This window comes from Oncorhynchus keta, chromosome 22, assembly GCF_023373465.1.
Source record: "Oncorhynchus keta strain PuntledgeMale-10-30-2019 chromosome 22, Oket_V2, whole genome shotgun sequence".
NCBI classification, from domain to species: Eukaryota; Metazoa; Chordata; class Actinopteri; order Salmoniformes; family Salmonidae; genus Oncorhynchus; species Oncorhynchus keta.
Window position 1 is genome coordinate 36,628,621 of NC_068442.1, and position 121,256 is coordinate 36,749,876.

At 41.2% G+C, this 121,256-nt stretch overlaps 8 protein-coding genes across 14 annotated transcripts; 3 read left to right on the forward strand and 5 right to left on the reverse strand.

Annotated features, from left to right (window-relative positions):
• Window positions 1–3,952: 3,952 nt before the first annotated feature.
• LOC118375119 (ran-binding protein 3-like) lies at window positions 3,953–26,971 on the reverse strand. Of its 2 annotated transcripts, XM_035761618.2 has the most exons (16): window positions 26,827–26,971; window positions 16,479–16,534; window positions 16,262–16,298; window positions 11,465–11,551; window positions 11,298–11,375; window positions 11,067–11,132; window positions 10,777–10,872; window positions 10,495–10,592; window positions 8,753–8,838; window positions 8,564–8,639; window positions 8,327–8,423; window positions 8,058–8,182; window positions 7,742–7,862; window positions 7,383–7,525; window positions 6,861–7,047; window positions 3,953–6,396 (listed from the first exon to the last, which is right to left on the reverse strand). In XM_035761618.2, the coding sequence occupies exons 1-16, from the start codon at window positions 26,846–26,848 to the stop codon at window positions 6,350–6,352; spliced, it is 1,422 nt and encodes a 473-aa protein (XP_035617511.1). In that variant the 5' UTR covers window positions 26,849–26,971; the 3' UTR covers window positions 3,953–6,349. The 2 variants fall into 2 exon arrangements, with proteins under 2 accessions (XP_035617511.1, XP_052331080.1); XM_052475120.1 differs by lacking the exons at window positions 16,262–16,298; window positions 26,827–26,971 and having other exon boundaries at window positions 16,479–16,535.
• A 74-nt stretch (window positions 26,972–27,045) lies between these two features.
• On the reverse strand, window positions 27,046–32,340 carry LOC118375120 (cystinosin-like). Of its 2 annotated transcripts, none has more exons than XM_035761620.2 (11): window positions 31,889–32,340; window positions 31,592–31,678; window positions 30,133–30,211; window positions 29,930–30,017; window positions 29,631–29,734; window positions 29,373–29,510; window positions 29,165–29,264; window positions 28,842–28,961; window positions 28,437–28,607; window positions 28,178–28,295; window positions 27,046–27,616 (listed from the first exon to the last, which is right to left on the reverse strand). In XM_035761620.2, exons 2-11 carry the CDS (start codon window positions 31,650–31,652, stop codon window positions 27,474–27,476), a joined length of 1,122 nt encoding a protein of 373 aa, XP_035617513.1. In that variant the 5' UTR covers window positions 31,653–31,678; window positions 31,889–32,340; the 3' UTR covers window positions 27,046–27,473. The 2 variants fall into 2 exon arrangements, with proteins under 2 accessions (XP_035617513.1, XP_035617514.1); XM_035761621.1 differs by lacking the exon at window positions 31,889–32,340 and adding an exon at window positions 31,774–31,870.
• Window positions 32,341–36,335: 3,995 nt separating this feature from the next.
• LOC118375121 (C-C motif chemokine 25-like) lies at window positions 36,336–39,023 on the forward strand. 2 transcript variants are annotated; one of them, XM_035761623.2, is made up of 5 exons: window positions 36,336–36,469; window positions 36,917–37,003; window positions 37,886–38,003; window positions 38,297–38,393; window positions 38,485–39,023. In XM_035761623.2, the coding sequence occupies exons 2-4, from the start codon at window positions 36,940–36,942 to the stop codon at window positions 38,391–38,393; spliced, it is 279 nt and encodes a 92-aa protein (XP_035617516.1). In that variant the 5' UTR covers window positions 36,336–36,469; window positions 36,917–36,939; the 3' UTR covers window positions 38,485–39,023. The 2 variants fall into 2 exon arrangements, with proteins under 2 accessions (XP_035617516.1, XP_035617515.1); XM_035761622.2 differs by having other exon boundaries at window positions 36,370–36,497.
• A 357-nt stretch (window positions 39,024–39,380) lies between these two features.
• Window positions 39,381–49,339, reverse strand: LOC118375113 (serine/threonine-protein kinase NIM1). The gene is made up of 4 exons (XM_035761607.2): window positions 49,014–49,339; window positions 45,777–46,091; window positions 44,773–45,041; window positions 39,381–44,513 (listed from the first exon to the last, which is right to left on the reverse strand). The coding sequence occupies exons 1-4, from the start codon at window positions 49,033–49,035 to the stop codon at window positions 43,758–43,760; spliced, it is 1,362 nt and encodes a 453-aa protein (XP_035617500.1). The 5' UTR covers window positions 49,036–49,339; the 3' UTR covers window positions 39,381–43,757.
• A 181-nt stretch (window positions 49,340–49,520) lies between these two features.
• Window positions 49,521–65,744, forward strand: pole4 (polymerase (DNA-directed), epsilon 4, accessory subunit). Its single transcript, XM_035761608.2, has 4 exons — window positions 49,521–49,923; window positions 58,046–58,130; window positions 58,758–58,799; window positions 65,446–65,744. Exons 1-4 carry the CDS (start codon window positions 49,672–49,674, stop codon window positions 65,460–65,462), a joined length of 396 nt encoding a protein of 131 aa, XP_035617501.2. The 5' UTR covers window positions 49,521–49,671; the 3' UTR covers window positions 65,463–65,744.
• A 4,282-nt stretch (window positions 65,745–70,026) lies between these two features.
• On the forward strand, window positions 70,027–72,369 carry LOC118375115 (C-C motif chemokine 21-like). The gene is made up of 5 exons (XM_035761609.2): window positions 70,027–70,194; window positions 70,941–71,070; window positions 71,381–71,528; window positions 71,769–71,847; window positions 71,993–72,369. Exons 1-4 carry the CDS (start codon window positions 70,131–70,133, stop codon window positions 71,805–71,807), a joined length of 381 nt encoding a protein of 126 aa, XP_035617502.1. The 5' UTR covers window positions 70,027–70,130; the 3' UTR covers window positions 71,808–71,847; window positions 71,993–72,369.
• A 2,570-nt stretch (window positions 72,370–74,939) lies between these two features.
• On the reverse strand, window positions 74,940–93,609 carry slc1a6 (solute carrier family 1 member 6). 3 transcript variants are annotated; one of them, XM_035761629.2, is made up of 12 exons: window positions 93,313–93,608; window positions 93,039–93,121; window positions 81,294–81,557; window positions 80,921–81,058; window positions 80,464–80,671; window positions 80,321–80,363; window positions 78,490–78,618; window positions 78,177–78,361; window positions 77,751–77,984; window positions 77,238–77,432; window positions 76,224–76,358; window positions 74,940–75,831 (listed from the first exon to the last, which is right to left on the reverse strand). In XM_035761629.2, the coding sequence occupies exons 3-12, from the start codon at window positions 81,511–81,513 to the stop codon at window positions 75,633–75,635; spliced, it is 1,686 nt and encodes a 561-aa protein (XP_035617522.1). In that variant the 5' UTR covers window positions 81,514–81,557; window positions 93,039–93,121; window positions 93,313–93,608; the 3' UTR covers window positions 74,940–75,632. The 3 variants fall into 3 exon arrangements, with proteins under 3 accessions (XP_035617522.1, XP_035617523.1, XP_035617521.1); XM_035761630.2 differs by lacking the exon at window positions 93,039–93,121 and having other exon boundaries at window positions 93,313–93,609; XM_035761628.2 differs by lacking the exons at window positions 93,039–93,121; window positions 93,313–93,608 and adding an exon at window positions 92,306–92,461.
• Window positions 93,610–100,922: 7,313 nt separating this feature from the next.
• On the reverse strand, window positions 100,923–106,522 carry LOC118375109 (tax1-binding protein 3). Of its 2 annotated transcripts, none has more exons than XM_035761604.2 (4): window positions 106,245–106,522; window positions 104,428–104,547; window positions 104,002–104,079; window positions 100,923–102,305 (listed from the first exon to the last, which is right to left on the reverse strand). In XM_035761604.2, exons 1-4 carry the CDS (start codon window positions 106,281–106,283, stop codon window positions 102,171–102,173), a joined length of 372 nt encoding a protein of 123 aa, XP_035617497.1. In that variant the 5' UTR covers window positions 106,284–106,522; the 3' UTR covers window positions 100,923–102,170. The 2 variants fall into 2 exon arrangements, with proteins under 2 accessions (XP_035617497.1, XP_035617496.1); XM_035761603.2 differs by lacking the exon at window positions 106,245–106,522 and adding an exon at window positions 104,727–106,220.
• Window positions 106,523–121,256: the final 14,734 nt, after the last annotated feature.

The window sequence follows — 121,256 nt, forward strand, 5'->3', positions numbered from 1 at the left end:
AAATCAAAATAACAACATGTGAGAAATATTGTACTTTATTAATGTTTCAATGGAACCAACCAAAATCATACAATTATTTAATACAAAATACATTTAGCCAAAATCAAGGTTGCAAATGTATTGGCAAGGATAACAGCATGGAGTCTTTTCCTGTGGTGTTTGACAAGGTTAAGGAACACATTTGGAGGGATTTTGGACCATTCCTCTATGCAGATCCTTTCAAGATCCTTCACATTCTTGGGTTTGCGCTTATCAACTGCCCTTTTCAACTCAGCCCACAGGTTTTGGATTGGATTGAGGTCCGGCGACTGAGATGGCCATGGCAGAACATTGATTTTGCTGTCACAGAACCATTTCTGTATGGATCTTGAGGTATGTTTCGGGTCATTGTCTTGTTGGAAAGTCCACCTACGGCTAAGTCCCAGCCTTCTGGCAGAGGCAACCAGATTGTCAGCCAGAATTGCCTGATAGTTGGTGGAGTTCATTATGCCATCAATCTTAACCAGTGCCCCTGGACCTCTGGAATTAAAACAGCCCCAAAACATCAGACCCACCACCATATTTCACCGTGAGTATGAGATGCCTCTCCTTGTATGTATCTCCGTTTCGCCGCCAAATATGCCGATGCTGTTTCTGACAAAAATGTTAAATTTTGGTCTCATCTGACCAGAGCACCTTCTTCCAGTCATAATTTAAATGACATTTGCAAACTCAATGTGTTTGCGTCTGTGTCTTTGGGGTCAGAAAGGACTTTCTTCTGGCAGCGCTTCCAAAGTGCCTGTGGTTGTGGAGGTGGGATCTCGTGTTGCTTTTTGAAACCTGGTGACCCCAAGACGCCACCAAGGCCTGCAATTATTTCACGGGGATTCTTGGGATTTTGTTGCTTCTCTCACCATCCTCCTCCCTATCCTGGGGGGCAAAATGCATTTGCGTCCTCTACCCATGAGGTTTTCAACCTTCCCATATCTTTTGATTTAAAAAATGATTATTTTTTACAATTGCCCTGACAGTGCTCAGTGGTATATTCAATCGTTTGTGGATCTTCTTGTAGCCATTACCAGATTTATAAAGGTCTACGACCATATGTCCCTTTTAAAACCGCCAGATCTTTTCTTTTCTTCATGGTGTTGGATGACAAAGGGATATTGCATGTGTGTTACCTCTTTTTTATAGTCTAGTGAAAAAGGAAGTGATCTAAAGACTCAATATAGTTCCTTAAGACTTAGATAAACTTAAATAAATGCAATTTAATTCCTGGTTTAATTTTGGTAGATGTTATTTACAATAATCTTTAAGGGTGCCATTAATTGTGAAACCTTGATTTAGAGGACATTGATTTTTAATTAAATCAATAAATGATTTTGGTGGGTTCCATTGAAACATTAATAAAGTACGGTATTTCTCACATGTTGGTATTTTGAGATAATAAATTATACTTTTTATATTTTTTAAAGTATTGTTTGTACATTGCCAGTCAGGGGTGCCAATACTTTTGGAGCCCACTGTAATAATAAAAGGGCACCGCTGGTGGTTTCAGAGGTTTCATCTTAAAATGATAATAATGTCAGAAAAATATGATTAACCATCTTCAGGCCAAGAGCACCCTCCTGTTGATAGTGTCCCATCTTCAGACCAAGAGCACCCTCATGTTGATAGCAAACCATCTTCAGACCAAGAGCACCCTCCTGTTGATAGTGACCCATCTTCAGGCCAAGAGCACCCTCCTGTTGATAGTGAACCATCTTCAGGCCAAGATCACCCTCCTGTTGATAGTGACCCATCTTCAGGCCAAGATCACCCTCCTGTTGATAGTGACCCATCTTCAGGCCAAGAGCACCCTCCTGTTGATAGTGAACCATCTTCAGGCCAAGATCACCCTCCTGTTGATAGTGACCCATCTTCAGGCCAAGAGCACCCTCCTGTTGATAGTGACCCATCTTCAGGCCAAGAGCATCCTCCTGTTGATAGTGTCCCATCTTCAGACCAAGAGCACCCTCCTGTTGATAGTGACCCATCTTCAGGCCAAGAGCACCCTCCTGTTGATAGTGAACCATCTTCAGGCCAAGATCACCCTCCTGTTGATAGTGACCCATCTTCAGGCCAAGATCACCCTCCTGTTGATAGTGAACCATCTTCAGGCCAAGACCACCCTCCTGTGGCGAGAGAGCAACACTCCCTACGCTGAGACAGTTTGAGCTTGCAGGATTAGCTATTGTACTTCGAAACGACTCACTCTAGTTCACCTGAAATGCAAGTGAAACCATACGATCAAAGCTATTTGATTAAACCCAGAAAACAACAAAACAAGCGTTGCTTTCTGTTAAAAGTTTTAATGTAATTTTGAAATACATTTGATATGACAATTTTACATAAACATTTTTTATAACAAGTTTTTTAAAATTTTTATTTTGTTTTTTGTTTGTTTTTGCCTTTTTCCTAGCCATTTTATACTAAAGCAAAAAATAACATGATTGTTTCACCTGTCAAAACAGTAGACTCAACAATAAATTTCAGATGAAGGGACTGAGACAGGGGTGGGCAACTCTGTTCATGGAGAGTTGTGGAGGCCTTTGTTTCACCAGCCTTCAGGGCTTATTCAAATCTTTCTTCTATTTTATTGTAAATCATTATAAGTGAATTAACTAAACGGCACTAAATCCTGCACTCCCTGCAGCGCTCTAGGTCCCAAGATGCCCATCCCTAGGACTGGGGGAAGAGAGTCCTGACCCAGATCTCCAAGTATCCCTGTGGTTTGTTTGGACGGATGGACAGACCTCTATGGTTTGCTGACAGACAGCATCGTTATAAACAGAAATCCATGCCACACGCTCCCTTGCCTCCCTTGAGTGGGCCCAGACCGCTAGAATGACTCACTGCAATGCTGTGGTTCTCCAGCCCAATGTTTACAGCTCAATCCATCAGCAATCCAAGCATAGTCATATCATGGTCCCTCATCTCTTATACATCTATAGGGTGGTGGAGGGGAGGGGGAGATTTACTGCCTTCTTCTTTAATATCCTCAAAACCTTTTAAGGGAAAAAAACTAAGAAAAACCTAGAACCAAAAGACTCAAATCTGTCAACGACATTTGCCGGCACTGTACTAGGGTTATAAGAAAGAGGAGGCGTTCCATTGAGTGAAGGCATTAGAGATTGGTAAATAATATACTACAGCTAGTAGATGCTCTGACAGCCATACAAGTAGTCTTTCTCTGATACACACATCAACAGGGGTGAATGGTACAGTATCTCCTCCTGTGTGTTGTCTGAATGGACATTTGCTATGACTTTGTAGCCTCTTTGTCCTTATTTCACACACATTGGGCAATTGATATCAAAATGACTGGTTAAGGAGGGCATTGTTGAAAGGAGACATGTAGCTATTCTAGTGCTCCTCAATGACAAGCATCTTTATCCTGATAGGTGTGGTTTCTCTCTAGATGTCTCCCTTGGAAAGAGGGGATAGGTGGTAAGCAAGCCTTTCCCTCGTAAGTGGGCCTGTTTGAAATTAATCTGCTTTTTTTCGGACAATTCCAACAACTATTAATGCAACACTCCCGATCCCTTGAGTATCTCTGGCATACCTACTCTATGAACACACCTGCGTTGTATTGGATCAATCACAACAAGCAGCAATGCCACTACTGTAAACGATCACCTAATATATTGAAGTTAATGGCATGTTAAGAGGCCAATGCAGATGACATGTTCCTATGAAAACATATTCCAGTCACAGATACAGTATGAGACAGATGCTCTTGTACAATAGCAGCAAGGGCGCATCCATGTCAACTAGGTTTCATAACATCCTCTTCACTCAACTTCCATTCAAAGATGGACTGTTTTGATCTCGATCTAACAGAATATCAACATTGACTTGTATAGTGATAGGAAATGCAACAAAATAGCACCAGGTTATGGAACAACAGGCATAACAAAAAAAACAACAAAAAAACAGGTAGATGTTTTAAGGGAACTATAGCAGACATGACAGAAATTTCAGCAACAAAAATATAACATGAACAAAAGTGTATATCGGTCTTACAGTCACTCCCCAACAAATAACCATCAACAACCCCAATGTAAACAACATTCAACACTTCATTATCAACCACCTTTGCCAATTAATCAATGGACAGCCTCAGTTCATGTGCATTTACGAACATTAAAACAATTCATATTGATGGGAGAAATATCACAGAGAAGGAAAAGTGCTGAAGAATGTCAGTCCCTGGCCCTTTATATAGAGACAAGTTGCCATACATTCATGTCCAGGGCCCAGTTTCTTTTGAAGTTATCTAGATTTTACCTATCGGATAGGATTAAATGCATAGAAATAGAATGAATAGAATGGACAAAACATTGACTTGAATGGGGACTTCCGTTCTATTCATTCTATTCTTATCTGATAGGCGAAACCCAGATAACTTTTTAAAAACTGGGCCATTAGGAATAGTCCTGTTTGTAGCTACACAAGCAGAATGTGAAAAATGGAGAGAACACAATTTTACGGAGCACATTACACGGTGAGGTTTCTATAGACTGCAGTGAAGAAGAGTACTAAATAAGGAGTTGTCCTTTTTTTACACTTAAAAGGAGTAATCTACTCAAACTATATTTTGGAATTTGTTTCATTATCAACAGTAAAATGACAATTACCTAAATAAAGTTTGAGTGGATTATTCCTTTAAAGGCTGCTTATTCAATAATATACATTACAGGATTTATACATTTTAACCAATAATATGTCTACATGCCTGTTTTTTTTTGTTTCAAACTTTTCTTAGTATACTTTTTGTTAGTTAAAATATTTTTTTTTACATCAAAGGCTTGTAGTAAATGAAAAAGTAGAACGCTATAATACAACTTAGAAATATTACTCATTCCAACGATGAGGAAGAAAAAGGCTTGAAACAAGAGGAACTACACTTCACTGAAGAAAATATTACATTATTCATCTATGTCTCTTTAAGGGCTGTTTGTTTTAAATACACCAGACCAGAGCCATCTATTTAACAAAGGAATAAATAGAGGGCTCAGCACCAGACTATTGGTGAAAAATACTGTACCCTGTGTGCGTAGTACCACCTGTTCCAATGTCTATAGCTCTTTTAATAAAATGGCAGCATTCGCTGTTCTGAGAGTATATGTGCATTTTGTAGGGTTTTGATGTCAAACAAGTTTAGGACAGATGCAAATAATGACATGCTAGATACACCCTAACCTAAAAGTGATCATATGGGCCTTTCTGATCGCATGAAAAAAATAGGGATTTTGTTGTTGTTGCAATGGTCTTATATGATTCTGAGATCGTGGATGTTGTACACAAAGCCTTGTGATTGGAACTTATTTAAAACGAATTACATAATTGTAAACCACTATATATATTTGAGAACATATATATTTATCTGATCTATCTAAAAAATGTTTATATATTTGAAACAAACAAATCTAACGGCTATATTCAGGGTAAACTTTGGGGTCATGGTGCAAACAAATCCAACAAGCTTTCTTATTTACAGAATTAGTTCATTTTCGCATGAATTTCAAAAGCAAAGTCCATAATATTAACTATCAATAAAAACATAATGTACCAGTAATAATAATAATCATGAACACAGGTAAATCCCACTGTTTAATTCAATATTTTATGGCTACGAACATCAAAGCAGGTGTTTGCACAAGGGATATTAAATTCAACCGATTTGTGGTAAAAAAATAAATGACAATGTGGACGACAGACTAAAAACTAACAGTGGCCAGAGGTGGTATTGACGGACTAATCCTAGCTAGAGTGTGTGCAAGCATTTTGCCTTAGAAAAATACAACTTGAAGTAAGAGACACTCTACAATGACAAAACTCTGTGAAAAAAAAAAAACTTTATAAACATATTTGCTAGGCAACTCAATCTTTACCTCGCTGAACAAAATACAAGCCCCACTGAAGTGCCTGAGGTCTGTTCTTTTGCAAGGTGGCTAAAGTCCCACTTTTAACAGCAAACTATTTAGAATGTACTTATATCAGCTAGAGAAGAAAACTGCTTTCTCATTCACTCAGACTCATCAATATGATGAGCATCCAATTCACAACACCCCCTCCCCCCCAAATCCAGTTCTAGAGGTAAAAAAAAAAGAAGACAAATACTAAACAAAAACGACCATCCATCCCAGATAAACTGTGAATCCAGAGTGTGAACTGCAGAGTTAACTTAGTAACACCTGCATAGGATACTTCCTGGCGCTCCACTGTGACCTCAGACCACTGGGGAGATGCTAGCCTGAGGTGTCCATGGAGGGGTCTGTAAGGTGTTCCTGACTGCAGTGCGTGAGCCGATGAAGGGGGGCAGGTGCTATGAAGACCCACTCCCACTCCCGCAGGACTGGGCCTCTGGACCCTCTGGGGAGAGGAGAGACAGGCCTGGTGAGTGATAGACTAGGGCAGTCCAATCAAATAGTGTTTTAAATGACATTCTTGGGCTTTTTGAATGGGACAGATATGTTTTGCTTGCATGAAATAAGGGAAATCCAAGACACTTCACAACATCCAAGGAAACAGTGCAAGGGTCCTATTCAAAGACACCCAGATCACTTCCTTGAACCATCAGCGAGGGTGTCGAAGGTCACTTACTTGGACCTTCAAATATTTGTTGGACCGTTAGGGGGAATGTCCAGATAACATTTTTGGACCACCATACAACTTTTCCCAGATCACTTCCAGATAACAGTTTTGGACCATTAGTTTGTGTCCAGGATATCATTAGATCACTTTTTTGAAAAATCACAGTAAAGAGGTCTTCAGGTCCGTTTGTGGTGATTGGAAAAGTTGGGGTAACAGCTAGGCTAAGGGGTTATATAGTTTACCTGTAGTGTTGGCAGTGGGTGTGAGCGGTTCGTCCTCATCACTATCCTCCCCGTTAGACTGGGGATGAGGGATGTGGCCATCTGGGATGGGGACCCTGGGCTCTGGCTCTTGGTCTGAGCGGCTCCGCAGGGCCAGAATACGATGGTGCAGCGCTGCGTACAGCTGCCCTGTGTCCTTAGAGCTTGCCTGGAACAGAAATGACACATCAGCACTAAACTGGATGTTCTGGAAGTGTTAGATATACTCAACATCTATTACCACTGTCAGTGTCATTACTATGTAATAACCAGAGCCATGTTTTTAGAGAGTTGGGCCAATGCAGTTTCTGCGTTTTGATGCATTTACATGACACTTCAACATTCTATGGCAAGCCATGTTAGTTCCCCATTAACATTATATGGGGAATATTTAAACTATTCTTTGTAACTGAAAGCATTATAACAATATTAAACATTCTAAAAGTGGGTCAAACACTCTTAAATATATATCTCTAGTTATAACTAATGTGGTCTTTCTCATACCGATATGAGGAAGACCTTGACCCCCTGGTCCTCAGTGTCCATGGCTGTGATGCGGACACTCTTCTCGCTGGCCTTGTCCGTCTGCATTTGAGGCCACAGTTTGGTGTTGAGGATCAGACGCAAACTGCCCTGGGTCCTCATCACTACAGCACAGAAAACAATGTATAGAATAACCAATGTAATACCTTCAAATGGGAGTTGCATTTTGACAGATGTACAAAAACAACTCCATAGAATCATACGATACAATCCAGGGCAGTGTGGCATGACAGTAAAGTGTATTGAGATTTTTAAATTAACTAAATTGTTGATATGATTTGATTCATGACTAATGATTAATTCATGATTAATGACTGTACCCAGCCTGGACTGTAACGATCCCTCCTCTGTGGAAGCCATATCATTGAGCCTTAGCAGTCCTCTGCCTCTCTCAACCCAAGACTGGGAAGCTTTGTCAAACACAAATAACTTGCACTGGACCTAAGGTGACAAAAAAACATGCCAGTGTCAGAGAATGACCATGGACCATTTCAGCCTATTTCCAACTGTCTGGGGAGACATGTAAACACAAAACAATCAATCAACAATTGCTCAATTTCATGGTGAACTACAAACATTCTCTGACATTGAAATCAAGCAATTAAACACCTAACACGTAGGAAACCTCTTGCATACCTGAAGAACGTTACTCTCCGACTCCTCTCCAGTTCTGACCTCTACTTTCTCTAACAAACACCTCTTGGCTGTGGCTTTGGTGTAGGCCGCCGCCGACTCCTCCAAAGACTCTGTCACATTGTTATCTGTAAACAAGAGAACCAAAACCGCATTCAAACACTGTCACATAGTAGGGGCCTGAAAAAAGCCAGGTGTTTCCTTCATTGCATTGCCATTACATAAGCCTCTTAACATTCATTTCATATCCAGTATGGTCTTTATTTACTCACCTTTATCAGGGCTGCTGTCTTTTGACGGGAGCTCACAGGGCGGGGCGGTGGGGGGATCTCTGTTGCCCTTGGCAGCTTGTTCACATTTCAACGGACTCTGCAAAACAAGAATGTTATACAACATGCTTTAACACAACTTTGTGGATGCCATCATTAGTTGGAAGAGGGACAAATGGTAGAAGAAAAAAAACAGTGATAAAAGATGACTAGATTAGCCTCACAAAGAGCAAGTCTTACCAGGACACGATCCGACATGTTCTGTCCAAACACAAACTTATCCCCGTCATCAGCCTTGTTCTCAGCCTTCTGTAAGCTGGGTGGGAAACATACAGGAGAAAGGATTTTAGATAGGGGAGATGAAAGAGTAGCCTAATAAAACAGATGACTGATCATATCCATTGTCGACAGAATCCATAAACGGCTAACCTGGGAGTGCTTCTGTATTGTAGGAAATAATTGGTTTCCCCTGATTCTGCTGATGTAGAGCCTTTCTGTTCACTGCTTTGCTCAACCTAGACCAATGGAGAAAAGGGTAAGGATCAGACACATAACCAAAAAGGAACCGATCAAAAGAATGTAACAAAGCTTGCAAGGCCACAAGAGGCTGCTATATTGTGATTTACCCACACACCCAGTGGGCTGTTGTCAGGTATGAGGCAAAGCCCAGAGCACTTCACAACATCTTTGAAAAGTATTCCATATGACATGCAGTTTAGTTAACTATTCAATGTCAGCTTGGCTCTGACATTCTGGCCAAATACAACTGTGTATTCCACAGGAGGATCCGTTTTCCCTCCTCCTGTCCTGCTCTCATCCCTCTCGCTTTTCTTCTCCTTGAAAGAAGATTAAAGCAGCGAGAGACAGTCATGAAAATTCCAAAATGAATGTTCAAGCATAAAACCTGCCTTTGTGTCTTGTCCTGTTGTGTTTTTTGTTGTTATGAACTCGCTTGATAACTATATACAGTACTTGTCAAAAGTTTGGACAGACCTACTCAAAGATTTATCTTTATTTTTACTATTTTCTACACTGTAGAGTAATAGTGAAGACATCAAAACTAATAAATAACACATATGGAATTATGTAGTAACCAAAAAAAGTATTAAACAAATGAAAATATATGCTATAGATTCTTCAAAGTAGCCACTCTTTGCCTTGATGAAAGCTTTGCACACTCTTGGCATTCTCTCAACCAGCTTCATAAGCAGTCACCTGGAATGCATTACAATTAACAGGTGTGTCTTGTGAATTTGTGGGATTAATTTCCTTCTTAATGCATTTGAGCCAATCAGTTGTGTTGTGACAAGGTAGGGGTGGTATACAGAAGATAACCCTATTTGGTAAAAGACCAATTCCATGTTATGGCAAGAACAGCTCAAATAAGCAAATAGAAATGACAGTCCATCATTACTTTAAGACATGAAGGTCAGTCAATCCAGCAAATTTCAAGAACTTTGAAAGTTTATTCAAGTGCAGTCGCAAGTAACAGACACATCTCAACATCAACTGTTCAGATGAGACTGCTTGAATCAGGCCTTCGTGGTCGATTTGCTGCTACTAAAGGACACCAATATTAAGAAGAGACTTGCTTGGTCCAAGAAACACGAGCAATGGTGATACTATCAGTGATTTATTTAGCTTTCAAGACACACTTAACCAACATGGCTACCACAGCATACTGCAGTGATATACCATGCCATCTGGTTTGTGCTTGGTGGGACTATCATTTATTTTTCATGGCTGTGTAAGGGCTATTTCACCAAGAAGGTGAGTGATGGAGTGCTGCATCAGATTACCTGACCTCCACAATCATCCGACCTCAACCTAAATGAGATGGTTTAGGATGATTTGGACCGCAGAGTGAAGGAAAAGTAGCCAACAAGTGCTCAGCATATGTGGGAACCCCTTCAAGACTGTTGGAAAAGCATTCCAGGTGAGAGAGATGCCAAAAGTGTGCAAAGCTGTCATCGAGGCAAAGGCTGGCTACTTTGAAGAATCTAAAATTTGTTTAACACTTTTTTGGTTACTACATGATTCCATATGTGTTATTTCATAGTTTTCATGTCTTCACTATTATTCTACAATGTAGAAAATAGTAAAAATAAAGAAAAACCCTTGAATGAGTAGGTGTGTCCAAACTTTTGACGCCCTTTCACCTCTCGGCCTACCTGTGACGTGGTCGTGTCATCACAATTCTCTGTGTCGTTCTGGGTAACTGGTAGACCCTCTGATGACCTGTCCACTCCATTTGTACCACTGTTCAACCCTATCAGGACCACAAGAAGAGACTGGTTGGATTTCTTTCACCTTCAACGAATGTTTTGTCGAAGCACATTGAGATGGAAGGAAGCTGAAGGAGAATGGCCATCGCAGAACAGAACAAAGTAGTACAGCTGTTTATTTGAGAGGATCTGAAGACTAAGGTTAATCCGTCCTGAAAGTGTGCTTACCGGTCTGGGTTAGTGATTTGGTGGTCAGAGGGGCCTGCAGTACTGCTGGTCGTAGTACACTGCGCTGCTGCTCCTTGGGTTTCTGGCTCGGGACACCTGCAACACATTATACTTGGACTAAATATAAGGCTCTGGACAGACCAAAGCCAGACAAAGAAGGGACATCTTTTTGCACTCTTATTGTGATGTTTTGTACATTGTGTTTATGCCTGTTACTTAGCCTGTATACTAGACCCCCAAAACCCAGCGTTAGGAACTAATATGACATTGACTCGAGAGAGGGCACCCACCTGCACTAGGAGCCTGTCCATGGATCAGGGTGGGAGGCTTCAGGCGAAACCCAACCGTTTTCTCCTCTGTTGACATGAGAACAGAGAAAGAAGGAGAAAGAGAGAGGGAACGTGAGATAGCTGGAAGCTAAGCCAGAAATTTGTTTATAAAAAAAATGGATTCTTCAAGGGTAGTTTTCCTTATCATGCAAATATCAACTAGGTTGAAAAGGAGATCTTAAGATAACTCACCAGGTTCTGAATCTGAATGATTATTTCCTGTCGGGGACTGACAGAAACTGGATGGCATGAACACATTGTTCTTAGAAACTGCATAAGACAAAAATAAATAACATGAGTACACACCCTTTCTCCACAAACTATGGAAAGTTGTTTAATTAAACAAAATGTACCATTACCTGAATGTGCGGGTGGGAACTGTGTTAGTGACGATGTCCTTTCCCTCTTGGCCGGGGGACAGTAACTACTCTCATCTTTATCAGAGTCTGGAGGAGACAGAACGAGCAAAGATTAGCAAAGTAACTATACTGAACAAAAATATACTCAACATGTACAGTCGACGTAGGAAGTTTACATACACCACAGACAAATACATTTAAACTCACTTTTTCACAATTCCTGACATTTAATCCTAGTAAAAATTCCCTGTCTTTGGTCAGTTAGGATCACTACTTTATTTTAAGAATGTGAAATGTCAGAATCATAGCAGAGAGAATTATTTCTTTCAGCTTTTATTTCTTTCATTACAGTCCCAGTGGGTCAGAAGTTCACATACACTCAATTAGTATTTGGTAGCATTTCCTTTAAATTGTTTATCTTGGGTCAAACGTTACGGGGAGCCTTCTTGCTCGCACATGCTTTTTCAGTTCGGCCCACAAATTTTCTATGGGATTGAGGTCAGGGCTTTGTGATGGCCACTCCAATACCTTGACGTTGTTGTCCTTTTAAACCATTTTCCCACAACTTTGGAAGTATGTTTGGGGTCGTTGTCCATTTCGAAGACCCATTTACGACCAAGCTTTAACTTGACTGATGTCTTGAGATGTTGCTTCAATATATCCACATAATTTCCCTCCTCATGAACCATCTATTTTGTGAAGTGCACCAGTTCCTCCTGCAGCAAAGCACCCCCACAACATGATGCTGCCACCCCTGTGCTTCACGGTTGGGATGGTGGTCTTTGGCTTGCAAGCCTCCCCCCTTTTCCTCCAAACATAACGATGGTCATTATGGCCAAACAGTTCTATTTTTGTTTCAACAGACCAGAGGACATTTCTCCAAAAAGTACAATCTTTGTCCCCATGTGCAGTTGCAAACCATAGTCTGGCTTTTTTATGGCGGTTTTGGAGCAGTGACTTCTTCCTTGCTGAACGGCCTTTCAGGTTATGTCGATATAGGACTCGTTTTACTGTGGATATAGATACCGGTTTCCTCCAGCATCTTCATAAGATCCTTTGCTTTTGTTCTGGTATTGATTTGCACTTTTCACACCAAAGTACGTTCATCTCTAGGAGACAGAACGCGTCTCCTTCCTGAGCGGTATGATGGCTGTGGGTTCCCATGGTGTTTATACTTGCATACTATTGTTTGTACAGATGAACGTGGTACCATCAGGCACTTGGAAATTGCTCCCAAGGATGAACCTGACTTGTGGAGGTCTACAATTTTTGTTTCTGAGGTCTTGGCTGATGTCTTTTGATTTTCCCATGATGTCAAGCAAAGAGGCACTGAGTTTGAAGGTAGGCCTTGAAATTCATCCACAGTAGAGGTCGACCGAATAATCGGAATGGCCGATTAATTAGGGCCGATTTCAAGTTTTCATAACAATTGGAAATTGGTATTTTTGGACACGGATTTGGCCATTTTTTTTTATTTAATCTTTATTTAACCAGGCAAGTCAGTTAAGAACACATTCTTATTTTCAATGACGGCCTAGGAACAGTGGGTTAACTGCCTCGTTCAGGGGCAGAACGACAGATGTTCACCTTGTAAGCTTGGGGGATACAATCTTGCAACCTTACAGTTAAGTAGTCCAACGCTATAACCACCTGCCTCTCCTTGTACTCCACAAGGAGACTGCCTGTTACGCGAATGCAGTAAGCCAAGGTAAGTTGCTAGCTAGCATTAAACTTATCTTATAAAAAAACAATAAATCAATCGATCATAATCACTAGTTAACTACACATGGTTGATGATATTACTAGTTTATCTAGCGTGTCCTGCGTTGCATATAATTTGACTGAGCATACAGGCATACAAGAATCTGACTGGGCGGTGGTAGGCAGCAGCAGGTTCGTAAGCATTCATTCAAACAACACTTCCGTGCGTTTTGCCAGCAGCTCTTTGCTGTGTGTCAAGCATTGCACTGTTTATGACTTCAAGCCTATCAACTCCCGAGATGAGGCTGGTGTAACCGATGTGAAATGGCTAGCTAGTTAGTGGGGTGCTAATAGCGTTTCAAACGTCACTCGCTCTGAGACTTGGAGTGGTTGTTCCCCTTGCTCTGCATGGGTAACGCTGCTTTCGAGGGTGGCTGTTGTCGTTGTGTTCCTGGTTCGAGCCCAGGTAGGGGCGAGGAGAGGGACGGAAGCTATACTGTTACACTGGCAATACTAAAGTGCCTATAAGAACATCCAATAGTGAAAGGTTAATGAAATACAAATGGTATAGAGGGAAATAGTCCTATAATTCCTATAATAACTACAACCTAAAACTCCTTACCTGGGAATATTGAAGACTCATGTTCAAAAGAACCACCAGCTTTCATATGTTCTCATTTTCTGAGCAAGGAATTTAAACGTTAGCTTTCTTACATGGCACATATTGCACTTTTACTTTCTTCTCCAACACTTTGTTGATGCATTATTAAAACCGAATTGAACATGTTTCATTATTTATTTGAGGATAAATTAAATTTATTGATGTATTATATTAAGTTAAAATAAGTGTTCATTCAGTATTGTTGTAATTGTCATTAATACAAATAAAAAATAAAAAAGTGCTTTTAAAAAATTATTTTATTTATTTTAATTTTATTTAAAATCGGACCATTAATCGATATCGGCTTTTTTGGTCCTCCAATGACCTGTATCGGTATCAGCGTTGAAAAATCATAATCGGTCGACCTCTAATCCACAGGTACACCTCCAATTGACTAAAATTATGTCAAGTAGCCTATCAGAAGCTTCTAAAGCCAAGACATTATTTTAGGGAATTTTCCATGCTGTTTCGTGGCACAGTCAACTTAAGTGTATGTAAACTTCTGACCAACTGGAATTGTGATACAGTGAATTATAAGTGAAATAATCTGTCTGTAAACAATTGTTGGACAAATTACTTGTGTCATGCACAAAGTACAGGTCCTAACCGACTTGCCAAAACTACAGTTTTTTAATTAACAAGAAATTTGTGGAGTGGTTGAAAAACAAGTTTTAATGGCTCCAACCTTCTTTTTTTCCCTTCTTTTTTTACAACTTTATTTAACTAGGCAAGTCAGTTAAGAACAAATTCTTATTTTCAATGACGGCCTAGGAACAGTGGGTTAACTGCCTGTTCAGGGGCAGAACAACAGATGTGTACCTTGTCAGCTCGGGGGTTTGAACTTGCAACCTTCCGGTTACTAGACCAACGCTCTAACCACTAGGCTTCTCTGCTGCTGCCCATACACCTAAGTGTATGTAAACTTCCGACTTAAACTGTAAAGTGTTGGTCCCTTGTTTTATGAGCTGAAATAAAAGATCCCAGAAATGTTCCATACGCACGCAAATATTGATCTCAAATTTTGTGCACAAATATATATATACACATACATTTTAGTCACCGACTGTTTACATTGCTATTAGTGAGCATTTCTACTTTTCCAATATAATCCATCCACCTGACAGGTGTGGCATATCAATAAACTGATTAAACAGCATGATCATTACACAGATGCACCTTGTACTGGGGATAAAAGGCCACTCAAAATGTGCAGTCATCACACCACACTGCCACAGATGTCTGAAGTTGAGGGAGCGTGCAATTGGCATGCTGACTGCATGAATGTCCACCAGAGCGGTTGCCAGAATATATAATGTTGTTTTAGAGAATTTGGCAGTACGTCCAACCGTCCTCAGAACCCGAGACCACGTGTAACCCCACCAGCCCAGGACCTCCACATCCGACTTCTTCAACTGAGGGATCATCTGAGACCAGCTACCCTAACAGCTGAAGAAACTATTGTTTTGCACAACTGAAGAATTTCTGCACAAACTGTCAGAAACCATCTCAGGGAAACTCATCTGCGTGCTCATCATCCTCGCCAAGGTCTAGACCTGACTGCCTTTCGGCATTGTAACATACTTCTGTGGGTTACTGGCACGCTGGAGAAGTACGCTCCTCACACAGATGAATCCCGGTATCAACTATACCGGGCAGATGCCAGGCAGCGTGTATGGCGTCGTGTAGGCGAGCTGTTTGCTGATGTCAACGTTGTGAACAGAGTGCCCCATGGTGGCGGTGGGGTTATGGTATGGGCAGGCAAGAGCAACAGACAACGAACACAATTGCATTTAATTGATGGCAATTTAAATGCACCGTGATGAGATCCTGAGGCCCATTTCAGCGCCATTCATCCGCCGCCATCACCGCATGATAAGGCACGGCCCCATGTCGCAAGGATCTGTACGCAATTCCTGGAAGATGAATATTTCCCATTTCTTCCATTGCCTACATACTCACCAGACAGTCACCCATTGAGCATGTTAGAGATGCTCTGGATCAATGTGTATGACAGCGTGTTCCTATTCCCGCCAATGTCCAGCAACTTCGCACAGCCATTGAAGTGGGAGGAGTGGGACAACATTCCACAGGCCACAATCAACAGTCTTATCAACTCTATGCGAAGGAGATGTGTAACGCTGCATAAGGCAGATGGTGGTCACACCAGATACGGACTGGTTTTCTGATCCACACCCCTACCTTTTTTAAATGTATCTGTGACCAACAGATGCATATCTAGATTCCCAGTCATGTGAAATCCATAGATTAGATCTTAATTAATTAATTTCAATTGACTGATTTCATTATATGAACTGTAACGCAAGTAAAATGTTTGAAATTGATGCGTTTATATTTTTGTTCAGTGCAAAATATAAGACAGACATTTTCCATTTCCAAAGTACCAGAACCTGCTTGGTTACCCTCCTCATCCTTACCTTCTCCATCCTCCGCACTGGACCCTTCTACTGATCTCTGTTAAGGGTTTGACAGAGAAAGATGGAGATAGAGGAAGAAAGATAGGAAGAACATAACAGACATTCAGACAGAGGAAACCGAGGAAATGATCGAGTCAGTGTGAAGGCAGGTCCGCTCCATAGCATGCCGTCACACTGTTTACATTTTCAGAAGAGGTATGAAAAGAGTGTTTCTCACCTTCTGAGCTTTATCTTTCTGGAACACAAACACTGGTGGGGCTATGGCATGCTTCTCTGTAAGAGAAATCAGATGTGTCACTGTTGGAGATCTCATTTTGCACATCTTTGGGCAAAAGCTTTATGATGGATGTCTCTTCACTTTGTCTATAAAAACACCTCTCCTACTATGAGCCTTGTCTGCATTTCTAGACTACAAATATTACCAGTAGAATTCTACAGAGCTGACAAAGACACGCAGGTTAGGCCAAAGTGAAACCATGACAAGTTTTGTTCAACTGTGCACTTACTTCACCTTCCCCATAACACAATACACCTCAGGGCTCAGGCATCCAAGTCAGTGTAAGTGGACTCCCCTGTCAAGGTCAGTGCCCACAAAGCTTTTGATAGAACCTCAGCCAGGACCTAGTAAATCTTTTCCCCAAGCTATAATTAGAACCCAAGTCATAACTTAATTGAGGAGGCTCTACCCACCGGGCAGACGACAATTCAATGTCTATTCCATAGCGGTTCAATGTAATTTTGTTGAAATTATAAATCAGTCATGTGTATAAAGGAGGAAAGCACCCATTTTAAAGACAATAAAATGACAGAAAGAAAGCTGTTGAACTATGGTGGAGGTGAGATTGTCACGGTACGTGAAAATGCAGAACAGAAAGGGCAGCAAAGCCTGATTTAGAAGGCTGAGAAGGCAGATGTGCCTAGCTACTGACACTGAACAGTAAAAGCTGATATTAAGCAGATACAGTACAAGTCAGAAGATGGTCATATTTTACCAAACAAGTCCATATTATGGAAAGAACAGCTCAAATAAGCAAAAAGAAACAACATTCCATCATTACTTTAAGACATGAAGGACAGTCAATCCAGCAAATTTCAAGAACTTTGAACGTTTCTTCAAGTGCAGTCGCAAAAACCATCAAGTGCTTTGATGAAACTGGCTCTCATGAGGACCGCCACAGGAATGGAAGACCCAGAGTAACCTCTGTTGTAGAGGATAAGTTCATTAGAGTTACCAGCCTCAGAAATTGCAGCCCAAATAAATGCTTCACAGAGTTCAAGTAACAGACACATCTCAGCATCAACTGTTCAGAGGAGACTGTGTGAATCAGGCCTTCATGGTAAATTGTCTGCAAAGAAACCACTACTAAAGGAAACCAATAAGAAGATGAGACTTGCTTAGGCCATGAAACACGAGCAATGGACATTAGACCAGTGGAAATCTGTCCTTTGGTCTGATGAGTCCAAATTTGAGATTTTTGGTTCCAACCAAAAAAAAGATAGCTTTTCAATATGTAGGCCTAGTAAATCAAATCTAATTATATTTGTCATATGGGCCAAATACAACAGGTGTAAACTTTACTGTGAAATGCTTACTTATGAGCAACAATGCAGAGTTCAAAATTAAGAAAATTAGCAACAATTAAATTTAAAAAATGAGGAGTACCGCGACCGAGTCAATGTGCAGGGGTATGAGGTAGTTGAGTTCATATGTACATGTAGTTAGGGGTAAAAGTGACTAGGCAATTAGGATAGAAAATAAACAGAATAGCAAGTGTGTGTGTGTGTGTGTGTGTGTGTGTGTGTGTGTGTGTGTGTGTGTGTGTGTGTGTGTGTGTGTGTGGTGTGTGGTGTGTGTGTGTGTGTGTGTGTGTGTGTGTGTGTGTGTGTGTGTGTGTGTGTGTGTGTGTGTGTGTGTGTGTGTGTGTCTTGCCGGTTTGTGTGGTTATTTGTCCCCGGCTGAGGCAAACGGCTTTGTGATGACTTGGCATTGCTCATTTACCCTCTAGGTGTGAAACATGCATGGTGGATGCACACTGCAAGGCCTTTGACGAGAACTTTTGCATAATTACATTGAGGGCTCCAACCACACTAGTGCTATTATCTGTGATATGGCAATGAAACATTCCCCTTTTTATGAAAACCAAAAGGACACAATGGATTTGCTTCGTCACAAAATAAACTTGATGGCATTTTTACTTGATCATATTAATGAAGTGGATAAAACAAACTGCACATCCTTGATTTAATAAAAATGTGTCACAATGCTGGGTTAAACTTGATATATCCTTCACACTCTAGTCTATATTTAGCCTGTTGAAATGTACTCTATAGGCTTTCTGACTAGGCTAGTTATTTCAGTGTGTTCATATGAATGTCTGTTGTTAAAATACAACGTACTGTACACTGAACAAAAATATAAACACAATGTGTAAAGTGTTGGTCCCATGTTTCATCAGCAGAAAAAAAAGGTCCCAGAAATGTTCCATACGCACAAAAAGCTTATTTCTCTCAAATGTTGTACACATCCCTGTTAGTGAGCATTTATCCTTTTCCAAGATAATCAATCCATCTGACAGGTGTGGCATATAAAGAAGCTTATTAAACTGCATGATCACTACAGAGGTGCACCGTGTGCTGGGGACAATAAAAGGCCACTCTAAAATGTGCAGATTTGTCACACAACACAATGCCACAGATGTCTCAAGCAGGACTGTCCACCAGATCTGTTGCCAGAGAATTGAATGTTAATTTCAATACCATAAGCCGCCTCCAACATAGTTTTAGAGAATTTGGCAGTATGCCCAAACGGCATCACAACCGCAGACCACATTTATGCCACAAGACACCTGAAACCCCACCTCTTTAAGGAATACCTAGGATAGGATAAGTAATCCTTCTCACCCCCCTTTAAGATTTAGATGCACTATTGTAAAGTGACTATTCTACTGGATGTCATAAGGTGAATGCACCAATTTGTAAGTCGCTCTGGATAAGAGCGTCTGCTAAATTACTTAAATGTAATGTAAATGTGTGTGGGTTTGCTGATGCCAACCTGCCCCATGGTGGCAGTGGGGTTATGGTATGAGCAGGCATAAGCTAAGGACAATGAACACAATTGCATTTTATTGATGGAAATTTCAAACCACAAAAATACTGTGACGAGATCCTGAGGACCATTGTTTTTTAAGGTATCTGTGACCAACAGATGCATATCTGTATTCTCAGTCATGTGAAATCCATACATTGTGGCCTAATGACTTCATTTCAATTGACTGAATTCCTCATATGAACTCTAACACAGTAAAATAAATTAAATTGTTGCGTTTATATTTTTGTTCAGTATAACCTAATCTACTTCAGGCAGCATATAGCCTCAGCTCTTTACCATGAGAGAATAACTTATCTAGAAATCAATGAGGTGACACTTGCTCACATCACCGGAACTCGGGTGTTGGACAAGATAAAAGGCCTGCACAATATTGCACCTAAACTATCTTTAACAAGGCAAAATGATTTGGAAAAAACGTACAAAGATCCACCTCGGACCAAAACATTCTCATTAAATCTTATTAAAGTAAGATCGAGTGCAACCTGGTTTTGCTTCTGGGTCCCCTACCCACTGAGCATAAAGGCCTCACCCATCTCCACTCACCCTTGTCCTTGTCCATGCTGTCAATTTTGATCCCTACCTCTGGCTCTAACCATCACAAACTGAACATCTCACATTCTTCCTGCTAAGAACAGAAGGAAAATAAGATGAGTTTCAGCAAAGGGAACAAGTTGTCGAGACCAAAACACCTGATTATTCTTCTCATTTGATTGAAATTAGAAACGGATAGAAATGAATGATGTGTGTGTGATAGGCTACGTCCAATGACTGTCGCAGATTCAAATAGCAAACACGTCTCCTATGACCTCGTGCATCTGACGAAATGAGAAAGGAATCCAGGCCACAGAAGAGAAGTGAGAGGGTTTCACAAAATGGAATGGGAGTTCCAGTGTCTGTCAATGGAGCAGCTGTCAAATAGACTAACTCCAGAGAAACACAGTGGCATTCTGGAGCAAAGAGTGGCTATAGGTATTAATCTCATTAGTCTTCTAGCTATTCACATAGGGCCTACTGTCTAAGCCTCTTATTTTGAAGCTAGCCGTACGACCTTCAATTTCACATCTTAAATCTCACACATTTGAATGAACGAGCATGCACTGAAGAGATGTGTTAAAATAAGTCGTAGTATTTTTTTGATGGTGAAATCAGAAAGAAATACAGAGTAGAGAGCCAGTAGAAAGTTTGGACTTCCGGTGGCTGTGCTCTTATGCCTAGATCAAATAAAAATAGATTTGTATTGGTCACATGTGCCGAATACAACAGGTGTAGGTAGACTTTACAGTGCAATGCTTACTTATGAGCCTTTTCTCAACAATGCAAGGTTAAAAAAACAAGACAAATATTTCTAAAGAAAAAATGTAATTGTGACAATAAAACAATAACGAGGCAAGAGAAAATGAGTACCAAGTCAATGTGCAGGGGTACGAGGTAGTAGAGGTAGTACAGTATGTACATGTGGGTAGGGGTACAAGTCACTAGGCAATCAGGACATATAATAAACAGAGTAGCAGCAGCATATGTGAAGTGTGAACGTGTGTCGATGGGTGTTTCTCAATATGATACTACCGTACTCCACACTCATGCTCCAAGTGCATACTCCGAGGACATTCTCGGGTACGTTTTTGTGAGGACGAGAGTGTGAAGAACACATAAAACATTACAGTAGTGGGAGTGCTTCTCAAATGTATTACCTCACGCTGTATCTCCACATTCACTGAACCTTCTTCCAGCCAGGACAATGCCACAATAGAGACAAAACAAAATATACACAAAGCAAAAGTTTTACCTCATAATTATCAGCTAGATATACAGTACCAGCACACGTACTCATTCAAGGGTTTTTCTTTATTTGTACTATTTACTACATTGTAGAATAATAGTGAAGACATCAAAACTATGAAATAACAACAAAAGTGTTAAATCTAAATATATTTAAAATGTGAGATTCTTCAAAGTAACCAACCTTTGCCTTGATGACAGCTTTGCACACTCTTGGCATTCTCTCAACTAGAGGTCGACCGATTATGATTTTTCAACGCCGATGCCGATACCGATTATTGGAGGACCAAAAAAGGCCTATACCGATTAATCGTCTGATTGAAAAAATATATATATTTGTAATAATGACAATAACAACAATACTGAATGAACACTTATTTTAACTTAATATAATACATCAATAAAATCAATTTAGCCTCAAATAAATAATGAAACATGTTCAATTTGGTTTAAATAATGCAAAAACTAAGTGTTGGAGAAGTATACGTGCAATATGTGCCATGTAAAAAAGTTCACGTTTGAGTTCCTTGTCGGAACATGAGAACATATGAAAGTTGGTGGTTCCTTTTAACATGAGACTTCAATATTCCAAGGTAAGAGGTTTTAGGTTGTAGTTAATATAGTATTTATAGGACTATTTCTCTCTATACCATTTGTATTTCATATACCTTTGACTATTGGATGTTCTTATAGGCACTATAGTATTGCCAGTGTAACAGTATAGCTTCCGTCTCTCTCCTCACCCCTACCTGGGCTCGAACCAGGAACACATCGACAACAGCCACACGAGAAGCAGCGTTACCCATCGCTCCACAAAAGCCGCGTTACCCATCGCTCCACAAAAGCCGCAGCCCTTGCAGAGCAAGGGGAATAACTACTCCAAGTCTCAGAGAGAGTGACGTTTGAAACGCTATTAGTGCACACCCAGCTAACTAGCTAGCCATTTTACATCAGTTACACCAGCCATTAGGCTGATAGACTTGAAGTCATAAACAGCGCTGTGCTTGCGAAGAGCTGCTGGCAAAATGCACGAAAGTGCTGTTTGAATGAATGCTTACGAGCCTGCTGCTGCCTACCATCGCTCAGTCAGACTGCTCTATCAAATCATAGACTTAATTATAACATAATAACACACAGAAATACGAGCCTTTGGTCATTAATATGGTCGAATCCGGAAAATATAATTTCAAAAACAAAACGTTTATTATTTCAGTGAAATACGGAACCGTTCGGTATTTTATCTAACGGGTGGCATCCCGAAGTCTAAATATTCTTGTTACATTGCACAACCTTCAATGCTGTGTCATAATTATGTAAAATTCAGGCAAATTAGTTAGCAATGAGCCAGGCTGCCCAAACTGTTGCATATACACTGACTCTGCTTGCAATGAACGCAAGAGAAATTACACAATTTCACCTGGTTAATATTGCCTGCTAAACTGGATTTATTTTAGCTAAATATGCAGGTTTAAAAATATATACTTCTGTGTATTGATTTTAAGAAAGGCATTGGTGTTTATGGTTAGGTACAGTCGTCCAACGATTGTGCTTTTTTCGCAAATACGCTTTGGTTAAATCATCCCCCAGCGTTGCATTGATTAAATGCAATGCAAGACATGCTAGATAAACTAGTAATATCAACCATGTGTAGTTATAACCAGTGATTATGATTGATTGATTGATTGCTTTTTATAAGATAAGTTTCATGCTAGCTAGCAACTTACATTGGCTTCTACGGCATTCGCGTAAGAGGCAGGCTCCCCGTGGAGTGCAATGAGAGGCAGGTGGTTAGAGCTTTGGACTAGTTAGCTGTAAGGTTGCAAGATTAGATCCCCCGAGCGGACAAGATGAAAATCTGTCGTTCTGCCCCTGAACAAGGCAGTTAACCCACTGTTCCTAGGCCGTCATTGAAAATAAGAATGTGTTCTTAAACTGACTTGCCTAGTTAAATAAAAGGTCAAATCGCTGCCCAAACATACCGATTTCCGATTGTTGAAATCGGCCCTAATTAGTCGGCTATTCCGATTAATCGGTCGACCTCTACTCTCAACCAGCTTCATGAGGTAGTCACATGGAATGTTCATTTGTGGAATTTCTTTCCTTCTTAATGCATTTGAGCCGTTGCGACAATCAGTTGTGTTGTGACAAGTTAGGGGTAGTATATAGAAGATGGTCTTTTACCAAATACCGCTAAGTCCATATTATGGCAAGAACAGCTCAAATAAGAGAAACACATGAAGGTCAGTCAATGCGGACAATTTCAGGAACTTTGAAAGTTTCTTCAAGTGCAGTCGCAAAAACCATCAAGTACAATGATGAAACTGGCTCTCATGAGGACCACCACAGAAAAGGAAGACCCAGAGTTACCACTGCTGCAGAGGATAAGTTCATTAGAGTTACCAGCCTCAGCTTGCAGCCCAAATAAATGCTTCAGAGTTCAAATAACAGACATATCTCAACATCAACTGTTCAGAGGGGAAAGCGTGAATCAGGCCTTCACGGTCGAATTGCTGCACCACTACTAAAGGACACCAATAATAAAGAAGAGACTTGCTTGGGCCAGGAAACACGAGCAATGGGCATTAGACTGGTGGAAATCTGTCCTTTGGTCTGATGAGTCTAAACTTGATATTTTTGGTTCCAATCATTGTGTCTTTGTGTAGGTGAACGGATGATATCCGCATATGTGGTTCCCAATACACACCCCCAGGCTGTGTAAGGGCTATTTGATCAAGGAGAGTGATGGAGTGCTGCATCAGATGACCTGGCCTCCACAATCACCTGACCTCAACCCAAATGAGATGGTTCGGGATGAGTTCGATTGCAGAGTAAAGGAAAAGCAGCCAACAAGTGCTCAGCATATGTGGGAACTCCTTCAAGACGGTTGGAAAGGCATTCCAGGTGAAGCTGGTTGAGAGAATGCCAAGAGTGTACAAAGCTGTCATCAAGGTAAAGGGAGGCTACTTTGAAGAATCTATAACATATATTTTGATTTGTTTAATATTTTGATTTGTTTAACACTTTTTTTGTTACTATATGATTCCATGTGTTATTTCATAGTTTATGTATTCACTTTTATTCTACAATTTAGAAAATAGTACAAATAAAGAAAAACCCTGGAATGAGTTGGTGTGTCCAAACTTTTGACTGTTACTGTATGGAAGTCGTAATCTAGCTAGCTAGTCAATAATGACCTAAAAACCAATGTTATCAAAGGTAGATGTCCATTTTTGGTTAGCTAGCTAACAATTATATGTGGCTATCTGGCTAGCTAACACTAGTAGCTAGACCAGTTAGCTCTATTGACTTAATGTTGGTTTACGACCTACGCACACTACAGTGGGTATTGTAGTCAGGTAACCATGCCAAAATTAACACAGCGTGTATTTATTAACATATTAAGATACAATATTGTAGTCAGGCAACATATAAGATGTGAATAGGCAGAATTCCATTCCGAAGTCAGTGTGTATTTTCTCTCGCTTCAGCTGAAATAATGGCTGCCATTGATTTCAAGAAAATGTTGGTCATTTTAACATGGTTGTGTCATATTTCTTCGCATAATTTCCATTAAAGGTTGCATCGATTCAATCTTCAAAATATGTACAAACGGAGTACGCATTTGAGAAGTGCCCTCCATGCTCCATTTCGCATACTTTGATTTGGACTCATACTCCCACCCTCTCATGCTCGGAGCATGGTAGTATGCATTTTGAGAAACACCCTGTTTGAGTGTGTGTGGGGTCAACACGCACGTGTGTTTTGTGTGTGTGAGTGTAAGGAGTGTGTTGGAGTGTCAGTGTAGTATGTGTGAGTGTGCATAGAGCCAGTGCAAGGCAGTCAGTGCAAAACAATTAAGATAAAATGTATAATAAAGACCGACAGTGTCATGGCATCAATGCCGAGTAATACATTTTGCAGTGTCTAGCTCATCCATGTAGTCCAAAATTATTACTGGATTTGTGTGCAACAAAATTCAACAATCACCTTTTGCTACCATTTCTGTCAAGTCTACACTTACAGTTTTATGCAAACGACACACAAAATGCACTGCTTATGCAACACAATGCTGCAAGGCAAACGCAGCGTTCCATTGGAAATGAATGTCCTGCTGGTGTACCAAAACGCAATGACACTGTTCGTCTGATCGAGGCATTATGTGCAGCTGAGTAGATTGCACATTCAAGCGATAGATACTGTTCAATACTGGCCCTGCTCAACAAGATATCTATTCACATTGGGATAATTGTTCAAATTTGGCATCATCGCTCACCCTGGTCTCAGACTAGATGTAAACATAGTAAATGTAAATCAAAGACGATGAAATTAGTATATGTTACCTTTGGTACAGTTACATAAGACAGACGGTTACTTAAGGCAAGAACGAAAGTTGGGTGCGGAGCGGGCGTATGACGCGAATGTCTAGGTTGCGAGTTCGAATCTCACCACAGACAACATTAGCATTTTAGCAACTTGAACTACTTTTAGCATCTACTTAGCATTTAGCTAACCCTTCCCCTAACCGTAACACTTTTAGATAACTGAACCCAGCTAACGTTAGCCACCTAGTACGAACAAATATGAAAATGATTGCACTCACTACTGTAAGTCGCTCTGGATAAGTGTCTGCTAAACAATTCAAATGTAAAAATGTAAATGTAATTCATAACATGTCATACATTTTGCAAATTCTTAACATAAGATGTGTAATTCATAACATAACACAATTTGTAATTCATATTATACGAATGGGTGATACACATCCATAAATTAATACATACCAAGCAAAACGTAACATATACTAAACGCTCTGAGATATGTACAGAATAATACGAAATGCTCTGAGACAGGGTTGCATTGTTAGCTACATAAAATGGATTGACTTGATCCTATATATCAAAGTAATTCAAATCCATATAGCTAGTGTAGCCCGTTGCTAATCCTGTTATGTCACTAGGCTAGTACAGTACATTTCTTAAGCTTTGAATTTGGAACATGTAGTCTGTAGGGCCTAAAGTTACAATGGGTCAGACACCTGTGACTTGTAACCTCCGGCAATGAGCAAGAACAAGAAGGACCTAGTTCTGAACTTCTATCTGTAAACAGCACCGCCATGCAAAACACTAGCTACGGTCGGACAAAGCCATTGTTGCCTGCGTTTGCAATTAGCTAGTTTCTGAACATAGTAGATCAAGCAACATGGAGATGGTGGGAGGTTTTAAAAGGCTATTCGAGGAGACAAATTCCACCCGGTGTTTCCCACATGTGACCCAGATGTGATTTCTATTGTTCGTGAGTATTTAATTAGTTTGCTTTTCTTGTCTAGTTAACTAACTACAAAAACATGCTGATATATTGGTAGGTAGCTTATGTTAGCTAGTTCTGTAAAAATGTGATATTTTCAAAAAGTTAACTGTCACTCCCCTCACCCGGTTGTGCCACACGGTTCGGACCGCCGCCCCCCACTCCACATCCCTGTAAAATATAGCCAGCAAAGGCCGGGGATCTAACGTAAGCTAATGTTTAGTCAAACTGCTGCCTCCACATCGAGCTGCAAACACAACGGAGCATTCCCTGCACATCTGATGACAGTCCCGAAGCTGTCTGGGCAACATTCACTCGCTATTGTGGTTCATTCATTAGATTTGTTTATCTTTCTCCCTGAGCGATTCCTTACCTTCGTTTGCCAGGTCCGCCATTTTACTTCCTTACTGACACCCACAATACTCAGCGGTAGACATGCGCGTTATGGCTGGACAAATAAATGTTACTACCTCTCGGGGGAGTCATGTTTACACGTTTGTGCAACAAAACAGATCCCCACCGCCAATTTTGTGCTGTGCTCTGTAAGTCCATCATAAAATAAGTTTAAACATATTGAAACATCACACTAATCTTAATTCGTGGAAAACATTTTACTAATTGACAATAAAGCATGATATTCTAGTTACATTTCAAAATAGAAATTACCTTTAAATTAAAGAACACATTTCAAAATAAACAATTGTATTGTATAAAATTAACTATTGCTTTGACAGATGTAAAAGTGATAGGGCTATACAGTCAGTTTTTAAAAAGATTACAGAGTCCCTCCCTTAGTGGTATCAAACCATAACTAATAATTTATTCACAAATTATCGAACAAAAAGAAATCCCTATTATCCTAAACAATCATTTGGAGAAAAAAAGTACTTTTTAAGCAAAGGCCCTGTGTTGAAATAGCTTTTCATTCAATGGCTGTGAACACTGCATAGAATAAATCCCTATAGGAAGTCATTTGGCCCCAGTTTCACTGGCAGAGGTAGAGAGTGAGAGGTTATTAGCCTATTTCTGGTCACCCATAGGCTCGTAATGTGTTTTATGCCGGTATAGACAGTAATGCTGAATGATGAACACCACATCAAAGAATATGGATAACAAACCAAGTCCAGCCTTTGTGGGGTCGCCAAAGATGAGCTTCCATTCATCTAGGAAACAATAGAAACATTCTATGAAACCCTGACATAAACCATTCAATCATTCAGCATGTGATGTAGTAAGGCAGAATGTGTGACTGATGGAACTAATCTGAAAAACAACATCAAAATGTAGCACTATTTCAATGTACTATTATAACATGTTTAATACCATTATTTAAGCCATTTTATTTTTCCCTTTCTTTATGGTTTTGTTGTTGTTGTTCTTTATGTTGATTACTTTTTTTCTTATGATTTGTCTGCTCTTCTCCCAACCACAGGGAAAGAGATGGTGAATTGGTGGGCGGGCTTGTGCGTGGGTGGGCATGAACAGGAAATTCTTCTACATAATTGTGCCACTGTCCCTTATGTTAATGTAAAGGAATAATTGTAAAAAATAATAATAAAGTTAAGAAAAACCCATGGAAGCTATAGAAACAATGAATGACTGCAATTGAAGACACATTTTCAATTGTTGGGACTGTCCTTTGACTGTGGTTTTCACTTTGACTAATTATGTTTTACTGAAGTGTCTGCACATTGGTGATCTATGGTAGGCGTGAGCAGCCTTACTGTTGTTATACGACTGAAGAATCATCTGAATGAGACTGAAGCTGCCTCCTGTGAAGTCCAGCAACACATTGCCAATGCTCCACCCTTCCGTGCTTTGTCTTTGGTAGTTCATGTAGGCCTGAGGACACACACAGACAGTGTATTGATGATAGACAATGTAGTGGTGATCATGAAAAGCAACAATATCTACTGTAACAAATTATAATTGTGTATAAGGTAAAACCATTCAATATGCAGTCAAATATTGTGAAATCCATACCTGTGGGATGTATTTGACGAGGGTGACACCTAACTTAATGTAGGAGAAATAATAGAGATATTCCAGCCAGGTGATCTTATTGGCCACAGCAACAAAGAGGGTGACAAGGGCAAATGTCCATCCAATCACCAGAAGGCCAATAGCGATCTTGGACAACTTCTGCCCTCCTCTCTTTACCACAGACACACAGGAACACAGTCATTACTTTCAACAAGTGTTTACCTTTCAATGTTCATTTGAGGCCTTGACAACAATGCTTTCCTTTCAAAGGATCAGACATACAGTATCTTTCTGACAACAATCAAAACATAAGCTGATCATTATTTGTCCAGCCAACATCTGTCTCCGGCCTATAACCAAAGAGGGACATCTAGGAAGTTATTTTACTAGTCTTCTGTTACTCACCTCGTAGATGGCACACTGACAGATATACACAACTGTCAGCACAACTGCATGGAGACTAAAAAACACATCATTGGCATCCACTGGGTTCACACCGTTTGGATTTTTCTTCAAAAACTCTTCCTAAAAAAAATATTTAAAATATAACAACTATATGGAGTAAAAACCAAGTCAATAGGTCCATAGAAGACCAAAATATTTGAACAAATCCCTATTGGTGTCAATGCATGAATGACACAGAAATCCGAGTTGTGCGTGTAGATCTCAAATTAGGATAATTTGTCCTAATTTGTTACACTGTTAGTGAGGGCATGCAGAGCTCTTACCTTCATGTACGGAACCCAGAAGAGGCCTACATTGAAGACACTGTACGCAATGAAGCCTGTCAAGTTGAGTGCCAGGAAATCAAAGTTCAACCCCACCACACTGTCAAATAGACAAAGTCAGAAATCAAATCCAGATGCCCTTTAACTCTAAATAATTTAAGGCTGAGATTAAATTGTTTAAAAAATATATGACAGTTTGAGACACTACCTCTTTCTTCTCCAGTTCTCATATACTTGAGGGTAGAATGAGATAGACCATGCAAGGAAGTAAATCCAACCAATTAATTGGTTAAGGATATCGATGATGTTGCTTCTAATGACCAAGAAACGGATTCTGGTCTTAAAGCTGGAAAACATAAAGAGACTCTTAGTACATTGTGTTGGCTTAAAATCTGTCTGAAATGTAACGTGGGAAATTCTCATAGAGTTGAAATTCACTAAAAGACAGAAACTGAGAACAACTCACCTTGCAATGTCATTGTTGTTACTGTATAAATAGGCAGTCACCTGACCCACATGCTCTGCACGAACCTCAAATGTGCCTAATATGGCATTTGCAGGCAATTGTACCTGGAAATCAGAAATACAGCACATATAAATAATATATAAAACAGTTATGCCTACAACAGAGTATTGATGTTTTACACACTGGCTACTGTAGTTAATTGAAATATGATAGATTCAGATCTCAGATTGCATTAATAATCAATTACATGGTGTTTTGGTCATACTTTTCAGTGAATTTGAGTGGTATGAAAAGCATACCTGCTGAGGCAGTTGAAGTATCGAGGTAACATTTGCAGAGGAGTCAGTGAAGTTAAAAGAAATAAGTGCGGACACATTAAGAGGAGAGCTGCAAAAATAAATAAAAACACTGCATTATAACATTATAACACATCACAACAAATAGACATGCATAGAATACTGATACAAACTGGCAATAGATGCCCAGATATAAGAAAGGTTACCTAGGTATTATGGTGATATTGGCTGAACCTTTGACCTCCAGATTTACAGTGGCTGGAGCAAACAGGGATACACTCCCATCTGTTGAAGGAATATGATATTGCAGTTTTCAGATAGGGCTGTTTAGCAAAATTGATTATTCCTAAAACAGTACTTGGGCTTGAGGAGACGATGAATATGACTAGATCTCCTCTGACGACCAGGGTCCTTCAATATTGATGGTGCTTTCAAGACAACTGGGAATTTGTTAAAAAAACGGTCAAATCATGACATCAGTGATCTTCAGGTTGGCGCTCTAGAAAAAGGCCAGAGTTCCCGACTTGGAATTCCGAGTTGAATGACTGTTCAAAACGATTTTTCCCACTTCCAAGTTGTCTTGAGGTTGTAGAATTCCAAGTTCCCAGTTGTTTTGAATGCGGCAAAAGTCCCATTAACAGGTTTTGCAAACGTCATAATGGTACTCACCAAAATATTGAGTTTCGCAGAACAACTATAGCCATTACTGCCGTTACACACGGTACACACAGTATGCACATCCAAAAAAGGTATAAATAAAAATGGTTTTCGACCAAGTGTGCATGCACTAAATACACCTTCAGCACCTCCAATAAATTCACTCATTACTGCCACTCACAGGCTGGCTGATCCAGCAGCACAGTATCCCGAAAGATCATTGATGTTTTTTAGACCTTTTCCTGATTGCCTAGTGACTTTTACACCTACATACATGTACATATTACCTCGTACCCCTGCATATTGACTCAGTACCGGTACTCTTTTTATAGCCTTGTTACGGTTATTTTATTACCATTTCCCTTTTGTTATTTGCTCATCTTTTCTTACTTTTTAACCCTGCATTGTTGTTGAAGGGCTCGCAAGTAAGAATTTCACGGTAAAGTTAACAACTGTTGTAAGCTATTCGGCAATCATGAGAATTACAATTTGACTATAATGTTTGCAGAGCCGGTTAATGTCATTTTGAATTGCAAGATCCTGGGCGCCAGAGGAGATTTTGACCTATTTTTCTTCTTCTCAAGCCAAGATACTGGTTCAGATGGTGCCTTCAAGAAAACTGGGAACTTTGAAAAATACAAGGTCAAATCATTACGTCATTGATCTCCAGGTTGGAGCTGTAGAAAGAATCCTCATGCCGTGTTCAAAACAACTAGGAACTCGGAAAAAAACTAGCTCCGACTGGGAAAAATCTATTTGAACAGTCATACAAATCAGAATTACAAATCGACTAGGAACTAGGAAACTCGGAAATGTCCAACTTGTTAACTGGTTGTAGTTATACACCTGCAACGTTTAACTACATTTCCTAGTTCTGATCAACATGCGAACGCAGCATGAGTTCCCGAGTTGGATGACCGATTTTTCCCGATTTCCCAGTTTTTTGAACGCGGCAAGATTACCACCTATTAAAATCAGAGCTTGTTGGTTGAACAAGGGCAAACTCACCACATGTACTGACCGTACAGAGTGTTATGACCAAGACTGAAAGAAAGTTATTATCTGCCATCTTCAGGGCACGGGCCTTGCTGAACTCTAAACGTGCAAAAGAGGAACAGATGAGAAGCACTGCTGACCAAATGATCTGCATTAGCTAGGTAACATATGCTGCCATATAAAGTCAGACTTACAACAGCAATGTGCCATATTAATTTACGCTAAATCAGCTTGCTACATTGCTGCGTCTTAACAATAGTTAGTTCAACTAACTAATCATGAAATCAACAGAATAACGTTATACACTACCGCAGCTGAGTGGTGCTTTGTTTTCCTCTGCTTCCGTTAACTGGCATCGGTCATATGACTTGGCTCATCTGACTTGTATGACGTGCTGTCTTGGGCGCGTTCAAGACTTTCAATGTTGTGGGATGTTTCTTTTTTTTATGAACCTTTATTTAACTAGGCAAGTCAGTTAACAAGAACACATTCTTCTTTACAATGATGGCCTACACCGACCAAATCTGGCCGACGCTGAGCCAATTGTGCTCCGCCCTATGGGATTCCCAATCACGGCCGGTTGTGATATAGTGACTTTTTGACTTGTGCCGAGTTCACATTATTATTTGGAACTAGGACTAGAAAATGTGCAACTTTCTGAATTGTTGAACACTGCGTTTGTAGCCTATAACTACAACCAGTTAGTAAATCAGACATTTAAGAGATTCCTAGTTCCAACTAGCACATTGACTCGTGACTCTACTCTATCTGGCCAGGTTTTGTCACTCATTTTGTGGCACCGTTGATGTACTAGTCGAAACTAGGAAACGTCCGACTTGCTAACTGATTGTAGTTATACACGTGCCGCGTTCAAATGCAGATCAGGGCCTCTGATTGGACCAGCAAACTGTAAATCAACACAGGTCAAATTAGCTTGCGAACAGACTGCTGATTTGCTTCAGAGCAGGCGCCCAGAATGAAACCGTTTGCACGGGCATTTGATTTCCATAGGGTGGGCACGTTTTGGTCAAGGGACCTCTTATTTGGTTATATGTGTAAAATAAAACATATATAAGTGTTGAATAAATTGTATTCGTGGAGTGCATTTGTTATAACTATAAAACAGAAAGCATTGGTCATGAAACCCGGTATAATATTATTTTTTATAACGACAACATTTAAATAAATACCCAACCAAGACGCACGGTCAGCAAAATGCATGGTCAAATGACGAAAACATCATTACAAGAGCCAAGTGTGCTTGATAATAGTGCATTTTTTTGTTTCATTAAGACAGTAGTAAACATATTTCCCCCGTTTTTTCCCACCGACGAGCCATTAGATCGAGTTAGGGAGGAAACTGACGCCTTTGCAGCTTGAATGGATGATGTTTTATTTACGAGACGGTCCACTCGGGACACTAGTAAATTACCAGCTGAATACGTTAATAAAGTCTGACGTAAAACGAGAAACGACGTAAAAGGAGCAATAGCGCCATCTTTCGGCTGGTTGGGCTAATACTAGGCTATGCTATAAGGATATTATTCTAACCTAGGCCTGTCCTCCTCGACCTAACTCGAAGTCATCCTGCTACGAGTCGTGTCTGTCAGGCTAGTCCTCATCAGCCTTCACAGGATGATGATGTGCTTTTTATCCAAGCAATGGACATATAACAAATACATTTATTTTTGTGTACAGTTGTCATGTTTAAAATGTTTAGAATAAACACAAGGTCATTCTTATTTCTATGGTCACAACCACGTAAGTGAAAAGTAGCCTATACCGGCTTAATTTTCTAAATATATCTTATCCTGCAGTGAAAGAAGAAACAGAATTTATTCTTCTAAAGTACAGTACATATTACAGGGAATTCTATCAATCGTGACTGTAAGGCTTTTTTTTCTTGATTGTGACCCCTTTAGTTTTGTCAAGACGATTTAATATTTTATTGTAAAAGCGTAACAAGATCACGTTACGTTTTATCTCAACATTTTCAACATAATTTATTTGGCAGTTCTTTACATAACATTTGGTTTCATAATAAACATAAACTCATACTCCTCCAGTTACTGCCAGTTTGAGATGGGGTAAAATAATAATACACCATGTTCCATGCTTTTGGAAACGTTCTTCATAAGACATTGTTGAGTAATATGTCAAATGGAAGTTAATTATTTATGGGCATCTCTTTTCTCACATTTTACATACTTGTATATTGCATAACTCTTAAAGTTTCAAGGGCCATTAGGGCATCATGTTTTGGCCAAAGGATGCCAACAACATTATTGGATGACAACATATTTCCTTCCCAGTCTGATGATTGTTTGTTTGATATCTGTCACTACTTTCAAAATATGTAAAGTGTTAACTTTTCAATGGATGCAAATGGATCATAGAATCAAATAGTTGAGGATACGTAGATAAAACGCCTGGGAGAATTAGATCTTACAAGTATCAAAGTAAGTCACATTTTCAAGTTGATTTGAAGATATTTACACTCAGTATTATGTTGACTGATACCATCTGGTCTCAATAGCAAAATGGGAGGTACAAGTATTTTCCCAACTGCCCAATTGACTTTGGGGATGCTATACAAATCTGATATGTCACATAGTGGCTAGTATAGCAAGAGTTTTCTTTTTACAAGTAAAATGGTCTCAAAACTAAAAGGGTGCAATCATTTAAATTCAGACTGATGTGACATTTACATTTCAGAACATTATGCAAGTCTTTGCAAGTACCTAGCAAATTAATCTTCCTAAGCAATGACCAACACAACAAAAAAACTGCCACCCAAGACATCCTAAATATTATTTTCTTGTCTCAGTCCTTGTGTATTGTTAAATCAGAGGAGGCTGGTGGGCTCATTGTATTGGCTGGAATATAATTAATGGAATGGTATCAAACACATAAAACATATGGAAACCACATGTTTGATTCCATTCCATTTATTCTATTCCAGCAATTAAAATTAGCCCGTCCTCTTATAGCTTCAACAATAATGGATGCTACTTTTAACATAATTGCTTGTGTCAAAACCAGGTATTGAATCTTACATAAACTCACAGGCTGATATTCAATCAATTGCAGACAGTGGGTTTCCAGACAGTGGGTTTGCAGACAGTGGGTTTCCAGACAGTGGGTTTGCAGACAGTGGGTTTCCAGACAGTGGGTTTGCAGACAGTGGGTTTCCAGACAGTGGGTTTGCAGACAGTGGGTTTCCAGACAGTGGGTTTGCAGACAGTGGGTTTCCAGACAGTGGGTTTGCAGACAGTGGGTTTCCAGACAGTGGGTTTCCAGACAGTGGGTTTGCAGACAGTGGGTTTCCAGACAGTGGGTTTCCAGACAGTGGGTTTGCAGACAGTGGGTTTCCAGACAGTGGGTTTCCAGACAGTGGGTTTCCAGACAGTGGGTTTGCAGACAGTGGGTTTCCAGACAGTGGGTTTGCAGACAGTGGGTTTCCAGACAGTGGGTTTCCAGACAGTGGGTTTCCAGACGGTGTTTTCATTGCTGTTATACAAAAGATATTAAGGACTCTGCGTGTGGTCCACATTTTCTTAATTCTAAGGATGTAGTTGATTTTTACAGTTAATAAATGACTAAAATAAACTATGTTCCTGTGCACTGATTGCTGGCCTGGCTCCTTGGACCTTAGATCCTTCTCCAATAGCAATGAGGGGCCTCAGGGAAATGGAAGCCCTCCTGAAGAACATAATAAATAAAAATGATGGTTGAGTACAGATATTATCACAGAATTTTTATTTTACTAAGCAGGTCAGTTAAGAACAAATTCTTATTTTCAATGATAGCTTAGGAACAGTGGGTTAACGGCCTGTTCAGGGGCAGAATGACAGATTTGTACCTTGTCAGCTCGGGGATTTGAACTTGCAACCTTCCGGTTACTAATCTAACGCTCTAACCACTAGGCTACCCTGCTGCCCCAAGATGCAGCTATATGCTTATGTTTCTAGCTCCAACAGTGCAGTAATACCTAACAATACAAAACAATACACACAAATCCCAAAAATAAAAAGACAGACATCAAGAAATATCAGAACGAGCAATGTCAGAATCCGGAATGTAAATATATACACTGAGTGTACAAACATTAGGAACGCCTTCCTAATATTTACTGGTCTTTTGCCCTCAAAACAGATTCAATTTGTCGGGGCATGGAATCTACAAGGTGTCGAAAGCATTCCACAAGGATGCTGGCTAGTAATACTGACTAAGGTTCAGGGCAGGATACTAGACAGAGGCCGGCTAGTGGTGACTATTAAACATTCTGTTGGCCTGGAGATAGAAGCTGTGTATCAGTCTTTTGGTCCCAACTTTGATGCATCTGTACTGTCGTCACCATCTAGATGGTAGTGGGGTGAACAGGCTGTGGCTCGGGTGGCTGAAGTCCTTGATGATCTTATTGGCCTTCCTGTGACACTGGGTGCTGTAGATGTCCTGGAGGGCAGACAGTGTACCCCTGGTACAGACCGCACCACCCTCTGGAGAGCCCTACAGTTGCGGATGGTTCAATTACCGTACCAGGCGGTGATACAGCCCAACAGCATGCTCTCAATGGTGCATCTTTAGAAGTTTGTGAGGGTCTTCAACAGTTTGTCACTCATCTTTTCACTGGACTTAAGCCAAAGAAAGCATTGCAGTGGCATTTGATTGTGATGCTCAAATTGTTCAAATTCTACCTCTTCCCAGCAATTGTAAAACATACTATACTTACTAGTTGTCATGCGAGAGGAGGTGTGGCTGATTAAGATAACAGGGTTGGTGGAGGGGTGAAGAAGGTATCAAATGGCAGCTACTGTATAAAGCAGTAGGGAACTCAACAAGACAGAGAAGACAGGTCATTTCTGCAAGGAGATTTTGTGTTTTGAGAAGGTTATTTGTGACATGTTCTGCTTTGTTGGTAGACTTGTGTGTTTATATGCTGACCTATTGCTTGTTTGTTTGCTTGTCTGATTCTTAATTCATATTTTACTAACTTTTAGCCTATGCTGTAAGCATTCTGTACTTTTGTATTTCTAAGTGGTAAAATAAACAAGTTGATGCAGCTATGTTAAGAGACAGAGGTTATGGTTCATCTGATGAATGCATGCTAACTTTTATTAGAACATAGTCAGAGCTTCTGCCAAACCCACCATAGCTCCACAAAACAGCTCCACGCATTCAAGTGTTGGAAATCAAGAGGTCAGGATTGGGGTCTGGAAAACAAACATACCAGTATTGTAAATGGGGTGGCCCAGTCAGGAAAACATCCCGCTGACAGTGTGGTGGTATTAAAAAGAGAACGTTTCTCAGGCTTTACATCCTGTCCTGTTCTTACAGTGGACCATAGAAGCAGTGACACCATGAAGTTCCAGGCTCTGTTCTTTCTCCTGCTCCTGGCATGCATGTACCTCAGCATGGCTCAAGGTAGGCACCATTAAATCTACTGTATTGTACATTCTATAGACTAATTATTATGAAGCTTATGTCCCCTGTAATTGATGTAATAGTCCTGATTTGTTCTTGTAATGAAGGTATTGTTGAAAAATCAACTGTACTTATAGCCACTCCACATTCTGTACACTAATAACTTGTTGCAGATTGAGTATTAACCTCTCGTAATGGAGAGCATTATTCTGCACAAAGACAGTTATTTCAATATAATGTTGTTGTTTTTTTACAAGCTTCAACTGGTCCATACTATGTCAAGAAGAGAAAGATCTGTCGGCTCCAAATATTTTTTTTACCAGAAAATTTTACACAGACTGATGTTTGTCTCTGTGATCCGTTCCTTTCAAAACATTGTTTCGAAACACCTGGCACTAGATTTCACAACCGTTTCAATAGTTATATACATGGCTTATGCTGCACTTACAGGCAGTTCTCATGTTTGCATTATTATACATTGTGAATATGAATAGTCCTGGTGATGTCTTCTCTTGCACACATCTGCAATACATTTACTCTAAAAAATATTATTAGAAAATTATCACACTGTAATATTTCGCAACTTCAACTGCACATTTCAAACTATGTGTAACTGAAATGTCAGTCAGTGGAGGCGCCTGAGGAGAGGACAACTCATTGTAATAGCTGGAATGGAGTAAATGTAATGGCATCAAACCATGTGTTTGATGTATTTGATACCATTCCACTCATTCCGCACCAGCCACTACCACGAGCCTGTCCTCCCCAATTAAAGTGCCACCAACCTCCTGTGATGTTAGTACATTATAATTTATTAAATTGAAATGTAAGCACAAAAGGCGTATAATAGCAACCATTTCCTTTCCCCCTGATTGTTGTCAGGCTCTTATGGGAACTGCTGTCTGAAGCACGTTGCTGGCCTGAAAAAGAACACCAAGAGGAACGTGATGAGCTACAGGATACAGGAAACAGATGGTGACTGCAACATCAAGGCTGTTGTGTGAGTGTGTTAGAACACCTCCTCACCTTCTGTCCCTAAGTCCTCACTCCCCAAACAACAACAAAGCTTCACAGTCAGTCTATCATTGGGACACTGGTAAGGTAGAACAAATCCTCTAGTTGCCTGCAATGGATGCCAAGAAGGCTTTTTGACAGAGAAATGTGGTATTTTTCTACATATTTTGATTTCCTTTTTTTCTCCTCGTAGAATGTGAATCTAAAAAACAATACTGAGTCTGAGTGTCTAACGGAAAACAAACACTTTTTATCCCACCACATGTCTCATATCTGTAGGTTCATGCTGAAGAAACGGAAGACTGTTTGTGCCAATCCCAGCCAGAAGTGGGTACAGAATCTGATGACTGTTGTCGATAAGCAGCAAAGCAACTAGGTACAACTCTCACTCTTAACTAATTCTTTTAGAAATGCTTCTGCGTTTGACAAGTTTACAGTATCTAATTATGGCCTTTTTGTATCAATAGCTTCCTGAGAAAAGAGAATGAGGGGGATGTAGTTGAGCTGCTGCTTCGTTGGAGACTCTTTTAACCAGTGTATGCCAATTTCCATATGTCAAGTGAACTGTGTGGGCAAATATATGACATATCATCCTGTAAGTAGAATGTGAGCTTCATCATTATATTACTCATTATATTATAGTTTGGCTTAATGAGTTTATATCACATGCTTTTGGGAGAATACCTGAGGTTCCATTGTTAAGGTGGCAATCCAGTAGCATAGCAAGACAACTATACTGTATTACTGTATTCACTGTTAGCATTAGATGACTAACCATGAATGGTGCCTGCTAGTAATGAGCCACTTGGCAGCTTAGCATTATTGTGTGTGTGCTGTGCTGCCTCTGCCTATACGCAGACTACATGCTGACTGTAGGGCCCCCGACCACTAAACTTTTATATAAAGCTACAATTTCTATTTTGATTTCAATCACTACTATGTCAAAACATTATTTGTATAAGTTCCCATTTGTAATAAAAATGTAATAAAGTACAAAATGTTGATACATCTCAGAAATATCAATGGATATGTCAATAGGGAATACATCAAGCTAATTAAGAATATATATTAATAGAAATATATATTTTCATGATGTCCATAATAACCATCTTCCCCACAGTTGTCAACATATTCATCCTTTTTAATTGTATGATTCCAAGGCCAGCTCATTACACTCCATCTATACATGAACTCTTTATACTGCACACGTTTCATTTGAAAAAAAGCTTTCACTCCTCTCATTGCCTTCAGCATTTACAGACACAGAACTTCAGCTCTCTGAAGCTTATCACTTGTAATGCCACATATCTACCTGAAATGTGATACAGTATGATGGGCAGAGAATCAATCGCAGTTTATACATGTTCATTCTTGCTACAGTCACCATTTTAAGGCAAGTGTGATGCCCCAGGAGAAATCTCTATGTATCATATCGGAGCTTCCCTATCTGTCCCTGTCCTATCTGTCTGTCCCTGTCCTATCTGTCCCTGCCCTATCTGTCCCTGCCCTATCTGTCCCCGCCCTTTCTGTCCCCGCCCTATCTGTCCCTGTCCTATCTGTCCCTGCCCTATCTGTCCCTGCCCTATCTGTCCCTGTCCTATCTGTCCCTGTCCTATCTGTCCCCGCCCTTTCTGTCCCCGCCCTTTCTGTCCCCGCCCTATCTGTCCCTGTCCTATCTGTCCCTGTCCTATCTGTCCCTGCCCTATCTGTCCCTGCCCTATCTGTCCCTGCCCTATCTGTCCCTGTCCTATCTGTCCCTGTCCTATCTGTCCCTGCCCTATCTGTCCCTGCCCTATCTGTCCCTGCCCTATCTGTCCCTGTCCTATCTGTCCCTGCCCTATCTGTCCCTGCCCTATCTGTCCCTGTCCTATCTGTCCCCGCCCTTTCTGTCCCCGCCCTATCTGTCCCTGCCCTCAGTGGAGTGTGACAGGGAGGCTCCAATATGCTGCAGAGGACAAGGTTCCCATGAGAAGATCTCTGAGACTACACAATGAGACATACATCCAACCTTGTCTAATTGGTTTGCCTCTTTCTTTCCAAGGACACACACAGTATCTCTTTCATCGCTACTAGTGGCCTATTCCTCTTATTAATGTTGATTTAACACTATTGCTATACAGCCATTGAACTACACTCAAAGATGTTCTATCAGGGTTCAAGAGTAATGTATTCAATCAATCTCAGACATCTGAATGGCTGCTTCTGAACTATAAACCACATACCCAACTTCCAGTGAACAAGGCATACAACTGTCAATACAATGCAATATAAACATGGACATGTTCCAGAACACTGACTCCTTTGTATTTGCCAGGAGGACTGTGAGACTATAAACTTTCTATAAACTTGTTTTTGGCCCATACCTCATATTTCTCAACAGTCTGACTTGAGAGGAGGATTTATCTGAAAGTATGCTGTTGCAATTCCAAAAGGAAACAGGTCAACATTTGAATTTGAGCAGATATTCACGAGTGACTCAGTACATAGAAGTTTTTTTTTTCAAAGGTACACGGGGGAATGAAATACTGAGAAAATGATCTATGTGTAAGCAGAGAGAATTAGCTTCTTATTACATTCTTGCTCAAATTATTATCCACTCAACATGTTTTTGCAGACACCGAGCTCTCATTCCAATCAGAACTTTTGAGGTAAAGCTGAAATGAATTGGGTAATTGTGAAATTAAGTGTGCACAGTAGACACAAAGTTCCACAAACCTTCAGCACAGGCTTTCAACACTTCATTATGATATTCAGTGGAGTGAACTGTTCAACTGTAGAAATAATCATGTGTCATTCATTGAAAGACAATACATTAAAGTAACAACCACACACACAACAACCTTTGGCATCACTACAGGTTATTGACTCAGCTAAAACATAAAGCTACCCAGAACCACAACAAACAGACCATTCCAAACATCACACTGGATAATGGATGTGATTAGTTACCCCTTATCACCAAAATGCTCCAGTCAGAAACATGATTTATTATTATCCTATCATTTTAAAGAATTAGCAAAAGGAAAAGAGTCAAAGCAATGTTTCAGACATATTTAGCAATAGCCTAAAAAAACTTTTCATTCAAAGTGATTACGTCAGGACTCCACTTAGGCACTAGCTTGGAGATAATTTGATAGTTTGTCTCTCCATCATTTTGTACTCAAATGCTTGTCTTAAAACCTCTACTGGATCGGTGTGTTCCCCGCGTGACGGTTGAGCTAACATAGGCTAATGTGATTAGCATGAGGTTGTAAGTAACAAGAACACTTCCCAGGACATAGACATATCTGATATTGGCAGAAAGCTTAAATTCTTGTTACTCTAACTGCACTGTCCAATCTACAGTAGCTATTACAGTGAAATAATAGCATGCTATTGTTTGAGGAGAGTGCACATTTATGAACTTGAAAATGTATTAATAAAGCAATTAGGTACATTTGGGCAGTCTTGATACAACATTTTTAAAAGAAATGCAATGGTTCATTGCATCAGTCTAAAACTTTGCAAATACACTGCTGTCATCTAGTGGCCAAAATCTCAATTCTGCCTGGGCTGGAATAATACATTATGGCATTTATCTTGCATTACAAAGATGATGGTTAAAATTATTTTATTTTTAAACATGTTTTTTTCTTTGAATGATCTTTTACCAGATCTAATGTGTTATATTCTCCTACATTCATTTAACATTTCCACAAACTTCAAAGTATTTCCTTTCAAATGGTATCAAGCATATGTATATCCTTGCTTCAGGTCCTGAGCTACAGGCAGTTAGATTTGGGTATGTGATTTTAGGCAAAAATGTCAACAATTTTTTTTTTTAAAGGTGCGGATCCTTATTGACAAAGGCATGACTGGGGTTCATCTCATTATTGCAAAATATATTGCCCTGCCAGACTGCCAATCAATGGAGAGGAACAGAACAGGTACATGTACAAACTGTAAGAACCTGGCACACAATAATGAGAGAAAAGGTAAAGTGCTGACAGGTTTTATCACTGCTTGGATCATAGAGGTGGTAATAGCTTCAGGGGAAATGTATGTTGAGTAAGATGGGAGGGCAGTTAGAGAAACTGCTAATGTTTATACAATCCAACCGTCCTGATTTTTATGAGAGCGTAGGTTGCGTTATGAGTGACCTCATAAGAACCTGCAAAACCTCTAAAAAGGCTTTGGAAGTTTTATACTTTTATTGACTTTGGCTGATAATAGAACAACATACTCTCTAGTATCTATTTTCTGTAAGATGTTGAGGTTCTGTGATGTCCATGATGTAAAAAATGAACAAATATGTGCTTCAAGTACACAGATGATATTCAAATGCTGCTCAGATTTCCACTTAGGGGATACTCACAATATAAACTTGTCAGTCTTCCCTAAAGACCTTTCCACTGTTACTAGCACCAGGGATGCCCCCTGAACTCACAAGAGGTGATTGATTATTATAATCTTTTTAATGAATTTGTCTTGATGTGTATGTTTTATTTATTTTTAATTATTTAAATGGTATAGCAATACACAATGCAATATTTTTTTTTTACTCATCTCAGGCATATATTCAAATGACATTTCTCTTGAGCATTAATGGGTACATCCAATGGCAAATAATATTTATTAACATTTTATAAATACTTTACTGATATACTTAATCCACATAAAATATATCAGTAAAGCATTTATAAAATGACTGTACAAAAATATCTACATAAGCAATGTGTTAATGCATTTTAATTACATTATATCATAATAAAGATATTCATCTTCAGCACTTCCAAGCCACTGAATAGCCAAAATAAAGAACTGTGCACAAAACATCCATATTTTACACATTTTCAATGTACTTGTAAATAGAGCTTGTGAATTTACCTTGTGAATTTACCTAAAGATTATATTTGTTATATTTACATTAATGTTGAAGGCATACAAGTCTTTGAGGATAAACCTAAGTATTGTAATCCAAATATCAGAGCATTGGCCAGTGCTTCGTGCCTGACTCCCTTACAATTGCTATCTGAACAAAGCACTTTTCCTGTATCACAGCTAAGACAAATTAGCCATGTCCTTCCACGAGCATGACCCTAGTTATATTTTGACGAAGCACAGGACTAAGTAGGCTTGGAAGATGCTGATAGTATTATTAATCCTTCGTCTCTCACTGTAAGCCAATTGTACAAAACATAGACCTATTGAGTGATGTAATGTCGCAACAAGCTGAAGTCAATTACTGTAGCCTTGTTAGTAAATAAAGCTGCAATATAATTAATGTACTTTACAGTACAACCCTGAAATCTTAATCTTTTCACCATTGTATCTTTCTGTCAGATTTCTTAGGAGTACTGAAATGTAATGATTAATGTGAGCACAAGATGGTGCTATTTATCTAACTATCATCTGTACTGCGATGAATACGCGACAACAAATCTGTGAGTGTAGTGTGTGTATGTGTGTGTGCGTTTGTGGTGTGTGTTTGTCTTGTGATTCTCTTCTGGTGGAGCCTGGCTATACAGGAGGCCAGACTCTGTAGCATTATTTCTCAACCTCCATGGAGGTCCATGGAGCAGCACCGGTTCCTGAGATGTTGCTGACAGGTCCCTCAGATAGTTCATAGTTATGGGAGAACTTCACTTCTGAAGTGTTCAATTTCATTATAAGTGGCCCACCAAAATGGTTTGTTTTAATCCAAAGAGAAGATCCATAATTTTCCAGTCCCTGGTTCAAAAACTGTTGCAAAATCCCTTGTCTATAGGATAACACAGACACTGGTAGGGTTGTGCTTGTCCATAACAGCAGTGGTCGTCCTGCCGTTCTTACTGCCAAAGTCCTCAGGGTAAAGGGCTGCGTATCCCACTGCCTCCACAGACCTCCTCTTCTGGACACGGTGGAGGAGGATACGGTACGTCCCCGTCAGGGGGCTGCGATTGTCTGTATAGGTGTTGTTCTGCAGGTGGACTCCCTTGATGCCCAGATCAGACAGGGCCGACTTCACCTCCTGCTCCTCCACACACAGGACCTGGGAGGTTTCAGCCAGGTGAAAGGGTGTCTGGGGCAGGGGGGCGTACGCCCGAGGGTACTCAATGCTCTTCAGCCACGTGCTGGTCATTATCAGGGAGATGGGGTCACGGTCAGCGGGCACGGACCTCAGCATGCCCTTTATGACCAGTTGGCAGGGGTTGGGTACATATTCAGGGAAGGCGTAGGCTCCCTGCATGATACAGCGCTTCAAACGACCAAGGTTGTCGGCGTGGAAAGGCATGGTGGTGGTGACCATGAAGTAGAGCAGGATTCCCAAGGCCCAGATGTCCACGTAACGACCCACGTAGCCTTTGTCTTTGAAGAGCTCTGGAGCGGCGTAGGGTGGGGAGCCACAGAACGTGGTGAGGACTTCAGATGGAGCACTCACGATACTGAAGCCAAGGTCTCCCACCTTGATGCAGTAGCTGGTGGTGTAAAAGATGTTCTCTGCTTTCAGGTCTCGGTGGACAATGTTGTTGTCATGCTGAAATTATAACAAAAAGGGGTAGGGTGGGGGTACGTTAGTTGGATGTTGCTACAAAATTATGATGTGCTCCCTGAATCAATAAAGCAAGAATAGCCTACAATAATTGGATACATTCTGGCAAATCCTAGCCATAGACAATGCATGATTTATGCAAAAGTTATGTCCAATCCTCAAGTTAGGAAGCTGCCTTAATCACAGAGTGGAATTGACATCTGTGCCCGTCTACTGTTCAATGCTTTGACTGGCTATAGCTCACCATGTGTTTGATGGCAGAGATGATCTGGGCAAAGATGAGCTTGGTCTCCAGGTCAGACAGACGCCCCCGGTTGGTGATACGTGAGTAGAGGTCTCCTCCACTACCATACTCCATCACCAGGTACAGGCGCTTGGTGGTCTCAATCACCTCATAGAGACGAACAATGTTAGGGTGGGACAGCTTCTCCATACAGCTGATCTCTGTGGCAAACAGGGACTGAGACTTCTTGTCCAGCCGAAGCTTATCCAAAATCTTGATTGCAACCCTCTCTGAGGGAGGGAGTGAGAGAGAGAAAGACCCAGAGAGAGAAGGGGGGGAGAGGGAGAAACCAATACAGAAATTATAGGAGAGAAGGAAGGGTGATGAGACAGGGCAACTGGTGTAATTTAATTTGAAGCTTCACCAAATTATATAACGTCCAGTGAAACATGTGCCTGAGAGGAGAATGTGAGGGTAAATGAAGACCTCTCCTTTTCCCCACCCCCCATCTCGCCATCTCTCCTGTGTTATTTCCCTGCAGGGATCTCTAACTGCCCGCTACAGAAATGAAACAGAGCTGTATAAAGCACGAATTCACCACAGGGGGTGAAGGGGGATCTGAGGCGATCAGGAGGTGCTTAGTTCAGGTGACCACCCCTTGTCCTCTGGCATCAGTATTCACCCTGTTATAATACCCCCCCGGAGACAGAGTCTGTGTGGCAGGCAGGGGAGGATAGAGACAGGGTCAGCTCAGTAGGAATGTGTTAGAGAGCTATATCTTCATACTGCCAGGTCCCAACCATTGAGTAGGAACTGTAATGTCCATTTTGTTACATTTTCCAAAGTGGCATCAGTTGGTGTACTGAATGGAACACATGATTATATCATTGGAGACGAGGTACAGTGTATTGCTCAACTCCCACTCTGGTTACTGTACCAGTCAGGCTTTACTAGATTAATGAATTAACCAATTAATAATTTAACCAACTACTGAAAAGATGACTAACAAATAAATCCCTCCTTACCTTTAGTCAGGGCATGGATACCCAATCTAACGTGGGAGAAGTTCCCACACCCTATTTCCCCCCTGAGCTCGTAGAAGGAGATCCTCCGGCCCAGTATGAGGTCGTTGACTACCCTCTGGTCATGGTTCATGTCATAAAGCACCCTCTCAAATGGTGTCTGCCTCATCCTCTGTTCTGGGGTCAGTTCTGGTATAATAGGACGGGTTGAAAGGACTTTCAGTGTTTTGTCCAATGGCGTTACACTCGTCTCACTTGGCTTGGCTTTCTTATCCTCCTTGTCCTTGCGTTTCAGCCATGCTAGTCTGGAGTTGAGTCCTAAAAGGCACAAAGGAAAAAAATGAATTACAGGTGAGATTTTAATTTGGGTGAGGTTCCCTGTGTTCAATGGCAGGGATTCCGATTTGGGACTATTGTGGGTAGATGTTCTATGGCCTCGCCAGTTAGCTCTATTCACATAAAATAACATCACACAACTTCTTAAATATCCTACCGCTCCCTTCTATCATGCATTGATACAAATGACTTACCTGTCTTTCTTATTCCTGTTAGCTCCTATAGGATAAAATGGATAATTGAGCATTGATACAAAGGAGCATCAATTCAAACTGTCACATATTATAACTCTCTCTATCTGGCATTCTTTGTTAGAGGCTTGGGGCACAGCTCTGCTGATGCTCTGACTGGCCTTAAGGATTCATAATAGCCGTCAATATTTATTTTAGGTCATCGTTACAAAAGGTGATTTAATTGCAGACGTGGAGCTCCACCATTACCTCTGGGTAAATGTGCAGTCTGCAGGACAGCCATAATGAGATTGGCTCACACTAATCTCCATGCAGGAGACTCCTGTTGACTTGAACGGAATGTCCGGCCAGCTAAATAATCATCTTAACAGCTTTAAGTGACATTGACTATTCTTACTAGTGCATATTGGAGACAGCGACACTTGGAAATAGCACAGCAGTATTGACTCTAAGAACTCCCCATGGTCAAATATATGGATCTGTTTAGTTTTTTTTTATCCCAGCGAAACAAATCATTCAGTCCCTCAGATACAGTAAATCAATCAATAATGAACCATTTACAAATCGAAAGGAAAACTACATAAAGAGCAATGCATTTAACAATGGAAATAAGTCCCAGACTTTATTGTGTTATCCTCAAGGATTTTACTCATGTGCATGTATGGCTTTTCAAGTTTGTTGTGTGCTTATTTTCTTAAATGGTTGTATTAATAAACTAAACTGTCTAGTAAGAGGAGAAAAGGCAGTGATTGGCATGTGTGCATACTGCTGATTACAATATATGGCACATCAAGTACTATCCCCTAAATGATATGTGGCCTTGTACTTGAACTGAAGATCATCAGCTCCAAGCATAAAAAGTGTTGGGGATTGACCTTACACACAGCATCACTACATTATTTATTTTGTGGGCACAGATAAGGTCAGGTTGGGTCATGGAGATATATGACAGTGAGGTCAGAACCAACATCTATAATAGTTGGTAGGATTGGCCAATGAGGCCTTGGTCTAATGAGGTCAGAGCAGAGAATCTAATTTTGGGCCTGGGCAGGCCATTATAGCGTTATACAAAATCTTATGTACAGTATAACTTTATTGTGCATTCCTACACTGCTTTGAGAAATAAACTGAATCAAAAGTCATAATTGGGCATTGAAGCACTTTTTTTTAACAATGTTAAATCCATGATATCCCTAGACATTGCTCTTGTAAAGAGTGTGAATACGTGAATTAAATGTAAAAATAGGATGGGACTGAATCCCATGGTTCTGTAATGTAGCCTACAGTATGAACCAATGTAGCCTTCAAATAATAGACTGGAAAATACTATTCAAGTCATGACGCCCCAAGACAACAGGTGCATCAGGCTTTCTTTTTTTCCATCTTTATATAACTAGGCAAGTCAGGCTTAAAGGAAATGTTCACCCAAATTACTGAATTACATATTGGTTTCCTTACCCTGTAATCAGTCTATGGACAAGGTATGACACCAATCCATGCTTTGGTTTAATTTCCCTGTCACAAATCGCCTTCACAATCAATTTCATATACTTTCGGATTATTTGGACATGATGCGCAAAAAATGCTGATATTGGTAGGCCAACATGAAAAGGAAACAAAACCAAAACATGGATTGCTGTCATACCTTGTCTATAGACTGCTTACAGGGTAAGGAAACCAATGTGTCATTTTGTAATTTGGGTGAACTATCCCTTTATGAGCACAGAACCATTTTAAAAGTGATCAGGGTATATACTTATACATTTAGCTTTAGCTCTTCTCTATATATTTGTCATCTCAATCTGGTTTATATTTAATGGATGCTGACACATCAAAGATGTTGCTCTCCCCTTTGGAAACCCTCCCAATGCAGGTCAGGATTAGACAGAGCTCAGTTTAGGATGTTAGTTCTGTTCTGAAAATACAACTGAAAACGCAATAGATAACACTCAGTATAGGGAGAGCACAAGACGTTGAAAATATTTATTTTAGGTTTAAAAGACGTTGAAAAGACGTCGTTCAACCAATTTTGCTCACTGGTACAGTACTGTACTCTCTCGCTGTGCTACCTGAAGCTATCTGGTTGAACTGTTACACAACACAATGATCAGTTACAACTGGATCGGTGCCCCTGAACTTTATGTGATAATATATTCTGATGCAATGCAATTCCTTATAGTTTCTCTGTAACCTGTCATGTTTTTAAACATACACTAATATCAAATGCATGCCATTATTTTTGCCTAGCTGTCTGTTTTGTGCTTGCAGTTGCCTTATACAGTACATTGATTCAGAAATTAATGTAATAACAGGAGTTCCCAGCTAAAAAGCAATGAGGTTTGCAGAGAATTCCAATTTAAAACCACCATTTGGATTAATTTGTTTGATTCTATTCTACTATTGCAGTAACATACACCATTTCATAATGCCTATAGAAATGGCAACACATATTGTTTTGGGGCATAATAAATGACTGTTTTTGTCTTATTGATCTGATAGAAAATGTTATGTATTTTATCTAAATTTGTTGGGACCAAATTAAAGGCCTAATTAAGTAGACTACATGCAATTAGACTAGATGTTAACCCATATTTTCGTAATGAACACGTCTGCATCTAAAATAAACAAAATAGCCAAAAAGTTATTTATATGCACTTTATATGCTCTTTCGCATATAACTAACTACTCACAAAATAATAGTTTTAAGTGTTACCTGGTAGTTGCGGATCCCTCATCCTTCAAGTCCAGCAGTAGAAATGATACAGTGTGTGTGAATGGAGTGGCTCACCATCACTAAACCTCAGGGCATCACCCTGCCAATCCTATTATCACCGTGTATTAATATCCATTAGAGACTGATATAGACAAGGCAGCACTAAATCTCTGGACACGCAGCTGGAGCACTTTTCTATATCACGTGAATCTAATGTACTGATAAACATGGAACATTTTATTGAAAGGTAGGCCAATCAAATTCAATATTTATGACAGGTCTAGCTACAAACAATTAATACTTGCTCACATTTCTGCAGCAATAGAGAAATGGAGATGGCAATTGAATGTAACAGATATGATAGAGTTCTTAATTAGTGTCATGATCTGTCATGTTTTCTATTCAGCATCGTGGGCGTTCTGTAGTCAATGTTTCACAACGTTTAGGAGCGCTGGGGAGTTGTGAACACTTTGTTTGGCTTCCGTTCGAGGCAATCGTCGCCTCATGAAGTCGACCATTTCTCCAATCACACACAAGGAATAGTTGGCGGGAGTGAAAGGGGAGGGACATTCGAATGTGTGATTCTCGAATTCAAACACGTTTTCTGCGTTAGGAAAGTAGCACATGCTAGCTACGAACTGTATGTGGCTACAAGAGAATGGCGGAAAGTGTTGCAGTCTCTGTCGCCCCCTTGGGACCCACAGAGTCGGACCCAGAGCGATGTGAAGGCGAGGAAGAGGTACGGGGGAACGAGGCTGGAGAGAACAACCAACAAACTGGGCCTGTTGCAGGAGCTCCCCAGAACCGTCTCGCGAAGTTACCGCTATCCCGCATCAAGGCATTGATGAAAGCCGACCCAGACGTGTCCCTCGCCAGTCAAGAGTCTGTGTTTATCATAGCTAAAGCCACAGTAAGTTAAAACTATTACGTGGAGTAGCTACCAGTATGATCGTTTGTTTTCATATTTGGTAGCCTACAGTCAACATGAACTAATGCCATGTAACGTCTACTGGCTAGCCAGCTGATTTATGGACCTTGTTGTTGTTAGTTAATTGAGTACCACAGGATGTCATAATACCCATACAATCTAGAGGTCGAACGGGGAAATGGTTCCTATCGTTTTTCCACCTTTCATTTTTCCCATAGGGGATTTTGGAAACACTTCAAATATGGGCTGTGTTTCGTGTAGGCTTACCCTGGCGCGACGTTTTCATAGCTGTGTAAATCTCTCCTAACAAATATATTTGCATGTATTTACCCTCCCAAAAATGAAATGCTAATTTGCTGCTAATGTGGCTATCATAAGGAACTACAACTGCAATGTTAATTTGGACAAGACTGCCAAATTGAGGTAAAACTAAGATTCTCTGGATTAACTATTATCTTAGCTAGATGTAGGAATAGATATGCAACGTTTCTTTAAATGGACAATTCTGTGAACTGTCTTCTGCACATTTTTTTTTAATTGACACAATACCTGTTAGCAAAGGGATCAGTTAGCGATGACGTGGTGGAGCTTGCATGGATTTGTAGTTTTGCATGATGTCTATTTTGATGCTAATTAGCAGTTTTGAATCTGAGTGTAAATAGAGCCGAATATATTGATATGTCACCTTGTCCGAGAGAGATTTACATAGTTATCAAAATGTCACGCCAGGGTAAGCCTACATCAAATTGTATTGGTCACATACATACATATACAGTGGGGCAAAAAATTATTAGTCAGCCACCAATTGTGCAACTTCTCCTACTTAAAAAGATGAGAGCCCTGTAATTTTCATCATAGGTACACTTCAACTATGACAGACAAAATGAGGAAAAAAAATCCATAAAATCACATTGTAGGATTTTTAATGAATTTATTTGCAAATTATGGTTGAAAATAAGTATTTGGTCACCTACAAACAAGCAAGATTTCTGGCTCTCACAGACCTGTAACTTCTTCTTTAAGATGCTCCTCTGTCCTCCACTCGTTACCTGTATTAATGGCACCTGTTTGAACTTGTTATCAATATAAAAGACACCTGTCCACAACCTCAAACAGTCACACTCCAAACTCTACTATGGCCAAGACCAAAGAGCTGTCAAAGGACACCAGAAACAAAATTGTAGACCTGCAACAGGCTGGGAAGACTGAATCTGCAATAGGTAAGCAGCTTGGTTTGAATAAATCAACTGTGGGAGCAATTATTAGGAAAGGAAAGACATACAAGACCACTGATAATCTCCCTCGATCTGGGGCTCCACGCAAGATCTCACCCCGTGGGGTCAAAATGATCACAAGAACGGTGAGCAAAAATCCCAGAACCACACAGGGACCTAGTGAATGACCTGCAGAGAGTTGGGACCAAAGTAACAAAGCCTAACATCAGCAAGGGCATTAAAGATGAAACGTGACTGGGTCTTTCAGCATAACAATGATCCAAAACACACCGCCCGGGGTAACGAAGGAGTGGCTTCGTAAGAAGCATATCAAGGTCCTGGAGTGGCCTAGCCAGTCTCCAGATCTCAACCCCATAGAAAATCTTTAGAAGGAGTTGAAAGTCCGTGTTGCCCAGCAACAGCCCCAAAACATCACTGCTCTAGAGGAGATCTGCATGGAGGAATGAGCCAAAATACCAGCAACAGTGTGTGAAAACCTTGTGAAGACTTACAGAAAACGTTTGACTTCTGTCATTGCCAACAAAGGGTATATAACAAAGTATTGAGATAAACTGTTGTTATTGACCAAATACTTATTTTCCACCACTTGCAAATAAATTCATTAAAAATCCTACAATGTGATTTTCAGGATTTCTTTCCTTCTCATTTTGTCTGTCATAGTTAAAGTGTACCTATGATGAAAATTACAGGCCTCTCTCATCTTTTTAAGTGGGAGGACTTGCACAATTGGTGGCTGACTAAATACTTTTTTTGCCCCACTGTATTTAGCAGGTGTTATTGCGGGTGTAGCGAAATTATTCTTTTTACATGGCTCCAACAGTGTAGTAGTATCTAACAATTCACAACAATGCACACATTAAAGGAAAATAATGGAAATAAGAAATATTTAAATATTAGGGTGAGCAATGTCGGATTGGCATTGACTAGAAAACAGTATATACATATTAAATTAGTGAAACGGTATGTAAACATTATTCAAGTGACCAGTGATTCCATGTCTATGTACTTATTAGTGCAGCAGCCTCTAAGGTGCAGGGTTGAGTAACTGGGTGGTAGCCGGCTAGTGACAGTGATTAAGTTCAGTGCAGGATACTGGGTGGAGGCCTGCTAGTGATGGCTATTTAAGTCTGATGGCCTTGAGATAGAAGCTGTTTTTCAGTCGCAACTTTGATGCACCTTTACTAACCTCTATTTCTGGATGATAGCAGGGTGAACAGGCAGGTGGTTGATGTCCTTGATCTTTTTGGCCTTACTGTGACATCAGGTGCTGCAGGTGTCCTGGACGGCAGGCAGTGTGCCCCTGGTGATATGTTGGACAGACCGCACCACCATCTGGAGAGCCCAGCGTTTGCAGGCTGTGCTCAATGGTGCGTTTGTGAGGGTCTTAGGGACCAAGCCAAATTTCTTCACTACACTGTCTGTGTGGGTGGACCATTTCAGATTGTCATTGACGTATACGCCGAGGAACTTGAAGCTTTTCACCTTCTTTACTGTGGTCTCGTGGATGGGAGCGTGCTCCCTTTTTCGGTCTCCTGAATCCACCATCAGCTCCTTTGTTTTTATTGAGGGAGAGGTAATTTTTCTGGCACCACTCCACCAGGGCCTTCACCTCTCCCTGTAGGCTGTCACGTCGTTGTTGTTAATCAGGCCTACTACTGTTTTCATCTTCAAACTTAATGATTGAATTGGAGGCGTGCATGGCCACATAGTCATGGGTGAACAGGGAGTACAGGAGGCGGCTGAGCATGCACCCTTGTGGGGCCCCTGTGTTGAGGATCAACGTTGTAGGGGTGTTGTTTCCTACCTTCACCACCTGGGGGCGGCTCGTCAGGAAGTCCAGGACCCAGTTGCACAGGGCGGTGTTCAGACCCAGGGTTCCGAGCTTAATGATGAGCTTTGAAGGTACTATGGTGTTGAAGGCTGAGCTGAAGGCTGAGCTGTAGTCCATGACATTATTCTTACATAGACATTCCTCTTAGTTCAGTGTGATGTCTATTGCGTAGTCTGGATCTATTGGGACGGTATGTAAATTCAAGTGGGTGGAGGTGATATTATACTTAACTAGCCTCTCAAAGCACTTCATGATTACAGAAGTGAGTGCTATGTGGCGATAGTAATTTAGTTCATATATTTTTTATTTAACTAGGCAAGTCAGTTAAGAACAAATTCTTATTTACAATGACGGTCTACCAAAAGGCCTCCTACTGAGGCTGAGATTAAAAATAAAAGATAAATATAGGACAAAACACACATGACAACACTACATAAAGAGAGACCTAAGACGACAACATAGCAAGGCAGCAACACATGACAACACTACATAAAGAGAGACCTAAGACGACAACATAGCAAGGCAGCAACACATGACAACACAGCATGGTAGCAACACAACATGGTAGCAGCACAAAGTACAAACATTATTGGGCACAGACAACAGCACAAAGGGCAAGAAGGTAGAGACAACAATACATCACACAAAGCAGCCACAACTATAAGTAAGAGTGTCCATGATTGAGTCTTTGAATGAAGAGATTGAGATAAACCTGTCCAGTTTGAGTATTTGTTGCAGGTTGTTCCAGTCACTAGCTGCAGCGAACTGAAAAGGGGAGCGACCCAGGGATGTGTGTGCTTTGGGGACCTTTAACAGAATGTGACTGGCAGAACGGGTCAAGTATGTGGAGGATGAGGGCTGCAGTAGATATCTCAGATAGGGGGGAGTGAGGCTTAAGACGGTTTTGTAAACAAGCATCAACCAGTGGGCCTTGTGACGGGTATACAGAGATGACCAGTTTACAGAGGAGTATAGAGTGCAGTGATGTGTCCTATAAGGAGCATTGGTGGCAAATCTGATGGCCGAATGGTAAAGAACATTTAGCCGCTCAAGAACACCCTTATATTTACCTTTGCTTTCTCGGGTACAGGAACAATAGTGGACATCTTGAAGCAAGTGGGGACAGCAGACTGGGATAGGGAGAGATTGAATTTGTCTGTTAGAGGTCGACGGATTAATCGGAATGGCCGTATTTTTGGACACCGATTTTGGCCTATTTTTATTTTTTTAAATGTATTTTTAACACCTTTTTATTTATTCTTTATTTAACTAGGCAAGTCAGTTAAGAACACATTCTTATTTTCAATGACGGCCTAGTAACGGTGGGTTAACTGCCTCGTTCAGGGGCAGAACGACAGATTTGTACCGTGTCAGCTCGGGGGATTCAATCTTGCAACCTTACAGTTAACTAGTCCAATGCTCTAACCACCTGCCTTTCATTGCACTCCACGAGGAGATTGCCTGTTACGCGAATGCAGTAAGCCAAGGTAAGTTGCTAGCTAGCATTAAACTTGTCTTATAAAAAACAATCAATCAATCATAATCACTAGTTAACTAGTGGTCCTTCTGTAGCTCAGTTGGTAGAGCATGGCGCTTGTAACGCCAGGGTAGTAGGTTCGATCCCCGGGACCACCCATACGTAGAATGTATGCACACATGACTGTAAGTCGCTTTGGATAAAAGCGTCTGCTAAATGGCATATTATTATTATTATTATTATATTAATTGGTTGATGATATTACTAGTTTATCTAGCGTGTCCTGCGTTGCATATAATCGATGCGGTGCATATCGTTGCTCCAATGTGTACCTAACCATAAACATCAATGCCTTTTCTTAAAATCAATACACAGAAGTAAATATTTTTAAACCTGCATATTTAGCTAAAAGAAATCCAGGTTAGCAGGCAATATTAACCAGGTGAAATTGTCACTTCTCTTGCGTTCATTGCACTCGGAGGCAGTGTATATGCAACAGTTTGGGCCGCCTAATTTGTCAGAATTTTACGTAATTATGACATAACATTGAAGGTTGTGCAATGTAACAGGAATATTTAGCCTTATGCATGCCACCCGTTAGATAAAATATGGAACGGTTCGATATTTCACTGAAAGATTAAACGTCTTGTTTTTGAGATGATAGTTTCCGGATTCGACCATATTAATGACCTAAGGCTCGAATTTCTGTGTGTTATCATGTTATAACTAAGTCTATGATTTGATAGAGCAGTCTGAATGAGCGGTGGTAGGCAGCAGCAGGCTCATAAGCATTCATTCAAACAGCACTTTCGTGCGTTTGCAAGCAGCTGTTTATGGCTTCAAGCCTATCAACTCCCGAGATTAGGCTGGTGTAACTGATGTGAAATGGCTAGCTAGTTAGCGGGGTGCGCGCTAATGGCGTTTGAAACGTCACTCGCTCTGAGACTTGGAGTGGTTGTTCCCCTTGCTCTGCATGGGTAACGCAGCTTTGAGGGTGGCTGTTGTCGTTGTGTTCTTGGTTAGAGCCCAGGTAGGAGCGAGGAGAGGGACGGAAGCTATACTGTTACACTGGCAATACTAAAGTGCCTATAAGAACATCCAATAGTCAAAGGTTAATGATATACAAATGTTATAGAGAGAAATAGTCCTATAATAACTACAACCTAAAACTTCTTTACCTGGGAATATTGAAGACTCATGTTAAAAGGAACCACCAGCTTTCAAATGTTCTCATGATCTGAGCAAGAAACTTACTTAAATATTAGCTTTCTTACATGGCACATATTGCACTTTTACTTTCTTCTCCAACACTTTGTTTTTGCATTATTTAAACCAAATTGAACATGTTTCATTATTTATTTGAGGATAAATGTATTTTATTATATTGATGTATTAAATTAAGTTAAAATAAGTGTTAATTCAGTATTGTTGTAATTGGCATTATTACAAAAAAATAAATAAATGAATCGGCATCTGCTTTTTTTGGTCATCCAATAATCGGTATCGGAACGCTCTAGCCAGCTGGTCATGAAACACAGTCCTTATTTGAAGTGTTTCTAAAATCCCCTATGGGAAAAATGGTGGCCAGCATGGTTTTATTGGTATTATGAAAAGGGGACAGCTAGTCAGTTGTACAACTGAATGCTTTCAACTGAAATGTGTCTCCTGCATTAACCCAACCCCTCCACTGTGGGGCTCTATAGCCGACAGTAATTGCGGGCTAGTCTTTGGGTGCTTGAAGTCAGTCCTTCTTTGGGATTTGGATGGTGGATCGCATTCAACTTTTAGGTGCATACACCGCCACCTGTTGTACTGGAATGTGAGGCCAGTCACGACCTACCTACATTAAATTCTCTTCATTTGTCCTGTTCCTCTAAGAATGTGAAATATAGCCCTAGACAACACCACCGTTACTCATTAAATATACACTATCCAATTCCACTACTTTGACCCCATCTGCTCCTACACCATGCTAAGGTCCTGGGAGGATGGAACACCACCTCTCAACAAACCTTGTAACTAGTTTGATGTCAAATCTCTTATACCCAAATACATGTCTCCAGCTGCCACCACAACATCTATTTTCTGTGATTTACATTCAATAACTGCGGTACAGTTGATAACTATTGCTATGAACGCTAAGAAGCCAACCTTACTAATGCATAAATTACTTGTTGGCCTATCACTATGTGCTGGCACAAATCAACTACTCCCTGGAATCCTCCCAGGATTCCTCACCCTTTTCCCATCCTTGTCTACTTCAAATCAAATTTTATTTGTCACGTGCTGAATATAACAGATATTCACCTTAGTGTGAAATGCATGTTTGGGCCTTCCTCTGACACTGCCTAGTATATACAGTGGGGCAAAAAAAGTATTTAGTCAGCCACCAATTGTGCAAGTTCTCCCACTTAAAAAGATGAGAGAGGCCTGTAATTTTCATCATAGGTACACTTCAACTATGACAGACAAAATGAGGGGGAAACATCCAGAAAATCACATTGTAGGATTTTTAATGAATTTATTTGCAAATTATGGTGGAAACTAATTTATATGCATCTCTGTGTGTGGAGTAAAGGTGGTCTAGAATATTTTTTCCCTTCTCCCCTCTGGTTGCACATGTGACATGCTGATGGAGCATTTTCTTGTTTGCTTATGGCCTTATACAGCTTGTTGAGTACAGTCTTAGTGCCAGCATCGGTTTGAGGTGGTAAATAGACAGCTATGCTATTAATATAGATGAAAACTCTCAGTAGTTTTCATCTCTCGGTAGAAGTGTGGTCTACAGCTTATCATGAGATACTCTATCTCTGGTGAGCAATACCTTGAGACTTCCTTAATACTAGACGTTGTTCACACCCCCCAATTCTCCCAAGGCACCCCGATCTCCACCCCCTGTATTTCTGTAACTGCATTATTTCCTCCAACTTGGCCCAATTCACATTTCCAATTGCCCATCTTGACATACCAAGCTAGAACAGGCCCTACGCCTCAACCAATAGCCAAGCAATTATTCAGCAACTTCCAGAGAGGGTCAGGCTCCTTGAGCTTTGCGGTTGCTACTGGTTTGGGTGTCCTCGGCAGGACGCTGTCTCTGTAAACAAGTGATCACACATTGTTCTGGGTTCCACTGCACAAGATGGGGTTCGTGGAGTTTTATGAACATCAAGGCAGACGCACAGTGACTTGACTTTTTTTCAGAGTTCTAATTGGCCAAAGTGGTCAAGCCTCCTACAGGTCTCCGCAGTGCACACACACACAGCCTATAGTTAATCATTCTAGCCACTGCCAGAGATAAGACAGGGAAGAAACCACCATTTACCTCTAGGCTGCTATACATATTTATTTGGTTTGTCATCCTATCATTTTTCATGGAATTTTAGTGGTAATTAAATATAATTTGATTTAGAAATCATTAGAATGAATTTTCCAGGAGTAGTTTTACCAGCTCCATGTATTCTAAAATTGAAAAGTGAGGGAGCGCCGCTCCTTTGCGCTCCGGCAGCACTACATCCTTGGATGTTACTCACTGTATACTAAACTTCAGTTCATGTCTTCCAGGAACTCTTTGTTGAGATGATTGCCAAAGATGCCCTGGTGTATGCCCAGCAAGGAAAGAGGAAAACTTTGCAGAGGAAAGATTTAGGTTAGTAATGTCAAGTGGACATGTTGTAGACCAAACATTGATCCTATATACCATATGCTTAGTGTAATGGTCACCAACCCCTGTTTCTGGAGAGCCACAGAGTTTGCAGACCCTGTTCCATCCCAGTACTAAACACGTATTAGGCCTATACCTGCTTCAACTGATCGAGGTCTTAGTGTTGAGGTAGAACAAAAGCCTGCACACCAACTCCCACCAACAATAAACACTTGTATTGTAGGACACACACCTCATCTCATTGAGGGCTTGATGATTCATTGACAAGAGAAATCAGGTGTTTATCTGGGGCTACAGCAAAAGTGTGTACAGAAAAACTGTATTTGAGTTGGTGTGCAGGCTTTTGTTCTTCCTCACCACTAAGACCGTGGTAAGTTAAATCAGGTATAGGCCTAACTCTACAGGACCAGGAATGGTGGCCACTTAGGCTAGACCAGAGGTAGGCAACCCTAGTTTTTGATTTAACCGACCTAGAAGACCAGGTGTGTTGAATTTAGGCAGTCGCCAAACTGATCAAAGTAACAGCGGCACTCCAGGAACAGGGTTGCCTACCCCTGGGCTAGCCTTTGACTAGTTGTTCCTAACTATTGTTTTTGTTTTTTCCACTAACAGACAATGCAATCGAGGCCATAGATGAGTTTGCTTTTCTGGAAGGTAAGTTCTCTTCCATTCTCTTCCAAGGATGCTTCTTTACTAAACCTCTACCATGTTTTTTCCTCATAAAATTGATAATAGATTTTTTGTAATTGGATGATCCTGCTGTGATGCATTTGCCTGATTCATTGGCTGTACTGAATCAGTAATAAATTAAAAATAAGTGTATGGGTCACGTACACATATTTGCAGGTGTTGTAGCAGGTGCAGCAAAATACTTATGCTACTAGCTCCAAAGGTGCAGTAGAATATCTTGCAAATACAATACAAATAACAATATATTTGGAATACCTTAATATTGAGTTGCACCCCCTTTTGCCCTCAGAACAAACTCAATTCGTCAGGGCATGGACTCTACAAGGTGTCGAAAGCATTCCACAGGGATGCTGGCCCATGTTGACGCCAATGCTTCCCACAGTTGTCAAGTTGGCTGGATGTCATTGGGTTGTGAAGCATTCTTGATACACACGGGAAGCTGTTGAGTGTGAAAAACCCAGCAGCGTTGCAGTTCTTGAAGCACTCAAACCAGTGTGCCTGGCACCTAATACCGTACCCTGTTCAAAGGCACCTAAATCTTTTGTCTTGTCCAGTCACCCTCCGAATGGCACACATACACAATCCATGTATCAAGGCTAAATCATCATCTTCATCTACAATAAGGGATCATAGGTTTCACCTAGTCAGTCTTTGTCATTGAAAGAGCATGTGTTCCCAATGTTTTGTACACGGTGTGATAGACACACACACAGACAGTATCTATCACACTGTGTACAAAACATTAGGAATGCCTTCCTGATATTGTGTTACATTATGGGGTATTGTGTGTAGATGGTTGAGAAAAGAAAAATGAAATGAAATAGTTCTTGCATAGTTTGGAGCGGTGCTTTGGGTCATTGTCCTGCTGCAAAATCTGGATCCCTACAAATCAGCTGGGCTAGACAATCTGGACCCTCTCTTTCTAAAATGATCTGCAGAAATGGTTGCAACCCCTGTTCAACCTATTTCGTATTATCCGAGATCCCCAAAAATTGGAAAGCTGCCGTGGTCATCCCCCTCTTTAAAGGGGGAGACACTCTAGACCCACACTGTTATAGACTTATATCCATCCTCCCTGCCTTTCTAAAATCTTCGAAAGCCAAGTTAACAAACAGATCACCAACCATTTCGAATCCCACCGTACCTTCTCCACTATGCAATCTGGTTTCCGATCTGGTCAAGGTCCTAAACGATATCATAACCGCCATCGATAAAAGGCAGTACTGTGCAGACGCTTTCATTGACCTGGCCAAGGCTTTTGACTCTGTCAATCACTGCATTCTTATCGGCAGACTCAACAGCCTTGGTTTCTCAAATGACTGCCTCGCCTGGTTCACCAACTACTTCTCAGAGTTCAGTGTGTCAAATCAGAGGGCCTGTTGTCCAGACCTCTGGCAGTCTCTATGGGGGTGCTACAGGGTTCAATTCTCAGGCTGACTCTTTTCTCTGTATATATCAATGATGTTGCTCTTGCTGCTGGTGATTCTGATCCACCTCTACGCAGACAACACCATTCTGTATACATCTGGCACTTTGGACACTGTTAACAAACCTCCAAACGAGCTTCAATGCCATACAACACTCCTGTGGCCTCCAACTGCTTTTAAATGCTAGTAAAACTAAATGCATGCTCTTCAACCGATTGCTGTGTATTTCACTGGTCATCCCCAAAGCCAATACCCCCTTTGGCCGCCTTTCCTTTCCGTTCTCTGCTGCCAATGACTGGAACGAATTGCAAAAATCACTGAAGCTGGAGACATATCTCCCTCACTAACTTTAAGCATCAGCTGTCAGAGCAGCTTACAGGTGTGCTATTTACAGTAAATCTGTAAATAGCACACCCAACTACCTCATATATATATATACCCCATATTGTTATTTATCTTTTTGCTCTTTTGCACTCCAGTATCTCTACTTGCACATTACCATCTGCACATCTAACACTCCGGTGTTAATGCTAAATTGTAGTTATTTCGCCTCAATGGCCTATTTATTGCCTTACCTCCCTAATCTTCTAAATTTGTTCACACTGTACATAGATTTCTATATTGTGTTATTGACTGTGTGTTTAACTCTGTGTTGTTGTCGCTTCGCTTTATCTTGGCCAGGTCGCAGTTGTAAATGAGAACTTGTTCTCAACTGGCCCACCGGGTTAAATAAAGGTGAAAGAAAAATAATAATAATAAAGTAGGAGGAAATTGGCTCCAATTAAGCGCCGTCCACAGTGTGTGGCATGGCGTTGCAAAATGTAGTTATAGCCTTCCTTCTTCAGGATCCCATTTACCCTGTACAAATTTCCCACTTTACCACCACCAAAGCACCCCCAGACCATCACATTGCCTCCACCATGCTTGACAGATGGTGTCAAGCACTCCTCCAGCATCTTTTCATTTTTTCTGCATCTCACGAATGTCTGTTCTTTTGCCCATCTTAATCTTTTCTGTTTATTGGCCAGTCTGAGATATGGCTTTTTCTTTGCAACTCTGCCTAGAAGGCCAACATCCCGGAGTCGCATCTTCACTGGTGTTGTGTGGGTACTATTTAATGAAGCTGCCAGTTGAGGACTTGTGAGGCATCTGTTTCTCAAACTAGATACACTAATGTACTTGTCCTCTTGCTCAGTTGTTCACCGGGGCCTCCCACTTCTCTTTTTTTTATTCTGGTTACAGCCAGTTTGTGCTGTTCAGTTTCTTGGTCATTTCTCGCATGGAATAGCCTTCATTTCTCAGAACAAGAATAGACTGACAAGTTTCAGAAGGAAGTTCTTTGTTTCTGGCCATTTTGAGCCTGTAATCGAACCCACAAATGCTGATGCTCCAGATACTCAACTAGTCTAAAGAAGGACAGTTTTATTGCGCCTTTAATCAGGACAACAGTTTTCAGCTGTGCTAACATAATTGCAAAAGGGTTTTCTGATGATCAATTAGCATTTTAAAACGATAAACTTGGATTAGCTAACACTTATTGCTTTTAGCCGCACCCTTATTCTACTCCTCCTATGTTCCTCTGGCGATGTAGAGGTGAATCTAGGCCCTGCAGTGCCTAGCTCCACTCCTATTCCCCAGGTGCTCTCTTTTGACGACTTCTGTAACCGTAATAGCCTTGGTTTCATGCATGTGAACATTAGAAGCCTCCTCCCTAAGTTTGTTCTATTCACTGCTTTAGCACACTTTGCCAACCCGGATGTTCTAGCTGTGTCTGAATCCTTGCTTAGGAAGACCACCAAAAATTCAGAAATTTTAATTCCAAACTACAACATTTTCAGACAAGATAGAACTGGGGGCGGTGTTGCAATCTATTGCAAAGATAGCCTGCAGAGTTCTGTCCTACTATCCAGGTCTGTACCTAAACCATTTGAACTTCTACTTTTAAAAATCCACCTCTCTAAAAACAAGTCTCTCACTGTTGCCGCCTGCTATAGACCACCCTCTGCCCCCAGCTGTGCTCTGGACACCATATGTGAACTGATTGCCCCCCATCTATCTTCAGAGCTCGTGCTGCTAGGCGACCTAAACTGGAACATGCTTAACACCCCAGCCATCCTACAATCTAAACTTGAAGCCCTCAATCTCACACAAATTATCAATGAACCTACCAGGTACCTCCCCAAAGCCTTAAACACGGGCACCCTCATAGATATCATCCTAACCAACTTGCCCTCTAAATACCTCTCTGCTGTCTTCAACCAAGATCTCAGCGATCACTGCCTCATTGCCTGCATCCGTAATGGGTCAGCGGTCAAACGACCTCCACTCATCACTGTAAAATGCTCCCTGAAACACTTCAGCGAGCAGGCCTTTCTAATCGACCTGGCCGGGGTATCCTGGAAGGATATTGATCTCATCCCGTCAGTAGAGGATGCCTGGATATTTTTTTTAAATGCCTTCCTAACCATCTTAAATAAACATGCCCCATTCAAGAAATTTAGAACCAGGAACAGATATAGCCCTTGGTTCTCCCCAGACCTGACTGCCCTTAACCAACACAAAAACATCCTATGGTGTTCTGCATTAGCATCGAACAGCCCCCGTGATATGCTGCTGTTCAGGGAAGTTAGAAACCATTATACACAGGCAGTTAGAAAAGCCAAGGCTAGCTTTTTCAAGCAGAAATTTGCTTCCTGCAACACTAACTCAAAAAAGTTCTGGGACACTGTAAAGTCCATGGAGAATAAGAACACCTCCTCCCAGCTGCCCACTGCACTGAAGATGGGAAACACTGTCACCACTGATAAATCCACCATAATTGAGAATTTCAATAAGCATTTTTCTACAGCTGGCCATGCTTTCCACCTGGCTACTCCTACCCCGGTCAACAGCACTGCAGCCCCAACAGCAACTCGCCCAAGCCTTCCCCATTTCTCCTTCTCCCAAATCCATTCAGCTGATGTTCTGAAAGAGCTGCAAAATCTGGACCCCTACAAATCAGCCAGGCTAGACAATCCGGACCCTTTCTTTCTAAAATGATCTGCCGAAATTGTTGCCACCCCTATTACTAGCCTGTTCAACCTCTCTTTCGTGTCGTCTGAGATTCCCAAAGATTGGAAAGCAGCTGCGGTCATCCCCCTCTTCAAAGGGGGGGACACTCTTGACCCAAACTGCTACAGACCTATATCTATCCTACCATGCCTTTCTAAGGTCTTCGAAAGCCAAGTCAACAAACAGATTACCGACCATTTCGAATCTCACCATACCTTCTCTGCTATGCAATCTGGTTTCAGAACTGGTCATGGGTGCACCTCAGCCACGCTCAAGGTCCTAAACGATATCATAACCGCCATCGATAAGAAACATTACTGTGCAGCCATATTCATTGATCTGGCCAAGGCTTTCGACTCTGTCAATCACCACATCCTCATCGGCAGACTCGACAGTCTTGGTTTCTCAAATGATTGCCTCGCCTGGTTCACCAACTACTTCTCTGATAGAGTTCAGTGTGTCAAATCGGAGGGTCTGCTGTCCGGACCTCTGGCAGTCTCTATGGGGGTGCCACAGGGTTCAATTCTTGGACCGACTCTCTTCTCTGTATACATCAATGAGGTCGCTCTTGCTGCTGGTGAGTCTCTGATCCACCTCTACGCAGACGACACCATTCTGTATACTTCCGGCCCTTCTTTGGACACTGTGTTGTTAACTCTCCAGGCAAGCTTCAATGCCATACAACTCTCCTTCCGTGGCCTCCAATTGCTCTTAAATACAAGTAAAACAAAATGCATGTTCTTCAACCGATCGCTACCTGCACCTACCCGCCTGTCCAACATCACTACTCTGGACGGCTCTGACTTAGAATACGTGGACAACTACAAATACTTAGGTGTCTGGTTAGACTGTAAACTCTCCTTCCAGACCCATATCAAACATCTCCAATCCAAAGTTAAATCTAGAATTGGCTTCCTATTTCGCAAAAAAGCATCCTTCACTCATGCTGCCAAACATACCCTTGTAAAATTGACCATCCTACCAATCCTCGACTTTGGCGATGTCATTTACAAAATAGCCTCCAATACCCTACTCAACAAATTGGATGCAGTCTATCACAGTGCAATCTGTTTTGTCACCAAAGCCCCATATACTACCCACCATTGCGACCTGTACGCTCTCGTTGGCTGGCCCTCGCTTCATACTCGACTCCAAACCCACTGGCTCCATGTCATCTACAAGACCCTGCTAGGTAAAGTCCCCCCTTATCTCAGCTCGCTGGTCACCATAGCATCTCCCACCTGTAGCACACGCTCCAGCAGGTATATCTCTCTAGTCACCCCCAAAACCAATTCTTTCTTTGGCCGCCTCTCCTTCCAGTTCTCTGCTGCCAATGACTGGAAAGAACTACAAAAATCTCTGAAACTGGAAACACTTATCTCCCTCACTAGCTTTAAGCACCAACTGTCAGAGCAGCTCACAGATTACTGCACCTGTACATAGCCCACCTATAATTTAGCCCAAACAACTACCTCTTTCCCTACTGTATTTGATTTATTTATTTATTTATTTTGCTCCTTTGCACCCCATTATTTTTATTTCTACTTTGCACATTCTTACATTGCAAATCTACCATTCCAGTGTTTTACTTGCTATATTGTATTTACTTTGCCACCATGGCCTTTTTTGCCTTTACCTCCCTTCTCACCTCATTTGCTCACATTGTATATAGACTTGTTTATACTGTATTATTGACTGTATGTTTGTTTTACTCCATGTGTAACTCTGTGTCGTTGTATCTGTCGAACTGCTTTGCTTTATCTTGGCCAGGTCGCAATTGTAAATGAGAACTTGTTCTCAACTTGCCTACCTGGTTAATTAAAGGTGAAATAAAAAAAATTATAAATAAAATAACTCAACGTGCCATTTGAACACAGTAGTGATGGTTGCTGATAATGGAACTCCGTACGCCTATGTAGATATTCTATTAAAAATCAGCCGTTTCCAGCTACAATAGTCATTTACAACATGAACAATGTCTACACTGTATTTCTGATCAATTTGATGTTATTTTAATGGTAAAAACAAGGACATTTCTAAGTGACCCCAACTTTTGAACGGTAGTATATATTAATAATAGATTTGTATAGTATGGTTGACAATTATTTTGTTTTTCTGTGTTCTCTTTAAAGGTACTCTAGATGCCTAGACACTCTCAGAAGAAAGAAGGCAGTTCAAAGATCAGAGGCATTTGGAAACCAGACTGACCTGTCTTGCTTTTGAAGTGACATCACTGAGTTGGTAATTACATATTTGAGAAGGTTTTGGTACTGGTTGCAAGGAGTTCCCTTCCTGAACATGTACAGTATATACTGACATCATTGATGATCCTCCTTCAATTAGTCTTGTATGCAAGGAATCTGACTGTTTTTGTTGTAAGTAATGTGAGGTGTGTTGAAATAAATCATACAAATGTTTGTAAATCAAAAAATTGTCGTTTTAATCAAGAAAGCTTTATTGGGAAGTGTAATTTCTTTTCACAAGAAATGAATCCATCTTCATTTAGTGTTCTGTAGTGTCCAGCTGTTTAGGCAACAACTACACTGTGCCAGTTTCCAATGTGAGGAAAATATAGACTTAACATTTTAATAAAATGGAAAGTACGATACATCAAATTCTATCCAGCCAAAATCATTTAAAACCTCTAGCAGACACAATGCTTTACAGGGGGTCTAGCAAATGACCAGGTCTATATTTTGCGGACTAAGGGGTAAGACGTTGGGCATTTCCTTTCCTAATATCTATTACTCTGTCTGCAGGTTCCAAGCTTAGAGACTATATTTACGTATCATACCATTATATCCTGTTTGTTTTGCTGTTTCTATAAACTATCGGGCCAGAGAGAGGGACTTGAGCTGCAGGACAGGTCCATAATCAAAAAAGCATAATATGAGCTTTTCTGAAGATTACGATGGCTCACGCCAGGACAGACGCACATGCTGGGGAAAGTGGCTGTGCTGGTGGTCTGGAGCTATGGCAAATTAAATGTATCTGGAGGAAATCAAGGCTGGACAAAAAAATACACAACATCTTAGGTGCTCCTTGTGCATTCCTGAATATGTTCTGCTTTAGTGTATCAACAGAATAGTGGGTTGAGTGCAGTTTAGCCCACCTGCCATGAATGATATTGCTGCAGAACAATATATTTCATTCCCAAATTATTTCTAATGAACAATTACACACTTCATTAAACCTATATCAAATCTGATGGGTGTAACTCATCCCTTGGTTCTTTTTCAGTATTTCTGAGAACTTTCAGTCATTTAATGTCATTGTAATTGATTTCCTAGCACCAGTAAAATTGGGAGGATTATTTATTACAAGGTCCCCTACCTTCTTGATTTGACATGTTTTTATTTTTGCAGTTTTTGATGGACACATCCATTTTGGAAAAGTGTTGTTTCCCCACATGAGCACTGTCAAGACCATTGAGTGTTGCAATGATTTTAAATAATTGATTTCTATGTTTAACCAAACACGTTCAGGTTTAGTGTTACAGTATATAAATACAATCCTGTGTGAACCATAGATGTTAGTTTGAGGACTCCCTCAAAGGGTTCCAGTCTACTCCCACCGGAAGAATGCCAGGCAGCATAGAACATCTAGTGCCCTGGCTATAATAAAATATCATCACATGTTGCATGGATGGATGTCATTTTATTTGCCACAATAAATAAGGAAATTCTCATATAAAGTAAGATGGTTCCACCTAGACTTATGTCAAGATAAGAACATTCAATCATTCATTATGTAACCAGGAAGAAGTGTTTTACACCTGTTTTAAATGACAAATGAGCATATATAGAATGTGACTTGATTTATCTTTTCTAAAGTCTACTATTCCCTAAGTTATCATCCCCAACTTTTTGGGGATTTTTCACAAGATCAGAACATAAAGAGCTGTGAAAAACACCTTTTAAATGAAATTAGGGCATAAAGCTGATCAATCTTCAGGAAGTTGTAGAGAAGACCATGTCCTAAAATGGACTATAATCACCTATTTATTCACACAGTTCCAGACATTCCATACCAAATGTTATGTGCTTGATTAAATTATGCATCTCAAAATTGGACAAAGATATGCCCCCTGAAACCTAACTTAACACTAGATCGAGTCCCCGAGCTTACAACGTCAAAATCTGTCGTTCTGCCCCTGAACAAGGCAGTTAACCCAATGTTCCTAGGCCGCCATTGTAAATAAGAATTTGTTCTTAACTGACTTGCCTAGTTAATAACACTATTTTGGGTTAAACAGCCCTGGCCTGGACCACAGGTATAGTTATCCTTGCCCTACAACATCCCCAGGACATACTTATCCCTCCTCCGGCTCTCTACCTCCTCAGAGGAACACTGGTTTAGTCCATGACTTCATAGGTGGATTTACAGTCACTTGTGGTCTTCTGAATACTTTTACAATGATCTATTAATCGCCCCAAAGATATGCATAAAATGTGTTTGGCTCAGGAGCAGACTGGAGTAATGGGGAAGGTATGTTTTTGCAGCTGAAAGATTCCAAACCTAATTTCTTAAGGGTTGAATTCTTGCCCCCTCCACACCCCTCAACAGACTGCATAGTTTCACTTCCAGGGCTCAGGTATGCACACAGTAGGGATTACACTGTGGCCTTGTCATCTTAATAAATGCCACTACCCAAATCCCATCATTCAGCAGGGATTTAAAGCATCATTTGTCCTGTATTCATTGGCGGTGTGTTTTACCATGTTGACTATTCATTGAATTTGGAATTCTCTCCAGGTGTGTATTATTCCTTTGTACAACTACATAATTATATAGAACAATACATTTCCAGTAGCTACTGCTGTAAAATACAAAACAAGATATGAAGTGTCTTAACGTTACAGTAGTTAATAGCTTAACACTTCCTTGTATTCATTGGAAGCATTTATTCTAAGGTACCTTAAACAGTAGGTATTCAGTCTCAAAATGAAAAGACTAATGTTATTTGGGTTTTCCAGTCCAAAAGGTTATTTGGGTTTTCTTGTCCAAAAGTTGTTTTTTCTCTCCAGTTTTTTGTTTGTTTTTCAGACAAGGGTTTTATTTCATTTGTTCAGTTTTAACTTTGTGTATATTTTATGTATAAAATATTTTTATAGCATTCCTTCCACTTCCTTTTTCAACCTCGTTTATTTAATTGAATACCAAAGGCATTAGAGAACGGGCTGTAATTCTGCAATAGTTTCATTGCTTTGTTAGAAGGGAGGTTTCTGACATCGTAGGGAGCATCAGCTGGGTTCTAATGACACCCAACCTGCCAAAGCAAACGGTCTCTTCCCAAAGCCACCACTCTGGGTCTCCAGGTCATTCAATCCTCAAACACCAACCAGTGTTAACTTTGTATCCATTTCCTCTAACATAAGCCATTTTATATTTGACATTTTATTATTTAGTTATAGTTGTGAATTTGGGGGCTTGTCCCACTCTGGTCCTAAAGGCAATTAAGTAATGCACTTGCCAACTTTTGCTATTACACTTTGGATGCCCATTTGTGACACCAAATGTTGTAAATTCATGTGTTAGCCTTCTGGGACTTGCATTTGTCAGTCCAAGACCTCTGCCATTAAACCAAGAGAGGTTCCAAACCTCTTGACAAGGTTGTTAGGTGTTGTATTGAGAATGTTACAATCGCTTCTATACAAAGTCTGTCACAGTTGAGACTATGAAATATCGAAGATATAATGTACATTCGTCTGGCAGATCAGCTCCTGTTTTCAATATTTCTCATAATCTTGTGATCTGTCTAATGGCAGAGAGCTGGTTGCCATTTTATGTCATCGTCTGACTATTGACATCTGTTTTTAACATATTTAGTTTAAATGAAAATCATAACAGGAGCAGATACTTGTGTTTTCTCCTGGTAATCACACCCTGCTGCTGTTGGTTCAACTCACTCTTTAATAATGTGAATTGTTGATGCTTGAACCACAGATAAGCTAAAGCCTTCAAGCGTACGGTGGTGGTTGGTTTTGGAAACAGGCTGCATGTAACTTACTTGTATTTTGAACCATGTCGGTAATACTGATGCCTTCGTCATTTGAATGGATAAAAACCACATGATTGTATTACAGGACACCAGTGGAGGCTGATGAGGGGAGGACGGCTCATAATAATGGCTGGAACGGCACAAATGGAATGGCAGATAACACATGGAAACCATGTGTTTGTGTTTGATATGATTCTGTTCTGTTCCAGCCACTACCACGAGTCCTCCTCCCCAATTAAGGAGCCACCAACCTCCTGTGCAGTACACTGTAACATTTGTCTTATAAGTAGTGTATCACAGGCTGTGTGGTGTTCCCTGTATTGCACAGAAGGTTGATGGCACCGTAATTGGGGAGGAGGGGCTCGTGGTAATGACTGGAGCGGAATAGGTGGAATGGTATCAACACATCAAACACATGTTTTCCAGGTGTTTGATACCATTCCATTAGCTCCGTTACAGACATTATTATGAGCCGTCCTCCCCTCAGCAGCCCCCACTGATGTATTGTGCTCTAGCAGTGGGTCACACCTACAACAAGGTAGATCACTTTTCATGACTGCATTAGAGAATGCCGTAAATCTGAATTATTTTAAGAGCTCTGGAAAGCACCTTTTGAAGAGTGGGAAAGACAGAAATGAACACAGTGAGTGGGGCACTGGAGGATGAGGGAGGGGAGAGAGAGGGAGAGGGAGAGTGTGTGTGTTTGAGGGAGAGTGTGAGCAGGATGGAGAGGGAAAAGGAGGGAGGGAGGAATATAAGAGACACGGCAATAGAGGGGAAGGTAATACAGCGGAGAACTTCCCTGTCAGGCTCACCATGTTTCTGCTGCAGACTGTGACTGTTATTTCTCTGACTGTCGTTCTCCTGGACGCAGTGGAAGGTAAGACACAATAACACCTACACTAGACCGTCAGCAGTATGCACCCTGCTGGGAGCCAGTTTAGCAGGGAAGTGATGGCGAAGGAGATGAAGCTAGAGGAGAGAGGGAGGAGAGGGGAATAGAGCCAATACTGGAGCAGCAGCAGGGAGAGCCATGGATGTAAACAGAGGGCTAGAATGCAGGAAGACAATGATTTCACATCAAAACCTTGAATGCTAATAACAAGCTAACTGAATAACTCAGACTTTCATGGGAAAAAGTGATCGATGATGTCAATGATAATATATGACAAGGTTCAGAGCAGCTTTTATATGACATGCATATGGTAACTGTTATCTCGGCTAATGTTACTGTGTTTACTCACTCTGATTGGATGAAAAGGCTTGTCATGTAGTCACAGTACCACTGGCATAACAGTACATTGTTGGGGAACATGGGATGATCTAGCTAATTCCTCTGGCATTCTTGTGTGTATAGGGGGTGTGCAATACTCCTGACAATATTACATATCCTGTCAACAAGAGCAACCATTACATATTAACCTTGCATAGTCCAACTATACTGTATAGAACAGTGCAATGAAATGTCTTGCATTCCTACAAAAATATTTGCTATTTGAGCTCATATCTATCATAACAACCCTCCTTATGAGCCAATAGCAATCAGCTTTTATATACTGTCAGTGTGCTTTAACGAGTCTGACATAAGGGTATGTCTCTCTCCCCCTCACTTCCTCTCTCTCTCAGGTGATGGGGTACAGATGCAGAGAGACGTTCAGTGCTGTATGCAGTACTCCCAGGGGAATGTGCGCACCAAAGACGTGCTGAGGTTTGAAGTGCAGACGGAGGGGCCAGACTGCAGCATACAAGCCATCATGCAAGTATTCCAACTATCTCCAAGCAACCTGCAGACATAGAAAATATTTCTCTCAGAGATGTGAGGCATTGTCATCTATCCAGGTCATGTTGTTATGGCTCAGATTTTACTATAATTGCCAGGGATGTGAGGAAGGAAATATGTGAGAATAACAAGACATATAAAGAAAAGATGCCTCGCTAGCCAACTTTGTTGAAGCTTTGGTTCAGAGAAGGCTTTCTTGAAACCATGCTCCATATCTATAGTGTGTTCTGTATGTTTCATTTGAAAAGTTGGCTTGGTGAATGTTCTTTATCTGTTGTGGCTGCAGACTGTACACCAAGAAGGCGGTGAAGTGTGCTGACCCCAGAGATAGAAGGGTCAAGAGGTTACTGAGGAAGCTGCTCCAGAGACAGAGGACCAAAGCACATAGGACCATGTGGCTCCACCCTCATGGCAACCTGCCAGTCATGTCAGAGGTGGGAAATATGCACCTTGTTTATACACATAGGGCTCAATTTAATCTAACGCACATTGCAGTTACGTATACTACTTTAAAATACTACATAAACATTCCTATGGTGGGAGAGATTAAATCCAGCCTGTACATCCAAATGGCTTTATTAGAGAGAGGGGTAAATGTAGCATTCTTGAAAATTGTGCTGTTCTCCCTGATTATGTCACCATAGACAATGATTTTCCACACTTTTCTCTCTCAGGATAAGAAGGATGGGTGGGATGCCCTCCATGTGGAATGAGTGTGAGGTTGCTACCACAGAAGGAAAATTATTGTCATAGGTGACAGCTGTTTATCATTTTACTCCAGCAATATTGTACTGTATTTTCCGCATAAACTTAGTGTCTGACATTTATGCGGCACTTAAATTGCCCTTTGGGGACAATAAAGATGAATTGAACTGAACTGTCTCTCTTGTCATTGCAGGCCAAGTAAACTTCCAGCGGCTTCTCATCCTAACTCGGCCAAGCTTGCTGACTCTCCAGTCGTCTCGTGTCACTATCTATCTGGCTGGGAGTGTGTAGTGGCTGAGCTGTCATCGCCATACATTGCGAAGTCCCTGAGAGGTTTTGATATATAGCTAAATGTCTTTTACACACTGTCGCTAACTATGCCAAAGTATTTGCCAAGTATTTCTGATTACTCTTTATTCCGAGAAACCGGTCTTCACCATCTATGTATGGCTGTTCAACTTCATAGATGGCTTGTTCTCGCCTGAAACACAATGTCATTTAGAAAATGCACTGTATGTTTAAACACATCTTCAGTGGATCTTTTATAAATAAATTAACCTGAAAGAGTTAGATTTTCCTCCTCGTTGTGTCTTATTGCCGCATAGGCTCTTTCTTCAAAAATCTATATTATAGGTCAGTGGATTCTTTACTTTTTTTAAGGTACATTTTTGTAATTGTTTTGCTTTATTGAAGAGATAGTAAAGACTATACCAAACATTAGGAACACCTAAATATTGATATTGTTTTGTATACATTGGTTAAAGTAGGTTACCCTATGATTTCTCTTATAGGTACAGTTCTCAAAGGTACTGGTATAAAACAAGCAGAATAACTGCTGTATTAATAGTTTGGAACAAAACTGAGTTGCCCAGAGAGGCCGTGTTGGGTCCCCTCTGGCTGAAACCACACGCTGCTTCTGTTTACTATGTCTGGGTGGATGCACTTTGATGTTGAGGTGCCAAGCATCTTCACCCCCAGATAAAAGGTGATTAATGCTTCCCATAGCATTGAGCTTCTGACTCAACACTGTTTGAGATGCCCAAAACTGCTCTGGCACTCCATTTGACAGTTTATTAATTTCAACAAAGAATGTTTGACACCATATCACTACCTAGAGGTTTAGACCACATAACTGGCAAAAATGTGGAGGCTTTACTCAATGAGAGGCAGTACTGTAAGTGTGAAGCCAGCTGGAATGCACCGCAGGTGTTCAGTACTGCAGTTTAGACTGGTCGGAGTAAGAGTCCATGGTGAATCAGGGACAAAAACAGGAGATTCTCCACCAGGGGTAGCCATTTTCTGTGTGTTAACAATACAGCCATGCTTTTACACAATCTCCTCAGATCAACCAAAAGAACAGGAATCTCCTGGAGAATCTCTCGCTGTCTGAATAGACTCGTTAATACCTGACGCTAACATGCATCCTTGGTCCTGATCTTGTCCACATTCTGATTGTGCCCACGTTTTCAGATATGCCTCTACACATGGTAGTAAAGTGTGTCTCTTATCCCTCCACTGTGTTTGGATTGTGACCTGGTTTCCTGGTCCCTCCCTGTATGCAAATTATTTGACAGATATTCTTCCAAAATAATATTTATTTATTTTAAGACACATATTGATGTCATAAGTCAATGGTGCCAGCTGTCAATGATTTTAGAAGGAAGGATAATGATGCTTTAAATGGTTTTACTGTACAGATCTGTCGACACCTGTGAGATATCCAGACACAGTGCGTGCCTGACTACATCCGTTGGTGGTCAGGAAGATCTGAAAACAATCAGATCAGAATGTGTGTTTTGAGTGTATACACCTGTCTACAAATGTGAGCACAAAAGCACCAGGTACAAACAAGGCTTCTGTCTCTCTCGACCACACTTATCACAGCCTACACTCACACAATTGTTGTCAATTCCTGAGACATTTATTTGTTGCAACTTTCATATTCTTCCATCAAAATACTAAAGCCATCCAAATTTAAACCATCTCATGAAAACATAAATCAACTATTTTATACGTAAAACAAGAGGCACAAATTAGGCTACATGACATAAATGAGCGCGTATCACGTGCACTAAATGATGCCACTTAAAAATGTTAGGACTGCAGAGGGTTTATAATAACTAGATTGTTTTCAAATCTTCTGGAATGCCTCTTTAACATTGAACTTAATTGCCTTTAAATTATGTATATACATGTAACTGCTTTAGGCATAACATTTTTCCACTTTTGTCCCACAGTCAACTAAAAGAAAAAAGCCATAATCATAAATTAACAGTAATTAAGATTACAGCATCTCGGAAAGGGAATATCTAGTGAGCATTTTAGTTATTTTAGTCTAGAAATCTACTGATCTCCCTGCTCATATTCTACAAACGGACCAAATGTACATTCAATTCTCGCATGGTCTGAAAACACTCAAACAACCAGGAACATTGGAGGAAAACATATCAAGTAATACAGTAGCCTATACGACATCCTTTTGTCAATATGTCTCCATCTTTACAATGTACAGCAACATACAACACCCCCAATGATAGCAACATTTCACATACTTCAGGCTTGAGTGACTTGTCTTAAAATAACAGGGCACTAGTACCAACATATGTTCAGTTAAGAAACACTAGAGTTAACACTGAAAATAAATATTTGTTACCAATATTGTTTTCAAAAAATAAAAAAGTCTAACAACCCCAATTTACCTCAAAAAGTGACATAGAAATCACCCAAGTGTCAAATATTATTACAGATATCCATACAAATATATACTATATATTCACATTGATGCTATTGACAGAGATCAAGCAAAGTACATTATATCAAAACTGATGACAATACTTCAGTGTTTGTTTTTAAAACTGTTGAAAAACTGGTTATCAAGGTTGGTAGCATGGATAATATGATAGGCCTACAACATTTCCTCTAGGTAATGTTTGGGGCAGAAAATTAAATGGCTTAAGAGAAAGCATAATGTACACTTGAATTATATTAGAGGTAGATTCGCAATAAAAACAACAACCACCAACTACAGAAGTGCAACTGAGGCTGCTATAAACTCAAATTGATTACGTCAATGATGCTAAAAGTGTCCAAATATAATACAAATAAATTCAAGCCATGCAACAAAACCAGGTACGTGATGGTGAGGATAGGAATGGATTTTCCATTTATTCACATATTTAAAAAGGTCATTGAATGGCAATTATTTTCTTGTTCATGTAAATGAATCAGATACTGAGTACACAACAGCAGTCTAAAGTGTTCTCTACTGATATGAAAACATGGGATAAGTGAAATCAATATGGGAGCTAGATATCTATGGAAAATGTGATTTCACCTGTCCAGTTCTTTCATCAGTGTCCTCTAGAGTGGACAATGCATCCATGGACTGAGATTTGGACTAAATTACCAAAATAGTTGGTGATATGGTTAAGAGTGTCAAAACAATGCCAAACCACTATCCCTAGAGTGTTTGCAGATCTGAAGTTAATCAGATAGGTGATAGCTCAACCTAGGCATCCAATATCTTTCCCCCATATTGTTTACATCTACTGTATCCAGTTCTTCCATATCTACAAACACTGAAAATCAAATCAAATTGTTTTGGTCACATACACATATTTAGCAGATGTTATTATGGGTGTGGCGAAGTGCTTGTGTTCCTAGCTCCAACAGTGCAGTAGTATCTGACAATAATACACACTAATCTAAAAGTAAAATAATGGAATTAAGAAATATATAAATATTAGATCAAGCAATGTTGACTAAAAGAAGAAGTACAGTAGAGGCTAGTGGTTGTTTTCAGACTGGGCCTATAAATTCCCCTGTCCTGACCCCTACATGGGGGTCTCACTGTTGTGGTGATTCACTGAGTCGTTCTCCTGGCAGATGAGCTGGTAGGGCTTTTCGTTCTCTTCAATCACTGAGTTGCCCACCTCAACATCCTGGCTCTGCAACTCCTGGCGAGACAGGTGCTCCACGATGCCCGCCCCCAGAGAGTCCCCCAGCACGTTGGTAGTGGTCCTCAGTCGGTCCCTGCACAAGTACATACATTATAAAGCATAGACATTATATAGTGTGTGCACACACACACACACACACACACACACACACACACACACACACACACACACACACACACACACACACCATCCACCCCCTTAGGGTGTCAACCTATGCACAGCCACACAAAAACACAATGCAATCCATCCACAAGTTGTTATTAAAAAAAGAGTTCCAACCATTGTGTGTAAATCCAACCATGAGGCATGCAGAAAACCGTATACAACACCAAAACATTAGAGAGGGTTAGTTGTTAACAGTTCTTCAATAATCTGATGCGCATAATGCATGGCCAACCTTTCAGGGGGATCTGTTCTCTGTTATAGTGGTGTGGCGGCCTTACAGTGACATTTAGGCAGACTTACAGGAACCAGTCCACAGCAATGATCAGCGTTATGTCCTCTGTGGGCAGTCCCACCGATGTCAATACAATCACCATGGTAACCAGACCAGCCTGCGGGATGCCTGCTGCTCCAATGCTGGCAGCTGTTGCTGTGATACTGTGGAGGGATGGCACCATTTAATAAGAAAGAGAAACACACATTGCATTAGGGAATCGGTGGTGAGTGACGTGTGAAAAATACTGATCCAGGAAGACATGGTTATAGACTAACCGCTGCATGCCGATAATAACTTGACCTGTGTCCCATAATGTATCTGCTAATAATGACTAGCCATCTCTTAAATGAGCATATTCTTGCACATATGCTGCTGCTACTGTCTACTATCTATCCTGTTGCCTAGTCCCTTTACCCCTACTACAGTATATGTACATAGCTACCTCAATTACTTTGTACCCCTGCACATCGATTCGGTACTGGTACTCTGTGTATATAGCATGTTATTTTTACACGTTATTGTTATTCACTGTGTATTTATTCCTTTTGTGACTATAAAAATACTTTTTGTATTGTATTGTGTATTTGTATTGTATTGTATTGTTTGTAACTGCATTGTTAGAACAGGACCTATAAGTAAGCATTTCCCTGTTAGTCTATGCCTGTTTAATACGAAGCACCACTCCGGCCCCCGAGGACTGGAGTTGCCCATCCCTGAGCTAAATCAACACTCCATGGTAGAGGTAATCCATCTTGGGTTGTGAAGTCAATAGAAGAAAGCCAACAGCATGGAGAACTTCAGCAGAGACCACAAAATTCATCTCATCAAAACCACAAAAACTCATTGTTATGAGTTATGAGTCTCCTCTTAATGTAGTTACAAAATTAGCTAATATGCTTTTGTATATCCTTTCCAAGTTGAGATTTTTTAAAATATGTATTGTTATAAATAACTTAATACTTAAAAATAACTTCATAGTTGAAGGTCTAGCTCATTGATAGCATTGTGGCTTATCAGATGAATGGTGTCTTAACACTCACCTGATGGTGAGGATTTGGCCAAAGTTGAGTTCCATGTCATTGACCTGAGCAATAAAGATGGCGGCCACAGCCTCGTAGAGGGCAGTGCCATCCATGTTGATGGTGGCACCCACGGGCAGGATGAAGCGTGTCACTCTCTTGTCCACATGGTTGTTCTCCTCCAGACAGCGGAAGGTGATGGGCAGGGTGGCAGAGCTATGGCAGGGTGGCAGAGAATAGAGGACGTTGTGAGATCATAATGGTCCAAACAACAACTAGATATGTTTCCCAACTCCAATCCTCAAGTACCCCCAACAGCACACATTTTTGTTGTAGCGTCAGACAAGCACACCTGATTCCACTTGTCAACCAATCGTCAAGCCCTCAATGAGTTGATCAGGTGAGTTTGTCTGGGGCTACAACAAAAGTGTGCGCTGTTTGGGTTACTGGAGGACCGGATAACCACTGAACTAGAGGATATCCCCAGGGCAATGAATTAGCTACATCTGACCCTGAACCTGTTCCTACACCCACCTAGAGGACGTCCCCAGGGCAGTAATGAGGGCCTGCAGCAGGCCAGCGATGAAGGTGTAGGGGTTCTTCCTGGTGACCAGGAAGTAGAATAGGGGCAGGACGAAGAGGCCATGGATGAGCAGACCCACGATGACAGACACCGTGTACATCCCCAGCTGACCTCCCACCTCGGCCAGATTCTTCATCTCCACGATCTTACCTGCTATCAGGAACAGGATGCCCACTGGAGCGTACCTGATGGGGAGAGAGGAAGGAATGGAGATAAAAGACAGAGATATTTGTAGGATAGCCCACACTCTACCTAACACAACAATTCCCACGAAAGCAACTGTTTTGATATATATATACTGTATGTGAGAAGTAATGGTAAAGGCATTTACGAGTACATTAACATGGTACTTTGCAACCACTAATCTGACTACTAACCAGATGATGATGGCCACTAGGCGCATGATGGCTTCGTTGAGGCAGTCGAAGAAGTCCCTGAGAGCCTGTCCCTGCTGCTTCATGTTGCCGATGACCAGGCCGAAGCACATGGAGAACACCACCAGACCCAGGGCGTTCACCCCGTTAGAGGAACCAGACACTGGGATCGTCTCCACCACTGTCTCCTGGAGCAGAACAGCCCCTTCACATCACATCACATCACATTTACACTTATCCAAAGTAACTGTAGCACTTGTTCCCCCAAAGGACTTTACATTGGGGTAAGTCACTCCATCACCAATGTGTCACCCACCTGGATGGTCTGCAGGACTCTGCTCATGTTAGCAGCCAAGGCAGCCTCTGTAGCGTTTAGGGCGTCAGTCAGGTTGAGGGTAATGGTCACGTTCTTGGTGTAGATGGTCTTCTTGTAGACTGTTTTGTACTGGTGGAAACAGTGCAGGCATTGAATACATGTACAGTGGGGAGAAAAAGTATTTGATACACTACTGATTTTGCAGATTTTCCTACTTACAAAGCATGTAGAGGTCTGTATTTTTTTTATCATAGGTACACTTCAACTGTGAGAGACGGAATCTAAAACAAAAATCCAGAAAATCACATTGTATGAATTACGGCTCTCACAGACCTGTTAGTTTTTCTTTAAGAAGCCCTCCTGTTCTCCACTCATTACCTGTATTAACTGCACCTGTTTGAACTCGTTACCTGTATAAAAGACATCTGTCCACACACTCAATCAAACAGACTCCAACCTCTCCACATTGGCCAAGACCAGTGAGCTGTGTAAGGACATCAGGGATAAAATTGTAGACCTGCGCATGGCTGGGATGGGCTACAGGACAATAGGCAAGCAGCTTGGTGAGAATGCAACAACTGTTGGCGCAATTATTAGAAAATGGAAGAAGTTCAAGATGACGGTCAATCACCCTCAGTCTGGGGCTCCATGCAAGATCTCACCTCGTGGGGCATCAATGATTATGAGGAAGGTGAGGGATCAGCCCAGAACTACAAGGCAGGACCTGGTCAATGACCTGATAGAGCTGGGACCACAGTCTCAAAGAAAACCATAAGTAACACACTACGCCGTCATTAATTAAAATCCTGCAGCGCACGCAAGGTCCCCCTGCTCAAGCCAGCACATGTCCAGGACCGTCTGAAGTTTGCCAATGACCATCTGAATGATTCAGAGGAGGAATGGGAGAAGGTCATGTGGTCTGATGAGACAAAAATAGAGCTTTTTGGTCTAAACTCCACTCGCCGTGTTTGGAGGAAGAAGAAGGATGAGTACAACCCTAAGAACACCATCCCAACCATGAAGCATGGAGGTGGAAACATCAATCTTTGGGGATGCTTTTCTGCAAAGGGGACAGGACGACTGCACCGTATTGAGGGGAGGATGGATGGGGCCATGTATCACGAGATCTTGGCCAACAACCTCCCTCAGGTTACCTTCCCTCAGTAAGAGCATTGAAGATGGGTCGTGGCTGGGTCTTCCAGCATGACAACGACCCAAAACACACAGCCAGGGCAACTAAGGAGTGGCTCTGTAAAAAGCATCTCAAGGTCCTGGAGTGGCCTAGCCAGTCTCCAGACCTGAACCCAATAGAAAATCTTTGGAGGGAGCTGAAAGTCCGTATTGCCCAGCGACAGCCCCGAAACCTGAAGGATCTGGAGAAGGTCTGTATGGAGGAGTGGGCCAAAATCCCTGCTGCAGTGTGTGCAAACCTGGTCAAGAACTACAGGAAACGTATGATCTCTGTAATTGCAAACAAAGGTTTCTGTACCAAATTTTAAGTTCTGCTTTTCTGATGCATCAAATACTTATGTCATGCAATAAAATGCTAATTAATTACTTAAAAATCATACAATGTGATTTTCTGGATTTTTGTTTTAGATTCCGTCTCTCACAGTTGAAGTGTACCTATGATAAAAACTACAGACCTCTACATGCTTTGTAAGTAGGAATACCTGCAAAATCAGCAGTGTATCAAATACTTGTTCTCTCCACTGTATGTATTGTATAAGTAAAGAGTATCAGTCCTTAACAATTTATTTGGTGAGTAAGTATTTTAACACAGTGTATTGAAGAATAGCTGCTTGATCAATTGGCAAGTGAATTCCCTTACCTGCTTGAAACAGGCTTCCACCAAATTTGGTGGGAACATGTTCCTGAAAAATGCAGAACTATTATCACAGTGAATAAAGGACAACCAATTATTAATATATTCTGTTGACTTACTGTCACTGGGATCCTACAATAGTTCCTCACCTGATGAGATCCAGGAAGGCGTCAGCTGCTTGTACCGGCTCTATGGTACCGCTAGAGGCCACTGGACTGTCCCTATGGCCTTTCCCTGGTTTTATGACAATCACAATGACGATGCCAATGAAGACCGCGATGAGGGTGGTCACCATGTAATAAACCACAGCCCGCATTCCCATCTTCCCAGACGCTTTGCTGTCCAGAGAGGAAATACCTGCAAGACAAGACAAAGTTCATAATTTTCTCATTAATACTCTAGCTACTACCACAAGACTATTACTGTACCAACTAACTTTGAACTCAAAATAGCAAGAAGTATGGAAAATGTAGAATAATAACATGCAGAAGGGGTGAGAAATCTACATGAAATGTAAATCACTTTGAGTTTGACAAAAGCAATAGATACTGTAATTGCAAATAATTATAATGATGCTAAGGAAGCAGAACTCCTGTGACCAGCTACCTGTGACCAGGCTGGAGATGATGAGAGGCAGAACCAGCATCTGCAGCATCCTCATCAGCAGCTCTCCAGGGAAGGCAAAGTATTTGATCTTCCTGAGGGTCAGGTTGTGGGGCCGCAGGGCAAAACCCAGCATGACACCTGGATACACGCACAGGAGACATGAAGAATACTGTATGTATTTCAAGTCTTCTTGACACAGGAGTCTACACTTGGGGGCTGCAGCTCATAGGCCTGTGTAATAACACTGCAATTACTTTAGTTTTTAAAAATTAATATTGTATTAACTATCAACAAACTAACCATAACCTTAGCTCTTAACATCACCTTAACCCTAACCCCAATAAGACAGTAACAAAGTATTTTGTCCACTTGCCCAGAGTCACTGCTGCGATGGTGAGGAGGACAAAGAGGTTGCGTCTCAGGAAGCCCTTGACGCTCTCCTTAGTTATGGAGCTCATCGTGTCCTTGGCACTGGCCGCTCTCTTCTGCATGGCCCTATGTAGCCACCGCCAGAGGCCTCGTTCAGGGAGGGAGGGCTTGTCGGCGTCCTCGTTCAGGAAAAGGCTCGCGGTGTTGGTGGGCTTCTCATTCATAATCAGCTCCAGCACCTGGTCCAGGAGGCAGGTTTCCTGTGAAACTGGAGGAGAGGAGATGGAGGAGACCATAAGCATTCTGTTATAATGCAGTGAAGGAAAAATGTATATGAAGTGTACATGACTGCTTGATAGAAGAGTTGGTTGGACATATTAATATCAATTCAGCAACACTAAAGTCAGAAGATTATTAAAATGGATTGCAAAAGAGCACTCAAGAACCTGATGATTGTTGCTAATACTCAAACAGTACTGGATGAGCGTTGATGAAATGCATAACAAACACATAAAGTGCAGTATCACAGCTCTGCATTTAAATATGAGTTATTTTCTGAATGATGATCCTATCATCCTACCTGGACCAAGGCAAGCAGTGTATCTGATTCCCTCGCTGCTCCTTCCAGTATGGTAAGGGCCTGTTCTAAGCCATATCATATAACTAATCCCAGGAAATTCACCTAATATGTCCTCATAACAAAAAAAGAAGAAATGCTCATCCAGATGTGGCAGTCCTAGGGGCCAGGGGCTTTAATACAGGTAAACTTAAATCCGTTTTACATCATTTCTAACAGCATGTCACATGCAACCAGAGGACAAAAACAAACTCTAGACCACCTTTCCTCCACACACAGATGCATACAAAGCTCTCCCTTGCCCTCCATTTGGCAAATGTGACCATAATTCTATCCCCCTGATTCCTGCTTACAAGCAAAAACTAAAGCAGGAAGTACAGTGACTCGCTCAATATGGAAGTGGTCAGATGATGCGGATACTATGCCACAAGACTGTTTTGCTAGCACAGACTGGACTATGTTCCGGGATTCATCCAATGGCATTGAGGAGTGTACCACCTCAGTCACCGGGTTCATCAATAAGTGCATTGACGACGCTGTCCCCACAGTGACCATACGTACATTTCCCATCCAGAAGCCATGGAATACAGGCAACATCCACATAGAGCTAAAGGTTAGAGCATCCGCTTTCAAGGAGCACCAATACAGGACTAAGATATAATCGTACTAAACCGGCTCCGAGGCTCATTGGATGTGGCAGGGCTTGAAACATATTATGGACTAGAAAGGGAAACCAAGCCGCGAGCTGCCCAGTGACGAGAGCCATAAAGTGCTTTGAAAGGTTGGTCATGGCTCACATCAACACCATCATGCCAGAAACCCGAGACCCACTCCAGTTCGCATACCGCCCCAACAGATTCACAGATGCAATCTCAATCGCAGTCCACACTGCCCTTTCACACCTGGACAAAAGGAACACCTATGTGAGAATGCTGTTCATTGACTACAGCGCAGTGTTAAACAAAATAGTGCCCACACAGCTCATCACTAAGCTAAGGACCCTGGGACTAAACACCTCCCTCTGCAACTGGATCCTGACTGGCCGCCCCAGGTGGTAAGGGTAGGCAGCAACACTTCTGCCACACTGATTCTCAACAATGGAGCCCCTCGGGGGTTTGTGCTTAGTCCCCTCCTGTACTCCCTGTTCATCCAAGCACGACTCCAAAATCATCATTAAGTTTGCCGATGACACAACAGTGGTAGGCCTGATCATCGACAACAGCCTATAGGGAAGAGGTCAGAGACCTGGCAGTGTGGTGCCAGGACAACAACCTCTCTCTCAATGTGAGCAAGACAAAGGACATGATCGTGGATTATTGGAAAAGGAGTGCCGAACAGGCCCCCATTAACATTGACGGGACTGAAGTGGACCGGGTCGAGAGTTTCAAGTTCCTTGATGTCCACATCCTCCAACAAACTATCATGGTCCAAACACACCAAGACAGTAGTGAAAAGGGCACGATAATACCGTTTCCCCCTCAGGAGACTGAAAAGATTTGGCATGGGTCCCCAGATCCTCAAAAAGTTGCATCACCGCCTGGTATGGTAACTGCTCGGCATCTGACCATAAGGTGCTACAGAGGGTAGTGCGTACGGCCCAGTACATCAGTGGGGCCAAGCTTCCTGACATCCAAGACCTATATACTAGGCGGTGTCAGAGGAAGGCCCAAAGAATTGTCAAAGACTCCAGTCACCCAAGTCATAGACTGTCCTCTCTGCTACCGCACGGGAAGCGGTACCAGAGCGCCAAGTCTAGGACCTAAAGGCTCCTTAACAGTTTCTACCCCCAAGCCATAAAACTGCTGAACAAATAATCAAATGGTCACCTGGACTATTTACACCCCCTTTTTTTTTACACCGCAGCTACTCACTGTTTATTATCTATGCATTGTCACTTTACAAATGACCTTGACAAACCTGTAACCCCGTACATTGACTCTGTATTGTTATGTAAATGTGTGTTACTATTTGATTGTTTAGATTTTTTTTTTAACTTTATTATATTTAGTAAATATTTTATTAACTCTATTTCTTGAAATGCATTGTTGGTTAAGGCCTTTTTCAAGTAAGCATTTCATGGTAAGGTCTTGTATTGTTATATTCGGCACATGTGACAAATACATTTTGATTTGATTTCATGTTGATTTTACTCCCAAAGGGGTGCATACAGGTATTATTTTGAAACTAATGACGATTCAACTACAGTACATACTACAGATGTAGGATCTTAATTTGAGCCAGTTAGCTACAGCAGAGAAAATAATCCTGCAAAAACAGGAAATGTCAATTATTTTGTGGGTTATAATTCATGGAAATTTTTGTAGGGATTGATAGACATTGGCAGCTCTATAGGCAACATTTGATTTATATCTGTTTCACCCTAATGTTTCACCATAACGAACATGCCCTGTGTACACCCTGGCAGGCTATCTGTTTACCCTAATGTTTCACCATAACGAACATGCCCTGTGTACACCCTGGCAGGCTATCCGTTTCACCCTAATGTTTCACCATAATGAACATGCCCTGTGTACACCCTGGCAGGCTATCCGTTTACCCTAATGTTTCACCATAACGAACATGCCCTGTGTACACCCTGGCAGGCTATCTGTTTACCCTAATGTTTCACCATAACGAATATGCCCTGTGTACACCCTGGCAGGCTATCTGTTTACCCTAATGTTTCACCATAACGAACATGCCCTGTGTACACCCTGGCAGGCTATCTGTTTACCCTAATGTTTCACCATAACGAACATGCCCTGTGTACACCCTGGCAGGCTATCTGTTTACCCTAATGTTTCACCATAACGAACATGCCCTGTGTACACCCTGGCAGGCTATCTGTTTACCCTAATGTTTCACCATAACGAACATGCCCTGTGTACACCCTGGCAGGCTATCTGTTTCATCCTAATGTTTCACCATAACGAACATGCCCTGTGTACACCCTGGCAGGCTATCTGTTTACCCTAATGTTTCCCCATAACGAACATGCCCTGTGTACACCCTGGCAGGCTATCTGTTTACCCTAATGTTTCACCATAACGAACATGCCCTGTGTACACCCTGGCAGGCTATCTGTTTACCCTAATGTTTCACCATAACGAACATGCCCTGTGTACACCCTGGCAGGCTATCTGTTTACCCTAATGTTTCACCATAACGAACATGCCCTGTGTACACCCTGGCAGGCTATCTGTTTACCCTAATGTTTCACCATAACGAACATGCCCTGTGTACACCCTGGCAGGCTATCTGTTTACCCTAATGTTTCACCATAACGAACATGCCCTGTGTACACCCTGGCAGGCTATCTGTTTACCCTAATGTTTCACCATAACGAACATGCCCTGTGTACACCCTGGCAGGCTATCTGTTTACCCTAATGTTTCACCATAACGAACATGCCCTGTGTACACCCTGGCAGGCTATCTGTTTACCCTAATGTATCACCATAACGAACATGCCCTGTGTACACCCTGGCAGGCTATCTGTTTCACCCTAATGTTTCACCATAACGAACATGCCCTGTGTACACCCTGGCAGGCTATCTGTTTACCCTAATGTTTCCCCATAACGAACATGCCCTGTGTACACCCTGGCAGGCTATCTGTTTACCCTAATGTTTCACCATAACGAACATGCCCTGTGTACACCCTGGCAGGCTATCCGTTTACCTAATGTTTCACCATAACGAACATGCCCTGTGTACACCCTGGCAGGCTATCCGTTTACCCTAATGTTTCACCATAACGAACATGCCCTGTGTACACCCTGGCAGGCTATCAGTTTACCCTAATGTTTCACCATAACGAACATGCCCTGTGTACACCCTGGCAGGCTATCCGTTTACCCTAATGTTTCACCATAACGAACATGCCCTGTGTACACCCTGGCAGGCTATCTGTTTACCCTAATGTTTCACCATAACGAACATGCCCTGTGTACACCCTGGCAGGCTATCTGTTTACCCTAATGTTTCACCATAACGAACATGCCCTGTGTACACCCTGGCAGGCTATCTGTTTACCCTAATGTATCACCATAACGAACATGCCCTGTGTACACCCTGGCAGGCTATCTGTTTCACCCTAATGTTTCACCATAACGAACATGCCCTGTGTACACCCTGGCAGGCTATCTGTTTACCCTAATGTTTCCCCATAACGAACATGCCCTGTGTACACCCTGGCAGGCTATCTGTTTACCCTAATGTTTCCCCATAACGAACATGCCCTGTGTACACCCTGGCAGGCTATCTGTTTACCCTAATGTTTCACCATAACGAACATGCCCTGTGTACGCCCTGGCAGGCTATCTGTTTACCCTAATGTTTCACCATAACGAACATGCCCTGTGTACACCCTGGCAGGCTATCTGTTTACCTAATGTTTCACCATAACGAACATGCCCTGTGTACACCCTGGCAGGCTATCTGTTTACCCTAATGTTTCACCATAACGAACATGCCCTGTGTACACCCTGGCAGGCTATCTGTTTCATCCTAATGTTTCACCATAACGAACATGCCCTGTGTACACCCTGGCAGGCTATCTGTTTACCCTAATGTTTCACCATAACGAACATGCCCTGTGTACACCCTGGCAGGCTATCTGTTTACCCTAATGTTTCACCATAACGAACATGCCCTGTGTACACCCTGGCAGGCTATCTGTTTACCCTAATGTTTCACCATAACGAACATGCCCTGTGTACACCCTGGCAGGCTATCTGTTTACCCTAATGTTTCCCCATAACGAACATGCCCTGTGTACACCCTGGCAGGCTATCTGTTTACCCTAATGTTTCACCATAATGAACATGCCCTGTGTACACCCTGGCAGGCTATCTGTTTACCCTAATGTTTCACCATAACGAACATGCCCTGTGTACACCCTGGCAGGCTATCTGTTTACCCTAATGTTTCACCATAACGAACATGCCCTGTGTACGCCCTGGCAGGCTATCAGTTTACCCTAATGTTTCACCATAACGAACATGCCCTGTGTACGCCCTGGCAGGCTATCAGTTTACCCTAATGTTTCACCATAACGAACATGCCCTGTGTACACCCTGGCAGGCTATCCGTTTACCCTAATGTTTCACCATAACGAACATGCCCTGTGTACACCCTGGCAGGCTATCTGTTTACCCTAATGTTTCACCATAACGAACATGCCCTGTGTACACCCTGGCAGGCTATCTGTTTACCCTAATGTTTCACCATAACGAACATGCCCTGTGTACACCCTGGCAGGCTATCTGTTTACCCTAATGTTTCACCATAACGAACATGCCCTGTGTACACCCTGGCAGGCTATCTGTTTACCCTAATGTATCACCATAACGAACATGCCCTGTGTACACCCTGGCAGGCTATCTGTTTCACCCTAATGTTTCACCATAACGAACATGCCCTGTGTACACCCTGGCAGGCTATCTGTTTACCCTAATGTTTCCCCATAACGAACATGCCCTGTGTACACCCTGGCAGGCTATCTGTTTACCCTAATGTTTCACCATAACGAACATGCCCTGTGTACACCCTGGCAGGCTATCTGTTTACCCTAATGTTTCACCATAACGAACATGCCCTGTGTACACCCTGGCAGGCTATCTGTTTACCCTAATGTTTCACCATAACGAACATGCCCTGTGTACACCCTGGCAGGCTATCCGTTTCACCCTAATGTTTCACCATAACGAACATGCCCTGTGTACACCCTGGCAGGCTATCCGTTTACCCTAATGTTTCACCATAACGAACATGCCCTGTGTACACCCTGGCAGGCTATCTGTTTACCCTAATGTTTCACCATAACGAACATGCCCTGTGTACACCCTGGCAGGCTATCCGTTTACCCTAATGTTTCACCATAACGAACATGCCCTGTGTACACCCTGGCAGGCTATCCGTTTACCCTAATGTTTCACCATAACGAACATGCCCTGTGTACACCCTGGCAGGCTATCCGTTTACCCTAATGTTTCACCATAACGAACATGCCCTGTGTACACCCTGGCAGGCTATCCGTTTACCCTAATGTTTCACCATAACGAACATGCCCTGTGTACACCCTGGCAGGCTATCCGTTTACCCTAATGTTTCACCATAACGAACATGCCCTGTGTACACCCTGGCAGGCTATCCGTTTACCCTAATGTTTCACCATAACGAACATGCCCTGTGTACACCCTGGCAGGCTATCTGTTTACCCTAATGTTTCACCATAACGAACATGCCCTGTGTACACCCTGGCAGGCTATCTGTTTACCCTAATGTATCACCATAACGAACATGCCCTGTGTACACCCTGGCAGGCTATCTGTTTACCCTAATGTATCACCATAACGAACATGCCCTGTGTACACCCTGGCAGGCTATCTGTTTAACCCTAATGTTTCACCATAACGAACATGCCCTGTGTACACCCTGGCAGGCTATCTGTTTACCCTAATGTTTCCCCATAACGAACATGCCCTGTGTACACCCTGGCAGGCTATCTGTTTACCCTAATGTTTCCCCATAACGAACATGCCCTGTGTACACCCTGGCAGGCTATCTGTTTACCCTAATGTTTCACCATAACGAACATGCCCTGTGTACACCCTGGCAGGCTATCTGTTTACCCTAATGTTTCACCATAACGAACATGCCCTGTGTACACCCTGGCAGGCTATCTGTTTACCCTAATGTTTCACCATAACGAACATGCCCTGTGTACACCCTGGCAGGCTATCTGTTTACCCTAATGTTTCACCATAACGAACATGCCCTGTGTACACCCTGGCAGGCTATCTGTTTACCCTAATGTTTCACCATAACGAACATGCCCTGTGTACACCCTGGCAGGCTATCTGTTTACCCTAATGTTTCACCATAACGAACATGCCCTGTGTACACCCTGGCAGGCTATCTGTTTACCCTAATGTATCACCATAACGAACATGCACTGTGTACACCCTGGCAGGCTATCTGTTTCACCCTAATGTTTCACCATAACGAACATGCCCTGTGTACACCCTGGCAGGCTATCTGTTTACCCTAATGTTTCCCATAACGAACATGCCCTGTGTACACCCTGGCAGGCTATCTGTTTACCCTAATGTTTCCCCATAACGAACATGCCCTGTGTACACCCTGGCAGGCTATCTGTTTACCCTAATGTTTCACCATAACGAACATGCCCTGTGTACACCCTGGCAGGCTATCTGTTTACCCTAATGTTTCACCATAACGAACATGCCCTGTGTACACCCTGGCAGGCTATCTGTTTACCCTAATGTTTCACCATAACGAACATGCCCTGTGTACACCCTGGCAGGCTATCTGTTTCATCCTAATGTTTCACCATAACGAACATGCCCTGTGTACACCCTGGCAGGCTATCTGTTTACCCTAATGTTTCACCATAACGAACATGCCCTGTGTACACCCTGGCAGGCTATCTGTTTACCCTAATGTTTCACCATAACGAACATGCCCTGTGTACACCCTGGCAGGCTATCTGTTTACCTAATGTATCACCATAACGAACATGCCCTGTGTACACCCTGGCAGGCTATCTGTTTACCTAATGTATCACCATAACGAACATGCCCTGTGTACACCCTGGCAGGCTATCTGTTTCACCCTAATGTTTCACCATAACGAACATGCCCTGTGTACACCCTGGCAGGCTATCTGTTTACCCTAATGTTTCCCCATAACGAACATGCCCTGTGTACACCCTGGCAGGCTATCTGTTTACCCTAATGTTTCCCCATAACGAACATGCCCTGTGTACACCCTGGCAGGCTATCTGTTTACCCTAATGTTTCACCATAACGAACATGCCCTGTGTACACCCTGGCAGGCTATCTGTTTACCCTAATGTTTCACCATAACGAACATGCCCTGTGTACACCCTGGCAGGCTATCTGTTTACCCTAATGTTTCACCATAACGAACATGCCCTGTGTACACCCTGGCAGGCTATCTGTTTACCCTAATGTTTCACCATAACGAACATGCCCTGTGTACACCCTGGCAGGCTATCTGTTTACCCTAATGTTTCACCATAACGAACATGCCCTGTGTACACCCTGGCAGGCTATCTGTTTACCCTAATGTTTCACCATAACGAACATGCCCTGTGTACACCCTGGCAGGCTATCTGTTTACCCTAATGTATCACCATAACGAACATGCACTGTGTACACCCTGGCAGGCTATCTGTTTCACCCTAATGTTTCACCATAACGAACATGCCCTGTGTACACCCTGGCAGGCTATCTGTTTACCCTAATGTTTCCCCATAACGAACATGCCCTGTGTACACCCTGGCAGGCTATCTGTTTACCCTAATGTTTCCCCATAACGAACATGCCCTGTGTACACCCTGGCAGGCTATCTGTTTACCCTAATGTTTCACCATAACGAACATGCCCTGTGTACACCCTGGCAGGCTATCTGTTTACCCTAATGTTTCACCATAACGAACATGCCCTGTGTACACCCTGGCAGGCTATCTGTTTACCCTAATGTTTCACCATAACGAACATGCCCTGTGTACACCCTGGCAGGCTATCTGTTTCATCCTAATGTTTCACCATAACGAACATGCCCTGTGTACACCCTGGCAGGCTATCTGTTTACCCTAATGTTTCCCCATAACGAACATGCCCTGTGTACACCCTGGCAGGCTATCTGTTTACCCTAATGTTTCCCCATAACGAACATGCCCTGTGTACACCCTGGCAGGCTATCTGTTTACCCTAATGTTTCACCATAATGAACATGCCCTGTGTACACCCTGGCAGGCTATCTGTTTACCCTAATGTTTCACCATAACGAACATGCCCTGTGTACACCCTGGCAGGCTATCTGTTTACCCTAATGTTTCACCATAACGAACATGCCCTGTGTACACCCTGGCAGGCTATCTGTTTACCCTAATGTTTCACCATAACGAACATGCCCTGTGTACACCCTGGCAGGCTATCTGTTTACCCTAATGTTTCACCATAACGAACATGCCCTGTGTACACCCTGGCAGGCTATCTGTTTACCCTAATGTTTCACCATAACGAACATGCCCTGTGTACACCCTGGCAGGCTATCTGTTTACCCTAATGTTTCACCATAACGAACATGCCCTGTGTACACCCTGGCAGGCTATCTGTTTACCCTAATGTTTCACCATAACGAACATGCCCTGTGTACACCCTGGCAGGCTATCTGTTTACCCTAATGTATCACCATAACGAACATGCCCTGTGTACACCCTGGCAGGCTATCTGTTTCACCCTAATGTTTCACCATAACGAACATGCCCTGTGTACACCCTGGCAGGCTGTCTGTTTACCCTAATGTTTCCCCATAACGAACATGCCCTGTGTACACCCTGGCAGGCTATCTGTTTACCCTAATGTTTCACCATAACGAACATGCCCTGTGTACGCCCTGGCAGGCTATCTGTTTACCCTAATGTTTCACCATAACGAACATGCCCTGTGTACACCCTGGCAGGCTATCTGTTTCACCCTAATGTTTCACCATAACGAACATGCCCTGTGTACACCCTGGCAGGCTATCTGTTTACCCTAATGTTTCACCATAACGAACATGCCCTGTGTACACCCTGGCAGGCTATCTGTTTACCCTAATGTTTCACCATAACGAACATGCCCTGTGTACACCCTGGCAGGCTATCTGTTTCACCCTAATGTTTCACCATAACGAACATGCCCTGTGTACACCCTGGCAGGCTATCTGTTTACCCTAATGTTTCACCATAACGAACATGCCCTGTGTACACCCTGGCAGGCTATCTGTTTACCCTAATGTTTCACCATAACGAACATGCCCTGTGTACACCCTGGCAGGCTATCTGTTTACCCTAATGTTTCACCATAACGAACATGCCCTGTGTACACCCTGGCAGGCTATCTGTTTCACCCTAATGTTTCACCATAACGAACACAGAGTACCAACACTACAGTATGATTCTAACACGTAAAAGCCAGAAGCAAATCACAGCTTTTCTATGCAACAAGTTTTGTAAACAAAGAAGCAAAAATTAAACAACACAATGAATATCAAGAAAATATGCTGAAAATTTCAACTGGTCCCTTAAACTCCCACTTTTTTTTCAAACTGACTCAATCTGCCTTACCTTTAATATCCCACTGGGCAAGATTGTTTCCACATCATTTCCACAAAAGAATTATACGTGGAAAACTGACTGGATTTGCAAAAAGTTTTCAATGTAAGGGAATTTAGTAGTTTTTTATCCAACTTTTCATCTATGGTAAATCCAATAACGTGGTGATTTTTGTTTATGATTTCATGTTGAATTCACATTAGCTGACAACTCAACCAAATGTAAATCAAAACTAGATGTTGAACTGATGTCTGTGCCCAGTGGGATACTCTTTAAGCATAGCATACTCACCACTCATGGTTTAGTTCAGGGCTTCTTTTCCCAACAGTCCAAAGCCTAGAGATACAACAGACACAGTCTACCCGTACTGTCAGGGGCAAATTGACTGGAGGTGACGGTTCGCTGATTTCATAAGCGGGCACACATGAAAAGGTCTGTCATCTCATCTGACCTAACCTTCTTATGCATGCTCTGCCCTACCCACCCACCAGCACACACACAACTACAAAGCCCTGGGACAACAGCAGGTACAGTCTAACCCCCCACCTATTCCACCCATACCCCACTGTCCTAGCCAACATTAGTCTCCCCAGCAGTTCCAGGGCTAGAAATAGCAATACATGACAATGCAACTTACATTTTTTTAATTGGGCCTTTATTTGTAGCATTCATATAAAACCAATGCTCTTTTTGTTGGTGGACATTACATCACCACCACTGCCACTATTCTACCATGGGGCTGTGATAAACCTAGCAGAGCAGAATCATTACAACTAGCCCTAATCCCAATAAATGGTTAAGAGACATACTAACTGAGCATCAACAAGTGAGCAGTTAGTGTCAGCTCTGGGAGCTCCCTTTTTCCTTTTCAATGCTGGAGGACATTAGCTGTTGTTCCTTTTTTCTCCAAACACTGACAGCAAATCAGGACAATATTTCAGTTATTACTGTCAAGTTCATTGTCACTTTTAAATGTGTACCCTTTTTAATAACTGCTAAGAAAAATATGCAAAGAAAAAGATACCCTGTTTACGATGTTTTTTCTCTTCACAGAATACGATACAGTCATGGAGAGCTTCTCTGGTCTGGGTGGAACGTCTTCAATTGCTGGCATAATCATAAAATATGCTTAAAAATTACAATATTATAACTTGTGTACAAGTTATCAAAGTTGGTATCTTTGATAGACATGAAATAATGTATCTAGCTGTTAAGTGAGAGTGAATTACATGTTTTGCATGTTATAATTAACCGTCAATTTAAAATTAATACAATACAAAAAAGTTGCATTTTCATACTTTCCCTCAAAACGGTCCTTGCACGGTATGGTTAATTCCTTTGCTTGCCTTCCGCTCACATAACTGAAGTAGCCCAAAGTAGCACACATTCACATCTACAGTTAATATCTCTAAATTGCATGAGTTTGAGCTTTTCTCCAGCCCTCCTACGCGATAGAAAAACGCCTCGATATCGAGCAGAGGTCTGCGTGGGAGGGAAGAGGTTTTAACGATTCTTCTGGCGTGAAGGAAAGCCACCTGCTGCTCATCCGAATCGGCGGAGCTCGCGTCGTCCCAATATTTGTGGCTGGTAGAGTGGTTATGGCAGTAATGATGAGAGATTATTTGCTGCCTAAAAATATCCTAAATGCTCTACCAGTTAAAAGCTTAATCAATTTGCTGTCATTATAGGGATGATTGTGAGGTTGACATGATTGAGAATTTGATTTGTATTGAGACATTTGTTCCCAAATGTTTTAATAGTTTTGTTTTCTCCTTGGATATTGTGAACTTTGAGAGAGAGGTGAAGATACATACATAAATGCTGCTCTTATTTCCATGACAACCGGCCTTCCAGCACCTGCTCAGGGTCTGGCCTTAGCAGCTAAAGGGAAACATGTTGTATATATGTATAACCTTTAACTCCTGACTACCCACACTCCTGCCCACACATATTGTTTTAGGCCCTCTGTGTATACAATCATTACTTCAATGTGGATATTCTAGAATTTTACAGGGGGCTACAAAGAACTCCATGTTCAGAATGCATTGGCTCCTCATCAGCATGCCATTGACATAAGTATTTTCACTGATATAACACAATTAAATTCTCCAAAGTAGTAAAATAATGCTTAGTATTGGAGCTGTAATGTGGGTGAGGTCATGCAATACTCAGTCCTGTTTATTTAATTTTGTACCTTTATTTAACTAGGCAAGTCAGTTACAGTTTTTCCCAATTGCTAAAATACAATTTTGCAAAACTAGACTGGTTTTATCAAAATACTTAACACAATTCACAAAACCACACACCCAAACTGCAAAATACCTCATATATCCTGCAAAATGAAGCACTGCAACCAAAACTACATATAGCATTATCAAAATCAAATGTTTGCACGAAATGGCACACACTTCATTCATATTACCAGATTTTTGTCTAACCAACTACACACTGTTGGGCATAATGAAAAGCACTCTCATCTTTAGTATGCTTTGACATAATACTAAAATAGTTCATATTGTATAAACATTTTCAGATGCACAGAAATATTTGCAGATACACACACATGCTGTTGAAACATTTTATTTTTTATTTTTCACCAAACAAGTCAGTGCAACATATGCACAGCAGATATATTTACATTGGACTGAACAAAGATATGCTCACCAAAAAAAAGTAAACTGAAGAAGAAACTTTCAGAAAAAAATGTGCAGGAAAAATATATAGAAAAAAAGAGGCAAGAAAAATAATTAGGCAGCATCTTGCTGCACAGCTGGGTCTGACCACCACGCCTCGTGCCTGAATCGCACCCACATCAATCTCATCACATGCCTCTTTCATAGCCTGCACAAGAGGCCTGCGCACAAAGGGCTGCCGGTCGTATACCTTCCACCGCCGTGCCGAAAATAGCTCTTCTATGGAGTTCAGAAATGGTGAGTATGTTGGGAGGTATTGCACAAGAAATGGTGGTTGTTGTCTTCTTTGGCCATGAACTCCTCTACCAGCTCTACCCCTACCTCTCACTCTTCCTCCCCCTGTCATTCTCCCCCTCCCTCTTCCTCTCTCTGCAACGGCTTCCATTTTTGTTGTAAAACAAAAGGTGCTCACCTGTGGTCTTTTCATAGTGCTTACTTCCTGATTGAAGTGGTAACATTTAACCATTGAGGTGTTTGGCCAGTTGGCACATGTATTGGCCAATTAGCTCATGTAGTGTCATTTTGAAATGGCAAACATGTGGCTATGTCAGATTGGTGTGTCTTGTGCAGAGAACCGTGTGCAGTGCATTTAAAAAGTGCCCTTTTTAAATTGCAAAATGTGTGTAAAGCAGAAAATGTGTTCAGACTATTGGAGACTTGAGAAGAGGTTTTGCTCTCTGTTTGTCAGTTTAAATAATTGTGCTGTGCAGGTCATTTTAGTGTGTTAGCGATTGGAAAAAACTGTAAGAACAAATTCTTATTTTCAATGCCGGCCTAGGAACAGTGGGTTAACTGCCTTGTTCAGGGGCATAACTGCAGATTTTTACCTTGTCAGCTCGAGGATTCGATCTTGCGGTTACTAGTCCAACGCTCTAACCACTAGGCTACTTGCCGCCCCAGGTAGAAAACAATAGAAAATAGGTGAATTTTACATTGTTTTTAACAAAAGGTTAACCAAACTGTCCCAGGTGGCCTCAGAAATAAATCAGGCGTAGACACGTGAATACCATCTGATCTCCAATAGTATGCTATATTTTTCCTAATGAGAGACAAAGTTCAAGCCAAGAGAGTTGTTAAAGGCAATATTTGGACATCTTCCACTTAAACCCTCCAAATTGTGTGCTTCTGTTTAATCACGATGTAATGTATTTCCTAATCCCTAGTACTGAGTGAGTATGAGCAATGCTCTTAATCTAGGTTTTTTTCCCACTCAAATGGTGAAGACTGGAATTGACCAACAGCTATGAATACATTGTGCGCTGCATTATTTCACTTTCTTAACTAAGTGGTAAACCATCATCATAAGGAATGGCTTGAAAATCATTTTCCCTCAGAAGAAGCAGAGATTGGAAGCTATGGTTCCATGATCACATGATTCCAATCTGGTGTCTCCAAAGTGATGGAAGCAGATTGCATCACTATGGAAACACAATTACCCTGCCTCAGTGTGGGAGGTGTGGCCCGTGTATGATCCACATTTAGCCAGATAATTATACACTTCCCTGAAGAAAGTAACACATCATTTGCAGGATAGTATGTGTAATAGATGATGGCTTCATTGTCTTAATTGAAATCTGATTTCTTAATTAAATCAATGTGTTTTCCTCAAGTGTGAAATGGTTGATTTGAGCCGATTAAAATGAAGGCAGATAACAAAAAAGTAATTAAAGGGAAATGTCAAATATGTTCTAATTCATATTCATCATCTCCAGCACTACCCCAACATCAACAAATGTGAAAATGGCACGTTTCTATGTTTTGTAGTCAAAAAGATAGAGGAAGATATGTTTTTCCACCGCATCATCATCTGGTGTGCTTCATGTGATTTCAACCAATTATGAGTAGCCATTGCCTACTAATTGGTTAAATTCACATTGTGAAATTTCCCTTTAAGGTCTTCAATACTATATTTTGCCTTCTCAAAGCCAACGGAAATTGATATTGACAAGAGGCCAGTTGATTAGTTAGCATTATAGTAGAATTATTAGTAGAATATCTGTATGAATACTTTCACAATAGTAATATATATTTTTAGGAGGTAGATCAGCTTTAATATTGCAGATAGATAGGCTTCTATCAATGTAATTTTCTGCATCATTTCCAATCCCTCATATACACTGCACAAAAAAATAAAGGGAACACTTAAACAACACAATGTAACTCCAAGTCAATCACACTTCTGTGAAATCAAACTGTCCACTTAGGAAGCAACACTGATTGACAATAAATTTCACATGCTGTTGTGCAAATGGAATAGACAACAGGTGGAAAGTATAGGCAGTTAGCAAGACACCCCCAAAAAGGAGTGGTTCTGCAGGTGGGGACCACAGACCACTTCTCAGTTCCTATGCTTCCTGGCTGATGTTTTGGTCACTTTTGAATGCTGGCGGTCGCATGAGAAGGAGTCTACAACCCACACAAGTGGCTCAGGTAGTGCAGCTCATCCAGGATGGCACATCAATGCGAGCTGTGGCAAGAAGGTTTGCTGTGTCTGTCACCGTAGCGTCCAGAGCATGGAGGCGCTACCAGGAGACAGGCCAGTACATCAGGAGATGTGGAGGAGGACGTAGGAGGGCAACAACCCAGCAGCAGGACCGCTCCCCCGCCTTTGTGCAAGGAGGAGAAGGAGGAGCACTGCCAGAGCCCTGCAAAATGACCTCCAGCAGGCCACAAATGTGCATGTGCCTGCTCAAACGGTCAGAAACAGACTCCATGAGGGTGGTATGAGGGCCCGACGTCCACAGGTGGGGGTTGTGCTTACAGCCCAACACCGTGCAGGACGTTTTTCATTTGCCAGAGAACACCAAGATTGGCAAATTCGCCACTGGCGACCTGTGCTCTTCACAGATGAAAGCAGGTTCACACTGAGCATGTGACAGACGTGACAGTCTGGAGACGCCGTGGAGAACGTTCTGCTGCCTGCAACATCCTTCACCATGACCGGTTTGGCGGTGGGTCAGTCATGGTGTGGGGTGGCATTTCTTTGGGGGGCCGCACAGCCCTCCATGTGCTCGACAGAGGTAGCCTGACTGCCATTAGGTACCAAGATGAGATCCTCCGACCCCTTGTGAGACCATATGCTGGTGCGGTTGGCCCTGGGTTCCTCCTAATGCAAGACAATGCTAGACCTCATGTGGCTGGAGTGTCAGCAGTTCCTGCAAGTGGAAGGCATTGATGCTATGGACTGGCCCGCCCGTTCCCCAGACCTGAATCCAATTGAGCACATCTGGGACATCATGTCTCACTCCATCCACCAACGCCACGTTACACCACAGACTGTCCAGGAGTTGGCGGATGCTTTAGTCCAGGTCTGGGAGGAGATCCTTCAGGAGACCATCCGCCACCTCATCAGGAGCATGCCCCAGGCGTTGTAGGGAGGTCATACAGGCACGTGGAGGCCACACACACTACTGAGCCTCATTTTGACTTGTTTTAAGAACATTACATCAAAGTTGGATTTTGGGGTGTTTTTCAGCGGCAGGAACTGGGATACTAGTCAGGATCAAGGGAAAGATGAACGGAGCAAAGTACAGAGAGATCCTTAATGAAAACTTGTTCCATAGAGCCCAGGACCTCAGACCGGGACGAAGGTTCACCAATCAAAAGGACAATGACCCTAAGCATGCAGCCAATACAACACAGGAGTGGCTTCAGGACAAGTCTCAATGTCCTTGAGTGGCCCAGCCAGAGACCGGACTTGAACCCTATCAAACAACTCTTGACAATTTAATACTTTCTGAGGAGTAGCCATTATTTATTATTTTACACCTGGGGTTAATATGCATAACTTTATCCCATTGTATAAGATATTCTCCAAAATTGTAATAATCCAGACATGCATATATAAATTCCAGTTGTACATTATCAAAAGTCAGCTATGAATACCATATTTTCATAGTGTTCTATTGTTTACAGTACTTGTCTTATATTATCTCCAATGTATTGTCCATGTTCAAAACCTGTCTGATTTGGATTAATAATATCCAACAATACCTTTTCAATATTATGCACTATGCATTTTGCTAGGATTTGGGGATCACAACACTGAAATGTATAGTAATAGTAATATTTGGAGGTTATTGTTTTGGCATCGTTTTGGTTTGAGTTTCTAATTCAATGAACTGATTACCTCAACATGAACAACAACTACTCTGCATATTATTAGGATGGGTAGTACTGTATACAGCACTGTAGTATTGTTATTTATTGAGATGGAGGTGGTTCTCTCATTATAAATTCAGTTACCGAGCAACAAGCAATGTGATAATATTGTGGACAATATGGCACGATTGGATCGTATTAGTGAGAACACAGACCGTTCTAATGGATTACTGGTGTGATTTTTTTGTGGAAAATGTGTCCTCAACCACATTCACTGTAGCCCCATGTAATATCTCCCTGGGTAGTGTTTAGGCAAGTGGAATGGAAACAAAATAATGTATGTAGCTAAGTCCCTATGAGACAAACAATACTCTTACTGATGTCTTCATGTCAACAGACTCACTCTCTCATACTGAGAAAGCACACACAGATACACATACACACTTCATCAATTATTTCTCAAAGGGGATTTTAGCTAAGCCTCACACTGAATCGATCAGCCCCCCTTCCCCTGATTCTGGGAACAGCATAACCCATGTGGGTATGACATTAGCAATATTATTAGTAAGTTAAAAACTGTGCCATGTATTTCTTTGATAATGACAGCCATGAATAAAAATATGCTGAATTGGATAAAAGCTGATGTGATAAATTGATTCAGGAATGTGCTGCTATTCTTAAAACTCTGCTAAAAGAGTTAAAAGAGGAGTGTTTGTTTTTAGACGAGTGGCAATATTAAGAGATGAAAGTGGAGAAACTGCTCATATAAAATGCCTGAGTGCACAGGGAAAGGTCATGTAATAGATTCCCTGCTTTGAAATGTCATCTGATTACTTTCAAGTTGGTAACATGAAGATATCTAAAGCCAATGGTGGTGATAAAGGCCAAAGATCAAGACAATTGGACCAAATACAGTATGATGCAATATCTAATCTATCAATGTCAATAATAAAAGTCAACCTATGGAAATACTGTATCTCATATATACCCACATCTGTATTTCTATTGATTAATATGCTTCAGACAATGGTTAATGACAGGGTGATGGTAAGCTGTGCAACTGCCCACACACACCAGGATGCTCCAACAGCTTCTCAAATCCACACCTTCCCCCCATCTTTCTAATGCTAACAACCACCATTTAATTAGCAGCTGTGGATCTGTGAAGAACAGCTGCTTTTCATCATTCATTTTTTCATAAAATTAGCTTGTCTTGGCCTAGGCTACTTCTTCCAACATACACTGCACACAGAGAAAATATTATCCCTGCTCATGTCACAGAACCACATATTCCCTGTTTTGTCAGAGAATGTCACCGCTCGGTGACAAGTCAATTTTGCAAAGTGCCTGACAAACACATAATACCAAAAAAGGATGCATTCTTTCAGTTGATTTTGATTTATGTTAAAGAACATTCGAAGTATAAAGTATACAATCATATGCCAAAATGGTAAATTCAAAGGTTTTCCTCATATACCCTGAGTACCTATGGAGAACAAATTAAATAGATAGTTTAACAGTTGACATGTAGATAGAAATCGACCTCATAGAAAATGTTCATATAAGGCTACATTTACCAAAAGGTTGGTCAGTCTTTTGAAGTGTTAATTATTTTAAAAGTTGGGTGTGGAGTTAGATGTGTCACTCTGCCATTGATATTTAAGCAATAAGGCCTGAGGGGGTGTGGTATATGGCCAATAAACCACGGCTAAGGGCTGTTCTTATGCGCAACGCGGAGTGCCTGGACACCGCCCTTAGCCGTGGTATATTGCTGATGTACCTCAAACCCCCAAGGTGCCTTATTGCTATTATAAACTGGCTACCAACATAATTAGAGTATGAAAATACATGTTTTGTCATACCTGTGGAATATGGTCTGATATACCAGAGCGGTCAGCCAATCAGCATTCAGGGCTCAAACCACCTAGTTTATATATAATTATAATCTCCAAATAAATAAATAAAATTCTAACAAAAACAAAGCCATATCAAATACTAAATTAGTAGAACATACTAGGATGTATGTACAGTATATTAGGTACCATTGGAATATGCATTACAACATTACTTTAGCTTTGATCCATTTGAATAGGAACTGAGAAGATTGGATCAAATCAGTGAGGCCTTGCTGTTTATTGTACGGCTGAGGCAGTGATAAAGCGTACATATCATTGAACAATAGGAATGGAAAGGGGCTTGAATACAAAAAACACTATTTCGCACCATCACGATTTAGTGGTACAAACACTAGAGTTTCATTTAAGACTGTTGTGTATCAAACATCTCTCTCAATTCATTAGATCCATCAACCTTGGCCCAAACTATTCCAGTGTGCAACTAGCTGTCTAAGATCAACCAGCAAGTGACCTAATAAACAATCCAACATGCCACTTTCTCTATTTAAACGTGAGAAAAAAGGCACTTATAAAAAGGTTGACTATACCCTAATCTTGATTTCAAGTCAAGGATGCAACACCAGATGAACTATATCCAGATGGTTGAGAAGTAACTGTTTTCCTGCACGACATACAAAACTAAAATCCTCAAATGAATATTACAGTATTTGGTAGACATGAAGTACAATATTGTAAAATGAAATATAAAGTATGCAGTTCAGCTGTGCTTGTTACTTTGGTAGATGCACAATATGGATGATACCAAAATAAAGATTCAAAAATATATCATCCAAGCCTGATGATGAATATTCATACATTTTCCAGATGACATATAAAGAGGTCACCTCTATGGAAGACATACAAATTAGTGTTGCAGATTAATGCTGGAAATTACCATATGTGCTTTGTACACATATGTTTGCATATAACAACCTCTATCCCCACTACAAAACTGCTCATGCAAAATATGTGGAAGTTACACCACATGACAGTTACATTAATTAGTCTATAGTTTTAAAAAAATGTTTTCTTTTGGCTTGTACAGACATGGACTCGAAAACATAGATATAACATGTAGAGTAAATCAAATCATGACTGAGATCATGAAATGTACTAATAACCGAAAAAGTAATACACAAGTCAGCTAGTTAAAGGCGTTAATGATCCCAATAACTAGAATCATACTGATGAATTGTAGAGACATGGTATAAATGGAGTGTACCCTGTTTGGGAATATGTGAGTACAGCCATAATCAATTCCTTTTCAATTCAACTCAGGAATCCTTCATAAAACAAATTGCACTTTTCAATTTCATTACATCTCCTGAATTGACAGAATTGATGTGGAATTCACCCCAAACTTACAATATGTGATAAAAGATTTGAAATACTATGCTCTCGGTCACTGGCATTGTCTCACGTCTGATAGCAAACTCTGTCTGCACTAAAGGACTTGCGTTGGAGTCATTACATCATAGAATGTCTGACAGCCTGCTCCAGCGATTTCCTGGTCACCAGTAGCCGCACAATGTCTTCATTCTTCTTCGTCAGCCGTTTGCGTGCCTGGTCGTGTGTCACCATGGTCATATCCCATCCATTTACCTGGTGGAGACATATCAACAATGTTAAGTCTTCCTACAATAGTTTGTCATTACAGTATTATATATTCTTGTTGCGATGTAAGTGGAATATTGGTATACAGTGAATAGTTTCATGAGTGTTTCCATGTTCTCATCACCAAGAACTTCTGATCCACTGAATTATGGTTACCAATACTGACCACTGAGTGCAGTGTTTTTAAGAACTTCTGACCACTGACACTCCTCTTATTCACCATCATGCAGACTCGCTTTGGTAGAACATGGTGCTTGCAACGCCATCATTGTGGGTTCGAATCCATACATGAAATGTATGCACGCATGACTAAAGTTGCTTTGGATAAGCGCGTCTGCTAATTGGCATATACACTATATATAGAAAAGTACATGGACACCCCTTCAAATTAGTGGATTCTGCAATTTCAGCCATACCCGTTGCTGACAAGTGTATAAAATCTAGCACATCTCCCCTTGACAAACATTGGCAGTAGAATGGCCTTTCTGGAGAGCTCAGTAACTTTCAACGTGGCACCGTCATAGGATGCCACCTTTCCAATAAGTCAGCTTGTCAAATTTCTGCCCTGCTAAAGCTGCCCCAGTCAACTGCAAGTGCTCTTATTGTGAAGTGAAAACGTCTAGGAGTAACAATGGCTCTGCCGCAAAGTGGTAGGCCACACAAACTCACAGAACGGGACCCCCTAGTGCTGTAGCCCATTAAAATAGACAGTCCTCGGTTGCAACACTCACTACAGAGTATTAAACTGAATTTCCTCTTGAAACAGACTGAAATCTGGGACCAATAACATCTCACACTCAGAAAACCTACATGATCTTTAAGCTTTCTGTTTAGGAGCTTCATGAAATGGGTTTCCGTGGCGAAGCAGCCGCACACAAGCCTAAGACCATGTGCAATGCCAAGCCGTCGGCTGGAGTGGTGTAAAGCTCGCTGCCATTGGACTCTGGAGCAGTGGAAGCTCGTTCTCTGGAGTGATAATCACGCTTCAACATCTGGCAGGCCGACGGACTAATCTGAATTTGGCGGATGCCAGAAGAAAGCTACCTGCCCCAATGCCTAGTGCCAACTGTAAAGTTTGGTGGACGAGGAATAAGGGTCTGGGGTTGTTTTTCATGGTTTGAAGAAGGGAAATCTTAATGCTACAGTGACATTCTAGACTATTCTGTGCTTCCAACTTTGTGGCAACAGTTTGGGGAAGGCCCTTTCCTGTTTCAGCGTGACAATGGTCCCGTGAACAAAGCGAGGCCCATACATACATGGTTTGTCGAGATCAGTGTGGAAGAACTTGACTGGCCTGCACAGAGCCCTGAACTCATTGGTATGAATTGGAACGCAGACTGCAAGCCAGGCATAATCACCCAACATCAATGCCTGACTTAACTAATGCTCGTGGCTGAATAGAAGTCCCCGCAGCAATGTTCCAACATCTAGTGGAAAGCCTTCCCAGAAGAGTGGAGGCTGGTATAGCAGCAAAGGGAGGACCAACTCCATATTAATGCCCATGATTTTGGAATGAGATGTTCGACCAGCAAGTGTCCACATAACTTTGTAGTGTATATCATCCCTAGTGATATTGAGTAAATGGTGCCACCTTGTGGAAATGCATCAAGGTCAAATTAAATGTTTATCGGGTCAAAAGTTTGAAACATGCATTTCTGAAGCAATTAATGTAAAAATAGCATACCTGCATTACTTTGTCTCCCATCATCAAGCCCGCAACTTCTGCTGGTCCCCCTGGTGTCACCCGTGTCACATAGATGCCCTGTGATCATGCAGAAAAACATCAATACAGCAAAAGAGAAATACATATGAAAGTCCAACATCTGTGCATCTACATACAAAACGTATTACCTAATGTCAATTCATTATAGACTGGTTTGATGATAAATCCAAACTATAAAATGTCACTGTTTAAGTAATCCAGCCATGCCTTGTATGCGATCAGCTATCTGGGTCTGCAGTGTTACTCCAGTAGCTACCTGAGGCTAGAGTTGATGTGTTCAGGCCTGTCTCTCTAATACCTTAGTTTACTGTTGATGTTAAGAGTTTTGCCAGAGCAGAGCTCACTAAGAACTGATAGGGAGAGTATTTCCATGTGCTTTACTCGTACCTTGTCGGACTTGTCTTCAGAGAAGGGGTTCTGACCAGGGTCTTGGTCTATTCCCCCTCCAATGCTGAAACCCAGGATCAAATGTTCACCCTGGCGAAGTTTGCAGATTTCAATTCGTTGCTGTAAAGCACATGAAAGTTGAAAGTGGAGCTGGGAGAGGAAAGAACTCATAACTTCAACAAGTCTCTGTTCGCATTCTCATCCCACCATTGCAACAGGTTATAAAAATGTGGTAAATTACTACCAATAGTTCCAGTAGCATAACTAGCCACAATATTTAGAATGAGGTGATGACTTACATATAATGTAACATTGAGTGCCGAGTCCCCCACATCATGCACAGAGCTTCCTTTAAGAATGCAGAAGGGCATCTCCATGGTTTGGTAACCAAAGTTCAGTAACAGAATGACAGCACAAACCATGTTGCATCTGCACTGTTCAAGTGAATGTGTTTTTCTACATGTTTGTGGAAATTGTTAAAAGTAGTCATTGAGATTAAAATGATTGGCAAACAAATAACCAAAGTGAAAAATCTGAGTATCGGCATCATTATGTTACTGTGGAATTGTTCAGAACACTAGGGTTATGAATAGACTAGTTCCCTGAAGGGACAAAGATCATCGCCATGTCGTGTGTTATGTTGAGTGACTGACTTAAAGAGAAACTCTTTGCCACCAACTGACTGGAGACAGATATTTTCTCAGTCTAGCGGTCCTCATGGTCCTCAGACAGCTGCCCTCTCAATAAAACAGATGGAGGATTCTGGCACATCCAGCTCACTGCTCTTTACAGCACAAAGCAAGTCTGTGTGATGGTGAATAAGAGGAGCCTCAGTGTCAGTGGTCAGAAGTTCTTAAAACCCCTGCACTCAGTGGTCAATATGTTTAACCATCATTCAGTGGATCTGAAGTTCTTGGTGATGAGAACATTGAAACACTCATGGAATTGTATAATGCCGGTATAATGCCGGCTGACCACCAGGATCTCCGTATTAATGGAAATATCAACCCATTGTCACTAGGCAATTACTTAATGACTCATATTTCTAGCTGGATATTAGTAATGAACAGTGTGTTGAGCGGCATGGCCTTCATGAATTACAGAGTATTGACCATGTCACTTCAATGGCTGTGTCAATAGAGTAAGCTAACGTTATGCAAGCAGTCTCAGGTAGGTAGGTGGGTGACACCCTTCTCTGAAACACTTCACTTCCATGCATGCAGCATAGCAAACAAGTTGGATAATAATGCTAGCTGCTAGCCTTAATGTAGAGGGTCCCTGGTTCGCGCCCGGGTATGGGCGAGGGGACGGTCTAAAGTTATACTCTTACGTTGGCAAGGCCGCACAGTGTAATATTAGCTAACTACATACATGTATTTTAGGGGGGAAAGATTTCTCATCATGTGAAAATGAAATACAAGTAACTTCATAACCCATTAAATGAAGTGCTCCTATACTGTTATCTATCTGGATACAGAAGCTAACGTTGAGCGTCTGCTAAATGACTTAAATGAAATGAAAACAACAGAAAGGAGTAAACAGAAGATACTGTAGGTTTGATTAGAACAGCAACGTTTCATAGGAACTTTGCTGCTACAATGTAACCATTTTGACGAGGGTACAGTTACATAGCCAAGAGTAAGCAAGCACGCATGACCACAATGCTAAATTCACTTTTGTAACCAGTAATGTTAGTCTACATTTTTGGAATAAATACTTTACCTATTTATAGTTCGCATCTCGGCACTGATTTTAGACCTGGACAATGGATGCCGTACCTATTGAATGAAGAGTAAGTAGCCTGTTCCAAAACTTACCACAACAGCAGTAACTGGTTGTCCTGGGATGAAAGACATCGTTTCAGACTGAAACTCGGACACAATTGTTTTGGATTTCTCCTCGATTGCAAATAACTGAGCGATCTATAGTAGTTTTTGTTCCTTTGATGAAATTACACAGTACTCGAAGCAGCCTCCCTTTGTGTGAGTAACAACAACTAGCAAATGATTCCTGGCAAGTAAAGGCAGGGTTGGTGATGTCATACTGCCTTTCCGTGGTTAGTCATCGTCATGGATTCTGGGGTGTATTTATTAATCGGATTCCGTTGTAAAACGTTTCGTAACCGAAACCGTTTACTCTAGGAACCAAACGGAAGCAAGCGAAACAGAGAAGGACTTGCATTTGTCCAATAGAAACTCTCGTTTTCGTTTCAAAATGTTTCCGTTTGGAGTAAACGGTTTCAGTTGCAAAGTGTTTTGCAACAACTGGATCCGAATAATGAATACACCCTGGGGTGTGTAATCATTCGTCCAAAGTCCAAACATTTGCCTTTTGCAAGTTTACAATAGTTTCTGTTGGCCAAATGCAGGTACGTCCCTCCCCGTTTTGTTCAGTTTGGTTCATAGTGAATACACCCCTCTAGTATATAGGGCTACGTTCAGTGCGTTTTTACGTTCTGGATCGTTCAATATAACTGAAATGGTGCTGTACTGAACGACCAGTTGAAATTTGGGGTTGGGTTTTGGAATAAATTGTCAAATGTTTGTGGGTTGGGAAACGCCATCAGCATGCATTGGCCACTTGCTGCGTTCAAAACAAGTGGGAACTCAACCTCGAGAAATATCTGAGTTCCGATTTCAGTGCGTTCAAAACAAGTGGCAAAAAAACAAGCTACGACTGGGAAAATTTGTTTTGAACGGTCATCCAACTCGGAATTCCAAGTCGGAAAATCTGCCATCTTTCTAGAGCTCCGACTTTCCGACATGACTCTGAGATCATTACTCTAGAAAGAGGCTGGAGTTAAAATAGATTTTTCCCAGTCGGAGCTTGCTTTTTTCAAAGTTCCCAGTTGTTTTGAACGCAGCACCAGTTGTCTTGAAAGCACCAATTGCCCTTTAAATACGTCACTCATTGATTCAAGCAACACCTAGCCACGCCCACCAAACATACCACAAAGTTTGTTCAAGAACGTTTTGAGAAACATGCTGTTCAGTACAAATCGTTCCACAATGTAGCAAATGTTCAAGCAAACTGACCGCACCTCAGTTGTGGCGTATCAATGATGTATAATGCCTTCATCACACCGACAGTGCTTTTGCACTTCTGGTACAGAAGTACATTAATTTCCAATGGAACTCTGTGTTTTCCTTGCAGCACTGCAAAGGCAGTTGCAGCACGTTCTGTGGTACATACATTGGATTTATAGAACATATGCAACAAATTGTATGTGTTGACGGCTTGACAGAAATGGCCATAGAAGGTGAAGGTTTAACTTTTGCTGCACAAATATCCAGATGATGCTGCATACCATTTTGCACACATATGCTGTCTGTGATCGAGCTGTAAACCCTGGGATTTGTACAGTATGTTATGTTAAATTGAACAGAAGACGTGCTGTACTGAAAGACCAGTAAAAACAGGGAGGTTGGGTAATGCCGTCAGCATTACAGCCCTTTAAATACTTAACTCATTGCTTCAAGCCACACCCACCAAACAGGGGCAACATACCTGAAAGTCTGGTCAAGAATGTACAAGAGTGTTTAGGGGAAACGTGTCATTTAGTGTAAACTGTTCCGCAACGTAGCAAACATTCAAGTGACCTGAACGCACCTCAGGATTGCTGATGCTATGTATTGGCAAATGAGAGTCTTTGAAGCTACCAGTTTAATTTTAAATGTTTATCTTGAGCTCACATAATATAATTTAAAAGTATGCATTAAGGTATCTGTAATAAAATAAACATGGAAAAAACAAATGTAGACATTAATAAATGCTTTTCTATACCTTCCAAAATATTATCTTTTACGATGGTGGGGGAGTGCCAAGATGGAGGCGTGGTGGCTTCAAAAACAGCCCCCCTGTCAATCTAGTGTTTATATAAATCATTGGGTGTATCCCGGAAAATGGTTAAGGCCATTGCAGTATCTCTTTGTTTGTAGGATAGGCCTACTACTGTACCTGCCAATGAAGATAATATTTCTGTCAAGAGCTTTACTGAATGCACACTACTTTTTAGGGACATGATACTTTGTGTTTGAGTTTGACTGGGGATGGATCTCAAGTTAACTGCTTAAAATCAATGGCCTCTTGGCCTTTTCTCCTGACCTCTGAAAAACCTGCACAGGTGGAAGTAAAATTACCTGAGAAAATCAGACCATAATGATGATACGCAGCAGTGCAAGTAAGTACATCAGGTAATGGAAAAGGTCAGACTGTTGGAGTGTTTGTCAGTGGCAGACATTCAAATAATGGGCCTATTGTTTTATAGTGCAGGGACCCATACAGATAGTCACAATCACTGCCTATTTACCTCAGCAAGTCAGTTAAGAACAAATTCTTATTTTCAATGACGGCCTAGGAACATTGGGTTAATTGCCCTGTTCAGGGGCAGAACGACAGATTTTTCTTTTACCTTGTAAGCTCGGGGATTCAATCTTGCAACCTTTCAGTTACTAGTCCAACGCTCTAACCACTAAGCTACCTGCTGCTATGATCCCTTATTGATGCCACCTGTTAAATCCACTTGAATTAGTGTAGTTAAAGGGGAGGAGATAAGGATTTTTAAGCCTTGAGATGTGGATTTTTGTGTGTGCCATTCGTAGGGTGAAAGGGCAAGACAAAATATTTAAGTCCCTTCGAACAGGTTATGGTAGTAGTAGGTGCCAGGCGCACTGGTTTGAGTGTATCAAGAACTGCAATGCTGCTGGGTTTTTCATGCTCAACAGTGTGTATTAAGAATGGTTCATCACCCAAAGGACATCCGGCCAACTTGACAGCACTGTGGGAAGCATTGGAGTCAACATGGGCCAGCATTCCTGTGGGACGCTTTTGACACCTTGTGGAGTCCATGCCCTGACAAATTGAGGCTGTTCTGAGGGCAAAAGGGGGTAAAACTCAATAATAGGAAGGTGTTCCTAATGTTTTGTACACTCTGTGTATGTTGGGGACCATTTCATCACATCATAAGCTGAAGAGAAGCAGGCATCCAGGTGGCCTGATCCATCATCCGGTGATAACTTGGGCTAACACTACCATCTGAAATATAGCAATACAATTGTTTTAAACAGTTATGTGCCTGCCAAGATACTGAATAAAATGACATTGGAATTTACTCTAATGGTTGTCAGTGGTTGGTCCTTATGCAGCTGGACATTTTTTACAAAATATCCAAAGGAAATAATTTTTAAACAGACTTCAAAATGCTGGAAGAGCGTTCAGATTTCAATTACCTGAACCATGCGCACACAATGTAAATCCATGCACAAAAAAGACTATAGAGTGACTATTAACACGCCCTCCTCAGAGAGAGAGAGACAGCTTAATGTGAGCTCTCACATTTTTCAACGTGCTTTTTTACAAAAGGATGGATTTGTCGTTAGATAAACTTGGATTTTTCGGCAGGTGCATATGCAGGATGCTGCCCTCCACAGCATGACCTTCGCTCCAGATCAGAACTCCAAACCTACAACCTCATTTTGACCAAAGTTAACCGGAGAGATTACTACATCCAAGGTTTTCTTTTTTCAAGCTATACGGAGGGTCGCTCTAACAGCAGAGACCTGAGGACACCATTCCAACCTGGAACTGAGTGACTAGTGTTTGGTCTGATTCTATTTTTTAAGCCAAATAGAAAAGGAAAAATGAAATAATGAAAAATAAAGTACATTACGATTATATATTTCATTTTCACCTTCAGTACTCTGTTGTCTCCACCAAGTCTGTCCGCAAACAATTTGATTTGATGGTTTTAAGCATTAAACTTTAATATAGCTCTTTGTTGACTGTTGCTGGGTGCTATCGTCCTCCATCAGCACCGGCCTGTACCCTACCTGCCCAAATCTCTCCTGGTCCCTTACACTAAGTCTGAATTTGTCCTGCTAGGTGACCTAAACTGGGACATGCTTAAACCACCTGGTCCTAAAGCAATGGCACTCCCTAAATCTTTCTCAGATCACCAATCCCACAAGGTATGACTCCAAACACCCAGAAAAGGCTACTCTCCTCAATGTTATCCTCACAAATAATCCTGATAGGTATCAGTCCGGTGTTTTCTGTTATGACCTTAGTGATCACTGTTTTACAGCCTGTGTTCGTAATGGCTGCTCAGTGAAACGACCTGTCCTGATTTGTCATAGACACGTGAGAAAAACTTGAATGAGCAAGCCTTCCTTCATGAACTGGCCTCTGTAAAATCGTATAGAACCAGCTTGATGCCCCCTGTCGACGATGCTTGGACCTTCTTTTTTGATATTTTCAATGGGATTGTTAACAAACATGCCCCCATATAGAAAATGAGAATGAATAACAGGTTCAGACCCTGGTTCAACCGTGATCTTGCAGAGTTACTGCATTTGGCGAAAGGCTCAGCTCACGCATACTCAGGCTGACTGGCTATTGTTCGGGCAAATGAGAAACAAGTGCACACAGGCTATCCGGGAAGGCCAAAGTTTTATTTAAGGAGCATTTCTCTCTCTGTGGGTCTAACCCCAAGAAGTTCTGGAAAACGGTTAAAGACCAAGAGAATAATCCCTCCTCCTCACAGTCACCCATGTCCTTTAAAGTTGATGGTGTGTTTGTTACTGACAAGAAGCACATGGCTGAGCTCTTTAATCACCACTTCATTAATTCAGGATTCCTATTTGACTCGGCCTGTCCAACATTTCCTCATCTCGCACCCCTTCTAATGCGACTATCCCCGCTGCGTCTCCCTCTTTTTCCCCTGCCCAGCTACAAAGTTTCTCCCTGCAGGCAGTCACTGAGTCCGAGTTGCTAAATGAGCTCTTAAACTTTACCCCCAAAGAACATCTGGGTCAGATATTTTAGCACACACATCCCTTGGTCGCTCCTCTTTTCAGTTTGCTGCAGCTAGCGACTGGAACGAGCTGCAACAAATACTCAAACTGGACAGGTTTATCTCAATCTCTTTTATTCAAAGACTCAATCATGGACACTCTTACTGATAGTTGTGGCTGCTTTGTGTGATGTATTGTTGTCTCTACCTTCTTGCCCTTTGTGCTGTTGTCTGTGGCCAATAATGTTTGTACTATGTTTTGTGCTGCTACCATGTTGTGTTGCTACCATGCTGTGTTGTCATGTGTTGTTGCCTTGCTAAGTTGTCGTCTTAGGTCTCTCTTTATGTAGTGTTGTACTGTCTCGTTGTGATGTGTTTTGTCCTATATTTATATTGTATTTATTTATTTATTTTAATCCCAGGCCCCTGTCCCTGCAGGAGGCCTTTTGCCAGGCCATCATTGTAAATAATAATTTGTTCTTAACTGACTTGCCTAGTTTTAAAAAATGTTTTTAAAAAAATGTGACAAATAAAGTAACATCCCACTGGGCAGAGATGTCAGTTCAATGCTTATTTCTGATGTACATTTGATTGAGTTGTCAACAAGAAATCAACAACAATTTCACCATGACATTGGATTTAGGTTAAAGGTTGGGTGAAAAAAAGTACATTCCCTTATGTTGATGACTTTCTGCAAATCCAATGCACGTTGATTCAACATCACATTGATTTATTTTGGTTGAAATGATGTGTAAACATTTATTCCACCAGTTTTTACCCAGTGGGAAGATAGACTGTAACCGGGTTGACAATTTCTTCTTAAATCAGACATCAATTGAGACGGGGAATGGAAGCTTGTTGTGTGCAACAGGGAGTGGCAATTGAATGCTTCACAAAAAAGAAAATTAAATTGTTATAAAATTTCTAGCATGTCTATCTATGGGTAACAGGGTTGTGTTATGCTTGACCCGCTCAGTTTTCCAGCACAAAATACCAGAAAAGTACATCGTTCTATCAAGCAACAGACAAGATTTACATTGCGCCAGGTTTCTGTCTCTAGGTCATTTACTGCTTGTTTATACAGGGGTATCTTCTCAGTTTCACCCTCCTTAACACACATATACTAATGCAACAAGTCCTGTGTTCTTCTGTATGTAAGAGAGAAACTGGAGGGAGGGTTCACCTGGCCCTGGCAGAAAGGCCACTATTTCGTAGACACTATTCAATCAATGGAATGCAGGCTGTAGGTTCTATCACCTAGCCATCATAAATCAATTGCCAACCCCAAGCCCCAGAGACCCAAATCAGACACAGATGAGACTGTACGGAGAAACCTTATTCAATGCATAAACAGTTTTAAAACAATCTTGTAATATTCTACCATAATCCCCCATTTTGAGACTTGTCTCAACTTCAAAGAAATTATGTTTCAAAAACACATGAATACAAATGTAGAAAAACACATCAGGCATGAAACAACTTCTAACTTAAATATATAAAAATAACTTCCTTGCACTATTATATTACCATTGTAAATTACCATCCGTTGGTTCATTGTGTTTAACCTTAACAAATGATTGGTACATTTTTAAATCCGTATGAAACACAATCACATTGACACTGAGCATACTCCCATTGGTCAGCATGGTGGAAATAACTAAACTCAGCAAAAAAAGAAACGTCCTCTCACTGTCAACTGCATTTATTTTCAGCAAACTTAACATGTGTAAATATTTGTATGAACATAACAAGATTCAACAACGGAGACATAAACTGAACAAGTTCCACGGACATGTGTCAAACAGAAATGGAGTAATGTGTCCCTGAACAAAGGTACAAAAGTAACCGTCAGTATCTGGTGTGGCCACCAGCTACATTAAGCACAGCAGTGCATCTCATCCTCATGGACTGCACTATATTTTCCAGTTCTTGCTGTGAGATGGTACCCCACTCTTCAACCAAGGCACCTGCAAGTTCCCGGATATTTCTGGGAGAATGGCCCTAGCCCTCACCCTCCGATCAAACAGGTCCCAGACGTGCTCAATGAGATTGAGATCTGGGCTCTTCACTGGCCATGGCATTCCTGTCTTGCATGAAATCACACACAGAACGAGCAGTATGGCTGGTGGCATTGTCATGTCAGGATGAGCCTGCAGGAAGGGTACCACATGAGGGAGGAGGATGTCTTCCCCGTTACGCACAGTGTTGATTGCCTGCAATGACAACAAGCTCAGTCTGATGATTCTGTGACACACCACCCCAGACCATGACAGATCCTCCACCTCCAAATTGATCCCGCTCCAGAGTACAGGCCCTGGTGTTACGCTCATTCCTTCTAAGATAAACGCGAATCCGACCATCACCCCTGGTGAGACAAAACCGTGACTCGTCAGTGAAGAGCACTTTTTGCCAGTCCTGTCTGGTCCAGCGACGATGGGTTTGTGCCCATAGGCGACATTGTTGCTGGTGATGTCTGGTGAGGACCTTCCTTACAACAGGCTTACAAGCCCTCAGTCCAGTCTCCCTCAGTCTATTGCGGACAGTCTGAGCACTGGAGGGATTGTGCGTTCCTGGTGTAACTCGGGCAGTTGTTGTATCTGCCCTGCAGGTGTGATGTTCAGATGTACCAATCCTGTGCAAGTGTTAGTCCTCGCAGTGGCAGACAAGGTGTAACATCATCTGTCCATCCTGTCTCCCTGTAGCGCTGTCTTAGGCGTCTCGCAGTACGGACATTGCAATTTATTGCCCTGGCCAAATCTGCAGTCCTCATGCCTCCTTGCAGCATGCCTAAGGCACGTTCACGCTGATGAGCAGGGACCCTAGGCATCTTTCTTCAGCTGTTTTTCAGAGTCAGTAGAAAGGCCTCTTTAGTGTCCTAACTGTGACCTTAATTTCCTACTCTCCGTAAGCTGTTAGTGTCTTAATGACCGTTCCACAGGTGCATGTTCATTAATTGTTCATAGTTAATTGAACAAGCATGGGAAACAGTTGTTTAAACCCTTTAAAATGAAGATCTATGAAGTTATTTAGATTTTTATGAATTCTTTTTGAAAGACAGGATCCTGAAAAAGGGATATTTATTTTCCTGCTGAGTTTATTTCCATCTGTATAGCACCATCTGAAGAAACTAAAATTAGCATATTTTGGACAAATCCAGGTAGTGACTCTGGGTTTAAGTAAAGGTTCTTCAGGTTGGTGCTTAATGAACATGATCCAGGACAAGCATCATGATCCCACTATTGATTTATTTATATTTATTTTATTTCAGCTTTATTTCACCAGGTAGGCCAGTTGAGAACAGGTTTTCATTTACAACTGTGACCTGGCCAAGATAAAGCAAAGCAGTGGGACAAAAACAACAACAGAGATGCACATGGGATTAACAAACGTACAGTTAAAAACACAATATAAAAATATATGTACTGTGTGTGCAAATGTGGTACGGTTAGGGAGGTAAGGCAATAAATAGGCCATAGTGGCGAAATAATTACAATTTAGCATTAACACTGGAGTGATAGATGTGCAGATGATGATGTGCAAGTAGAGATACTGGGGTGCAAAAGAGCAAAAAAATAAATAACAATATGGGGATGAGGTAGTTGGGTGTGCTGATGGGCTGTGTACAGGTACAGTGATCGGTAAGCTGCTCTTACAGCTGATGCTTAAAGTTTATGATGGAGAAATGTCTCCAGCTTAAGTGATTTTGGAATTCAATCCAGTCATTGGCAGCAGAGAACTGGAAGGAAAGGCAGCCAAAGGAGGTGTTGGCTTTGGGGATGACCAGGGAAATATACCTGCTGGAGCGCATGCTATGGGTGGGTGTTTCTATGGTGACCAGTGAGCTGAGATAAGGCGGGGCTTTACCTAGCAAAGACCTTAAAGATGACCTAGAGCCAGTAGGTTTGGCGACGAATATGTAGCGAGGGCCAACCAACGAGAGCATACGGGTCACAGTGGTGGGTAGTATACGGGGCTTTGGTGACAACAGATGGCACTGTGATAGACTACATCCAATTTGCTGAGTAGAGTGTTGGAGGCTATTTTGTCAATTACATCGCCAAGGTCAAGGATCGGTAGGATGGTGAGTTTTACGAGGGTATGTTTGCAAGTATGAGTGAAGGAGGCTTTGTTGCGAAATAGGAAGCCGATTCTCTATTTAATTTTGGTTTGGAGATGCCTAATGTGAGTCTGGAAGGAGAGTTTACAGTCTAACTAGACACCTAGGTATTTGTAGTTGTCCACATATTCAAGTCAGAACCGTCCAGATTAGTGATGCTAGGTGGGCGCGCAGCAATCAGTTGAAGAGCATGTATTTAGTTTTACAAGCAATAAAGAGCAGTTGGAAGCCACGGAAGGAGTGTTGTATGGCATTGAATCTCGTTTGGAGGTTTGTTAACACAGTTTCCAAGGAAGGGCCAGATGTATACAGAATGGTGTCGTCTGTTTGGAAGTGGATCAGAGAATCAACAGCAGCAAAAACTACATCATTGATGTATACAAAGAAAAGTGTAGGCCAGAGAATTGAACTCTGTGGCACCCCCATAGACTGCCAGAGGTCCGGACAACAGGCCCTCCGATTTGACACACTGAACTCTGAGAAGTAGTTGGTGAACCAGGCGAGGCAGTCATTTGAGAAGCCGAGGCTATTGAGTCTGCCAATAAGAAAGCCTTGGCCAGGTCGATGAAAACGGCTGCACAGTACTGTCTTATCGATGGCGGTTATGATATCGTTAGGACCTTGAGCGTGGCTGAGGTGCAACCATGACCAGCTCAGAAACCAGATTGCATAGTGGACAAGGTACAGTGGGATTCGATATCGTTGGTGATCTGTTTGTTAACTTGGCTTTCGAAGACTTTAGAAAGGCAAGGCAGGATGGATATAGTTCTGTAAAAGTTGGGGTTTAGAGTGTCTCCCCCTTTGACGGGAGGGGATGACAGTGGCAGCTTTCCAATCTTTAGGGATCTCATGAAATAGAGGTTGAACAGGCTAGTAATAGGGGTTGCAACATTTTCGGCTGATAATTTTAGAAAGAGAGGCTCCAGATTGTCTAGCCCAGCTGATTTGTAGGGATGCAGATTTTGCAGCTCTTTCAGAACATTAGCTATCTGGATTTGGGTGAAGGAAAAGCAAGGGGGGCTTGGGCATGTTGCTGTGGGGGGTGCAGAGCTGTTGGCCGGGGTAGGGGTAACCAGTTGGACAGCATGACCAACCGTGGAAAAATGCTTATTGAAATTCTCCATTATCGTAGATTTATCGGTGGTGACAGTATTTCCTAGCCTCAGTGCAGTGGGCAGCTGGTGCTCTTATTCTCCATGGACTTTACAGTGTCCCAAAACTTTTTGGAGTTATTGCTACAGGATGCACATTTTTGTTTAAGAAAAAGCTATCCTTAGCTTTACTAAATGACTGTGTATATTGGTTTCTGACTTCCCTGAAAAGTTGCATATCGCAGGGGCTATTCGATGCTAATGCAGTACGCCACAGGATGTTTTTGTGCTGGTCAAAGGCAGTCAAGTCTAAGGGCATTGCCTATGGACTCTGTGCCATTAGCACAAACCTGCTATAGTTCATAAGTATTATCATCAAAATGTAATTTGGTAATGGATATAGGTCAAATAGATTAGGATAAGATTCACTCTCAGGATCAGAGGGTTTCCCCTCTCCATTTAGCAGGGGCATGGTGAGATCTTTAGTACACAACTTCTTAGCACACGTCACAATTTGCATAACAAATCAATCCATAATACATTAATTGCTCCACTCATATCTTTAACATACTAAAAACTTTCTCAAATCAATGTCAGTTTACAAAAACCTTTCAGTTTCCAAATCATAATTAAAACCCAATTAATTAATTATCCAACCCAAATTTAGAATTGCAATGCTTAGAACTAACGTGAATCACTATCACTCAACGTTAAAACCCTTAACTTAACACACCAACACTGGCAGATTGACATTAATATAAACATACAATATATTCATCTTGTAATTCTAACATTGATTTATCATGGTCATAATTACAGATCAGTATCTTAATGCATTCTTAGTCTAAATTACTATACATTTTGCAGTGTGTAGACCTGTACAATCAACTTGATACCCCAAATAAACAATTTCGGGCAACCCTAAATCAATTATGGGCACAGTTGACCCACCCCTGCTTCAGGCACTCATTCTTATGGCATCTCTTCATTGTCTTCTTCAGATAGATTCAAAGTTCAAAGTGGTTGGTCCATGATAATGTCCTGATTTCAATGTCTCGCCTGGGTTGCCACCACCTTTATCACCTATTATGTCCATTTGCCAACCAATATACCAGCAGCATGAGAGAAGTTTGGACGGGATCTCTCTCCATGCTCCCTTCACGTGGACTCGTGTCGCACCCCTGAGAGGAAAGGCATGAAAGAAAAGGAAGTTGATAGTTTCGACTGGATGCTGGGTACAGGTTGCTGGCTCGGACTCACGTCTCAGGTAGAAGTGGGGAAGGACAGGGCTGTAGTGAAAGCCATTTTCACAATTTCTTCAGCTGGTTATAGGGGGTTTGAGGTCCACACTGTTCCTTGGGCAAATTGTCCCTGCTATGCCTAGATACCATCTGTGGTCACCTTTGCAGTAACCTACAAAGAGGACAGATCAGAACAACATGGAAAGAGAACAAACACAACAATACACTCCTTCATATATCACGCGATACACTTCTATATATCACTCGAGGTGTGTAAAACATCAATCCAAAAAAACTCAGAACTGGTAATTCCCCTATTTTGACACATGACTCACAACGTGATTAATGTGTAAAAAAAAACACTGCTGGTTAAATAAAAATAAAACAAAAAAATGAATTAGAATTACTACCTTTGACTCCATAAAGAAATACATTTTATCTCATAACTCAAGGAATAGAGAACGACTAGACAGGTTTTCCATCTCCTAGTCCGAATCACTCTAACTATTAAGTATAAAACGTATCCGTAATTATGAGTGCTTACATATTACATATAAATCTTACCCAAATGTTTCTAGGCCCTCTAGTGAAGGTGATCAAGCCTCACCAGAAATTCAGAAGTCATTCAACCCCTTCAAGTGAGTGTTTCTCTCCCTTTCCTTTCCCCGTACCTCAGACAAATTATTTAAAAACATTTCAAACATTTTGTGTACCAGGTTTGTATTGTTTTTTTTCAGTACATTCATTATCAAAATAATTTACAAGTGTTCAACCAAAACTAACAATGGAAGCTTCAGAAAATGTAATGTGTGCCCGTTAAGGTGCATCCTTTCTAACCTGTGAAAAACCCACTAAAACCAAATAAAAGAGACCCCACACAATGCATTAAATACGGTATTAACACCACTAACAAATATTCATTACGTAGGGTAAAAACAAACTAAATTGACCAGGCCTTATTTAATTTGGGAGCACCCTTAACATGCATACAGTAATGGACTTCCATCAGTTCTGGAAGAAAGAATCCTAATTAAGAAACCAGATAATAGTATCCCATTATGTGGAATAGACACCTAAAGTAAACAATCCCAGAACCCCTTTCATGTAAGTTTATCATTATAACCTGTTGTTTAACAAATCCAGGACCTTCAAAAAGTTGGTGCTGTCTTAAGAGCGTCTGCTAAATGACTTAAATGTAAATGTAAATAAGATTAATATTCAATACTAAAATATTCATTTTAATCTACGTTAAATACTTGACACTGATTCACGTAATGGAAACAGATTTTCGTTTTAAAGGACATTACCTTCCGGCTTATAAAATTGAGTAATAATAAGTAGAAATGGTCAAAGAACATCTCCCATTTAACTATTCATAACTCTGCTCCAAATGTCCCACATGCATCCCTTACAGCCTGATATAGCCCAGTGAGCACGACTTGCTTTCACCCGCGGACTAAAACATGACATCATTAGTCTATCCAAAAACACTAATAACATATTTCCATTTCCATTATTAGAAGGCATTGTTTTCATTTTAAATAATATTACTATATATTCTGAATACCGACCTCTATTGGATATTTCCTTTCTGCTTCACACTTAAATATATATTATTTTAAGATTAACTTGCAATGCGCCAAATGTGTCAAATAAATCAGTCAATTCCTAAGGGAAAATATGCATTTCGATGGGAGCTAAAATAGTTCAATACTAGAGTCTCTTTCTGCCCACAACTTCAATCCATTGCAGTTGTAACCTTGTTTTATCATGATCATGTTCACAGCGATATCGCAATTGGCGATCAGATGTTATTTGAATGCATTAGATTTAGGTAACAGTCTGTAAGATTAGGCTACAGGTAATACAACAAACACTGGCTGTTGTTGACAAGCATACACTACCGTTCAAAAGTTTGGGGTTACTTAGAAATATCCTTATTTTTGAAAGAAAAGCACATTTTTTTGTACATTCAAAATAACATCAATTTAATGTTATTTTATGGACAAAAAAAGTGATTTTCTTTAAAAAACAAGGACATTTCTAACTGACCCCAAACTTTTGAACAGTAGTGTATATTCAGTTCATATCCATATTATTAATATTTTGTGATTGAAATTATGACACCATTCTCAGTAGCCTATTCTAGCAGGTTATTAGGCAACACAAAAACGTATTACCATAAAATGTCCTCGCTATTCATGTTGAATAAATTAGCCTTTCAATTTGAACTAAGCAAGCTGCTAAATCATTCAGTTTACATCTTAAAACAGACTGGCTGCTGTTTCTAGCTAAGAAAACCATGGCAATAGTTTAAATATAATTAGAAATCCACATTTTAGTCAGTTACAGATGCAAAGTTATTGAATTGACAAGTAAATCTCACAAATAACCCAATTATAATGGATTTTTAAAAATGTAATTATTTCACCTTTATTTAACCAGGTAGGCTAGTTGAGAACGAGTTCTCATTTACAACTGCGACCTGGCCAAGATAAAGCAAAGCAGTGCGACAGAAACGACAACTCAGAGTTACACACGGAATAACCAAGCTTACAGTCAATAACATAGAAAATAATAGAAAAAAAAGAAAAAAAAGTCTATATACAGTGTGTGCAAGTGGCATGAGGAGGTATGGCAATAAATAGGCCATAGTAGCAAAGTAATTACAATTTAGCAGATTAACACTGTAGTGATAGATGAGCAGATGATGGTGTGTAAGTAGTGATACTGGTGTACAAAAGAGCAGCAAAGTAAATAAAAACAATATGGGGATGAGGTAGGTAGATTGGGTGGGCTTTTTACAGATGGACTATGTACAGCTGCAGCGATCGGTTAGCTGCTCAGATAGCTGATGTTTAAAGTTAGTGAGTGAAATGTAAGTCTCCAGCTTCAGCAATTTTTGCAATTGTAGTCTTAACATCTGGCACATGATAACGACACAATTACCAGAAAATAGCCTTAAAGCTCATACAATTGTTTCTATGCAAAGATTTCAGAAGCGCAAAGGGAATTTAGTAGTCAATGAGTTGAATCGACATTCATTGATTTGGAAACAGATCTGGCGAGTTTAATAAAAGTGGATGATGTTTTCTCGTGCGACATAATGAAATTCCTTTATTACTACATCACATTAGCTCTGCAATAATTATTATCTTGATAGAAAACCTCATTCGATTTTTATGTCGTTACATTTATGTCTTCATTCCATGTTAATTCCCTTGAACTTGATGAAAAAAAGTGTTTATTCGATAAATATAGCAACTCCTCTCTTACTGTGGGGAGGAAAAAAAACATTTTCAGTCCTTGCGGGCAGTTTAAAAATATATATTATTACCTGGACAGAGGTAAGTCAATTATTACCTGGACAGAGGTAAGTCAATTATTACCTGGACAGAGGTAAGTCAATTATTACCTGGACAGAGGTAAGTCAATTATTACCTGGACAGAGGTAAGTCAATTATTACCTGGACAGAGGTAAGTCAATTATTACCTGGACAGAGGTAAGTCAATTATTACCTGGACAGAGGTAAGTCAATTATTACCTGGACAGAGGTAAGTCAATTATTACCTGGACAGAGGTAAGTCAA

Bases quoted from the DNA above. Each gene is read 5' to 3' on its own strand.
- LOC118375119 (XM_035761618.2), bottom strand. From the start codon at position 26,848: ATGGCGGACCTGGCAAACGAAG. The intron at 16,299-16,478 runs GTGAGAAACACT...AACCCTTAACAG, and splicing joins AGAAAGATAAAGCTCAGAAG to AGATCAGTAGAAGGGTCCAG. The intron at 7,048-7,382 runs GTATGAGAAAGA...TTTCTGTTCCAG, and splicing joins TCAAGGTCTTCCTCATATCG to GCAAGCTCTAAGGACACAGG.
- LOC118375120 (XM_035761620.2), bottom strand. From the start codon at position 31,652: ATGGCAGATAATAACTTTCTTTCAGTCTTGGTCATAACACTCTGTACG. The intron at 28,608-28,841 runs GTGAGTAACAGA...TCTGTGGTAAAG, and splicing joins GTCAGTGTGCCATCTACGAG to AGAGGAGGGCAGAAGTTGTC. The intron at 27,617-28,177 runs GTAAGGCTGCTC...ATTGTTTCCTAG, and splicing joins TCTTCAGTCGTATAACAACA to ATGAATGGAAGCTCATCTTT.
- LOC118375121 (XM_035761622.2), top strand. The intron at 37,004-37,885 runs GTAGGCACCATT...GATTGTTGTCAG, and splicing joins GTACCTCAGCATGGCTCAAG to GCTCTTATGGGAACTGCTGT. The intron at 38,004-38,296 runs GTGAGTGTGTTA...TCATATCTGTAG, and splicing joins TGCAACATCAAGGCTGTTGT to GTTCATGCTGAAGAAACGGA.
- LOC118375113 (XM_035761607.2), bottom strand. From the start codon at position 49,035: ATGAGGGATCCGCAACTACCAG. The intron at 46,092-49,013 runs GTAACACTTAAA...TGTGCCTTTTAG, and splicing joins GAGGGATCCGCAACTACCAG to GACTCAACTCCAGACTAGCA. The intron at 45,042-45,776 runs GTAAGGAGGGAT...TCCCTCCCTCAG, and splicing joins TATCCATGCCCTGACTAAAG to AGAGGGTTGCAATCAAGATT.
- pole4 (XM_035761608.2), top strand. From the start codon at position 49,672: ATGGCGGAAAGTGTTGCAGTCTCTGTCGCCCCCTTGGGACCCACAGAG. The intron at 49,924-58,045 runs GTAAGTTAAAAC...CATGTCTTCCAG, and splicing joins TTATCATAGCTAAAGCCACA to GAACTCTTTGTTGAGATGAT. The intron at 58,131-58,757 runs GTTAGTAATGTC...TTCCACTAACAG, and splicing joins TTTGCAGAGGAAAGATTTAG to ACAATGCAATCGAGGCCATA.
- LOC118375115 (XM_035761609.2), top strand. From the start codon at position 70,131: ATGTTTCTGCTGCAGACTGTGACTGTTATTTCTCTGACTGTCGTTCTC. The intron at 71,071-71,380 runs GCAAGTATTCCA...TTGTGGCTGCAG, and splicing joins TGCAGCATACAAGCCATCAT to ACTGTACACCAAGAAGGCGG. The intron at 71,529-71,768 runs GTGGGAAATATG...TTTCTCTCTCAG, and splicing joins ACCTGCCAGTCATGTCAGAG to GATAAGAAGGATGGGTGGGA.
- slc1a6 (XM_035761628.2), bottom strand. The intron at 80,672-80,920 runs GTAGCTGGTCAC...CTTGTCTTGCAG, and splicing joins CATCTCCAGCCTGGTCACAG to GTATTTCCTCTCTGGACAGC. The intron at 75,832-76,223 runs GTAAGTCTGCCT...GTACTTGTGCAG, and splicing joins ATTGCTGTGGACTGGTTCCT to GGACCGACTGAGGACCACTA.
- LOC118375109 (XM_035761603.2), bottom strand. From the start codon at position 104,849: ATGGTTTGTGCTGTCATTCTGTTACTGAACTTTGGTTACCAAACCATG. The intron at 104,080-104,427 runs GTACGAGTAAAG...GCATGATCACAG, and splicing joins CTGAAGACAAGTCCGACAAG to GGCATCTATGTGACACGGGT. The intron at 102,306-104,001 runs GTATGCTATTTT...TGTCTCCACCAG, and splicing joins TGGGAGACAAAGTAATGCAG to GTAAATGGATGGGATATGAC.